The sequence below is a fragment of the Thalia democratica genome, chromosome 8 (genome assembly GCF_965202585.1).
Source record: "Thalia democratica chromosome 8, ktThaDemo2.hap1.1, whole genome shotgun sequence".
NCBI classification, from domain to species: Eukaryota; Metazoa; Chordata; class Thaliacea; order Salpida; family Salpidae; genus Thalia; species Thalia democratica.
Genome location: NC_139172.1, coordinates 24,535,598 through 24,679,776, shown reverse-complemented (window position 1 = coordinate 24,679,776; position 144,179 = coordinate 24,535,598). Strand labels below are relative to the sequence as shown.

Sequence of the window (144,179 nt, the reverse complement as noted above, 5' to 3'; positions counted from 1 at the left end):
AAAAGTCAAGTTAAGTCAGTTTTAGGGTCAAAGTGTCAAAAAAACAGATTTTTGGGTCAAAATAACTAGCGTGAAGTTTTTGTGATATTTGATATTGTAATAATTAGATATCCTATAAAACCTAATACAAAACATTCAACTCTAAATAATAAAAAAGTCGATAGTAATACTTTTCTGACAACATTGAAACTTTGTTTTTAAGTTCTTAAAGGTCTTATTATAATTTCCCATTCCTTATTTTTTTCTATTTGGCAGTTTTTTATGAGCAGTAACATTTCTAATACAGTGATTTTTCATTGTATGTTAAAATGTTTATACACAGCTTCATACATTAAATTTAAAAAAAGTCGATAGTTATACACGTCTGACAACATTGAAACTTTGTATTTAAGTTCTTAAAGGTCTTATTTAAATGGTCCATTCCTTAATTTTTGCTATTTGGCTGTTTTTTATGAGCAGTGACATTTCTAATACAGTGTTTATTCATTATATGTTAAAATGTTTATACACAGCTTCATACATTGAATAAAAAAAAAGTCGATACTTAACTTTTCTGACAACATTGAAACTTTGTATTTAAGTTCTTAAAGGTCTTATTTAAATTGTACTTTTTAAGAAGTTTTAAGCATTTAAAAAATAATCCTTTTCTTTCAATATATATTGTTTAATTTTTATGAAAAGTTTTTATGAACAACTATAATTTCTTTGTATGATTTTTTTATTTAATTTAAACATGTGTACAACCAAGGTTGCTATAAACATACAGTATACAGTTTACAGTATACAGGGTTTCCAGTAAACCAGGAATCCTCAAAAAACCTAGATCTTGAAAAATTATCTAAAAAAAAACAAAAAAAGGGAAAACCTAGAATTTGAGAATATTGAAAAAATATCCGCAAAACACGGAATTTGGAAAAAATATCACTAAAAAACCTAGAAAAAGCTGGAATTTTAAACACTTTTTGAATGTAAGTTAATGAATTTTAGATGAGAAACAAGAAACCTGTGATATAAAATTACTTTTTTATGTTATTTAGAATTTTATTTAGGGTCAGAGAGAAGGAGAGTAAGAACAGTTTTTGACAAAATAATATTGACTGTTATATTGAAGCCTGAAGTTAAACTAAAAGTCAGTTTCAATAGAATACATAAAAGTTAATAAACTTTTGAAATAAAGTCATTTTTGTTAAAATTTCTTATAGAAATGTATTCAGAGTTTTCAAAATTTACTAAAAATCTATTTTCTACTTTATTTTTAAAGCTATTAACTTCAGATATCAGTAAAGTTTCTTGCTTTATAAGAAAACTTTTATTGGAACAATTTAAAATAAAATAGAAAAATTAAAATTCATTACCAAAATTAAACTCCACCTTTCTTTCTTAAAAAAAATACTTGAATATTTTAAAATTTCAACAACAAAGTTGTTTAACATTTTAAAGTTTCAACAACAAGATTTATTAACAAGTTAAGATTAAACTAAGAAAAAATTCTCAAACCTACAGGTCAAGATAGATTTTTAATGTTTTTTTTTTATTTTTGCATTTCTATAATGATCCTATTGAACAATCATACTTTGTCCCTCATATCTCAAAATCTAATTTTTATATAAAAAATGGTAAAAAACAACTGTTAGCCAGTTAAAAATCTTTAAAATAAGAGCAACATGTGAAAAAAGGCTGACTCCCCTATGCCCTAAATATAAAACACTTATAAGTTATAAACCTAATTTTTTACTAAAAATTAACTAAAAACTTGTTTATTCATGAGCCTAAATGAAATTAAGTCCTTAAATCTTTTAAATACCTTTAACAACCCTGTGTATATAAATGATATCGCTTAATACATTATTGTCATGTAAAAAACATTTACACACACTTTTCAGCTCAAATTTTATTTAAGATATTTATATTTGTTCAACACTATCAACATGTCTATGTAAATGAATATTTTTTAACCTCCTATTACTTCATAATATTTTTAATTTTTAATAACATAAATATGTCTTATACACAATGCTTTGATTAATTATGACTTGCTTAAAGATAAATTAACATAACCTGCATTGAAAAACTAATAATCAACTGACATTTTTATAAAAAACGTTACTGTCTCTTATGATAGGTTTAAGTATAAACTATATCTAGATTGTCACAGGTAGACTATTTAGATAAGTTAAAAACATTTGAAAACTTGACAATTCAAATGGAATAAAACTGATAAACCAGAGAATATAAAAAAATAAGTATTTTAATTATTTTGATACTGAGTTTTACTATATAAGATTACAAATTAACATATATATTGGATGAATGTATATTTAGATGCATTTAAAACTTAAACTGGTATATCATCCTTCTTTTCTGAAGAACTAAACTTTTCTACACTTTTTGGGACATGCTCTTTTATTCTTTTCCTTAGATGTCTTGTTGTCAAACTAACATAACTTACTTTTCAATAGCAGCTGAATTAGTAAATTACCATACTTTTGTTTAAGTTTGATATTGGATCTTTACCACCTGGTGTTAATGGTGGTTTTGACGTGAAGACAATCCTTAGGTTTGCTGCATAATAAGTATTTCTTATCAGTTGTCTAATTTTATTTTCTAACATTTCTTAATTTTTATTATTAAATGGAAGTTTAAAGTATCTAAAATTTTTTCAGGTCCTAATGTCTTTCTTTTATCCAATTTTTCAAATGTAAATGAATTGTTTTGTTAACTAACTCTTGTGGGTACTCGTTTTTGGTCTATAGTAACTTGATCTGTTTGATTTCACTTAGTAGCAACTCTGGGGAACAGATTTTATGTGAAATTTAAACTATACTTGAATTGAAAGTTCAAATAACAACCTGTGAAGGTTTTCTTTCTATACACCGATGTTAAAAATCTGTTTTTTTTCTTGTTTAAATTGTACATTAAAAAAGCAAGTTCATTATTATTTTCTTTTCCCATTGTGAAACTGAAAGAGTAATGAGCATTATTATAGATATTAAAAAAAATATCCATAATTTTCTTGCTTCTGGCCAACACAAAACAATCATCAGCATACCTGAGGTATAATAATATATTTTTGAAAGCAGGTTTTGGAAGGAACATTTAAGGTTTTTTTGTTTCCAAAAGCAAAGGTGGTGATATACTTTTAGTAAAGTAGTTCTTTTTGGTTTTAGCGTCCCATAAGGAAGATATTGTACTCTTTGACTTTATCTAGCTTTGTCTCAAAAAGTATTTTGAATATTAAAATAAATTATAAAAAATCAGCTTGTACCTTATTTAAAGCTCCACAAGTTAAGATAAAGTTTAAAAAATGTGAATTTTCCCTATGGCCCTAGCTAAACTTGTTTGACTTTTTACACAAGGGTTTTTAGTTGCTGAGTATTTGTTTTTAAAAATACATGAATAGGATGCCTAAAAGTTAATATGCTTTATTAGAAACTATGAAAACTTAGTTTACATTACTTAAATAGTTGATCAATCTAATGTAAGTAATCAGCTGTTCCTACTTGTGTTATCATTTATTTTCAAATACAAAAGTTTGTCAATGTAACTTGTTTTTAATAACAAAACGTTTTTTCAAACTTATTTTAAATTTTTATTTTCTTCTAATTTAAGTGTATAAAAGCTTAAGTTAAGGAAAATGATTAAGTATTCAAAAAAAATCTTATATTTGTGAATTAACCGAACCTTAACTTTAATAAAAACTTAACTAAACATGTTATTTTTGTTTATCATTATGAAAATAAAAGTTGGTTAAATTTGCTAAAAATGTTTTTTTTTTTTACCTAGTGTTATTATTTTTTTAAATTAATGTATATATTTTTAATTACAATTTTTTTTATGTAGAAATACTACCCACCCGACTATGATCCTTCAAAAATACCAAGAAAACGCCAAGCAAAAGACAGGCAGTACACCATTCGAACTATGGCTCCTTTTCACATGAGGTTTGTACTTAATTAAGTTCAACATTGTTATGCTAAAATTCATCATATATTATTTAAAATGTTCATAATTACTTTTTAGCTATAGATTTAATGTGTAAATCTAAATTTTTGCATGCTTAAAATATGCACGTATTTTTTGAAAAGTTTATCAATATGAAAATATTTTAAACTACAAAGTTTTTTAAGCTTAATATGCTTCTTTAGATAAGTTTATTGTATACATTTATGTTGTACTACAAATGTTTCTTTATTTATATGCTTTTCTCAAACTAAATAAACACTAAGAATTTACCACTTAAATAATAAGCTAATAAGTTTATTTTTATGTTCTATAAAGTAAAAATAAAATAAATGTGTAATTATTTTGATAACTTTTTACATGTTGCTGTTTAGTTTTTCTTTTAAGTGTCCTAAAAAGTTTTTTAATGTATACATTTTTAAACTACATAGCAGGAGACAGTATTTCGACAGATTTTTTGCTTGACTTTTAAAACCCTACATTAGAATAAGTATACTTTTAGTTTTTCAAATCTCTAGAAATTACTGAAAAATGAAGATAAAAGCTCCCCAATCTTTAAACTAAAGGTTTAAAACAAACATAAATTTGTTGATGTATTTTTAAGTTTGAAGCTTAAAAAAAACTTATTTTAAAGTTTAACTTGTATTAATATTTCAATTGTAAAAATTCTGCTCCAGCATTAACTTTTAGCTTGAATATTTTCACAGAAATGATAAGAAACAAAAAAAAAAATTGAAAGTAACTTATAAGAAATAAATGGTTGAGGGTGAGAATATATTAATTTTACTATAACCTTTTGATTTAAAATACATTGCATGTAGGCAAATACTTTGTCAGAAGCTTACTTCAATAAAATAAAAATATGTTCTTAATTTTTTGTCTCAGTTAAAATGAAAGCATCAAAACCTTAGTTTATATTTGAAATTCGCTGAGATAGTAAAAAAAACTGAGTAAACTTTTTGTCTTTTTAGAAATGCTTTAATTTTTGTTATCAAATATTTTTAATATTTTCAATTAAAAACATTTAAGTATTGTTTTGCAAGTTTTAGTTACAACTAATTTATAATCCTAAGAAACATATATCAATTTATCATAAATTTAAAGATTTAATTGAGTCAGTCTCTAATTCATTGAAAATTTTTTATACTTAAAGAAAAATTTTACTTATGTTATTTTTTGGTAAAAAGTAAAAAATTATATTCAATTTGTTGGCTAAATTATAAAAGTAAATTTTAAAAGGTCTGCCCAGTAACCAATAAAAAAAACTGTACAAAACTGTACAAATATTTATACACAATATGTTTTTTTTTGTATTTGTTGCTAGAAAAAAGCGTTATGATTAATTAAAAACTATCTAACCAACTTCTAAAAGTAAATTATTTACCTATTTAAACAAATTTTATGTCAGTTATCAATAATTTTGTTCAAGAGTGTATATATGAAAAAGTTTATATATCTCTTTTTTTTGAAATAGCATAGCTTAGTAATTCTTTTTAAACTATTATGTTGCATAAAAAAAAACTGTTCTCGAGTACTTTTTACTGAACAGTATAGTAGTGAAACATTCTCACTTTTTATTTTTTATCAACAAACAGATGCAAGACGTGTGGAAACTACATTTACAAAGGGACCAAGTTCAACTCGAGAATGGAGACGGTCCAGGACAAGGACTACCTCGGGTTGAGAATTTACCGATTCTACATCAAGTGCACCAGATGCGTTGCTGAAATCACTTTCCTGGTTTGTTGTTACTGACATGACTAAATACGCAGTTTTAATTTTACTTGGAAATTTCTTTTTCTTCAGAACTAATCAATGAAGTCTTAAGAGGGGTTAATATTGGTAGAAATGTGTTATGAAGTTAGATAAAAAATTAAATACTTAACAAACTTCAATGATTGTTGATTTCAAACTCCAAAACCTTTTTTCTAGACTAGTTAAAAACTGTTTTTTTAGATAGAGGTAATAACTTGTAGCAATCTATAAAGTTCAACACAAAAATAAGATTACACATTTGAAATACTTGGTAATTTAAGCTTATTTATTTCAGACGGATCCGGAGAATCAGGATTACGCGATAGAGCACGGAGCGACGAGGAACTTCGAAGCTCAGAGGCTGGTCGATGAACAGGAGAAGAAGGAAAAAGAGAAACGAGAAGAAGAAGAATCCAATCCGATGAAAGTAAATTTTTTTCACGTCTTTTATTTGATTTTTCAAGTATGAAGTTTAATCTAGTAATAATATGCTTCATTTTCTATTTTTCATTTTTGAAATTAAGGTTAGATATTTGTTTCAACAAAGACTGTACAAAAAATCACTCCTCATCAAACTTTGCTGAATTACCAAGATTACTTTTTAAAACGCAATGCAAAAAGTAAATAAAAACCAAAACAAACTGCTGTATGAACATTAAACCTGTTAAGAAATGTGTTAGATATTTTTATCATATTATTGTAAGTTTATTGTCATATGAAGGACCCAGGCATCAAAACCTAGGCCACTTATACAGAAAGACATACAACAAAAAGACAAAAATAAACCAAGATTGTACATTAAAAATGAAAAAAAACTGAGTTTAACTAATTAAAGTTTTAAAAATTAACATAAAAACACCAAAAAATATAACACAAAATTTATAATTCCGGTGCTTCCGAAAAGAGAACAACAATATCCTACTTCAACTTCACCCGAACAGATGGCTTCACTCCAAAACTGGTTTCACTTTCATTCGAACGACTGGCTTCACATTATTTGAACAACTGGTTCAGCTTTCATTTGAGTAACCGGCTTAACTTTTATCCATACAACTTGTTTCACTTTTATTCGTATAACTAGAACCGCTTTTTTATGAACAACGTTTTTCATTTTTCTTAGGAGAGCCTGCTTCATATTTACTTTCAAATCTTTAACACTCAGATAACTCAGCGTTTGTTAGACTTTCGTAGTAGCTGATAAATGTTGAGAACACTGACTATAAACAAAACTTGAACCCAAGGCCTCTAGCACTGAATATATTATAGCATATGAATAATAATTTCAGATGTTGGAGAAGAGGACGAAGGACTCTAAGAGGGAGATGGAGATGATGGAGGCTTTGGAGGATCTGAAGGAGATGAACGATCAGAAGGCGCAGCTGCACATCGACGAGGTGCTCACAAAGAGGATGAAGATCCACAAGGAGACCGACGAGGAGAGGAAGAAGCGGGAGGAAGCGGAAATCGACGAGGAAATAAAGTTTGTTTTTTTGTATTAATTTTTAAATAATTAATATTTTTAATCTATTACTATTGGTCACTTTATGTTGAAGTTGTTGGGAATTTAGTTTTATTGATCATTTGATTTAATATTGTAAATATAATGTTGGAATTTTAACAAATATTTTTTGTGAAGTATTTTTTTAATACTAGCTAAGGAATTTAGTGCGTGTATTTTAGTTAATAAAATATTGTATTTGCGTGTTTGTGCTTTGTTAATAACAAATAGAGCTAAAAGGAAATTTTATAACAACATTTTTATTTAAATAAGTTATATAATAATCATATATTTATTTAGGCACTTAAAAAGCTTTAAGTTTTAAATGAACAGTATACTAAAGCTTTATTGTGCAAAAATTTGTTCCTGTAATATGTTTGAGTTTAAAAGTTAATTTTTGCTTAAACTTAATTAGTAAACATAATAAAGAGATCGAAGTTTTATTTAAACATATGTTATATAAATTTCATTTTTTAGACGCATCAAATGTAAAAGAATTCCAGAAATAAAAGACCACAACGACTTAACAGATGTTTATAAGCGCCTTGAAAAGAAAATGGGCCTAAAGAACGACATTTTAGGTCAAGGAAATTCAAAGGTAATTACTTTAATTTAAATATAAATATGTTTTAGTCATAGTTCATGTTTCAGCTAAAATAACAATACATATTTTAACATTTTTGAAAAAACTATGTAAGCAGAAAACTACATCTTAACAAATTTTTTGATTAATTTTTAATAATTTTGGAAAATATTACTTTCATTTTGTTTTTAAACAATTTAATTTTATTGAAATTGTAAAAAATGTTTACAATAAAAAAGCATAATAAAAATTGTAACAACCGGAAGCTCCATGTTTCATAATTTTAATTGCCATTACTAGTTATTAAGTACAGTTTAACTTTTATATTAAGTTTTCAGAAACAACAAAACTAACATTCACAAATTTTATTACAGCAAAGTTCCGCCCCACTCCGAAAAAAGCTTGGTATTAAAAAACTTGGCATCAAAAAGAAGGTGGCCAATGTCAGCACTTCCAAAGAAGCAAGCAGTAACAACAAGACAGAAGAGAAGGAAGTTAAAAGCAAAAATGAAGAGACTGGAGTTGCTGAAAACAAAAATGATGAGCAGAAAGTTGGTAAAGCAGCCACGTCTTTAGTGGGGTACGCATACAGTTCTTCCAGCGAGGACAGTGAATAGTTTAGATTTTTTCATCATTTGTATGTTCTTTATTTAAACATTCTAGTAACTTTACTTCTTTGATTCTAAAAAGTAGATAAAACTTAGAGGTATCAACCTGGCATGTTTTTTAAGGTAAAATACGCTTTTAGATATTTTCTGGTCTTTCAACTAGAGATGTTTTAATGGTTTTCGTTTTATGTAAAATAAAATAAATATTCTTGATTGAAAGAACTTCACAAATTTAGTATCTATTTAAAAAAAATCATATCTTAAACATGTTTATAATTTTAAAGTAGTTGATTTACAAGTAGATAAATGATTTTTTTACTGTATAAAAAATATGGTGTTTATATCTTTAATAATACAATAATCAGATTTTTGTTATATTAATAATATTAAAATAAAAAACTGTTCAAATAATTTTCAGTTAAAAACATGTTGAAATTGCAATGTATTTACTGAAATATAAAATAAAGTCTTTAAAAATTCAACAATTTGTGCTGATTTTATCAAGTTTAAATAAATATTTACGTGTTCACACGATAAAAAGTTGAGATATTTAAAGCACAGCTTTGCTATTAAATATTGCTGATGTTAAATATTATTTATTTATGATATTTTTTTAGTAAAAAAAGGAAGTAGTGATTTTTGTTTTTGTTTATACCAAAAAGGTATAATTAAAACACGCTTTTAAATTAGAAGGGTTAAAATGAAAATACAGTATTTTAAGATAAATTAATTTGTACCTAGTTTTAAGGTATATATTTGCTTACATTTACTGAAACTTGCAAATATGTTTTTTTGTATATCCGATTAATGTTTGACAAAAAATATTGTAAAAATAACGTTCCTGATCAAAAGTTAAATTATTATTTTGACATAAACTTCAACAAATATTCGAAACCAAGCAGTTATTTTAGTTTTAATAAATTTTAATGATTCGAATATTCTATTTTTAGTTTTAAAAATGTTACTTTATTCATTTCCGTCTTAAATAGAAGTACTACTTGTTAAGATCTTATATTTAATTCAAATCTGTAGTAAAACGCACTATATGAAACTAAGTAAAATTAAAAAATTATGTTAGCAAAAGATTTAATAGTATTATCATTTCTATATGTATCATTTTTGTTTTTAAATTTTCAACAAGTACTAAAAAGTGATTTATAATTAAATACGAAAAGAGAAAATTTAAAATTCTAAGTTTTTACATTACTGTCAAAAATACAGAAGCAAGCATAAAAGGAAATTTGTATCAACTCAAAAAATAGTCTAGCTTTAGTACAAGAGTTTTTGAATCCGATTTTCTATTCAGGCAAGCAAACATGCATCATCAATTATTTAATAATTTTTTAAATCAAGTTTTTTGAGCTTAAAAGGTCTACAGAGTTCAGTTTTACAACATATCTTAAAATTCCAAGTTTCTTTAAATAGCGCACAGAAAGGTGCTTGCTTAACAGCAAACAAGTTAAAAGTTTTCCTCGCCCTTTAAGGAAGAATAAAGATTAAATACTAATTACATCTAAACAAACTCATTAATATTTAAGTTCAGCGCCTGACTAACATAAAATCTCAGCTCGCTAAGCTACAGTTAGTGGTAATCTAGCTGTAGTCTGTAAAAATAATATGCAAATTAGATGAAGTTTCGACGCATTCAAGTTGGAATAGATAAATAATAAAAAAGTCCCTTAATATTAGATAGATTAGTTATTAATTTCAAAATCAATACTATTATAAAGGTCATGTAATAATAACAAAGTCTTAATTAAAAACTTCATCGCACATGATTTAGGAATTGAGAAGCGATTATTGGTGGATGATTGCTTTTAGCATACTGAATAAGCTTGTTGTAACAGTTTTAGTAAACTGTTAAAGGAATTCTTATTTTTCAGTCCTTAAGAGTCCTTTATTAAACTTTTAATAAGTTTGTACAAAGAAGTAAAGCCCAAGGTGTTACTTATTGAAACATCTATTAAACTAATTTTTCATCAAATGCTATACTAATTTAACTTAGTAAGGCACATCATTTTAACAACTTAAGTAAAGTGTTGATTTAAATTCAGAAATACTTGAAATGTTGGCGTTCTGATATCATATAGCACATAAATAAGGAAATATCGAACAACAAAGTTTAATAAAGTCAGTCGCAAAACTAAGGAATTCGATTTTTCGGACCAAAACAATTAACAAAATTGGATAGTTATTGACATAAATCAGCTTTAGGACTTTGTTTGAAACTATTATTTGAGTAACAAAAAAATCCTTAGCTTGAAAGGATAAATTTATTGTACTAATTAAAATTCCTTAGGTTATTACTAGGTGCTGAAAGTATACTGAGATAATATCGCACACATTTATACAGTAAAACTAGTAATTTAGTTAAGAAAATATCAATGTCTTAAGATCTGGACAGAAAAATTTATTAGGTTTTTAGAATAATCATAAAACTGTAAATGTTTTAACTTAAAAAAATAAAGTCCTGGACAAGACGTTAAAAAATATTCAAGAGGTAAGTGACTTGATAACTGAAAGGTTTTTTGTGCACCAGGTCCTAGGACCAAACATTTTAAGCGTATTTTTGTTGTTCAGTTAGCTAATAAAACATTTATTTATATTAAATACTTGAAAGTTTATTTACGCACATATCTAAAACTCTTTGCTTTTATCTAAGTAAATTGTCAGGTAAAGTCTCCACTATTTCTAAATAAAATAGCTTAAAACTAACAATATGATTAAAATAAATGCATCATTTTATTATTTATTATCATTAGTATGTGTATTGTTCAGCTCTGTTGCTGTTACACTATTTACCAGAAACTTAGCGCTACTTTATGGCTGGCTAATAAAACTTGAGGTTAATTAAACGATTTCTAGATTTTAAAACTTGAGAAGAGTAGTACAATCTGAGTCACCTGGCGCATCCGTCAACTCAAAGAAAAGCCCAGCTTAAGAACATTTATGAGTTTTAAGTTATTCAGTATTATACGTAAAGAAATACAAACTAAGACAAGTGCTAACAAGCTTGGATAAAAAAACTAACAATCCACTAAACTTTTTTTTTAATTTACTGTTTATAACTATGCTAAAGTTTTTTAATCAGTTCAAAAAATAAAAGTAATTATTCACTTACTTAAGAATTTTTTTTAAGAAATAAGCTGTAAATGGATCTGAAAAGTTTTCTGCATATAATATATCGAGAAACTAATAAAATAAAAGTTTAATTTTTAAAGATTTTGTACAAACTATAATGTTTTAGTATTATTAATTAAAAGTCTTGAATACAGATAACTTTTTATAAGTAATGTTGTTTTATAAACTTTAACTCTTTAAAATTTAAAGGTTCGCTCAATTTTAACAGCTTGTTTATCAAAACAAGCTAAACGCTAATTATAGCTTTAAAGATTATAAAATTGATTAGAATTTTTATAGAGTGTAGATTTATTTATAGTGCTTTTAATAAAATTAGTTCAAAGAATAAAAGTGTTAAACTGTTAAAAATTACAATCCGCATTTAAGTTTTATAGACAAGCATCTCAAATTTGTTATAAGAGCAAATAGGTCACAGTGGGCCCAAATCGCTATTGGAAGTATGGAATAAAGATTTTTTAATAAATGTTTGTAAAACTATTAGTATAGTCTAAGATTGTATCTATTGAACTTTCCAAATTAAAAATAAAAATTCTAACAGAATTAAAGTTATCAGACTTTTAGTAGTAGTAGCAGTAAAATATTTTTGTCCTATGTATAGTTTTATACTAAATAAATGCTTGTTTTAAAAATAAGGTAAATTAATGTCTTTTTATTTTGGTTCTGTAACAGCTTGTAGATGATTAGTAGATAATAAATATGAACTTTTTATATAAAAAAGAACTTTTTAAACTTAAATTACTTTGAAAAAAAGTTTTATATGATGTACTGAAAAATACGTTGGCTATAACTGAATAAAAACTATATAATATAAAAAAAATCAACACTGAGTTATGTAAGTTTTTCAAAGTAATAAAGATGAGGATTTCAAAAACATATATTATGAATATAAATAGTGACAGCATGTGGTTAAAAACCTCAAATTAAGAAAGTTTACTAGAATGTCGATAAAAAAACGTGCAAAAACTACATATTTTATGTACTCTTGTAGTTTTATTTAAACTAAACAAAAAAAATTCTCAATTTAAGTATCTTTAAAGAAGCGAACTAGATTTTATTCTCACAGACTATTGAAAATATTCTATATACTGTTATTTTTGTAAAAATAAATGTTTTTTTTATTAATATTTTTTTAAATATCTTTCTAAGCTATGAAAAAAAAAATTACTTACATTTTAAAGCATTTTTTTATAGTTTTTTGTTCAATCGTGGATTTTCAATTTTCAAAACATTAAAAATGATACTAAGCTAAATCCTTCAAATCGCATCACGCCAACTGACATAACTTTTGCTGTAGATGTTATTATTTAGTTTAATTTGAAGCAGTTAACACGCTAGAAACTTTACTTCTACCCACAAATATTCAAAGAGATGTTCAAAACATTTGTTTTGCTATTTCCTGTTGCGGGCCTACTGTGTAGGTACTCCATAAATATGCCTAATACAGTCCTTCCTCACTTATCTGGTCCTCGCTTATCCGGTTCCTCGCTTCTCCGGCCGGTTTTTGTCGAGAAATACACTTATTTAATTAAACTAAAATATCAACGTTTTTATGTACCTTTAAATAAAAGATTACAATAAAAATTCTCAACTTATAAGTAAGGAGATTAATATCTACAAATTATTTTCAATAGTTTCTATCGATAGGATAGTAACATTAATAACTGAATATCTTAGTTAAATTGTTATACTAGTAAAATAAACTTTTTTTTAAGTTAAAATCAATGTTTTACTACAGTACACGATTAATTCAGATTTTATAACAAAGCAAGCAGTTTACAGCTACGTCATGTTTTCTAAAACTTTCTCCAACTTAATGTTAAAAATTCATAGTTTTCTCGCTTAGTAAGTAAAAAAGCTTTTTATTATTAATTTGCAAGCATTTTAGACTTTATAAAGTAAGTTACATGTTTTTGATTCAGGCAACATACCTGGTTTAAAAAAGGAATAAGACAGCGGAAAAAAAAGAAAACGAGTTACACTAACAATAAAAAAAAGCTAAAAGTTTGTGAAATGACAAAAAATAATATTCCTAAATCTGTTATGATAAGCCAGTTTAACGTAGGCAACTCGACTTTGAACGATATTTTGAGAAGCGAGGGAAAAATAAAAAAGTTTAAAGCCGAAAAGGAGGAGCTGGGACTAGCTGGAGCAAAAAAGATTGTCACGACTCATCCGAATACGTGAGTTTTCTGCTAAGAAACGAGAAAGATCTGTCAAACAAACCTCTTTTTTTTTTATGAAGAATTTCGATGCAAGTAAAATGTTTAAGGGTAATTCATATTCGTGAAACCAGTTCTAAATATAATCAAAAAATTATTTCTTTTATTCTTCGTCTGTTTTTATAGTTCGTTTCGTTAAAAATAATGAAATAAAAGTAAACTAACTGAAAAATTATTGTTTGTTTTATTGTGTGCATTGCATAGTATAAAAGAGGTAGTTTAATAGAAAAAATACAATGTTTGTAATTATCTGGCCAAAGACTTATCCGGCCGAAATTATAAAAAAAGCTTTCCCAACATGGCCAGATAAGTGAGGAAGCACTGTACTACTTTACTCAAAAAAAAAAGAAAATACTTAAAAACATCATTCAAAATCTTATTTCTTCAAAATTTTATAAAAACTTTAAAATTTTTATTTAAATTGTTATTTAAGTATAATTGTACGTACCGAGATTAACAAATACTGTTGGTTCAACAACTAGCTTATATTTATGCACTAAGTATTTAAAAAAAATTAGATTAAAAAAACTAGTTTAAAATGTATAAAAATAGGATAAGTAGTAGTAGATTGAAATTTCAAACATGTGTACATTAAAACCTAGTTGTTTTAATAAATATTTTTAAAAGTATAATTCTTACTTTATTTAAATACTTTAGTAACTTTTGTAAATTTAATAAAACTTTAAAACGGTGCTACTATTTTTATTTACATTTGATCTTTAAAATACAATTGTATAGATTTATAAAAGGTAAAACAAAACCATTTATACAAAGTTTATCATTAAAAGAAGATAATTAATTTAAAAATATCAAATTGAAAAAATAAGACTTTTTTGTTAATTGGTAGATTATATTTAAACTATTTCCATGTTATTGTAGTATAATTTAGGAAAAAATAAGGGGTTATAAGGATCTATATAACTTTAATTAGTTTAAAATTTTTAATTTAAGTTCAGATTAATACCACTCTGAAGATGTAAAACTTTAACTTACTAGTCATGTTTAAGGTAGTGTAATTTAATTTTATAAAACAGCTGTTCTTATAAGAAATTAAATTTAAAATTTAATTAATTAACTTTTAAAATAAAAAGAAATACTATTTAGTCAGAAAACTGGTGATTAATGTATGTTAAAACCACATATCATCTTACAATTTGTCTAAATAAAAACGAACATGTTTTTCACAATATAACTTCAAACTGATGACAAGCATAAACATAGTTGGTCGCACGATATTTCAAATCCCGACTGTTCAAATTTTAATAGTTCTTTGTTTTTGTTCATATTTATTTCAACAAATGTTAATGAACAAAGTTATTTTACGACAATACTTTTATTAATTTGATATACTTGCATTTTTTTATTAATAAAGTTCAAACTATTTTCGAGATATGGCAACATGTTTTAAAAATATTGTAATTTTTAGTAAGTTTATAGTCTTTTTTTTTTCACTAACATTACCTTATTAATTAGACCTACAAGAGCTTTTTTTCTAGTATGTATTATATATTTTTATTTTTTCCCTTAAAAATGTTTTTCAAAAATTTTAATTGTCGGAAATTAAATTGTCATCTAACCAACACTGTGAACACTCTACGCAAAAAAAAGCACTAAATTTCAAATAAAGCTTTGGTTTGTGGAATTCTAAAAATATCATACAACTAAATTTAATTTGTAGCGAAATTTCTACTGGTAACTGCTAGTGAGAAAGTGAAGGTGTGAATAGCAGCAACTACAAATTGAAGCAGATAATTATTCCCGACCACTGGGCGTTATTCCAAACGATCAATCGCAAAACCTACACGAATATGTCATGTTTTGCTATTTGCGCCATTATGACGCTTCAAATTGCCTAAGGCGCATTGGAAAAAAAAATCCGTATAAATAAACCTCGCAGACTATAAACAAAGTAATTCAAAAATAAAACTGTTGCCAGTTGTATATTGGAATAAAAAATGAAGTTGCTGGTTTCACTGTTCGTATTTGCTTTAGTAAACGAAGTGTTTTCTTCAAACGAAGGTTAGAAATTTTCTATCTCAGAACTTTTAGTTTTTTTTTTCTGTAAGCAATTTTAAACTTGACATTGGTAAAGTTTACTTACAGAAATTCTTAGTAGCTTTGGAGGTAGTAATTAATTTATTTCTAAACTTAGCTAATCGAAAACAGGTTAACAAAATTTCTAAGATATTATCTACCACGTATATTTTAAATGGTTTTATATATTCTAAAAAGGTTACAAGTTAATTCTTGCTATTATTAGACCTGTGTTTAAGATACTTAGTTTGAAATTGTTTAATAAGTAAGCTAAAAGAGGAAAATTTTTAGTTTATTTTAAATTTTTGTTTTAAAAATTATCAAATAAAGTTTATATGATAAGTTTGTTCTACTTTAAGTGCGATAAAATTACATTACTTCGACCGCTAATGACTGTCGAAATCAACAGCTTTTCTAAAGCTAGAACTTATTTGGTGTAGAAAAACATTTTATCATGTTTCTTTATATAATCTAACAGTAATAACGGCTTTGTAGTACACGGTTGAAAAGAGTAAATCAAATTTTTATTGATTAGTTTTTGTATGAACATTATGTTTAGAACGTTACATTTATAGTTTTTGTTATTTATTTTGTCATAACTTTTTACTGTATTGTTGTTGGTAGAAATTATTACTGTTAAATTTTAAAAATAGATATGTCTAAAAAAAATTAAAATTTTACACCAATTGCTTAAAGAGTTTGATTTTTTGTTGTTGTATTTAAAGTTTTAAGGTTTTTGTTATAAAATTTCAAGCAGTGTACTTTAATATGTTTTTTTTTATGTATAACATTAAACTACGGTACGTCTTTTCACAAAAAATTCTTTGTTGTATTTATGAAGAAACTTTTGAAGAAATAGAAAAATAAATATTTTGACAAATTTAAAAGGTTTTAGTGGTTTTTTATAGTTTGTAAAAGTATATTTTGTTATGGCTTTGTATTTTGTAATATTGTTATATAAGTAGTTAAAAAAAACTTTTTTTTAGTAATTTATTATTATAGAGCTTTAAAAAATAACTATACTTTCTGTAACATTTTAATTAAATAAAAACTAAAAAACTTTTTGTGAAGATTTATAACATTTAAAACAAAAAAATATTATTAATTATATTTATTATTATATTAACATAATCAAAATACGTAAACAGTAGAAGAATGTTCACAGCGTGTTTGTGTGTCCAATAGAGGATATTTCAATGAAGAATCAATGAGTAGAACATTCAATGGATATTATAAAGAAATAAAAAGAAGCCAATATGAAACTATTGTTTTAAAATTTTCTGATATACAGGTGATTTTAAGTATTTTATTTTAAATGTAAAGATAATAATTAAGAATGTCCAATTTTAATGGGCAGCGTTGCAAGCATAAGTATTTAAGTGGTCCTAAAAAATCTTTAGAAAGTAGTGAGTATTTAAAACACATGACGTATTAATGAAATTAAAAAAATATATATTGAAAGTAGTTTATGCATAATTAACTAGTCTAGACAGAAGTATTTAAGTGTTTTAACCTTCACAGTTTTTTTTTAATTGATGTTGGGTCACGTCAAAACAATGTGTGGACCATTTGTTAGAGATCCCATGCATAAAACCTTTTTTTGTTGCCTACTTAAAGTACCAAACATTATTTTACTAACTGTTTAAATTTAAAAGATTGTTATGCAGTAGTAATTTTTCAAATGACTTAATAAAAACGTTTTATATAAGTTCTTTAAATTTTTGTTGCTTTCATTAATATATAAGATGCTTAAACACTTTAAAAATATTTTAAGTTCTTAAGTAAAACTAACACAAAAATTAAAAAAAAATTGAGTACAGATATTTTATATTTATCTTTACCCGTGGTTAAAAAGAGTAATAATAGCGAAAAACTACTAAATTTCTTGTTTTACCTTTATAAACTATACTTTAAACACGACAAATCAGTCGTCAGGCTGGTAGAAACTTACTTCTATAATTCTAAATTACAATTTTTTAGAATCTTATATGACTTTTAAAGACATTATGAAGTGGCAAAACAGGCCGAAAGCAACATTGTTTTTTATCACTAAAGTTGACGTTTTAGGACGCACGCTTCGCTGCTGCCATCTACGTCAGCACCAACGGCTACGACTCCGCCTTGTTCGACGTGGTGCGTGGCAATGAGGACAAGGTCGTCGCCGTAAAGGCGCTTCGAGTCGCCTACCTCATGCAGAGTAGCACGCCGTTCACCGTCAACTACATAGGTACAAAACTTGTTTTTTGATTTATGAAATTTCGTAATATGTTTTTTTTTTCAAAACAGCCGGCTGCGACCTGGTGACGGAGCTGCAAGGTTACCCCGCGTCTCTGAGCGTCCAGTCCTCGTGTTCGGTGTTCGTGCCGAGAATTTACGAGGGTTCGTCCAGGCAGCACACGAGCCTCACCGCTGTTTTTTTGAAAAACGTCCCGGAAGGGGTGAACGTCGAGCTGGCTGACTTCGTGACAGGTTTTTGTGACGTTTCAAACGCATGTTTTTGCTTGATATATTTTAACCACTTGTTTGAAAAATTCTTGTTTTAACAAACATTTTTTAATCCATGAAAAAAAAGTATGAATTTTGTACTTAGTATATCTTGTTATAAGATGTAATGTTAAAAGGCGTTAAATCCTAGAGATCCTGATAAGCTAAGCTGTTAATAAAGTTATTTGAGAGCAGTGAAACGCCGTTAGTCAGAATAAAGTTTTGACACAAAAGCATCTGCGGTATATCTTGTTATAGATATTTAAAATAACTTAGTAAAATTTGCTTAAGTATTTTATGTTTCAAAGCATCACATTAAACTAAAGTTTAATTATTTTATCACGAAGAATTTTTTTTCTGATGATTGCTTCGGCTTAGTATAAAACTTTTATGAACTTTTATAAAGCTCGTATTACTTATTTAATGTTTTCATACAGGTGAGAACATTCTAAACGTCGACAACGCAACTGATTTCGATTTGGCGATGATTAAAAAAAGTGACGGAATCAACTTCAAGTCGTACAGCGACAAGAAACTGACTTACGTGTCTTCAATCTACTTGCTCACTTTCGAAAACTTTGATGATGCCGACTTGTCCGACACCACTTTCGATTATTACGGTGAGTGCTTAAAAATCTGCTATGCTACTTTAAGAAAGAAAAAATTGTAATTAAGTCACTTTTGTTTTCAGGAGACCATTTCCAACTTTTTAACTTGAAATATGTACCAAGTAAAAATATTTTTGTTCAAATGAAACTATACACTAGTAAAACTTTGCAAAATAAAATTTTTGAGGTTTTTTTGTGCAAAACGAAAACTTATTTGAAAAAAAAAGTTTGTACTGCTAAAAAGTGTTAAGTTTCACAATTATAATTAAATAACTTTAGACTTTTTGTTTACTAACTTTATTTTTGTTTACAGCTCTTTCTGAGTACGAGCGCAGTTGTTTCAACGTGAGTTTCATATTAAAAAGAATATTTTAAAGTGTTTCTAAAACTATAGGCTGATAGTTGTTTGTAAATGCACTACTAATTTATATTTTGTCAAGTTTGAACTGAGTATTGTATGTAAATAACAACACACCAGTTTAGGTATAAAGCTACTTAATTCTTTACATCTAAACTTTTTATTATTTTCATAGAAATAAATAATTCTTGTGCCAATATGCTGATTTTAGTTTATATAAGCTATCGAAAGCTAAACTCCTTTTTACTGAAAGCTAAACTTGTTAAGAAAACAATATTTATTTTTGGTTTAGTTTTTTTATTATTAATTTTATTTTGTTATTAATATATCACATATGCCAGTAAAAATATCAACTATAAAAATTATTTTTTTTGCTGAAAGATACTTACATTGAAACTGTTGAATTAACTGGGTCACTGAAAAGTGTACCACTAATACAAAACAAAAAAATATTTTAACCAATAAACAGCAAGAAAGAGATTGTAAGTACGAGTTTTTGACCGACGAAGAGTATGCAAAGTCTTGCAACCCGGAAAAATGCCCCGTTTTCGAGAAAATAATCGATCTGATACCTGGTAGCGGCCAAGTTGTCAGCAGTGGTGGAGTGAGTAAATATATAAAATAATTAAATGTTGTTTCTTTTTATTTACTTAAAGTCATGTTTCATGGATTCAAAGAAACAATAAAAGTTTTGTAAAGCATCAAACTACGTTTCAGAGGACTTACTCTCCTCTACCGCCAGACCACTGCAGAAAGAACAAAGATGAATACTTTGGTAAGGTTGCCGGTGGTTTCAACAAATGGAGGCAGCGTGTTTGTTTGAGGACCAAGTACAAGCCGAACCACTGCAACACTTTGCGTGAGTTGAACACACTACTATTGTGAGATTATATGGGTTTGGTAGCTCTCAAATATTTTAAATTATGCCATTCAACTTATGAATGTTCTTCATATCGATAATTAAACAAACTTTGTAACTGTATTGTTTAATGTTGGCAACGTTTAATCTTTTTCTTATGCAAATATTTTTACAGAAAGAAAAGATCCGATTGAGACAGCATGTGTAAGAATTTATTGTAAACGAGTGAAAAATAACTTCTGTACGAAGAAAAATATATTCAAAATTTTTACGTAAACTTTGGGTTTAAGTTGATGTTTTAGTAAACATTTTTAAGCATTTAACGCTATAAAGAAGTAAAAAACATATTTACTTGTATTTTTAAAAATTTAGTGCATAAAAGTTGTACTAAAATTTATTTTCACAAAAAATTACTAAAATCAATTTAATTAAAAAAATATATTTTTTGACTTAATTAATAAAAAAATGATATTGAATTTGAAGTAGTGAATTATAATCAAAATAATATTGTCTAACTTTTTTAGAATAAACTACTACACCAAAAATATCGTTTATCTTTATTTATGACACTAACGTTTAAAAAGTAATTTAGTTAGTTTAGAAATGTTATACACCAGTTACCGACTTATTGACAAACACTATAAAAGAAGCAATTACTGTAAGAAAAGGACTGAGAAACAACACAAAGATACAAAAATAAATCCGATTTTGAAATCTTCTCGTATTTTTGCAGCAAAAAAAATATGCTGACCAATAACTTTCCTAACCGCAGTGCACGTTTTACAACATTCTATATAGGTTAAAGAATTCACGCGAATTCCATTGCATAGTTTGCTGCTTAATATTTGATACAAATATTTTTATCATAACCATGTATGTATGTATACACGATAGACCAATTTATTTTTATTAAAAGATTATAAGAAAAGTATTAGAAAGATACTTACTTATTGAAAAGCTTTTTAAGAAAACAGGGTAAAAAAACCTTTAAGTTCAAATTATGGTCTACTAAACAAAGTTTAAAGCTTTTGTACTTAACAATTTTATTTAGAATAGTTGTTGAACATATTCAGAGCTCTATTACAATAAGATGATTTAAAAAAAATATATACATAAGATCAGTACAATCATAATAACTAAAAATTAAAATGAAATGTTGATGACTTTTAGAATATTTAATCTATCAGTTGATTAAAAACTGAACTTTTTCTTATTCTAAAAATTATAAAATTAATATTCAAAAAACTTCTAAACGTTGCAGTTTGTAAAATATTTATTATTATTATTATTATTATTATTATTATTATTATTATTATTATTATTATTATTATTATTATTATTATTATTATTATTATTATTATTATTATTATTTTTATTATTATTATTATTATTATTATTATTATTATTATTATTATTATTATTATTATTATTATTATTATTATTATTATTATTATATTGTTTATTGTGCAATGTTGGACTCAGGCATCAAAACCTGAGCCACTTAAACAGGACACACAAAAAGAGAATAAGAAAATAAACTTATATTCAAAACTTTAAGATAAATTATATATAGATATACAAACATAATTTATATGAAAACACAAAGTTAAACACAATATGATAAACAAATAAACTAAATTGAAAATTTGCACATATTGTTTTAATAAAAACTACTATTTAACGAGTCAATTTGCTAACTAAGTTCTCATCGATATTAAAAAAGACTAAGTTTTTATAACCTAACGAGAAAAAATAAACTTTTAACACAAAACGTAATAGAGTTATTAAAAAACTTAGGACATCTTAAATTTTTTGATATTTTAAGCAATTTTTTTTTTGTTAGTTTGATAAGAAGAGACTAAAAAGTATATACTTATTTATACTCATATTGAGCTGTTCATATATTGAGTATTTTAAAAACTTGTAGTACTTGATTGTTTTTATAAGTATCGAAAAATTTAAAGTTAATAAAATTCTTTTTTTTTATTATAAAACTTAAATTGTAAGGATTTTGTTTTGCTATTCTTATCTGAAAATTCATATATATAGGAAATGAATAATCATATTCAAATATTTTAAAGTTTGAATATTATTAAAAAAGCTTTAAACTTGTTCTAGTTTCGGGATTTGTTAAAACTTTATTTGTTAGGATCTTTGATTCGGCTGGTTACATAAATTTATTTAAAATGTTCTTTCACCTTCTTATTTTAATATTCATTGACTACTTATACATAAAAAAATGTTATATTACAACTTTAAATTTCATACTTTGTTACAATAATCAAGTAGTGAGAAAAACAGTTTTTTCATCTTTCGTTAAGTATCCAATATCAACTCTTAATATACTTGTTTCAGAAAAACTTGAAGTTTTTATTTGTTTATAAGTCTTAAAAAAAGTTTTAGAAAATGATTTATTTAATTACGGTTTATTCTTAGACCAGGACCGGCCAATTAAAAAGTTATTATGTGTGCCATTACGGTTATTGTAATTTCAGTTAATTAAAGGTATATAAATTTAAATTTTTATACGACTTGTTGAAAACTACATAAATAATAAATGGTGTTTGCTCAGACTATTAAATTACTGAGTTTCAGAGCTAAGATCTTAATCATTTGTAAAAAAGTTCTACTGCTTACAAATTATTGTTGCAATTATTGTTATTTAGCACATACTTTTTACCTATGTATAATTGCGTAGCATGGAAACTCAGTAGTGCAATAGTCTCTATAAACCTAATTATTTTTTAATCTTCCTAACCGAGAACTTATTGCTAATTATTGAATTTAGTTTGTTATTAATTAAATCACGTTAATTCATACACTTTGATTTTGGAATCCTATGACAATCAGAATATCTAAATTAGCAAGTACCTTTGTTTGTATAGGTGTCAAGAAACTAGCAACTCTATAATATTAGTTGACTTTTTGAGTAAAAAAAGCAATTAAATAATAGTGAAACCCTTAACGTATTTATGTATACTTTTGTACTTTATAAATTTCACCTAGCTTATCATTTGATGCATATATTTTTTTTATGTTACATACTTGTAGTAAAAATTATTGCCTCTTTTATTGCTTAAAACTAGATAAACTATTTTATTTAAAAAAAGCATAAAAATGTTAATTTTTTAGTATAACACCTTAATACTTATATTATCTACTAGCCTTTTGATTACTTAAAGTTTAACATGCAGTATTTTTGAAAGTGTGCTAAATTTTTTTTTAAATATTTTTATTAATATTAACACCTCATACGATATGATGTATATTTTTATTTGAAAACTCAGTAGCTACTCAAAGTTTATGATTGGCCCTTCGTTTTTTAAATTTCTACAAGTTTAAAAAGGCTTAAACAGAAAAAACTTAAATTCATATATTTTAATATAAATTGAAAAAATAAATAATACTTAGGTTGGTTACACATGTTTAATTCCATTTAATTTTTATATGGTATTATGCTTGATCAGATTTTCAGTGAACTATGCAAATGCAAACTTTAGAAAATGTTTTACACACACATTATATTAAAAGTGGTAACTTATGCAAACTTTAAAACAGGGGTCGGCAAACTGCGGCCCGCGGGCCAACTCCGGCCCTTGAAGTGTAAATCTGCGGCCCGCGAGCATGTTTTTTATTAAAATGGAATGCGGCCGGCGAAAGAAAAAGCTGCGGCCCGCGAGCATGTAAATGTGGCCCTCGAGCATGTAAAAGATTGCCCGCTAAACACAAATATACTTTAAATTGATTTTTTCGAAAAAAAAAAACAGTATTTTTATTAGTTTTGTTTTTAAGTTCCTGGATATCTTTTAAAAACCATTTATTATCTTCACTGCTTAAGCTTAATAAGTAAAAAGGACAGATAGTAGTTCTAGTAGTATTTTTTTAAAGTTTAGATGTTGCTTTTCCTTTCAAACAACAACATCTTGGAGTGTATACAAAAAATTACGTACTTGGATTGGAAAGTTTCTTAGATTTAGTAAGTTGACAATGCAATAAGTAATTTTATTTAGTATAAAGGTTTTTATGTGTACAAACACTGTGCAAACATTGCAGTGTTTGTACATTTGTCAATTCTTTACAATTTAGGTCTTTGCTTTGACATGTGACTACAAAAATGTTTTGTTTTATATTTATTTTACAACAATATTGAATTTTGCAAAGAAACATTTAATACAAATCAAAAACAAAAATATTTTTTTTAATTTATAAATTATTTTGTTTAAATGGCAAAGTTTTTCAATCTTGGCTTTTTACATTTTTTATCTTTTAAAAACACTGAATGGTTTGATGTAACTGATTGTAACTTTTTTGTTTCAAAAAGTTGCAACCAAAAAACTTTAAATAGATTATTAAAGTATTTAAGGGTTTTAAAAGAACAACTTGAGCCGTTTGTAATGAAACTAACAGTATAAGTTTTGTTTATACTTAAGTTAATTTTACAAATAGCTGAAACTTTAAATATTTGATGTGACATGTATTGAGTATATAAAAATTATTTTTAACAACTTAAAATAAAAAAATAACTTAATAAATAGAAGTTTATTATAAAAAAAAGTATACAAATTGATCCACATCTGTTTTTTGAGCTTAATTATTTACAAATGTCAGTGAGAGTTGCTTGTAAATGACTACGTGAAATGGCTATCTACAAAATGCAAAAGACTGGAAGAGAAAAAAACAACACTTTGTGAAACTGAAGTAGAAGAGGAAATGGATATCAAATTCTATCAATTGCTTTATTGCATCACTGTGTACGTAGTTGATTTTTAACTTTTGTGTATCGTTTAAATTTTTTTCATACGGAAAACGTCTGATAAATTGCTTATGTTATTGTTAAAGAGTTAGGTGGTAATGAAAAGAACAAAATTGTTATTATATTTCAATTAATTTATAAATAATTTTAGAAATAATATTAAGACACAAATATTATAATAAATATTAATCTAAGACTCTAAAATAAAAACTCATTTTAAATAGGGCAGGTCAGACACCTATAAGTAGCTAAATGTGACTAAAATCGATTAAAAATAAAAACTGACTAAAATAAATACTGCGGGCCCCGGGAAATTTAAAAACTTTAAATTTGGTCCGCGAGAACAACTTGCCTGCCAACCCCTGCTTTACAAGATAAGTTCAAAGTTTTCGACCAAAAATAATAATTTAAAATAATATAAAAAATGAGTTGAATTGAAAATAAACTTTTTTTTAAGATAAAATTGCGTTCTCCAGAAAGAATAAAAACGTTTACTTTAGCGGAAATATCATTAATATATTAAACTGTTTTCTTAGATAGTTAATCACCATCGTTTTACTTATCTTAGAAGTTCTCAAACGACAAACTATGAATATTCAAAAAAAAAAAGATGTGATTTGTTTATTGATACACTTTTATCTTTAGATTTGTAAAAAGTATGTACTTTATGCAGAGAATAATATCCAAATACATTTCACCATTAACTCTGTTTTATTAATTTTGCATTAGCTGCAAATGAAGAACTTTAAATATCTTCATTGAAAGTGTTTTTTGTTAATTCTAAAAATCTTAAGTTGAAATTTTGTCTGACATATGTTCTAGTACACAATACTAAAACATTTATTGAATATTAGTTTAGCATAGTAAAAAGTATATGTTAATAAAACCTTCGTTTGTTTTCTCATACTTGGCCGATTATTTTTGCAGAATTTTTTTTTTGTTATCAAGAGGCTACACAGTTCTATAAAATCATTCGCTTCAGAAGATATCAACTACTATCCAAAAACTTTCAGTTTACTAAAATGTAGTTTTTAGCTTTTTGTTTACCTTCGCATTTAACTTTTTTTTTACTTAAATAAACTTTTTATCTAATACGACTTTTTTATGAAAAAACAATTTTTTAAATATTTTAATTACCTGAAAAAATTATTTGAATTGTTAAAAAGTACTTTTCAATCTAAGAGTATATTATAAAAAAATTAATTAAAATATAAATACAATTGCATAGTAATTATTACGTAATGATTTTAACACCAACGTGTTTGTTAACAAAAATAACTTAGTCAGTTTACAAATTACATTTTTCAATTGACGTTAATTTAGTAGTTCAAACAACATAAATAATGTTTAAATGCAGCGGTAAATACAGACTTGTGTCATGTTTTTTCTTTATTATTAACGATTTCCCGGAGTATTTAAATACTTCTTTATCGAATAAAATACTATTAAAATGCAAAGGTTCATTTCTTCCTTGGAAGAATCAAATTTATAATCGTTATTGAAGTTTGCAGCTGGAGTCTACGAATTTTAGATTTACTTTTATTCAATATTGATAAAACTGACATTAATAAGATGACGGAGCACTGTCAAGTCTATAAAACAAGTTTGAGAGTTTTACAAAACTAAACAAATTTTTAAATGATTTATAATAAATTGTAATAAAATTTGAGGCAAACTTTATATTTTTTCGATCATAAATAATTGAATTAAGCAGGCCAAACTAAGAGGCCAAACTTTTTAAAACTTTCAATTTATAATAATTAACTTTTCAAAATCTTAAAGTAATAAAAAAGATTTTTAATATTTTAGTCTAAAATATAACTTAACTGTTTGTACATAAGTGGACTTTTTTCTTTACAATTTATTTATAAAAACAATAATGTTAAACTTTTTTTTCTGAACTATCTTAAATCCAGAAACAACTAATAATATTATAAATAAACAGGAGTTTTATTTTATAAATATCATAAAAAAACAAAGTGGTGTAAATAAATACATCTGAACCAGCCGTAAGAATCAAGTGTAATCAAATTTAAAATAAATAAAACTAATATATCATTAAGTGTTGCTGTTATTGCGTCAGACAAAAGTGCAGATTGTTTCGTTAACTTGATTCTAAAATAGTAACACAAATTAAAAGTAGTAACACTGAAACACGTAAAATTGAAAAATACAGTATTTAGTAAAAACAACAAAAACAAATCATCGAAACACGAATCGGCTTTCGAAAGCGTCATTTCCGTACTCAAACAAAATTGCATGGAAAAAATTTGCTACACAAAAACCCGCGAAAAAAAAAGTCGGAATTTTCCTTAAATTTTTTAAAACCATATCTCCTTGTCCTTGGTCTTCTCCTGCACGTAGGCGGTGAACTTGCGCAGGAACTTGGGGTACTCCCGCTTGTAGATGGTCCGGAGGACGGAGGCGGGCGCCCACCCTCCCGGGTTCACCTCCGCCACGTACACGATGTCGCACCTCAGGTCCCGCCGGCTCACCTTCTCTCCGTCGGGTGGCGCTGCGACGTACGTCTGGCAGATGAGCGCGATGTCGCATTCGGCGCGGCAGCAACCGCCCACCGGCTCCGCCTGGTGGTGATATTTAGTTGCAATATTTTGATAAGGTTTATTTTAAACCGGGAAGTTACATTATAATTTTTGATAACAGTATATGTTATTGAAATATTTTTATAGGCGATACATATGAATAGACGCAAGTTGTGAGAAAAATATATAGTACAAGTAATAGCTTAAAAAAATAAATATTAGTACTGATCAAATTTTAGTAAATTCAATTTGGTAAAGTGAAAATAAAGATTAACAAACCTAAAAACTACGAAAAAAAGCAAAACCGTTATAATCCAACAAATTTTCCAACCTTTTCGTGGTCCACACTGAAGTTGCAGACCATCCAGGTGTCGTGGGGCTTCCTGCCGTCCTTTGGCATCGGCTGGTCCTCAACTTTGAGCATGTTGGACACGTACAAGCAGTCGCGCTGGGCGGAGGGCCACACCCGCTTGTGGGTCTGGTATATTATGGTGGTCAGTTCCGCCGGCGCCTCTATCACCCTGCAGTTGGTTTAAAAAAACTTAATTACTGTAATTACCCTAAAAGAATTAAATATTTTCAAAAAAAATTGGAATTGAAATCATTTTTTTAGCAGACTTGTCTGAAATTTCTTTAAAAAACTAAAATTAAATTCAGACTTTATCATTAAAATTAAGATTCTTCTTCAGCTCAATAGGTATATTTTCACCATTTTGGTTAAAATTTACAACTGTCACCTGAAACTGTCGATGGTGCCTTCCCACTCCAGCCGGTAGGAGGTGTCCCAGAAGTAGTGGCACATTTCCCTGGCGGTGACCAGTCCGATGCTGTGGATTGCCTTCAGCGGGTCGCATATCCGGTCGTCGATGACCAGCTCTCTTCGGTACACCTTTGAAAAACAAAAGAAATTTGGCTGGTGAAATTTCTATAAACAAATACCCAGAAATACTAAGATTAGTGTTTGTTATTCTTGTAGACATTGTAGTAATCATTTGTGTTTTAATTTTGGTTTTAGCGAAAAGTGTATGTTGATAGCCTTACTGTTTAGAATTAAACATATTTTCTGTATAATAATAAAGAAACTGAAAATTTATGCACTAAAAGTACATTAAAAAACTGAAACAAGCACTTCATATTTGTTTTTGCAGAACAATGATAAACATTAAAAAAAGAAAAGTATCTTACCTTGAGTTCACCTTCTTCAGCGAAAAGTTCCCACGAATTTTCGTCGTTTTCGTTGGGAAGAGCCATGCTTTCAGTGAGGTGAGCTTTTATTCGCTGCTCCAACTTGTCTGAATGCTTGTGTCTTTGCTGTGAATTTAGACTGATTACAAATTGTATATGAAGTACTAATGTTTGTTCTACTTTCTTATAAGTTGACAAAACAACTAATCTAGTTCAAAGACTGTGAAATTTATAAAAATGGTTAATCGATATGTAAATTACCTCCGAGCTTAATGATAATTGGGCAAAATGTTAAAATCAGTTTTATTGGAAGAAAAATTTCCGACGAGACATTCTAAAAGTGAGAAAATTAGGCGTTTTTTATGAAAAAACTCTTACAATATCAATTTACAAAGTTTCGCTATATTTTCAAAAAAAAATATCTGTGAGTATCCGAGCTGGATAAAAAGTAAATAATAGAAATAACTACAACCTATTCAAAAGGGAAGAACACTATAGACATACTTTTATTTACAAAATTCTAAGCTTATACATTCTAAAACAAAATAGTATAAATATAGCAAAATGATAAGACAAATATAAATTAAAAACAATAAGCATAAAAAACATGTTCCGAAGTTTATTCGCAAACAGCCGTCAAACGCTCAAAAACAATTATGACGTCACAACCTTGGGCTTCTCGGTGACGGCCTTCTTCTGCAGGTTCTTGCTCACCCGCATGTCCTCGTCCACGCGGTCCTGCTTGTCGTGGTACGCCTCCAGGCACTCGTAGAACATCTCCTCCGTCATCTCGCTGTTCGGCCCCTCCTCCAAGTCGGGACTCCCCATCAGCGAAACTTGCCGGCGCGCCTGACGCAGCTCCGACTCGTGCTTCTCTATCAGCCTGGTGGTGTTTTTGTGTAAAATAATGCTAAGAGATATCAGAGAACAATTTTTTTTTGTATAAAGTCTTGTAAGTCTTTTAAAAGGCACACTAAACATATGTATAGATAATCAAGGTTTGTTTATAAAACAAAACAGTACTACAGTGTTAGTTGATAGAAAAACTTAAAAAGCTGTCGAATTGAACAATACTTTTTAAAATAACTTTGTAATTTATGTCTCTCATCACGACGCTTAAAAACAGAATTTATGACGTCACAAACCGCCTCCTGCGCTCCCTCTCCTTCTCGATCTTCTTCAGCAGCTTCTCCTCTCTCAGCTGCATCACCTCTATGCAGTGCTGCAGCGTCTGGAGGGTGCCGTTGGTGGTCGCCTTGAACGTGATCGCCTCCCCCCTGAAGTCCACCACCGTCGACCCGACGATCTTGTCTTCGAGGGAATCCCCCTTCGACGAAACTTCCCCGTCGTGCACGTCCGCGCACCGGTCGAAAAATCTGAACAAAATAATATTTTTTCAAATAAAAAGTTTTTGATGTTTCTTGGAACAAATGCTTGCTCTTGTTAAAAAAATATTTCTTTAGCATATTTTTTGAAACTTTGTTGAGGGATTTGAATAAGGATAATTGTTGATTAAAAGTGACTTTAAAAACAGGTGTGAAAGATCGATATAAATTAAAATAATATGAAAAAAAAGTAATAACACTAGTCTTTTTGTTGATATCGATATTTTTATCATTTTTCTTCTTTTTATAACTTTTAAGAATATTGTTGATATACTTCATTACATTTATTTTTGATATTGATGTTATTATTATTTTTATTACTATCATTAATTTTTATTTCGTTATTAATTATATTACTATATTAACAATTATATATATTTTTTTAAAACAATTAATGACTTAAAATATTAATAATAAATAAAAGAATAATATTTAAATAATATACATATATATAAGAGCAATAACAATAATAATAATAAAAGGAAAGAAAATAACATATGAAAAAAAAAAAAACTAATAACAATAAGAAGAAAGAATGGGTATATGTAAAGGGTATTTCTTTAGCACAAAAGGTCTCGACAAAACTTATTTCGAAGACAATAATAATGTTAAATTTATTTAAACAAATTCAACATCGTTTCCTTACAGGAATCTTCAGGCCTGCAAAATAAAAACTAAGACGATGGATAACTTAATAAATAGTGCAAAATAATTAATATAATCAAATCTATAAAGTTAAAAAAAATCATTACGTAAGTTTAACATTGTTAAGGTGAACAGAAAATAATTAAATTAACAAAAATAAAGTTTTTAAATAGCAATATTTATACTTACAAGCGTTGAAATGTCTTATACAGTTTAAGATATAGTTAATCACAAATCAAAAATGGCTTTTAACAAACAAAGGTACCTTAAAAATTAACAAGCAAAAACTAAATTAACAGCTATAAATACGCTAAGTTTTAAAGTAGAATTTTCTAAAGTGCGGACAGGTGTAAAAAAGCTCTTGTCTTTTATTTAATTTTGTTTTTTGTCAGCAAGTGATATTTCAATTTTTTTCCAAGTTGCAGGTCTATTTGTTAAAAGCCATTTTTGATTTGTGTTGTTATAAGCTATATCTTAAAATGTATAAAACATATCAACGCTTGTAAGTATAAATATTGCTATTTAAAAACTTTATTTTTGTTATTTTAATTATTTTCTGTTCACCTTAACAATGTTAAACTTACGTAAAGATTTTTTCAAATTTTATAGATTTGATTATATTAATTAGTTTGCACTATTTATTAAGTTATCATCTACTTATTTTTTATTTTGCAGTCCTGAAGACCCCTGTAAGGAGAAACGATGTTGCTTTTGTTTAAATAAATTTAATATTAATATTATTAAAGAAAACTATTATTATTATTATTATTATTCTTAATGACTAAATTTTAACACTATTTTATTGTATTTAGTCCCTGGTATGTCACTTAGTTCTAAATAATTAATCTACTTTACATGCAAAAATGTTTTAGAAATATGGATGAAAAAAGTGATATACACATATAAAAGCTAAATTTTTAAGGGACGTATTTAACAAACTACATCAAACTAAGAAAAAAAAAACATAGAACTTTATAATCAAACCTTAAATAGTAAGATTTAAAAAACAAATAAAATATTTGAGTCATAATTCGGCAAACAAATAGTGTTGTTATAAGTGCTGCCAAAAAAAAAAATATTTTTGTCTAGATCTTTAATTTAAATTTGAAAAAAAAAGAACCTAGATATAATATAAAAAATTCAATCTAAAGAAACAAATTTTAATTTTTTTTGTTATTTTTTTTGAAAAAAACAAAAATAAAGCTAAAATGACCTTTTTTTCGAAGGGCCTTTGCATTAAAAATAAGCCCCAATACATTTTTACTTTAACTTTGTTTAAAAGTCGAAGAAAACTTCTATTGGACATAAAAAAAAAAGTTTTTAAATTAATAATAAGAAAGAAATGCCATAAGGAAGTCAGGCTAAAATGGAAAAAAAGGAAATTTGAAATTTTCTGAAAATCTATGATCATTTGAAATAATACCATAAATATTAGCAAATGGTTCATGGGAAACAAATCAGTAAGAAATAGAACTTTATCAGAAACATAAAACACAATTAGTATTTAGCGAGTTTAATTAGTATTTATTAAGTTTTGTATTTGTTTCTGACTTTGATATTAATTAATGTTTTTTAACAAGGAAGTTTTTAACAAGGAATAAAATCAAGTTTTTACAAAAACATCATCCAAACATTAAACTTTGAACTAGAATAAAAATTAAATTAGCACAAGAATTTAGTCATGACAAATAAAGCTTTATATAATTATTTCTTACAGTTGAATAAATTATTATATTTTTATATTTAATAGCTGAAAAACAAATAAAGCTAACAAGACTTGAAAACTTATCGTAAAAATGAACTTTTGTATGATTAAGTAAAACAAGTTAAGTCTGACAAAAGTTTTAAACTTTTGTTCGACTTAAAATCGGTTAGATGACTATTCATGTGCATTATGTTTAATATTAGGTATGAAAATAGTAATATAAAAAAATATATATTTATTATATAAGTTATTGTATCTAATAATAATTTTATGTCAGTTTTTATTATACTTTTACTAAAAAAAACTTAGTTTAAAGAACACAGTGACTGTTTAAACTTAAGATTTAAATTATTAATAATCTTGACATATATTGTAAAAAGCTAAAAATAAGTATACTTTAAAAACTGTTAGCTAATAGACTAAAAGACGTTAAAGAACTTTTAAAGACAGAAAAAAAATCGTCACATTACTCTTTTATAAAGTTTACATGACAATTCACTATTTAGAATGAAAATATCTCAAAGACATTTTGAAAAAAACTAAAATTTTACTAGAAGGTTTAATTAACAAAGATTCTGAAAGTAAAATAAAAAAGATAAAAATAACAATTTAAAGAAAAATATAACTCACTATCGTTAACATAGTTTCTGTTGTACATCTTTTAATAAGATGGTATAAAAACTTTTTGAGTTTATAAAAGAATATTTACATCTTTATCTAATTTCGGTAAAAAAATCAAAACAAAATCATTTTCCAAAAACTCAAAAAATATTACATCAGCAAAACTTACTTTATTCTCTAAAATATCCGAAACAAACCTCTGCAAACTCTCGATCTTGCTGTTCAAAATGTCCTTGAAAGTGTCCAGCTCGGCCAACTTCTCCTTGAGCATGCGGGTGGTCTGCCTGTTCAGCAGCCCCGACCCGGACGAGTTGACGGACACCGTGTTGCTGTTGACGGACATCAGCGAGCCCTGCCGCCGCAGCTTGATCGAGGCGGTCTCCCCGCTCTTGGACTTGTTCTCCTCTATGATCTCGCACCAGTGGTTGCGCTCGTCCTCGGAGGCGGCTCGCAGGTACCACACGCTGTCGTTGATCGCCACGTCGAACCTGGAAATCATTTCTGATGACAAACGAGCAACATCTGAGTTTTTTTTTCAAGCAGGAATGAGTTTAAATTATCACGTGAGCATCGCTGTTAGAGTTGGCTATCTTGAGAACTGTTTGACAAGTTCAGATTTTTTCTCACCTTAACTGGTCATAAAGAAAATAGCAAATTAGCACGTATATTGTTTATATGAACTTTGTTTCTATGATCCCCATATCGAATCTGAGAATTATGTTAGATAAATAAAGAGTGTTGTTTTAAATTGATTCTATTGTTTTTTAGTACACAACGAACAATGTTGTCTCACTTTAAAGGAGATTATATTACGCTTTGATTTTTACTTTGTACACTAGTGTTTTGTTTGCTTTACATTTAGCTAATTCTTAAATCCTAAATTTACACTAGTTTATTACGTCGTATTATATTGCTTAAAATTTTTGTTAATTAGGATAACAATAATGAAAAAAATACTATTAATATACATTAAATGTATTTTTGATTAAAAAAAAATTGATGATGACAAATTTTTTTTTATTTATATGGTAGATTTTTCAGGTCAAGTTAAAATTTTACTTTCTAACATGTAAAAATTGTTTAAAATTCCATGTTTTTTCAGGTATTTTAGTGATTTTAGTTCAAAGTTCCAGGTTTTTTAGAGATTTCTGTTCAAAATTCCAGGTTTTTTTCAAAATTTCTCTAATTCCAGGTTAATTGTCAAACTCCGGGTTTTTCCAGGATTCCAGGTTTTTTGGCAACTCTGATAAATGGAAGTGAAGTTTTATTTCACTCAACTATAACTTTAACTCAATATTATTTTTACATCTTATTTACTATTGTGTGTGAAGGAACTACTGGTAGAGTTGTATAAGAACTGTGTTTCTTGTATGTTTATTTTCAATAGAGGTGTGCAAATTAAATATTTTATTTACAACCCGGTTTCGGTGACAAAAAATTGCGACCTCTTCAAGTAAAATAAAATGGTGAACTGCAAATAACAATGTTGGTTATCTATAATGTTTATTTATATGTTTATTTTCTAATATTGTTCAAGTATAAATTTATTATATAAGTTAAAATTAAATGTTTTAAATCTCTTGCGCTAGATTTAAATATTCAATAGTTCTTCAAGTATTTTATATTTTCTTCTAAATTTTTGTTCAAATATTATTTCAAAACAGAGATATGAATCAATTACTTATTCTATTTAGTCTAAAGGAAAATGTTGCAAGTGAGGGAAGTAATTATAAGTGGTAACAACATAGCTGCTATTTTTTTTTTTGTAAATTTCTAACAGGTTTTTTGAACTTCTTCCGGAACTTTAAAAAACAAGTTTTTTGGTCCATTTCTAAGATAAAACTAAACTTAAGTTAAAAAATCTGTTTTTAATACACCAATATAACAATATTGAAAAGATACTGTAAAGCTGCTTAAATAAGATTTAAAAACAAACTCAAATATTACAAAAATATTTCTACCTTACGATAGACTGTTTGTATTTAAACCAAATCTCGAAATTACTTTACATGTAAAATAAAAGTTTGAAATTCCTGGTTTTTCCTCTTTTCTTTTTTAATTTCGTAACTTACAGGTTTCATTTCAACCTTGTAACAGTTCAAAATATTAAAGTAAACTTTAACTAATTGAAAACTGCTTTTATATGTTTCAAAAACTACTTAAAATTTATTATACTAAGAATAAAACTTTGTGAAGAGTTTTTTAAACTTATATAAGTTTTAAAGTGATATATTTTTATCTTATTTATTAAAAAAACGCAAAAAGCAACTAAAAAATAGATAACTCTTACATGATTCTAAGTACTAAGAATAGTATTGGCTTTTTATGGTACGAAAGTAGTGTACTTTTATTAACATAATTTTTATAAGGTAACCTTTTCTTTTAAGTACATAAAATTAATTGTAAGTATCTGTCATGTTTAATTTCCTTGTTATATACGTAACCAAACCTTAAGAGCATAGAGAAATTTGTAATTTATTTTTTTAAGTTTTTCACATACAATAAATATTTGTTACAGTAAATTTAACTTTAACGAGAGATAACAACAAACTTATACAAGTTATGAAATATTTTATATGATTGTTTTTATTAAATTGTTGTTTAGAATAGTTTAAAATTTATTTGAGTTTTTTGATAGAAAATACAAAGAATCATAAGACTATTTTTAAACTAAAACTATTGTAATTAATTTAAAAGAAAATTAAAGCTAACTTTTGTTTTATCTTACAAAAAATGGATATAATGAACTTAATCATTAGACAAACCCAATTTTATACGTAAAAAAGAGCTGTTTTTAATTACGAAACGGTGTCAATCTGTAAATAAACAAGTAAACAACTCAAAATAAATAAAGGTATGCGTATTTTTAAATCCCAAATGAATGAAGCTTACTGAGGTGCAGTAAACTAAGAAACAAAAAACGTTAAAAAAATACTTGATATTGTTTTTATAATAAGTCTCTTAAAAAAAATTAAAAACTTTTAATGTAACACAATTAATTATACAGCTCTTTATAAAAATAAACTTTATTGATTTTATAAAAAATTATAATAAGAAGTTCAAAACCTTATATTGATAAAGAAAGAGTAAAGCTAAGAAATAATATTAATTACAAGTAGGTGGTTAATTAGACAGTAAAAAAAAATCTCTTTTAATATATAAATTAGCTATTTGTTTTACTTCGATCAAAAAAAGATAAATATACTTTAAAATTTAAACTTCAGCAAAAATTCATCAGCGTAGTTAAACATAACCAAGATATTATTTTTTAAATCATAACATTTATTGTATACAATTTAACAATTAATTTTAAACGGTTTAACAAGCTTCTATTACTTTCTACATTGAACTCTATATTATAACTATTTACTACTTTGTACTAATTATACAATTTATCAAAACTTTTACACTTCAATCATATTTTATATACTTTTTTTTATCGATTAAAAAAAAAAAAAAACTTTGTATCTTTTATTTAATTTATACAAACTCTTACAAAAAATAAATACTTTTATTACTAATACGACGTCAAAATAAACGTACTGCTTTTTTAAACTGAAAAAATACTTTAGTTTATAAAAGTTTTAAACACAGTAAACTTAAGAAACTTTAATCCTCTAAAGAGCTTAGTTTTTTTTTAACAAATATTTCATAGTAGTAAAACTGTTTATCAAATTAAAATGATTCAAAAACTAATTAACTAATACTTTTTAAAACTGATTAACAACAACAGTATATTACATATTGAAAAAATTCACTAATTTTCAACATTGTTTAAGTACTACTATGATCTAGTATATGAAACCATTGTTACAGTACACGCTTACTATCTTGAATTGCTGTAAACCGTGTTTATTTACACATTGAAAACACTTTATGACAGAGTAAGTTAACAAAAGTAACCAACCTGCAAGGGTCAAACTCGTGCTTGTGTACGATCGCTTTGGACAGGGATATGGTTCCGCGGCAACCGTACTCGCTCTCATCTTCGTTCCTGTAGTAGCACAGCGTCCCATTCGTGCAGCACACGTATCTGTCCTGTGAACCAATAAAACAAGTACTGACCAAGCCTAAAGTGACATAATATTTTCTATCTTAAAGCTTATACATCATATTTCAGTTGTTAACAAAACTATAAAACACAGCTAGCTTTTTCTCAATCTTAAAACATATACCAACTTTTATTATTACTTTAAACACACAAAAAGCTTCAGTTGTAAACTGAAAAAAATTCGAGTGAAACAAGCTACCTGCCACCCGTGTATGTAGTTCGTCCACTTGCTCAAAATTCCCTTCTTTTCCAGCAAAAGTTCCGGTGAAGAGTTGTTGTTGTTTTCGTTTTCATTGAACTCGTCCTCCGACGAATCGTCAGAAATTTCAGCTACTTTTTCTTGTGCAGCCATTTGATTAAAAAATGTATGTTTTAACTTTAAAATGTTTAAAAAATTAAATATAAGCAGTATTTTTAACTTAAAGTCTGAAAAAAACAATAAAAATGTTAATTATTATGTGTTAGTTGCGCTTAAACATATTAGTCTAGTAAAGTCTTCATATTTAAAGAAGCTTATCACAAAAAAGTAAATAAAATAATTGCTTTTCAAGTTAAAACAAGAACTTTTCTCTTAAATTGTATTTAAAACTTAGTTTTAAACTGGGCGATTTATGATATTATTATGTTCAATTAAGAACTGTACGTTTAAGATATTGGTTAAAAACTAATTAAAATAATGTTACAGAACTTTATTTTATGTTCATTCTTTTTCTAGGAGTTAAACGTCTTGTGTGATTACACAACTTTAATGACATATAAGTTAATTTAAATTCAGTATTTTTGTATTTAGTTTTATTTATTACGTTGTAAACTGAACAAAAATTAAAATTTATAGAAGTTATTAAACTTTGTGTAAAGGATAAACTTTGAACATTAATTTGATAACAGAGAACAGTAGTTTCTTGCAAATCTACGTTCTCGTTTAGTTAAGCATTTAGAATTCTCAAAAAATACTGAAAAACCTCTACAAATCTACGAAAGCAACAAAAAACCTCTCTTTAGTTACGTTATCTCGTTTAATTACGCACTTTTGCTGTGAACTCAATGTGGATTCGCGAGAGCTTATTATATTACATTTAAAAAGAAAAATTCAATTGGAATGTTTTCAATAGGGAATGTTAAATCACATCAATACTGTAAAAATTAGGAATTAGCTAATTTAATAAATCAGATTAGCCTAGAAATTAGAGAATAATCAAACTAGTCTAAGAAAGTGATGGCCTTTTACAAATTGAATAAAATGCATTATTAAAAAGATCATTTAGTGTCTATTAAATAATACTTTTCTGGTTTTCTTTGGTATAAATATACAGTTTAAGAATAAACATTAAACTAAAAATAGGGTTCAAATAATTTAAAGCTACAAAACAAAAGGAATTTGAAAATAAATTGTATAATTTTTGTGCCCTTTCAAATTAAATTAGTTTGTATACTAACTAATAATCTGATTGAATTTTTTTTAAACTTATACTAAACTTTATTAAACTTTCAAAAATTAGCAAAACAAAAGCCATAACTCAGCTTCACATCGCGGAAAGGACAAACTTGGAAACAATTAAACTCTTTAAGCAGTCCTATACAAAAGTTTTCTGAACAGATGTAAGGAACTTGATACATCTCAACATCTCTCTATGTGTAGAATTTTCTGATAAATTAATTTATAAACGGAAGTTGTCTAAGAAACGGTAAGAAAGCATCTAAAGTAATCTGAAAACAAATAGCTTAACAGCCAGGTAGTTTATATTATATCTAATAAATGGTAAAAGTAAGATGAACTTAATTAGGGCAGAGACAAGTATAAGCTAATAATAGTGCATAAAAGATCTAAACAATATGCGGACACTGGACAGCATTTAAATTGAGTGTCCTAAACTAATGGTTACAAATCATACTAGACTATCAATAACACCATAGAAAAATTATAACAAGTACAGGTGTGGAGTAACTAAGTATTTAATAAAAAAAGTTATATTTTGAAGTTATTAATAAGTTCAACACTCTTATTGAAATATATTAAGTTCAAATGCAAAATCTCTTACTTGTAGCTTTGAACGTGTACCAGGAATTGTTAAATCAACTTACTAGTTATGTTAGTTTGTTCTAAAGATTTTGTTTTTGTCAATAGTTTGCTAACTGAATGGTTTACCCGAAAATTTTTCTTCTTATATTAATATTTACTTTTATGTTAGTTTATTTGCTGCAAAAACAATACAATCAATACATGCATTGAGTTAAAATGTGTCCAGTTTAAATTTCAAAAAAATAACACGAATATGAGTTACCCAATTGTAAATACTACACTTTTTTATATTTAATACTCAATTAAGTTTTGAACATAAACTTAAGACATCAATAGTGTTTAACAAAACTTTATCGAGTTTCTTAAAGACACTAATAAATGAAACTTTACAAAAAGTACAACATAACAAATAGAGTATCCAGCAGCTAAAATGGTAAAAAGAAGACTTATTATGACACAGTTAACTCTAAAAAAAATTAAACAGGAATGACAAACACTTATTGTGTAAAATAAATTATAGCGGTAGTTCGATTGCTCATTAGTTCAAAATAAAAATAACATGAATGAATTTCATTTAGGCAGTAAATGTTAATTTCATTGAAATTAGTTTTAAAGCAATTTAATAGTTAAACTTTAAAAACTATCAACATTATTATGCTTTATGTACTTTAGCAGAAATTCTATAGTTTACAGCTAGAACAATTTATAAATACACAAAAACTATTTTTTTACATTTACTAAACTTATTCATGCACTTTTAAGCATATAAATAGTAAAAAAATCATTTCAGAAATCATAGAAGAATACAGTTTAGTTTTTTTAGCACGTATATCACTAAGTTCTTTGTATAACATAACTAGCTCTGTTCAGACACCATTTAATTTAAGAATAAAGTAAAATATAGTTGTCATTGAAATTTTGCTTTTAGTACATACAGATTTTAACACTCTTCTAGTTTCAGTTTAAGTTTTAAAAGTCATTGTGTTTTATTGAGATATAAAGCACTTGGTTTTGAGGGAGAAACTTAAGTAGAAGAAAGACTTTAGTTGCTAATTTCTAAATATATTTTTTATGTGTGAAAAATATAGTTTTCACCGTATAATTGTAAAAAAAAGTTGTAATTTCTCAATTTATAAAATAATAACAGTTAAAAATTTCATTTAATACAAAATTTAAATCAAGTCAATTTTTGCAGTAAAAACATTATTTATAACTAACATAGTTTTAAAGTTTGCAAAAGTTTATAGCAACTAAAATACTAAATGAACAAAAACACTTAAGAGATAAAACATTGACTGGAGAGTTGTTTTTAGGTCATGACTTCTCAAAGTAAAAATTATTGCCCCTTTAGGTAGATTAGAGCTATTGAGGCCTTAATAAGTTTAAGAATAAGAAAAAAAGGTAACTTATTAGTAAATAACACTGGCAAATATCTAATAAATGGGGGCTTGTATGAAAATGAGTCTTGGAAACCTTGCTGTAAAATAAAGAAAACAAAGTTCAAGATGCATGTATGATACACGATGTTATGATATGTAGTGTGTTAAGTAAACTAATTGAAAATCATTGAAAAATTATTAAGTAAAAATTCATATACAAAAAAACATGAAATAGAAACACTTGAACTTTTCCATACTTTAGCAATTTAATTACAGTATACTCAACTTAAATTAATAAAATTATTTTTCTATCTAGGCCATAGGGAGGTTTAACAGTTTTTACAAAATTAACATTTGTTTGATTGTGATGTATTGATAACTTATACTACATGACTTCCAATTTAATAATGAGATATAATGAAAATTTTCAATATAAAAAATATGAAGGTGTTGTTTCAATTACTTTTCATTAAGTTTTAAAAAAGTTTAAAAAGTTATCTTCACTTACTTTATAAAATAAACTTACCTAAAACTTAAAGGAATTTTTTTCTGCAATAACAAATTTAAATTTCTTAAAAAAAAGGAAAGTAGTAATTTTATGAATAAAACAAGACCAAAATAAATTATGTCCCTTAGTTAATTAAAAAAAAACTCTTAACAATTTTTTTTCTTTTTTTTTTCTAATATCAGCAGCTGGAACGTTTGTAAACAGATGCTGAAAAACTTTAAAAGAAATTTTATATCAATAAAGTAGTATTTTTTCAATTTTCTTAGTTTGGTTATATTTAAACAAACTTGTTGAACTCTCCAAACTTTGATTTTTAAAACTAATTTGAAATTGACAAAGTGATATATCTAAAAAACAAGAATAATTTTTCATAATATGAGTTACCTCTCTATGGACTAAAATCATTATCAATTTTTTAATGAGACATATAATAATGATTTCACTAAGACAAACTTCAAAGTTAAAATTTTACTTAAACCCAAAATATAGGTGACAAAGATAAATTGCCATGCACATTATTAACCTTAATGATTAAAACTGTTTAAAGAAATTTTTCATGCTGTTTTTTCATGTAAAAGCATAAAGAATTTACATACACTATCAGTTTTAAAGTTTACCATTTTTATGCTGAACAAAAATAGCTAAAACTATTATTCCACTAATAAACAGAACAAGAAATGAAATAGCAAGAATGCATTTCCAATCATAACACTTTTCATTTTCGATTTTATCTGGAAGCCTTGAAACCATTACAGGGGCAATTTGACTTTGACTTGACTGAGGGTTGGTATTTGAAACTACCACAGTGGTATTTTGTGGCTGATAACTAAATTGCTGCTTATTTCCATCAATTGATGTTTGGTTTTAATTCAGGGGAACTGAATAATTCACATTTAAATCATTGGTCCCTGAGGCTGGAGTGGATATAAAACATTTACCTTCTTCCATTATATTTTTATCACAATCTAGTATTGATAATAATTTATTTTACACACTGACCATTTTGAACTAAATAAAAAAACACTTATTTAATAGGAGATAACTAAGTTTTTTATAAAACAATGTGTAACAAAATCTTTTGTGACAAAATAAAATAACTGAATTTTCTTGAAATAAAACCTATGTTTTTTGTTCAAGTGTAGTCTTATAATAGTTTACATAAGCCATAACTTTGTAAGTTTGTTAACAATACTAATTTGTATAAATTGTTATAGTTTTTTTATTATTATTTAGTTAAGTTTAAAAACTATTTTTAATTGCCTAATATATTTCTATGTAATTATTCTGAAATTTTAATTCTTTAGTACTATAGCTTTATTCCTTTTAACTAAGTACATTAACTAAATTCTGATAAACATATTTTACTTCTATCATTTTTATAGCCTTTTTATTCTTATTATTTACGTTTATATAACTTTGAAACCTGTATGTATATACTTAACTATAATATCCTTTTGCCATCTAAGTTTCTTTTTACTTACTCATGATTGAGAAAGGCTTGTTTACTTAATTTCTCATTTCATATCTTAACAGTATTTATTTCATATTTTGAATTTAAACTCATTATGACGTATCCAATATCAAGCTTTCATAAATGTTAATATTTACCTATAGCTTAGTTATATACAATAGTATGTATCAAAAAATATATTACTTCAACAAAATGCAAAATACTTGTTGATATTTTTTATTTAAATTTAGTACACCAAAAAAGTTATTTGTAAGAGATTTCATTTTATAAATGAGATAGTAGTTTTTTTAGTTTGCTCCTTTTTTAAGGAAACTTTTGAGCACTCAGAATTTATTTGCTTAAATCTTAAAAGTTATCTGAAGTTTACAAAGTGGGTCAATCTAAAAAACAGAAATATCTTTTTTTAAGTAGTTTAACCTTATGGCCTAAAATCAGTATTAATTTTAGATTATTTAGCGATCCTTAAATATGAAATGTAAGTATAAATTATTAGATTAAACTAACTTAAAAACTTATAACAAAATAATAAAACCAGTTTGTATTGTGAAACCTATTACATAGGTTTAAATTTTTTAATAAAGAAAAAACTCATCATATTTATAGAAATTTAGAGGTGCAAAAAACCACCGAGAATAAAGTCAATAGACTACAAGCTGGCTTTAGTGTAATGAATAAAAAATAAATATGTTTTGTGTAACAATCATCTGGAAAATATTTGATTAAAAGAAACAAAAAACTTAATTGAGTTTTTATTAAATTATGCTCCTAAATATATTTAATTTAAGTATGTTTAATTTATTATTCTATTTCAAAATGTTTTATTTTTACTACTTATTTTGTTTTTACTTACGTTAATTCAATTGCTCATAATAAAGTTATTTTAAAGAAATGTTTGTCTATTAAAGTATTAATTTAAGTCGCAATTAAAACATAGGCGAGATTTAATTACCCTCGAACTTGTTATACAAATAAACTTGTCTGTTTAACTATTACTGTTTAACTACTCTAAAACTAAGTAGAAATTTATTAATGATGTGAAATCTAGACGGTCAATCGACATAACAAAACTTTTGCAGTTTATTTATATGACATAACTGTTTTAATAGCTAGTTTCTATTAAAAATCATGCTTTTCCACATAATATAACAAAAGTTTTTAATTTCTTCTAATGTTTGTTTGAATTCCATTAACTTAACAGGCCTATGCAAGTTGCATAACAATTTGTATAAGTTATCAAGATGAAAATTAAAACTACCCTACTATAAAAAGTTAATACATTAGTAAGCAATAATGAAACATTTACGTCAGACTTTAAATGTAGTTTTTAAACTGTAATATAAAAACTTTTGTATCTGAATATTACAATTGTAAGAGTTTACTTTTTAAAATTTGCTTATGTTAAAACTATTGTAGTCACGTTAATTACAATTAGATCCAATTACAATAAAGTTATCACTGCTTATTTTAAAATTCTACAAAGAAGAGTTCAAAATACTTTAAAGTAAACAATTTAGTAAATTGTATATGATTAACGAAAAACATCTCTTAAAGTGTATTGAACAAACAAAAAAAAAATAATAGAAAAAAAAAAATTATGTGTAGGATAAAAAATCAAAAAATGAGGTAATAAAAATATATTAAGATTATGTTAAGTTAATACTAAAATTATAATTTATACTATAAATATATTTACGTCACACATTAAAATCATTATGTTTTAAAGTGGATAAAAGTTTTTTTTTATTATTATTTTAACAACTTCATTAAGAATAGTTTATTTTTGCATGAAATTCAGATTGAAAAATAAAAACGTAATATAAGTAAAATGAGTTAGAAACGATCGGGTTAGAAATGATCGGGTTAGAAGTGATCTTGTTAGAAATGATTGGGTTAGAAATGATCGGTTTAATTGGGTTAGAAGTGATTGGGTTAGAAATGATCTTGTTAGAAATGATTGGGTTAAAAGTGATCAGGTCAGAAGTGATCGGGTTTGAAATGATCGGGTTAGAAATGATCGGTTTAATTGGGTTAGAAATAATTGGGTTAGAAGTGATCGGGTTAGAAGTGACCGGGTTTGAAGTGATCAGGTCAGAAGTGATTGGGTTAGAAGTGATCGGGTTAGAAATGATTGGGTTAGAAGTGATTGGGTTTGGAGTGATCGGGTTAGAAATGATCGGGTTAGAAGTGATTAGGTTAGAAGTGATCGGGTTAGAATAAATCGGGTTAGAAATGATAGCGGGTTAGAAATGATTTGCTCCCATAAATGATCAGTTTTAAAAAATTGATTTATAAAATATGTCATACGTTTTTGTTTCATGTAAAGACTTTAAGAATTTATAAACACTAACAGTTTTAAAATCTGTCCGTGTTGAACAAAAATACTACAACTATTATTCCGCCAGTATTAAGTACAGTAAATGTACTTCCAATACAAGTTTTTTTAATTGCAACACATTTTATTTTCAGTTTCAGTTGGCAGTTTTGAAACCATTACAGGGGCATTTGACTTGACTTTGTTTGTGTTTAAAAATACCACAGTGGTATTTTGTGGCTGATAACTAAATTGCTGCCTATTTCCATCAATTGATGTTTAGTTGTATGTTGGGGGAGCGAATAATTTACATTTAAGTCATTGGTCTCTGGTGATGTAGTCGACATGAAATTTTTACCTTCTTTGATTATATTTTTTACTAACAATCTAGACTAGTAGATTATGATTTATCTTAAAACTTTGAAATTTTCAATGGTTACACAAAACAACACTACTTTAACAAAGACAAAATGCTTATGTTTTATGTTTTTGTTATGTTCAGGTGTTGTGTTGTAACACTTTACACAAAACATAAGTTTTTTAAGAACCTAGTAACATCTTAATACTTAAAAAAGTTACATGCTTTACTTAAAAAGCTACTAAAAATCAAATTTAAGTTATAATTTTAACACAATTGAAAATAAAAAGCTCTGTTGCATTATATATAAAAATTTAACAGTTTAATTAATAATTTTTTAATTTCTTTTTTATTTTTGAAGTTCATAGCATTGCCTCTTGATAAAAATTTAGCCTAAACTTTACAAAGAATTTATGTTATAGACTTTTTATCAGATGTCAGTTCTGATAGTCAAGTCAATCCAGTAACTAATTATGAGGTCATTACAAAAAATAAAAATTTATCATCCACTAACTAATTTATCAAATTGATTGAATTGAAACATAACTAATTAAACTAAGTGGTCTTCAATAAAAAAGTATTCATACAAAATTTTATAACTATATGTGCAGTAACTCTTTTAAAGACAATTTTTTGCTATGATGTCAAAATTAATAAACACAGTTACATAAGTTTAAACTATATAACATAATGGTCTTCTATAGTATGTCTATATACAAACTTTTTTAACGTGCAGTCACTTTTCCAAAAACAAGGTTCATAATCTGAAATGCACCTAACTGTCATCCAATAAGCAGTCTATATTTATGTTCATTATAAGTAAACATAACTTTTAAATGCACTATTAGCATTCTGCTATATTATATTATAGAAATTTTGTAATTACATAGCATTATACTTCACTAATATTGAGCTGAAATTATATAGTCAGTCAAATATTTTTATTTATTATTGATGTCTTTTTTAACAATACATTTAGGCTAGAATAAATTATTTTATCCTAATATGTTTAGTTTAAAATACATTATTTTATCCTAATATGCTTAGTTTCAAAAATTTTTTTGTATAAATACAAAAAAAGAACTTAATTTATTTATCACAAACTAAGAAAACTTATTTATTTAATCCTTTTTATTTTATAATATAAGGCAATTAAATTGCTTTAAGTTTTATGTATTGAGCTTGTTCTTACTAACAATTGAAAATTTAGTGAAAAATCTTAAATTTTTGTATAATTATGAATATATAATTATAAACTGAAATGTAAATTATAAAACTCTTAAAGCTTATTATGGTTATGATTATACAATTGTTATGGTTATTTTATAGTTATGGTTAAAAAGATATCTAAATAAACATGAATATAAAGATAACTACATAATTTAAGCTTGATATTAATGCAACATCATGCTAGGTAATTAACAATTTTTTTATTAAAACTACTAAAAGAATGAAAAAGATTTTTTTTGATAAATGAGCTAGGCAATAATCAAAAATATTGTGTAGTAGAGTTTTGATATTTTTACTGAAATTTATCAAAATTTAAAGGTTGCAATTAATCAAGTATTTTTTTTAGTTTTACAAACCCATTTTAAAATAATTATATCATACTTTTGATTATTTCCTACAACAAATGGAACTGAGGGCGTAGCCAGGGACCTCATTATTGTTATCTTAAGACATTGTCAATTTTGTATTAGGGAAGGTCCGAAAAGCGAGAAACATAAGTACAACATTCCAGTAAAATAAAACTTCTACAATGTACTTTTACTTGTGCTTTTCTAGATTTATGCTTTTGAATTTAAACAAGTTATCATAGAGCAATCAGTACATCATTAAACTTATACTAGTTAGATTTGCTAAACTTGCCATCAATTGAAACTCTTAAGTTGTTTTTATTCGAAATGTTTGCATAAACGATCTTTCTATGAGATGATTATCTGCAACTGCAACACATCTTAATCTATTTAACTTAGTTTCGTTTTAAATATCTAACTTCTGAATAAAACGGTTTGATTAAAAAAACTATCTCAAATAAATTATTTATGCAGATTTAATTAAGTTTGTTAAAAAATTTAATATAATTTGCCTTAAGCTTATCTTGTTTTCTTATCATAATCTTACTTTATATACTTTTAATTACTAAATTAAGCTTTATAAACTACACAAACTGGTTTTAAAATTTGAAATAGTAAATTTAAGTCAAGTATTTAGGTTTTAATAGCATTAATAAATAATCAAATTAAAACTATACATTACTAGCTTAAAACTTAATTCAAAGACTTTAATCTCTAGCTACTTAAAACTTCTAATTTAAAAGTTTTTAAATTTAGCCGTAGCAAAAGTTAACTAAAAACTTGAATTAAATTTTTTTCTTTATGTAATAAATTATGTATGTGAGTTTTGTATGTATATATATTTATCAGTTTTTATTTGCTTGTAAAACTTAAAGGTCAATCTGATTTGAATATTTGCTGATGCTGAGTCACCAATTTTTTTTTCGCTTGTTATCTTTACTTCTATTTATTAAAACTTTTTTATATTAATTTAAAAATTATTTCGGTAAGGCGGGTTAGGAATAAAAGTTTAAAAAAAAAATATATAAAAAGCTTTAAAAAAACTTGCTGACTCAGGAAATATGGAAAATTAGACTTACATTAATTATACTTTTCGTTTTTATCTGTTTTAAACTAACAAACTAACTAAAAACTGAGTTTTAACAAAAAATAATTGAAAAAGCGTCATTCTTGCTTTCTGTAGACTTATTCTTAAAAATTTTGGTCTGTCTTTGTTTAAATTTTTTTTTAATTATTTTGAAAAGGTTATTAGTAGTAACAACAATTTTTTTGGTAAAGGAATAATTAATAGCAAATTAATAGTCATAAAAGAAATTTGTTACGTGTTTTAAAGCTATAGTTCTAAAGATATAGAACTGTTAAGTTATGACTATATTTTTGATCAATTCAAATGTTTTTAAAATTAATATTTGAATAATTTTTTGTCAAAAGTTTAAAAAACTAAACAATTGATCCATATTTAGTTGTCAATTGTTGATCTTTCATTTATTATTGTAGTCATATTGTATTATTTTTGTGTTTTAAACAATTGCAGAATTAAATATGGAAAACTCTTGAATTATTTGCTTAGCTTAACCTCCAAAATTAAAAATAAAAACTTTTCCTACAAAACATTGTACGATTGGCAACTAAGTAAAAAAAAAATTTATGTTTTAAAACTGTTCTATATTTGTACAAATGTGTATACTGCCAAGATGATACTGACAATAAGAAAAGTAGCAAATGCAGAGTATGGTGTATTAGTCTACTTAGTGCTTCCAATTTAGTTTTCTAGATTCAAAACCTTTCAGTTTCATGATTATTTTATCTTTATGATTTAACCTACGTAATAATACAACTTAGTTTGTTTTATATTTAATGAGCTTATAAATATTTATTTCTATAATTTCTTGCATAGTTAAAAAAGCTTTTTTTTGTTAAATTATTCTTATTATTAGTAGAAGTAATTGCAGTCATCGTTTTCTAAAATAAATACTTCGAACTGTAAAGTGCAACTAGTTTCAGTAAGTGCACAACCTTTGTTAAATGGAGCACTAAAAAAATCGAACTAAAAACTAATTGTATTCAAAAATTGAGTATGTAGCATAAAAAAAAAACTTTTTTTAGAGCTTACTTGTAAACTGAATAAAAATTCTTACTTATATTAATTCCTTAATTGTTCGTTGTAAACATCCTTTTCATGCATAATTAAAGCTTTAAGTAAGACTAAAACAGTTTTTTTTGCACATAACTTAAACCATTTTTCTAGATATATTTCAATTTATCACGAGTAGATAATTAAAAATTTTAATTAAACTAACTCTAAAAAGCAATAGTTTGATAAAACTAATCAACAATGTCCAACTGACAAAAATATAGTCTAGGTTCTATTCCGTACCTTACCTAGTAAAGTATTAAAATGTAAGCAATTTTAAAATAAAAACTATTTCAAACATAATTTCATAGTACAACAAATATATTCAAAAAACAAGTTTAGACTAGTTTTCAAGTTTTTATTCGTCTTATTAGTTAAGCTGGTCATCGTTTCTGTATTTTTTACCAAAAAGTAGTATTAGTTGTATTTCAAAATATGTTTAGAATAAATTATATTAAGGTTTTTTTTTTTGTTTTTAGACCTGTTAGATTTACAAAGCTACGTTCACACTTTAGTATAACGCTGATTTTAAAGAACAGAAGATAAATAATGTAAACAAAATTACTTTATATTGATAACCAAAAGGTTTTTCGTGCACCAGGTCCTAGGACCGAGTATTTTGAGCGCCATTTTTTTTTGTCGTTTAGTAAACATTACGTATAAAAATTAAATTATTTTAATGTAGCTCAATAACCTTTTAACGATTGTATTATTTTGTTACTAAACAGGTAGTTTAATTTCGTTTACAATTTGTATCATTTTAGTTATAGACTAAAAAAACACTTTAATCGTTTAGTGTACAACTTAATTTTTATAGCATTAAATAGCAATTAAAAAACTTATAACTTTTTGGTTTATCGTTCTTTTTTTTTTATTTACAAAAATACTAACATAACATCTACCTTATTTCTACGCAACTACACTTAAAATGAGTTTTTACACAAACTACTGTTTCAGTTTAAAAAGTTTACAATACAGTACATTATGATTGTCCATTTAAACTTTTATTACCGTCCTGTAAGTATATTTTACTCCATATATATATGTGTAAAGTACAACTAAGTTTTTAAAATACTTTCTGTCAGCAATAATGTTAAAGGCAACATTTTAAGTTTTAAAAAGTTAAATTTAAGTTTAGATGAAAGTTTTGGTCAATAATTAAGCACTGACAATAAAAACAAAAATATTTATTACAACCAGGCAGTGCTTTATAAGTAAAAAAATTATTGTACAAAAACAAAGTTTTAGATAACAAAAGTCAAAAAACATAAAATTACAAAGAGACTTACTACTAGTAGACTTAATTTTGGTGTTTTCAAGACTTTAAACTTAGTGACTAATAGATTTTTAAAGTTGTTTTATTATCAAGATAAAAAATGTTTGTTACTTGTCTTGGACAAGACGTTAAAAAGTATATATGGTGTGCGACTTGACAACCGAAAGATTCTTCGTGCACGAGGTCCTATAACTAGATATTTTGAGCGTTTTATTTTTTGTCATTCAACAAACTAATACTTTAACTGTTAACTTTCGTTAACTACAATACAACCCTACAGGTGAAAAATCTGCCGTATAAGGCATCAAAGTTTGGATCGCTCAAAATAGACCAGTCAACGATTTACATTGTGACTTGTGATATTTTTCTCGCTGCCCATAAACAGACGTCCCTGTTCATTAAGCTTTCTCGGAAGCAGGTTTATACACAATCTCAAAAGCGTAAAGGTGTTGTAGTCTCCGAAATGACATATCAGGACAAACGTCTAATTAATATAACGTGATATTTAATTACTTTTAGAGTTTGTGTATTTTGTCCGCAAGCTTCTTACACCTGTGAATTATAATGACTAAAAAGCGCTTTTTCTGATTTTTTCGGCGAAAATTTTGTAATTGCAATGCCAAAAATTAAGTTTTAGTTCTAAACATAGTGTAGTCAGGTACTCGTATAACTGCGGCCCGCGAAATGTAAAGTGCGGCCCGCGAGCGTGTAATACTGGAAATCTTAAGATACATACATTAAATAGAATAAAGAGTAAAAAGAAATCTCAAGTAAAATTTACAGAAGACTTGAAACTTACAAAAGATATTTTGGAGTTAGAAGAGTAAAAAATATAAAAAATATATTTGATATACTGTAACCTGCCACTTAAGTACGCACTGCCGGTTGCGTATGCACTTTTTAGCCGAATAACGATATATTTAAAATACAATTGATATTTTAATTTTTAATTAAAAATTTTTTTTAATTTTTAAATAAAATTACACTGTATTATTATAAATAAAACGAAAACTATAATAACCAGAAAAAAAGTTATGAGCGTACAAATTGTATATCAAATCAAATATTTAAAATAAACATATTACAGTTTATTTAGTGAAAAAAATAAGGAACAGTGCAATTTGAGTTTGCATACCCCATAATTAAAACATCGATAAAAAGATATTTATAATTTCATACAAAAGTTAGATAAATGAATAGTATAATAAACATTTACATACCCCATAATTAAAACATAAATGTAAAAAGCGTACAAAAATCTATGTACAATTCAGATGTTTATTGTTTATATTATAGTGAGTAGTAATTAGATAATATAATAATTAAAAATAATGATTATATTTTAATTAAGGTAGAATTTTGGTGTTATAGTCTTATATAAGCTTTAGTGGTTTTCAAAATGTTTCTTTTAGGCTTAACTTAGGTAAATAAAGACCAAAATTTCTTAAGTACGCTTTTTTGGTTAGCGGTTGGTTACTGTACTTGACAAGAGATTTGAAATTTGGACTAAATATTCTGAGAAATTTATGGAAAATTAAAAAAAAATTATGTCGTAACTAAAAACACAGCTGTTACCCGGGAATATTTTAATTTTTTTTTATGTGGCCCGCAACCACCAAATGCTTACCGACTTCTGGTATAATAAGGAGATGATTGTATATAATTAAGAAATCTCAAAGAAATAAGTTTAAGTTCAAAAAATATCTATACATAAAATATTTTATTTAAAACTAAGCAAGGTTTGTAAAAAAAGTCACTCTTTAGTTTTTAAACTTTTCAATATTTACTTATTAAGTTTATATGATATAGGTTACACAGTTTTTCTTTGATTACTGTACTAAAAACAGTTTTAGAAATGTGTAACCCTTACAGTATTATTTAAATCACACTTTGTAATTATTCTCATTATTATGAACATAGTTATGATTTTAGAAGTTTTGAAATATTTAATACTTCTTTTTTACAAAAAAGATTTAAGGTTATGCTTTTATAAGATCGCTACTTTTTGTTTTAATTTTCCATGTTAAGAATGACTCAAAAGAAATATACATATAAAAACGTAATTTAAAAGCATTAAAATTCTAACAAACATATAAAGTTAATTACAAATATTTTATTAGAATAACCAAACGAACAGTACAACTTTTTTACGTTAAGAACTCGATTGAAAATTATATAAAGTGCAGATTAACTAATAAATATATAGATATCTCTAAAGAGGGTGGGTGTCAATTTTGCACGAGAGGACACTTTTGCACGGCGTCACTTTTACACGCAGGGTCACTTTTGCACAAGTGCACAATTTTTCACGAGCGTCACTTTAGCATGAGCGGAAATTTTTGCACGAAGACACTTTTGCACAAGTTGAAAAAAGATTTAATATTTTATTTATTAACTTAAATTATTTTTTTTTACTTTCACGACTACCACTAACCCTTACTTTCGGTCGATATATTTTTAAAAACTTTTTATTTATTATTGTTTTTTTTAAATTCATTTTTTATAACTTTTTTTTATTCCTAATTTTTTGATAATTCTTATTGTTTAATTTTTTTTCATCACTGTTACCCCTAACCCTTACCCTTTGTCAGTATTTTTTTTCTTTATGTTTCTTTAATAGTTTTTTTTTATCTAGTTTATATTTTTATTTTGTTTTGTAACTTTTACTACTTTATTTTTTATTATTATTATAACGGTTACCACTAACCCTTACCATAAGTCAGTAACTTTTTTTTATTAGTTAATCTTTTTATACCACAGATGTTTTTGTGTCAAAACTATCTTTTTATATATACTTTTATTAAATAGTTATTTAATATTAGTAAATAATTGATTTTTCTTTTATTTATCTATATATTTTTTTAATATTTTCAATCTCGTGCAAAAATGACCCATCGTGCAAAAGTGAACCGTTCTCCTGTAAAGAAGTAAAGAAACAATGGTTACTAAATAAATGTAATTTGTTATAGTTTTTAAACAATATGTCAAGTTATACAATTAGTAATTACGCACTTACTTTAAAATTCTAATAAAGTAACACTTGTTTTAAAAAGAGTTAACGAAGTAGAAGTTAATTAAGGTCCTGTTTGTGCTTTATTATTTTTATTATTTTTATAATAATAATAATTATTATTATGATTATTATTATTATTATTATTATTATTATTATTATTATTATTATTATTATTATCGTTTATCATTGTAGGAACATTAGTCGTTACGCTTGTATTATTGGTGCATTCGTAATTAAACTTAATCATCCATTTTTTTTAAATGATATTTACAAAAAAATACAATAAATGTTTATTACAGACACTTTTGTAATCATTAAAAAGAATGCTATTAAAGGCTTCGAGAAAATAATATTAAAGGTCAAATGTACCTACCTACTGAAAAAGTTTTAGTATCATAAGTTTACTGTTCATATATACCTACATGAGAAACATTTGAGGATAAATAAACATGAAAACTTTATCTTTTTAAATTATTTTAAAATTTTAAAACTAAACCGAGATGAAAAAAAGTAAGTTTGATGCTTAATATTATAAACATGATATTATGATTACGCATAAAAAGAGTTACATATTACAGAGCAAGTAAAACAGTTTAGTAATTTATGTGCTATAAGCTTGTGACCAAATTGGTTTCTTTTCGTGTTGTACTTGAAGTTGTTGTAGAAACTTTTTTTGATAAAAATTTAGATGAAACTTCATTTGCTTTAACACTTGCTGCGTTGAATATTTTGCTGATTTTCACAATTTTAAGTAAATCTTTTCTAAAAGACCTGGAATTTTTTTTTGCATCATTACTCTTTTTTTTTTTGTTTTGTTTACTTATGTCAAAGCTTATCATTTGTTGTAGGTTTATTAGTCAAAATGTTTACTGGAAATTTTTTTTACTGGAAATAAGTAACACCATATTGTGCTTTTAATGAAAAATAACTAGTTTGCATGTACTATTTTTTGGCGAGTTTAAGTTTTTCCCAAAGGGCAAAAATTTTATTGTTTTTCAATTGGCAAGAAAAGTTGATTGATTTGTAGGGAGTTTTATAAAGTCATTTGACTGTTTTTTGTTTAAATTTCAATTACATAAGCGTTGCTCAAAAAAAAAACAGCTTGTGTTATTGTATAATAATTTGTTCGGTTTTATGTGTTATAATAGTTCAATTTCAAAATAGTTAAAAAAGTTTCGTGAACATTTTTATTTTTATGTAAAAGTAACACTGTAATTGCATTTTTGCAAGCAAATTTGATGGCTTATTTCTACATATAACAATTTATCGAACAAAATTTTATTTTTGGTTTTTAATTTTATGCTATTAGTTATATATAATAAATTTTCAATTTTATTTAACAAAACAATGTTTCACTCGTTTTAAGACGAGTTCTTCAGTTGTTTAAAATGTAATCAAATTTAACACTGTTTAATAAAATTTAATTGCCACCTTTAAAGAATAAAGTACGCTATTAGTTATATATACAGAAAAATTTGTTAGTTTTTATTTGCTAAGCTTTATAAGCGGTGTTTACATGAAACTCATCGACTTACTTGGTCAAAATAGCGTACAAAAAAGGGTTGCAGCAGGAATTCAGCGGGTACAAAACGACCAGAAGCACTTTGACGGTTGTGATGTCAACCAGGGGTTTGTACAAAAACGCCGATGTCGTCAGGATGCAAATGGGGAAGAAGCTGATGAAGTTCGAAAAGACCAAAACCGACATTCTCTTGGCGATGCGGGAGTCTTCGTTGTGCCAAAAGCTTATTCTCGTTGATTTTTTACTCTTCTTTGAGCTGTTGATAAGTGTTGTGAAACTTTAAAAGGTTTGAATATTTTGTTTAACGTTTTTTTTTTACTTTAATACATAAAAGTTAAATTTGTTGAATTATGCCAAGTTACTATAAATAGGCTATTGTATAGTGTTGCCGTAGTTTATACAATTAGTTATTTAAAAATTAATTAAAACAGTAGTGAAAAAAGCTAATAAAACATAAAAAACTTATATTAATAATAAACTAACTGTTTGTTAATCTGCAAACTTTTCCACATCGAATAGTAACACAAAACAACAGTTGTGAAGGCTGTTATGTAAAAAACTAGCACAGCTCCTATGTAGAGTTGATCTGTTGCATATTAAAAATCACTACAAAAATAAAGTGGAATATAAAATTGAAAGTTAGTATATGATAACTAAATATAATCTTATTTATTTGAAGTTAAAAAATTGAAAATACAATCTTAACAAGTGCCTAAAAAGTTGTAAATTTTTCAAATGCATATAACATGTTTAAAACACAAATGTTTTTGGAAAACATTTTAATCTTAATCAAATTAGTTTATCACCAAGTAACTCAATACTTTGTACTTAACAACTTTTATTTAATTGAATCTGGAAGAGCAATTAAACTGTCTAGCTTACATAAAGCAACTTAATTTGGCCTAAAGTCTCTTTTAAACGTTCAAAATAACCCGACAAAGTTTCTACTGCCAAAGGTAAGCAAATTGCAGATTTTCTGTAAGTGTTGATGTTAAACAAAGGTAGTGCCGCCATAACAACTGAAAATATCCACCCAAACAAAATAAGCAGCTTGCACGTCTTCTTACTCATGCGCTTTTCCAGCTGCATCGCGTTTTTGATTGTGTACCTTTTGACATTTAAGTTTTGCTGTTTGAAAATCAATAAAAATTTGATCACCAAGTATAAAAATTTATTTTGCGCAGAAATATGTAACGTCGTCCGGCTAATTAGTTTAAATTTAATTTTAAGTTTTTATATAAGTGTTTTTTTTTTGTGCTGTATTTAAATCACAGGTGCTTTCTATTTGAGTTTGAACAAACATGAAACCAATTTTAATAAATATAAAACAATTTTTCTAAGTTTTGAAAGAAAACTACTTGAATTTTATTACAATTAAAACTACAGTTTCAAGTAAAAAATTCTTTAAAATCACAATCATTCAAAGGAAAGTTTATTTATTTATAAGTTAACAGTAATAAAATTGCGAATATTTAAAAATTTAGTTTTGTTTTTAAAAATTTGAACAAACACATAAAAGTTACTTAATAGTATGGAAAAGGCTACCGAGACTAAAAAGTTAAGTTGATTAGTCGGCGTTGAATTTGCAAACTAAATAAAAAAAAAAAAATTTAGCTGTCAAACAGCTTCCGAATATTCTAAACGCAACTAGTAGCTAGTTCAAGTTTACTTGTTGATAAAAAACTTGACTTGAATTTAACATAATAAATTCAGCTAAGTTTGTTATCAAAAACACATTTTTTTAAAAACGGCATTAATTTTAGTTTAAACTTATTTAGTAGAAAACAAAAAGTTTGTTACATAAACTTAATAAAAAATAGAGAACTAAATTCAAAATCACGCAGATAGATCATTATCTTTGAAAAGTTCAAAACAAAGATCGAATGAAAATTAAAGTTTTAAAATTTCTTAAATCTTATCTAGTATTTAAAGTTTGTTCACTTCTAATTTATCTATACGGCGTTCTAAGCTAAGGTATTACAAAAGTTTGTATAAAGTTTAAATTTTAAACAAATATGTATTTCCTTACGAGCAAACAACTAATCAAATAAAAAGATAATGTTCTAAAATTGAGATGGTCAATGTACAGTCTGCGACGACATCTTTTAAATAACAAACGAGTGAAAAAAAAAAAAAAACTTTTGCCATAAAAAATTTGAAGTGTGTACTTAATTTGATTTTTAGTGCTTATCAGATGATTGTTTAATTAAAAAAAAAATTTTCTTTAAGTTTTTTATGTAAATATTTTCGCAAGTCGCTTAAGTTTGTAAAATATTTACAAAAAAAACTTAAAAAAGAATCTTTTTTTAATTAAACAATCATCTGATAAGCACTAAAAATCAAATTAAGTACACTTTTCAAATTTGTTATGGCAAAAGTTTTTTTTTTTTCACTAGTTTATTATTTAAAAGATGTCGTCGCAGACTGTACATTGACTATCTCTATTTTAGAACATTAACTTTTTATTTGATTAGTTGTTTGCTCGTAAGGAAATACATCTTTTTAGCAAATTTAACCCGCCAATTAGAAAAGTTGCCAACTATTTTAAACCAATTTAATAGACTTCTTTAAAACTTTAAAACAATTTTATGAAGTTTACTGTATCACAATCTGATGTTTACTAACAACTGCACATAATCAAGCTAATAAACCATTTGAAAAGACTACGACGACCTACAGGCAGCAAGTCCAACAGAAACCACATGTTTTAAATTTATTCATTTCGAAAAAAAGTATCCAATCAAACAATAAACACAAAAAAATCTAACAAACCAACCACCGCTCAATGGATATGAGGCTCAAAGTGTACATGGACATCACCGTTGAAAGCATGGAAATGAACCCTGCCGCGTCGCAACCGCCCATCAACTGCCACCCCACCCAGAACCTGTAGTACTCCTCTGACGTCACAGTGCTCACCAGCGCCAGCAGGAGCAGGTGCGCCCCCATCAGGAAGTCGGCGAGCGACAGGTGCGCGATCAGCAGCCTGTCGACGGAGAAGTCGGCGCGAGAGCTTCTGATGTACGTCACGGCGATGACGACGAAGCACGTCGCGTTTCCGGCGAGAGACAGGACGGACGTGAGCCACGCGGAAACGTTGACCAGCTTGCTGCCCAGCAAATCTTCGCACGGGTTCAGGTCGTCCGGATGAGGCTGGCATTTCATTGGCTCAGAATGGGCCAATGGCGTGCCGTCATCTCGGAAGACGTCGTAGACCAAAGGAGGAAGAACGCTTGCGTCGCTTCTACTGAAATAAACCAATTTTGATAATTTGTTTGAGTTATTTGTTAAAGTATGTTTTTACTTGTTGTAGTCAATGGTGTAACCAATGTCTTCATTTTCAGTGCTCGGTATTTCTAAAACATATGCAAAGAGTGTTTTATTACTGTTGTCTTTTATTCAAAACAAACAAAAAATTACCGTATACTTCTAGACCATCAAACACGTAGTTTTCATCGTCAAAATAACTCTCATGTGTTTGACGTCTGACCAACTTTTTCGCAGGCGTCGCGTTACTTCGTGCGCGGAAATAAACATTTCTTTGCTCCATTCGCTCTTTTTCGGCGCTTTTCAGAGCGCAGCAGTGATACTCGTAAGTCACGTGGGCCTCTCTCAGCGACGGCAGGGAATTTTTGTGGGGAAATTTGATCAGTTTGGGGGAATTTTTTAAGTTCAGCTGTGTGAGCTTTGCAAGACCGGCTACAGGTAGTTCTTGGATGTTTGTGTTTGATAAGTCTCTGTGATAAAGTTAAAATGTTTTGGATAGATTACATGTATTTTTTTTCATTGGCTAAAATCAAGTAGAAAAAAATTGAATGTAAGTTTCTCTGTAAGTTACAAAACTTGCTTCTTACAGTATTCTCAAACCAATATCACAAGCTTCCTCGCAAATGTCTTCAAAAGCTCTTTCTTTAAGAGTTGTCAGCTTCAAGTTGTTTCTTAGAAATCTTAAAAAAAGGTTTATTAAGGAGTTTTAATAAAAAGGTAACTGTTTTTTTGTATCATAAAAACGTAAAATTTTTATGAGATTAATTATTTTTTAAGTTTATGGGCCCGTAATTTTTTTTTGTCCAAATATTTTTTATCAAGGCTATGAAAAGATAAACCAGTTGTTAATAAAAAAAATATATAAACATTTTTGAATTATGTTAACTATGGATAATTAAAAACTTACAATTCTTCAACCTTAGTGCATTCAAATGCAAAGTTTTCAACTGACTCTAACATTCTATTACCGATGATGCTGGTATAAAAAAATAATTTAGATTTATTCAAAAATTTAACAGAATATGCGTAGTATTAACATTTTATTAAATAATATAACAATTTACCTAATTGTATGATGTTTTGCACATCCAAAACTATGGGAATTAATTGTGACTAAATTGTTATTTTGTTCCAAAATTCTATTAACAATAATAAACTTTAAATAACGTTTCAATAAAACATTATTGACGTTTATATTAAAAATAAACTTTATAAAGTATAATATATTTATTAAAACTTTTTTTTTGGATAGCATGTAAGTTTTTCAAGTTATTTAATTATTATAGAAAAATTAATACATTTTATTTACTTGCAAATATTTGTTTAAACAAAATTTTATATTGTTGTAAAGTTTTTTAACTAGTACAGTTTTAAAACTGTTCAACAAAATCATCATTCTTTAAGTATAAATCTTAAAACTAATAAACAATTATCATTTCATTAAAAAGAAAAAATAAAATCAATCAAGTTTTCTGTACACAAAAAGTTGATATTTTAAATACAAATATATTCTAAGTTTTTTTAAATTAACATATGCAAATGGATATTTGTGTTAATTCTTGTTAGTCCTTGTATATTTTGTAGGCCTGTTCTTTTTATTTCTCTGTTAAAATACATACTAAATTTTAAATCTATCTAGTTAAAACTTTAAAGTAAAATGTATTTTAAATAATTTGTTGTCAATAATAGGAATTATTTAACTAAGTAAAAAAATACCTATATAAATTAATTACTTTTTAACTTATTGCATACATGGTTCTTTTTAGAACTTGTTTGATAACATAAGGTAGCAACTAACATTTTTGTTAGTCTGAACAAGTGTGTGAATGCAAATTCTGAAATGCTTTTTAGTTCGGGCAGATTGATAAGCTCACTGTTAAAATAGTTAAATACGTGGAATTATAAATCAAAATAAGTTTTACATTTTTATGCTTAAAACTGTTTTTGTAATAGCTTTCAAAGGTTAGTTGACTTAAACTAAAAAATAACAGTGTTAAAAACTTTAAAGTTATAATTTTATTTTACTAGTTAACACTATTTAACTGTTTTAAAAATAGTTGAATATAATAAGTACAGACAAACATCACTTTAATGTTCTTGAAACCGATAAAACTGAACTGTTTTATGCTTCTAAGAGCTGAATCTGATAATATCGTTCTGTTAAAATATACAGCATTAATGAACCAATAATTTTAATAACTTTTCAAATAGAAAGAGGTGACTATATAGATAAGTTAGACATTTAACCAGTAAAAAAAGTAATGTCAATTGTATTATTTATCCACTGTTGATAATTTAAAATAAAATAAGAAACTACATTTTAAGTAAAAATTCATAAAAGCTTCGATAAAAAAAGGACTGTAACACTATAATAAATTCATGTAAAGTTTTATGTTAAACATTCGAAAAGTATAATCAAGAGTTTTTTTAATTTTAACGCCTATCGAATTAAACTGCTAAAAACAGCCAAGCATATATTTGTATAGGGTAGCTGTCTATATTGCGCGTGCGTACAAAATTGTACGAGTTCACAACATTTGCACGAAGATACTTTAGCATGAGGGGATAAAAATGCACGATGATACTTTTGCACGAGCAGACAATTTTGCACGGAGACAATTTTGCACGGGTTGAATTTTTTTTAATTTATTTATTATTTTTTTATTAAAAAATTTTTTTTTTTTTTTATATAGTTTTTTTTTTAATTTTTAATATCACTGTTACCCCTAACCCTTACCCTCGGTCAGTAAGTTTTTATTTTAATTTATAACTTCTTTTTTTTTTCTTTTCTATTTTTTAATTATTTTTATTTATTTATTTTTTTTACTATCACTGTTACCCTTAACCCTTACCCTCGGTCTGTAGCTTTTTTTTTCAATTAATTTTTTTTTATTATAATTTTTATTAACCATTTTTTTTTTCCATTTTTTTTTTTTTACTATCACTATTACCCCTAACCCTTACCCTCGGAACTTTTGTTTCTTTTTTTTTTTTTCTTTTTTTTCTGTTTCTTTTTTTTTTTTTTTTTGTTATTTTTCTACTCACGTGCAAAAATTTAACTCTTGCATAATTGACCCTGGTCGCAAAATCGTCTTCGTACAATTTTGTCCCCTCATACAGTTTTGTGGCCTCGTGCAAATTTGGCTTTGTGCAAATTTGGCTTCGCGCAATTTTGTACACTCGTGCAGTTTTGTTCTCGTGCAATTTAGTCCCCTCGTGCATTTTTGTCTTCGTGCAATTTAGACCCGTTCCCATTTGTATACAGTGTATGTGATTAAATCTAAAATACAATGTATGATTTACAAAACTCAAACTTACAAACACTCTAAGTTGTCAAATGATGCTTCGTCAAATGTAGTTACATTTATCTCTTCCATCTTTGTATTTACTAATGTTCTATAAGTATTTTAAAAGTATTTTAAAGTAACTAAAAGTATTTTGGTTTATATTTTTTGTTTAAATAAACTGGTACTCAAATAATTTTTTAAGGCTTCAATTTTATAATGAAATTATTTTGTTTATATTTTTTTATCAAAACTGTTATAATATCATTAATGATTCATTAAATGTGTAATAAGTAAAATAATTAAGAATGAAATATAGAAATTGTTTTGATTGTTTTTTAGATTAAAAATGTTCTATTATATGAACCACATGAAAAAAAAAAATTCTCAATTCATAAAAGTTTACTTTTATTTTTAATTAAAATTACGAATATAAAAAGTAGTATAGAACCTAGGAAAATTTATATTATTATTTAATTTTAAGAATTGATTTTGTTTATAAACAACTTCTAGCTTCCTTGATTATCCAAATAAAATCATTATAAGCTTTACTTTATCAATAATTTAAAATTTGGCTTTTATACTAAGGTCAATGTTAATCTGATAAACTCAAAACAATTAAATATACGTATACTTACTTTAACAAAGCTTTAATTGTCTAAATTAAAAAGTTTATAAAAATATAAAAAGGATAATTAATCATTAAGTCTAGAAAGTTGTTATCATGTAATTTAGCTCAAAAGTAAAACTTTAGTTTAAATAAGTTTTGTAAACTAATTATATATTTAGGCTTTTATATAAAAAATTTCAGTCTCTATTTAACTTAAGTCGAAATCACTGTTTCATTCTTTGAATCAAACTCACAACTCGTCAACAAATTCAAATGAATTTTCGTTTAAAGTTAAATTTATAAACTTCAAGTTTACGCATTTGAGCTGCAAAGAAAAGTTTCCATTTACGTCTAAAAAAAAATTTTGTTTTAGTATAATACAAAAAACAGTGCTATATTTAACAACCTTTTAAATTTAATAATAAGCAGTTCAATTTAAGTTGTACAAAATTTTTAAACATATCTATTTTAAATCAAAATATTAAAAAAAGTTTTTTTCAATTAAATTTATTTTTTTAGGCATAAATAAAGTTGTTTACAATAAAATACTTTTATATTGGTGAGCCAGCAATAATACAAAAAAATCTTAAAATTTCGCAGAAGCAACTAAAAAAATTAGGTTACTAAAAGAATATCAAGTAAAGCTTAGCCTAGTAACATCATATTAGGCATTTTATATTAGAACAATTTTATTTTGTTCCAACAAAAAGCAAAACTTGAATTTAAGTTTGAAAAATTTCTATGTAAGATTAAAATAAATTAACTTTAAAGATTAGTCAATCTTATTTTCCCAAAAACTTTATAAGTTTATGGATAAAACTTTATGATTGTTTGTTTGAAATAAAAATGTAGTAACATGTTTAGTATTTAATTATAAAAAAATAAAGTAATTTTAACTGTAAGGTTGTCATTATCTTGGAATCAATTAATGTACAAAGATACCGCGAGACAAGGTGAATTACAAAAATTAAGAAAATGACAGTATACTGAGTACACGACATTTTTAAATGTACTCAATTTTATGCAGTGTCAAACTGATTGCTTTTTGAAATACCTTTTGTGCTGGATCTTAAATTGAGTTTTAGGTTTTTAGAAATAAAAAAGTTTAAAAAAATTCGATATTACTAACGAAATGTTGTTGATAAAAATGGTCGATAAATAATAAAACTAATATTAGTTCACCTAAGTGTTGCTGATAAAAAGTGTTACGTATTATTACTCAACAAAAACACTATTTTCACTTGTAAGTCAACAACTAACCTTTTGATGTGGAACAAACACACGTATTTTTAACCGATTTGTTACAAAACAATGTTGGCTGCGAAGCAAGTTTTTCTTTCAGCTTATCATTTTCATGAACCTAAAAAGTTTTAAATTTTTCCTGTAGATTTCGTTATGAGAATATAAGTTAACGTATTCTCTTTTCGAATTAAATAATAATGGAATTGTTTTGAACATTAATTAACCATGAAAACAAACTTAGTTTTTAATTACTTTTATCAAACATGCTCTTTTCTAACATCGATTTAATTTATTTCGTGTTTGATAAAACTTAGTAAAATACTTTATAGTTAATAAATCAAATTAAAGAGTAATAAAAAAGTAAACTAGCTTGAAAAATAGTTTGAAATAGTCTCGGGTAGACCTTTATAAAATAAAAAAATCAATGAATTGAATATAGATGCACATGAAAAAGTATACACAAAAAAAACTACTTTTGATTATGAGCAACTAAATAAAATTGAAATTAAACTTAAAATACAATACTTTTGCATTGTCAAGTTAAATGTTTTTGTTTGAAAAGTTATAAACAAAGCGTTTACCAAGTTTTAAAATTTAACACATAACTATACCTTGTTTTTTTTTATTATCTTATAAGTGATTTAAAAATTTGAGTTTTTGTTTTGTATATGTTTAACTAAATTTTAGTAGTTTTTGTTTTGTGGAAAATTAGCTAAAAAAATGAACATTTTATAAAAAGTTCTTACTGTTAATATAAAACTTTTAAATTTACAAGAAATAATGTTAAAACTGATATTTTAAAGGAACTTAAAACTAGAAAAATAATATTTTGATTATTTATATTAATTAAATTTTATTAATAGCTGTTTTTTAATGGTGGAAGACACTGTTTTATATTTATTTTGGCAATGTTGAAACAAATATTCTGGCCAAAGTTTAAGCTTAAAAAATGTATACTTTATACAAAATATTTAAATATAAAAAGAAATTAATGTAATGTTTTTATTAACTTGTTGTTTTTACATAAAATAGCCTAGCTGAAACCTACTTAAAATTAAAAGTCATATACAAATTTATAATGTTTTCAACTAGTTTAGTACAATACTTAAAGTCAAAGGAATTTTTTCTAAAACTATAAAACACCATTTTCTTATATCTTATACATGTGGTGCAATAATACGTAGTTAAACAAGTTTTACCTGCTTTTATATTTTACAAGTTTTCTTTTAAGTTTAGAAATGCAAAAACAATATATTGTATAGAAATTTTTACAATGTTTGTGATACTCTAACTTAACAGTTACAATCTACCATTCAATTTTACTCTTTTTTATAACTGATTTATTAAGTGTTTGAATATGTTCCAAAAACTACTGTTAGACTATAAATTTGAAAAACATTAGATTTCAAAAATATGTTTAAAAGTTTTAATTTTTGTTTTAACAAATTTAGGAAGATCTTTAAACGTTTTAAAACACAAATACATCGCAATAAAAAAAAAATTGTTCTATAATTTTTTAACACAAACTTTAGCGTTTTTTATTGCGTTTTTACTTTTACGCTGACTTTTTTTGTTATATAAATTAGTTGAGTATTTAAGTTGTTTTTTTTTGTAATGAAGTAAGTTTTTTCGAAAGCCAGCTCAAATTATAAGTTTTTAACATAGTAATGTTGTAATGTAATAAAGTTATAAAATGAAATTAAAGTTTTTTTTTTAAATTATTGGTGACCTAAAACAAATATTATTTTATAAACAAAATGAAACAGTTAATTAGAAAATCATAAATACTATTTATCAAGAAAAAAACAAAAAGCTATGTCTAATTTTTAATGTTTGCAAATAAATCAATTATGTTATAAACCATAAAAATTAAAAAAATGTATTAATAAATATTTCTTACCATTTCCGTTGAAGTAACCTTTGCTTGAAAAATAATTAATAAAGCGTAAACTAAGATTTTCTTCATTTTCATATTAGAATTTTAAAAATATTTTGTCCAAGATTTCTAAACCAGTTTAGTATGTTTATGGTTAGTTCATAAACGTCTAGTTAAACACTATTGTTGTATATTTTAGTCTTTTTTTTTTGCTTATACATCGGTTACATAAATTGGTTGATTACTTAATAACTTTTACCAACTTAAAATTTTTATATACAAACTATTTTATCGGTTACTCTGATGAAACTTGAAGCTTGAAAATATAGGAAAAAATTCTCCCATATCTAGAATATCTAAATACAAAGCAATTAATCATTTTGTATTTTTCATTCCAATGAAAATGTTTATCCAAAAATTTTCTATATTTTTTTCAGATGATAAAGCAAAAATCAATCGGGTATTCGATATCATGACTTATTAAGATTAAAATTCTATTTAATTATGACTATATATATCATTTACTATACTTTATTACTTAATCTAAAAAGTCACTTCTAACATACTGAAACAGTAAAAGCTAGTTAATATGAATTTAGTGTAAAAAATTCAAATTTATGTTTAATTTAAATATAAAGTAGCTGAATATTAAGGTGATTTTTTACATTAAACTATTATTTTTATATTATTTATTAAATTAATTCTTTTTTTTAATAATTAAATTTTCAATTTTACTGCGTCTAATGTAAATTTAAAACTAAAAACATAATGGTAAAACTATTTTATTATAATTACAATTATTTTTTTGTTTTAAAAATTTAAATAAAATGTTATTTATTAATATTTTTTTACTAATATTTTAGTATACGTTGCAATAATGTAATAAAAAGTTAAGTTATATCTTTTAAAAACTCTAACTTTTAAAATAACTTAGTTATACTAATCTAAAAAACTTTATTTAAATTAAAAACAAAAATAATAATTCTCTTTAGGATAAAGTTTTAAATTAAACTGTACTTAAACATTTTCTTTTTTTCAATAGATGTTAGTTGTATATAAGCTGACGAGTTTTTTCAATTTCTCTTCTCTTAATCTACTTGTTTTTTTTGTTTAGTTGATATAATAATTTCTAAAACATTACAAATACGAAAAAATTAATCATTATAAAAAAAAACTTTATTTTATTTTAAAGTTATACAAAAAAGTTTTCAATAAATTTTAAAAATTTTTGTTGTAAGATTTTATTTAAATTTTTATTTAATTTGATGATATTAAACTTTGAATTTTTTTGATTTTTTTTTCTAGTTACTAAAAAATAAAGTGTTAAAATTAATATCGAACAAAAAAGTTGTTTAGTTTTTAAGTTAAATGCCCTTAAAGTTTCATGTTTTAGCTTATTAACAATGTCCACCAGCAAAAGAATGATAAGTAGATCTTAACTTAGTTTAATTAACTTTACATATTAACTCAAAGTTTTTTTTTGTATATAACTACTGTTAAAAGTGTTTATTTAATTTTATCGAAAAAATTCCTATTGCGTTTTACCTATGCTTAAATTGAACATTTTAGAGCGCTTTTATTGTAATTCGAATAAGTTAAGAGAAAATTTGAAACTTTCCCATAGAATATGTTTTTAAATTTAAGTAACAAAATACTTTTACTTATTTTGAAGTAGGATTTTTGGGAAACCTACCTACACAATAGACAATTCTCTTTAAGTTATATCCATTTTTATTACATTTAACCAAAAAATAAGTATAATTACATATACAATAAGATTTTTTTGCTTCTTTTCTGTATTATTTTTGTACAATTTTTTAAATCTTCTCGAAAGCTTCAAACAAATAATAATTAAACTATGTTTAAAACTAAATTTAAACGCTTATACCAAATCCTTGTTATTTTTTAGAAACTAATTGACTTTTTTTTTAGTTTATACAAACGTTCTTATTTTCAGGTCAGATATTGTTCGTAATACGAATTTTGGCTGCAAATTTCATAAGTAGGTGAAAAGTTGAATTTAGTCTGTATGAAAACTATAAAACACAAACATATTGTTTTGTGTAAAAGATATGCTTATCTAGAATCTTTTCGTACTTTTACACTAAGTCCTTAACTTTTGTCAATTTTTTTTAACTTGTTTTTTTGAATAGTTTTTCTAAAATATTTTTTAATACTCAGTGTTATTTTTTGGCGAGTCTTTAATAACAAGATGTATATTATTAGTTAAAAGTAAGTTTTACGTTAAGCATTTTTATTTAAGTGAGAAATATAAATTAAAATTGTTTAAATTCAGTTTTGCTTTTTTTATGAACATTTTATACCTTCTATTTAATTAAGCACGCATGTTTATAACAGATATACGTATTATATATTATACAGCTGGATTTCCAAAACTTATTTTTATAAACGCAGCCTTGCGGAAGTTTAAAAAATGATCGTCGCCATTGATAAATCAATTACCCACTTAATTGTTCGCCGCCTTACTAATTTTCTCCCCCTGATATACAAAACTGCTTCTAAAGAGGCGACATTGCCCACTTTGAGAAACCCTGTTATGCACAAACATCTGCTACTTGTACATTCTTTTTTAACTCACATTAATTTTCACAAACTCCAAAGAGTTACACATATTTTTCCGCAGCAAAAGATCGTTAGACGAACAAAGTGTTTGCGTACAATAACAGTTGGTTTTATATTTATTTTCAGAAATTTATACAGTTTTTTTTAATACTAATTAGTTTTTGAAACCTAAGTTAACTGTACAATTTTTACATCATTGAATTTTTATTATACTTCATCAGAAACTTTTGTTAACCTGCTTAGTAAGGAATTAGTAATTTTAGTTTCACACTGTTTAAAGTTTTGAAAAACGAATTATTTATTTAAGTCTTACCACTAACTATTTTCTTATAATACTAAACAACCTTTATTTTAAGTTTAATCCCTTAAGTTTAATTAATTATTTATTTTTAGCACTAACTTTACTGCACAGTTGACCTATACCGCTCTAAAGCTAGTTTATAAAATTGAAGTTCGAAAAAAATCATTAAAAACGAACCTAGAAACTAAACAAAAAAATAATATCATAAATTAAGTTATATTCAGTTTTTTATCAACTAAAATTATTTTTAATAAAACAACAGGTCGATTTAATTGATATTTTAGTTGTTTAGTTCTTACTAAAAACAAAACTACATAACAAAACAAAAAAAAAGTATTTTAACTTTATGTACAATGTACATAGAAAAAGAGTTCTTTAAAGTATTTTTGATCTTATTTTAAAAACAAATTAGCATTGCCAACTATACTACAAAAATTGGTATATGGGCTTACTAGCTTTTAAAAACTTGAATTAAGTGTAAATCAGATTTTAATAATAAATGTAGAACATATTCCTTAACGTCAATACTAAGAAAATGTAGAGTTGTCTTGATTATGTTTGAAAAATAGAAAATACATAACATTAATTAACCTACAAAACTTAAAATATGTTTTGGTAAATAAAAGAAACCAAGGATTTTAAAACTAAAGTGTTTTTTTATTGATTTATATTTTAATGTTAGGTCTTAAATATCAGTATTAACAATAATTTTTTCGGCCAAAAACCTTAATACAACCACGGTAGTGAATATATTATATGTGTTTAATTTAGAGTTCTGACATCATGAAATACATAGCTTCCTTACCACTATATTTTAAAGAGAAATTCTAAAAAACAACTTATTTTAGATACTAGCTTACTTTGGTGCGTTGCGTACCAATGACGGTTTTAATTATGAGAAATAAACAAAAACATTATAAAACTAAAAGTGAAGAACCGATGTGGTCAGATTTTTATTTACAAACCATAAGACACATACATGACAGAGTTAATGCATTTATTCCTACACAAAGTCACTTCTCATGTTTGTAAAATGATCAATTTACTTTGAAAATAATTCGCTAACTTTAAAGTCATTTACACAGAGCAAATAAAAACATTTCAATCTGTAATGTGTCTAAAGATAAGTTTTATAAAACCGTTGTATTAAAAACTATTAATCTAACCCAGGGGTGGGCAGCATTTGATAACTACCGGTCCAATTTTCCAACAAAATACACTTACCCGCTGCGTTGTATATAGCTCTTCCTCAGGTCACAGTTATTCAAAATATTTGTAGCTGTCAATAAAAATACCGTTTTCAATCAAAAATGGGATAAATAAAGCTACAATAAAGCAAAAGTAATTACAACCTTAGAGTAAAGCTTAGTCTAACTTTTTGTGCGTGGCAAATCACTTGAAAACACAAAACGAAAAAATAGCTTCCTAGCTTTTACCACCGTCACGCTATTTAAATTTTTCTTGAAACAAACCCTATGTAAATTTTGTGGGACCTTAAAATTTTGACCCTTGAGTTTTTGGCTGAAATTTTTCTACACGTAGCAATCATCACAAAAACACATTCTACGCGTTTTTAGTCCATTTGAAGAAAATTTCTCGAAGGAATTTCTTGGTTTCTTCAAAAAAACTTAAAAATAAGGAAAATAGATTAAAAAATACAGAAAATCTAAAAATACCTCAATGAAACTTTTTTAAAGTGTCTGAAAACGCTTAGAATGTGTTTTCGTGATGATTGCTATGTGCAAAAAAAATTTCAACCAAAAACTCGAAGGTCAAAGTTTTAAGGTCCCATACAATTTATATAGGGGTTGACCAAAAAAATGTAAGCAGCGTGACGGTAGTAGAAGCTAGGAAGCTAACTTTTTTTGTGCTGTCTATTTATGTGATTTCCTATCTACAAAAAAACAGACTTAGTAAAATTCTAAAGTTTTCATTTTTAAAGGGCAACAGATTCACCCTAGTAATCATTAAGGTAAAAGTTTAATTGTAAATTTTTACCAAATTTTTTTTAAATAGTCTTTAAAAAGTGTTTTTAGCTAAAAATTAAACACAGGCCACAAGTTTTCGCTTTGCCCGCTGAGTTTAGTTTGTAGTTAGTTGACCCTTGATCTAGTTTAAATAAGTAATTTCTGAATAACTTTAAAAACAGAACTTGTAAAAGTTTATTGACAAAAAGAGTAAAACTACTGAAAAAGTTTTGGACTTTAATATTCAATAAATATTGTAGATTTTTTTCAAAGAATCATTTGATTATTTATCTATTGCCATTAACTAAAAAACAATAAATTTGAACACACTTTAAAGTCTAGCATGAATCCCACACTCTAAATCTGCTAAGAGTTAAGACTAATCGTTTTATGGTTGAATATTTTAAAGATGATGGTTTTATTATTGATACTCAGTAAAAAAAATTTAAAAACTAGTTTTTAAATACAACAAAAGTTGCATAAAAAAAACTATTATTAAGCCTTCTAGTTGCTTATCAACATTGATTTATGTGCACACCAGGGGCGTTGCGTGAGGAAGAGCGTTGGAACAGATGCTCAACTTAAAAAATAAGAAAAAGAAATCTAATGTAATAAGACTTTTAAAATCATTAGTTTTTAATGAAATTTTGTTTTTAAACGATTAAATGTAATTGTATTACTACTATTTTACAAAATTAGTTTTGAAAAGTATTAAGTTAAGGGGTTTCTAAAATACTTTTTAGTTTTCCGCATCCTTAACAAAAGTACCACGCGTCGCCACACTATAATATTTTGTGCACGCTTTTAGATTCACTAGTATACAAATAAATGTTCAGTGTCTACTTAAAATTAACAATCAATATTTGTTACACATAATTATTAAACATTTACTTTTTTTATGTTTCTGTTTAAATTTAGTAAACGCTAAAGAAATAAACACTTATATACATACTTAAATACAGTCAGTGCGGCACATTTGGCACTGGTAGTTGGCAGTTGAACGATCGTTTGGAATAGCGAATATCTTCTCCGTGCAGCTTCTGCAGCAGAGGTGGTTGCACGGCAGTCGGCACAGTTCCTAAACAACGTCGTAATCTTCCAGGCAAATTCCGCATGACTTTTCGTCTTCGAACTCTTCTGTTGGTGCGGCGAACTCGAAATTTTTTTTCGATGTTTTCTGCTGAAACAGAACGCTTTGAATATTCTTCAAATTAAGCGTTAAAATATTTTTAATGTAAGCACACAGCTGCTTGTAAGAAGAAAAATTAAAATCAAAATTACTTTTGTCTACTGAGTAGTGGTCGTCTAAAAACTACTACAAATCTACAAATTTAGCTGCTAATTTTTTTAGCACATCATTTAAAGTTTTTTTAACTAATTTAGTTTCAAAACCTATCTTTAGATTTTTTTTTAAATTTTTATTACTTTATTAAATCATAACGTGTCATCCAGCTTCAAAAAGGTTTTGAAATCATTTAAACTGATTTACTAACTTCGATACGATTTTTTTTGTAAACTAAGTGTGATCAAGTTTAATTTAATACACTTTTTGTGAGCAACTAAAAAACTAAACAATTTCCGTTTGGCAGCAACGTGCTTTTTTAAAACATTGTGAGTTTGTGACGTTTGGTGGTGGTATTTAACTGACCGACTAAAGAAGCTGTTTTCATCGAGAGTTTGAAATATTTTCTGATTAGATAAAGAATTTCATGCTCTAACATGAAAGCATGAAGTCTATCTGCTGTTTATATTAATTTCATAAAAAGAAGCACTATAATAAACGAATTTATTTTATTTATTACTGCTGCCACTAGCTTTAATATAAAAACCATGTTTGCCAGAGTAATTGATTATTTAAAAAGTTATATTTTATGTAGGCTGTCTGTTTTAAAGGGTATTTTAAAAAAATACACAAAAATAACTATAAAATATGAATAAATTATAGTCAAAAAATAAAAACAATTAAAATACTAAGCGTTAAAATATTTTTTTAATTTACCTGATTTAGTTTATACAAAAATAAAACACACTTGTAAGTATCTATAAATCCAAACTAGTTAGCACTTAAATGTTAATATTTGAATTAAAAGAAAATCTTTTTTTTTTGAATTTTGTTGAAAAACAACTAAAAATTCAAGAAACTTCAACAAGTGATAAAAATTACGAATAATCAAAAATTGCCTCTATAAAACTTTCTTTAAATGGTCTTAATTTGTGCACAATGTGTTTATGTGATACATGCCACAAAAAACTATTAGCTGCATTTGATAGTTTTTATTAGTTTTAAGAAATTAAAAAAAAAAAATCAAATTATCAATTTAAATCATTTGTTACTGTAGTTCAATTTGAGACTAGTTAGTAATTAGTAGTTACTACTTAATCTTTTTGTAGTTAGTTTTCATAAAAATTTGTTTCAAAAATCAGTCTTAAAATAGTTTTTTAGTTTTTTTCAATAATGAATCAATGAAGTTTAGAATAGTTTTTACCGTTAACAAATATATTTTAAATATTCGAATACATATAAACAGTTTTGATCTTATCTACATAAAAACTTTTAAATAATTATTTTTTTTAATTTTTTTATTCAAACAAAACCGAAAGAGTAGATTAAAAAAAAAGTTTAATTCAAATACTTATCATTAAAATTATGTTGATTCAAGCTAGGCATTTAAAATATGGTAAAAAATCATCGTTAGTAATTTTGAATAATTTTTAGAGTAGAAATTTTTTTTTTAAAATGGTTAATTAAAAATTCTTATTAGGTCTAAAGCACCATGAAAAATAAAAATTAGAAATTTAGAGTCCATAAAACACTAATTTTGTACTGTCATTTAAAAAAAATAAAAAGTTTTATATTGAAAAGGTCCTTGCTTACCTTTTTTAATTCGATTCAAACCAAATTATCAATTTCTAAAAAGTCATGTGACTTCATTTAGCCAATTAGAAACCGGAATAGTTTGTGAAACAAAATATAAATAAAGTATTTTAAAAGTGAGGTAATTTGTAAAATAGTTTTGTTTACACAATAAGTAATGAATGCTCAGCTTAATGCCTGATAGTGAATGTAAATGCAATTAAATCAAAATTAAATCAAACTGAACCAATTAACAAAAAAAGATGATAAATAAAGTGAAGTTTAAATTTATTACATACATTTAGTATAAGTATGATATGTCTTGGACAAGACGTTAAAAGGTATCCATGGTATGCAATTCAATAACCTGGTTCTTTGTGCACCAGGTCCTAGAACCAAATATTTTTAGTGCTTTTTTTTGTCGTTCAATAAACTAAAATATGTAATTGTAAAAATTGGTTAAGTTAATTTTAAATACTGGAAAACAAAAAAATCATAAATAATGAATATGTTATCAACAAATAATGATAAAGTCTTTCTTCTCATATAAGATATTTTGTTACTTGTTAAAAGTAGCCCTCTATCACTAATTTAGCCCTAATCTGACATAATTTGTTTAATAAACTCTGACATTTTATAACTTACAATTTTTAATTTTAACATATTTTAACTAATTTAAACAAATTTTAACTAATAATACACAGTTTTAATTTAAATAAAACCTTAGCTATAAATATGTATTTGTTTTTAATTATTTATTATTATTAGTTTAGTGTGTTAACAATGTACATTGTTCATTGATATTCTTATAACTGCAATATAAATTGCCTAGAATTAATCTCTTCTGTTGATTTTTTTATTCAAATATTTTTGGAACTCTAAGTTACTTTAAGTTACTCTTAGAACTTTCTAACTTATTTGTAATAATTGAGATTAAGATTTCCTAAAAACTTCAAGTAAATGGTAAGTGTAGAAAATAAATTTTTGCAATTTTCATTTTTATTTTAAAAAATTAGCTACTATAAATTTGTAATTTGTATTTTTTTATAAAAACTTTTTTCAAAACAATTTTTATCTCAAAAGATAATGGAATCTATTTAGTTCTATATAAATATCTATTAGTTTGTACATAAACTTAGAAATAAAAGCAAATGTTAATTTACTTTTTTTTTTAATCAGGGTTGCCAAATGTTTTTGCCAAATTTTCTCCAAGTTTTCAAAATTTCCTCCAGAGGTTTATAAGTTCATATTTTTGGGTCTCCTTTTAGTATAAAGTCAAGTTTAAGGTAAGAAACTGTGTTAAATAGATTTAGTATGATAGATTTTTTGTGTCTTATCGAAATTTTACTACAGATCATGTTAAAGTTCTTAAAAATTTCAGATTTTTTTTGTAATTTTTGTTCAAAATTCCAGGTTTTTTAGCCTAAATTGTCAAACTTAAGGTTTTTCCAAGTTTTTTGGCAACCCTCTTAAATGTTACACTCACCTATGAGCTTAAAAATAAAGAGAGATTATTTTCCAAAAAATATTTGAATAAAAAAATCAACAGAAGAGATTAGTTCTAGCCAATTTATATTGCAGTTATAAGAATATCATTGAACAATGTACATTGTTAACACACAAAACTAATAACAATAAATAAACAAAAACTCATAGGTGAGTGTAACATTTAACAGGGGTGCCAAAAAACTTGGAAACCTGGAAAAGCCTGGAATTTTGAACAAAAATTACTAAAAAAAAACCTGGAATTTTTAAGAACTTTAACATGATCTGTACTAAAATTTTGATATGACACAAAAAGTCTACCATATAGATAAAAAATTGTGTTATCATCAAATTTTTTTTATTAAAAAACACATTTTAATTAGCTTTACAATATCTTTTCAACTACTGTTATTATACTATTTAACACAGTTTCTTACCTTAAACTTGACTTTATACTAAAAGGAGACCCAAAAATATGAACTTATAAACCTCTGGAGGAAATTTTGAAAACTTGGAGAAAATTTGGCAAAAACATTTGGCAACCCTGATTTAAAAAAAAGTAAATTAACATTTGCTTTTATTTCTAAGTTTATGTACAAACTAATAGATACTTATATAGAACTAAATAGATTCCATTATCTTTTGAGATAAAAATTGTTTTGAAAAAAGTTTTTAATAAAATAATACAAATTACAAATTTATAGTAGCTAATTTTTTGGAATAAAAATGAAAATTGCAAAAATTTATTTTCTACACTTACCATTTACTTGAAGTTTTTAGGAAATCTTAATCTCAATTATTACAAATAACTTAGAGAAACAGATTAGAGAGGAAACTAGAAATTTAAAGCCCAACATATAAAAAATAATCAACTTTTTATGTTTGTTTTCGAAAAAAAAAGAATGAAAAAAAAAAATTTTAAAAACTGTAAATAGTTAGTTCAATATTAGTCTGAGAAAGTTTAAAAACGTATGAGTAGAAAGATTTTAAGTGAAGTAGTTGATTTCCATCTTTATAGTTTGCACCTTTCATAAGGAATCTATTGAACTCTTCAATTTTGATTAATTGTATTTCAAGATTCACTTCAAAATTTGAAATGATAAAACTAATCGGTTGATAATGTATAAAATAAGACTATCTTAAAAATGTTTACCCTCTTTATTGCCTTATTTTTCAAAATATTTTTCGTTGGTATCCTTTAATAATTTCGTATTATATGTATTTAATGTATTTTCTTACTTAAAAAAAAAAATTAAAAGTTTGATTATTTATTGATAAAATAATCCAATTGCTGTTTTAGTTTTTAAAATTTGTACATTTTTTTTGAAGAAGCAGTAATTAACAATATACTTGGAATTTGATACTTGAAGAAAATCTGCAGCAACCTACTTTTTTTAAACTATTGTTACATGTGTAATATTAGAGTTAGAATTAGATAAGAAATAACTGTTTAGACAAAAAATATGTTTATCATTGAAATTTTAATTGTAGTAAATAACATTTAATGTAGAGTAAAAGTATTTTTAATGTAACTTTATACCAATTAATTTAATTTTAAATTTAATTTTAAAGACATATTAAAACTTGTACTTTCTGAAACCTTGAAGGAAATTGAAAAACCTGAAAGAAATTTTAAAAAAATCAGTGATCATCCTAAAGAAGTATAAAAGAGTTTGTAAAAATTATTTTTTATTTTAAAATTTAAATAAGTCTTAACCTTTTCTCTTTTTATATGCAACAACACACATTTACAGAGTAGAGCGAGAAGTGTGTTATGTGTAATTTTACTTGCACTTATAATATTTAACACTTAATTGATCAAAAAATTTTGTCTCTTTAAACAGAAAACCAGTGGTAAAATATCTTTTAGAAAATACTTACAAGGTTATATTTTCATAATAAAAAATTAAAAATAGTGTAAGGAAAGCCCACTTCCTCAAGCAAGTATTCATTTTCACTAAGGCTACAAATTAAATAAATCACAAAAATTCTAATAAAGTGATCACTGACACCAAAGTGAACCTAAAACCAGTTGTTGTCATCACATAGTACTAGACTAATATTATAACAATTCAAAATGTTGTAAGACTTTCTTATGATTTGTATTTGCATCGCTCAAGATAAATATCCTTTTCAGTAAAGAAATACATCTTAAGAAAGTTGGCATCAATTAGAGCTGAAAACTTTTTGAACTGCATTTGTTAAAATGAAATCACTGTTTTTTATTATAAAAAAAAACATTTTAGTTATGTTTGGTTTAACTTTTTTTATATTGATATAGACTTGAAAAAAAAGTAAAATTTATTTAAAAATAGAAAATTAGTTTTGAAAAAAACTGTTGTTTCTTGGTTTTCAAGCAATACTTAAAATATACATATTGAAAGCCTATTATTTTTTTAAAAAATCCTTAGACTTCTATAGTTTCAACTAAGTTTAATTAGTACAACTTTGTTTTCATTTATTAAAGTCTAAAAAAACAGTTAATAAATAAATGAAATATTAATCAAAAATGGAAGTTGACAATGGAACATCAAATGTTGAAGTTGTTACAAGAGTATGTTTAGTTGGTTCATCTGGAGATAATGAAAAGCTAAAAGAACAATTAAAGGTAAATTAAACATATTTGTTATTTAGTTTTCGAAAATTATAAAAAAATTAAAGTTTGTGCACATACATTAATTATCATTAATTTTTAAGGTATTTGAAAATAGGTAATTAATTGTTTTACATATTTTAAACTTTATAGTATACTTAAAACAATTGAGTTTGACAAACTTCTTGGATGAATTGAAATTTTCCTTTAAATTTTTACTAATAAGGTAAGATCAATTTTATAAAAAATAGCCTTGACTTTTATCTTAAAGTATAAACTATAGCATATCATTTCTAGAGTAATAAATTTTCATTTAACTATTAGTATAGTTCCTTTTGTCAAAGTTCTTTTAATAGATACTTTTGAAGAGAAAACATTCAAAGCCATTTTTTTTCTGTGAAATCAATTAAGTTTAATCTCATAACTTTTTTCAGAAAATTTTTCTTGCATGATTTAAAGAAATTGAAGTAATAAAAATTAAAGCAAACATTTTTTAATAAAGAAAAAAAATTTACTTTTCAAAAGAAAATTTCACTTATGATTTAAAAAATTCCTAGACTACTATTTGCTCATTGTTTAATACTGAATTAACTAAGAAAATTTGGAAAGTTAGCATAACTACAGCAGGTTTACTCTTTTACTTTGTTGCCATTAAATAAAAGCCTATTAAGTTCCTCAACTTTGATCAGCTTTATTTCAAAGTTACTTAAATTTTTAAATTTTGTTAAACGCAACTGCAAGCTTGATAATAATAAGATTAAACTTAATTAAAAAGTGATTTACTTCAATGCCCTTTACTTTAAAATAAAAACTAGTTGTTCAAAAGTTTATGAAAGTTTTTATACTTAAAAAGTATTATAAGAAAATAAGACAAACAACAAAATGCAATGACAGTCAATTGAAAAAATGGAAGTTTTAATGATGGAAGTTGATAGCATAGATTCTAAAGCTACTAAATACCGTACTTATTTTTCAAAAATGGTAAGGTTATCTGCTTAAACTAACTTAAGCTGTTAGCATGGTAAAATAAATTGCTTTGCTTCCAAATGCTTTGTATTAAAATCTAATTAAAAACAAATGTTTTTTTTAAATTTTTTATTTTATAGTGATATGAGTATTAAATGCACTGTATGCTATTTATATATGTGTTTTTTTTTCATCACACATTTTAAGTTTTATTGATGTAGTTTTAGATTATCCTTCTGTTTTAAATATAAATATACCTTGACATCTGTTAAAAATTATAAAACCTTACAACAATGAAATTGTTTAATTAAGAAAAAAAACTTCAACATGCAGCTTTACAAAGTTTAAGATTATTAATACTATAAAAATATTCAACCAACAGTTTGGTTTATTATAATGAGATTCAGTTTTATCTAGTGGTTTAATCTAGGATAATTAAAAACTAAAAAACTTAAAATAGAAATAATTGTGCTTATAAATATAAGTTAAATGAATTTTTGATGTGTACTTAATTACAAAAAGCAATCCATATAATTCTGAACAAAATTAAGCAATGGTCTATATTTTAATCAAGGTAGTTGGTGTGATATTTAAGATAAGTATTTATGATTATTTTTAATGAAAGTTTTCATTTAGACTTTTATTCTGCATTGTAATTAACTAAAACAGAAAAAAACATGTTAAGAATCTTTTCAACAGATTACCAAAACTAAATAAAATTTAACTCAAGAGATCATCAGTTGTAAATTCAATCTAAAAAAATGTTGAAACAAATAGATGGAAAGTATTGTAAACCAAAAACCAAACAAAAAGCAATAAAATATGATAATTTGTCTCCTTATATGTAGTATATATATTAAGAGTTTTTTTATTTAGAAATAGGTTTTAATATTAAAGTAAAACAGTTGATAAAATTAAATTTCAACTAGATTAATAAACAGGAGTTATTTAAAGACACTTTTTTACTCTTACTCCAATTAAAAGGTACAGATAATACTGAATGCATTATTATTTGCTTAAATTTTAAGTATATATAGGTAAACTTTAAAGTAAAGCTTCAATCTGTTTTGTTCACTATACATTTTTTTACTTTTGTTTGTACATACTTATATGTTAGACACTGTTAAAATTTAAAGAAAAAAATATAACATAAAAATAAACATTATTATCTAAAACTAGTTAGTTACCAAAATTTTATTATTTAAAGAAACAGTTTTAAGCTACTGTTAAACTTTTTGATTTTGCACACTTTTTTTTGTTTATATCTACAAGTTATTTTACTTTTGTTAACCTATATTAGTTAAAATGACTCAGTGCTTTTTTTCATAAAAAGTTGTAAATAAATTTAAAAATTTTATAATGAAAGACTATTTAAGTCTATTATATTAAATATACAGTTTTTCTTGACTTGATTCTCTAACATTAAAAAGACTTTTAACAATAAAAAAAATTAAACAAATAACTTTATGCATGTTTATATATTTTTCAAATTAAAGTATTTTTACAAACTTAAGTTTGAAAATAAAAATTATTTATACGTAGTATTAACTCAATTAAATGGGTAAAATTAATTAAAGTAATAAAACTTTATTATGTATTTTACAATTTTGATACCTTTTTTATGCTTAAATTGTTTTGAGCAACAAATATTTTTAGTCACAATATTACTTTTGTAACAGGATTTAGACATTCCTTATTTGATATCCAATGATGGAACTGATATCATGGATCAAGATGATGTAAGATTTGAAACTGTTTTTGTACTAGAAAACTTCGAAGGTCCAGTTTTTGATGACCTTAAAACGTATGGAAATCGAATTCTCAGTGAAAGTATTGTTTCACAGACTTTTAAAACTAAGCAGGTTTTTAAACTTTTTATTTGCGTTTTATCTACAGAGCATACAAATTCAAATAACTATACAAACTTTTAATCTGCCAAAAAGGTAATTTTTATAGTATTTATTAAATATGCATTATATTTAAGCCCTTGTAATTTTCCTGAATTATTTATATATATACACAACATGAAAAGAGTTTTGTTGCAGTAATTCAAATTAATCTTTTGAAAACTGTTCACAGCCATTGCCATATTCCAACCGGCCGCTCTTCTGCACGTGGATGGTGGGAATCACCATCTGCTTTTCCAACTTCAAATCGAAGAAAGCAGTGTCTGACTTGGTGGACATCTGCCACCACATGGGCGCAATCGTCAAGAAGGACATGACCGCAAAAGTGGACGTGCTCGTCACCAACCACCCGAAAGGATCCAAGTTTCAGGTTGGCGTTTGAACTATGCTTTTTGTTCAACATTTCAACAGTTTAATATGCATTGGTTCTTGAAATTTTTAATTTTGTGAACAGTACGTAGTGACATAACACTTTTTTATTCAAAAACTTCTATTTTTAATTTTTATTTGCATTTGTATACTTTTTAGAACTGTAATAGTTTTCAAAAGGCAGCTTTTGAAATGAAATAAGATATTTAACTATTAAAAAACAATTCAACACTACTATGTGCCTAAACTAGTTTGAAATAAGTGTAAAATCTTCTAAATTGTCAATAAATATGTATTTCAATATGTTTTCATATAATTTTGTCAGCATGTTTGCAATTTGTTAGAAGACAGGTTTTAAGATATAATAATTTCTCTTTAATACTACTTATAATAACTGGTATACTATCAAAATCAACCCGCGTTCAAAATCCATTCAATTTTTTTTTCCATTTTCTATAGTTTTTAACTTATTTCATATATTTTTTAAGTTTTTTTTATTTATTTTTTATTTGTATTTCACTATCACTGTTTCCCCTAACCCTTACCTTCAATCGGTAAGCGGTTCTCGAATTTGACTGGGTGGATTTTGATCAAGGGTGGATTTTTATCGTGGGTGGATTTTGAACGTGTCCCATAAAAACTATACTACTGTAAATGTCAGTTGTATAGTTCTTATAAGTTTATTGACCTATTTTATTTAAGAATATTCCTAATTATATTCTTTTTTTTTATGAGCTAGGAAATTAAATGTAATCATAAAACTTATGATTCAAAGGGAACTAAGTATAAATAAGTTTTAAGTTAACAAAATTAAAATTCATGTTATAGTAATGTTGTTTTTGTATCATATTGTTCATTAGATTTTTTGTTAAGAATCATTTACTTTTTTTAACAATTAAACTATCGTAAATTTTAAATTTATATTGTAAAATTTTTCATTTCAAGTCTTTAATTTTTATATAATAAGCATTACTTTTCTAGAATATTGTTAGCTTATTTGTATATTTATTTTTCTGTTACGAAATATATCACAACATCCTATATTTTATGTAGCTTACTCAAAAAGGTCTAAATTTTACAAGCTTGCTGTTTTACAATGTTAGATTAAGTTTTTAAAGCCATCTTATGAAACACAATGAAAGTACTTAAGTTTTTCAATAATTATTAGTCACCATTGTATATTAGCTTTAGAAGATGATGTTTCTGATTAAAATTGGCAATAAGTTTCTAAAAATTTCATTTCTTAAAAAAGTGCATTTTATTAAAAGAGAACAAAAAAAAAAAAAAGAGTTTTCAATAAAAAAGCTTTTCAAAAAAGCAAATTAAAAACAAAAAAGAAAAAAAAGACAATGATTATAGATTAGTAGATTACGTAAGCAGTTTACTTATTACTTTTCATTGTTGTATTTATGTCCAAATTTGACTTGGATAAGTTTTTAAAGGTTTATTGTATTTTGTTTGTGTTTTTTACTGTCTAGCTTCATATAAGACCACAATTTGTTAAAAAAATTTTTTTTTTTAAATTTTACCTCTTAATAATGACTAAGGTACTTTACGTTGCATGTTATTAAAGCATACAGATAGCTAAAATTTGTAAGTACTTTTGATTAATTGTTCATTAAAAAGTAATGAGCATTTAGTAAAGTTTAGATTAAAACACACATAATTTTTGTTACAGGAAAAGTTGCTCATAACAAAAAAAGAATTATTAAGCTCCCATATTTCCTTGTCCTTAACCTTGTGAACTTATTATAGACAAACTCAGATATAGTAAAAATCAAAAGAAAATTGAATAACATGGTTTTTTCTAAAATAATACATATATATATATATAAATTGTTGTACTTGTTTCTTTTTATAATATTTTTATTAAGTTTAAAACTTGCTTAAAGAATTTGATAGCTGTGATGATCTTTTTGAAAAAAAGTATTTATTCAGTAAAGAACGGACATAACTTTATTGAAATCAATTATAGTCATTATTAGTAAAATTAAGAAGCTAGTTATTCTTGAGTTTTGTTTTTTTTTGTTTTATTTAATTGGGATTAGACAGTTTTAATTTTTATTTTTTATGTTTTTAACTTTCACTGACTTTAAAAAGCTTATAAAATTATTATAAGTAAAGAACCTAAGCTTCTTTCAAAAAATTCTATTTTATCAACAAATTATAGTTAGCATCTTGAAAATAGAAAGCCGTGTTTACACCTACTGAATGTTTATCATAATCTTGTTTCGTTTCAGGCCGCAGTGAGCCTGGGCAAGCTGACAGTGAAGCAAGGTTGGATACAACACTGCTGGAGCTTAAGAAACGAGCAGGAGCCGTTCCGGGCGACCGACGACAAAATAATAAGCCAGTTCAAGTTCAAGCCATTCGACGACTGCGTGATTTTTTTGTTCGGATTCACAGGTGCTTGTTTGTTTTGTTGCGCTGAACTTTACAAACTTATTTTCATGTTCGCCCACTTGGCAGAAGTCTGAAAAGTAGTTGCCTACTATTTATTTCCCATTTTGCTACTGAAATTTACCAATTTAATTATTCTCCCCTTACTAGTTATTGCCCTCTTTGTTAAACCCTGCCTCAAACTTAAGAAACTTATAGAATATATGAAAACTTCTAACTTTTAATATTTCAATTTAATGATGTTACTTGATAAGTTAATTAAAAATCAGGCACTGAGACGAGTTGCTTAATAAAAAGTTGAAAACTGTTAAAAAATTCAAACTTTAAAATTTTTTTTTATGTTCATTAATATTTTTTTAGACACCGAGAAGAAGCACATGATGGACATCGGGCAGAAGCAGGGGGCGACGATGCTGCAGAAAATCGACGAAACCTGCACCCATCTGGTGGTGGACAAGGACTGCAAGCGGGAACTTCCCAAGTGCGAGAATTCGAAAGTGGAAAATGTGGTGCAGGAAGTTGGTTTTTTTTTTGACCGCTTAAATGAAAATTTGTTATAGCAATTGAATATGTGTTAATTTATTTATAGTTACACATCATACCTTTTAATACTGATTAATTGATTTGTTTTTATTTATTATATTTATAAATTAGTTTTTTTTTAAATTTTAAGTATTTTTAAATGACGCTATGCGCTTGCGTACTTACTAATATAGATGTTTCACCAATTGAATATGCGCTAAATTGTTTATAACTGTACATCTTATCTTGAAAAGTGATTAGTACACAGCTTATATTTATTACAATTGTTCAGTGGTTTTGGGGAAGCATACAGATAGAAGCGAGGGCGGTCGAGTCCGCGTACAAGTACAAAAATCCGGAGGAGCAGAAGCAAATGTTGACCAGAAGCACCACATCCACTTCATTGCTAGGTTGGTTAACAAGCTTAACAACATTCAAACTTGTATTTAAAATGCAATCAAATATATTTATTCTGTTATTTATCATCAGTGTGAGTTCTGAAAAACTTATTCAGTCTTGCTTATAGTTATAAGTTTTTAACAAAAAAATTAAGCTTTAGTTGATTTTTTTTATTCATTAAGCAGAACAATAACAGCTAACGTTAAACCTCTCTGAAACTTACTTTTCAATAAACTGATAAAAGTCTAAAACATGCTTTTTATTGTAAAGTTTAATAGTATTTATTGCAAATAAACAGATAATAGTGATTAGTATTGAACAGGCACTCCACGCTTGGACGTCTCCATAACTTCAAATAGATTTTCTTCCGGTAAAAATATTAGAAAACGTCTTCGAGATGAGAAGAGATCGCAGGTTAGTAATTAAAATTTATCTTTTTTGTTGAAGTTATACAGACTCGTATAACTAATTTTGATTTTATACAAAATATAATTGTATCTACTCTAGTTAGCTGAAGTTTTTTGAAATTACATCGCTTTGTCAATCACACAAAATTTTTTAAGTTTATAATTTTAAAGTAGATCATAAAAAGTATAGTTATTTACAATAGTTAAAGATTTAGGGAAATTTAAAATCTACATCAATAGTTTACAAAATATTCATTGTTTAGTTTGAAAATAAAAATATTCACTGTTTGAGAGGATTTTTCGATAGTTGAAATATTTTTAAAGTAATCATAAGACAACGATATTTGAAATATGTTTAATTGACAGAAAGTTAACTTTATGTGACACAAAAATTAGCTAGGAAATATGAGGTTCATATCCTATGTAAATATTTAAACTTTTTGTATATACACAATTTTTCTGTTTAAATTTCAAGTAAAAAATAAGTAATGGGATACACTTAAACTAGAAACTTGAATTTAATGTATAATTGTTTGAAAGCTGTTGAATTCTGAAGCAAGAAATAATTTTTAAAAACTCTGAAAATAGTTTATTTCTTAAATCAAAAATCATAAAAAAACCGTCTAAACTTTAAACTTTCTAACTTAAACTTTCTTATCAAAGTAAAACCTAAATTATTATTAATCTTATGTTTATGAATTTCTTAATTTTATATAATAACATTTTGATTACTTTTTGCTATTTCTAAAACAGATTTGAATTTACATGTTTAAAAATTTTTAAATAAAAACTTTTGAACCTATATAGTATTCTTAATGATCTTAAAATTGTTATAAAATGCTGAGCTTAATTTTTATTGCCATTTTAAAGTTCTTTTTTGTTTTGTTACACAATATAATTTCTTGAGTTCACTAACTGAGTTATAAATTAGTATTTTACTGCTAATTTTCCAAAGCACTAACTTTAAACATATAAAGACATTAAATTTTTTTTTTGTAAACATTTGAAAACTACTATGAACTTTGATTTATCTGAACTATTTAAAAAATTTGAACGAATTGTGGTGCGTTTATTGAATATTTAAGCCGTTTTTATAGATACTTGAAATGCACAACATAATAAAAAAGTTTGCCAAAAAACCTGGAATTTGAGAAAAAAGAAGCTTTAATTTTGAACAAAAATCACTAAAAAACTTGGGATTTTGATGAAGTTATTAATGCAAAATAATAAAATTTAGATTAGACACCGAAGATCTATCATAAAAAAAAACTGTGGCATTTAGAATTTTTTTTACTATAAAACAAACACATTTAGCATTACAGTATCTTTTCAATAGTTTTGTACTGATAAATACACTTCTTTACCTTATAAACTTAATTTTATACTAAAAATGGACAATAAAACTTGTACTTTCAAAAACCTTGATTTTTTTTCATAAAACCTTGGGCAACCCTGTAAAAAGTAAAAACATTTGAAAAACTAAAGGTTATTTTTTAATGATTAAGGCATAACATCAATAAAAAACCCAGGCTGGATACGACTCACCGCAGAACACGTCGACCGTTCCTTCAAAGCGCCCGTCGACAGACATATCCGCCTGCCTGTCAGAAGCCATGCTGGACCTGTCGAACACGTCCAACGCTTTCCTGCATTCACCAGGTGCTTGGTTGTTTTCATTTGTAAAAGTTCCAGTGATTTTTAGCCATTTTGAATTTACAAAACTTAATTATGCTGCAAAGTTAATTAAAAACAATCTTTAGTTGATTTGTTGCCGTTATCCGAATTAAAAATCCCGTTCAAGCCGCCCAAAAGTTTAAGAGAAAAGCCAAACGGTAGTTGTTTGGCCGACAGCTCAGTAAAAAGAGTCGCCAGAAAAAGAAAGTCCTCGGATTTTCTGGACGAGTTTAAGACAGGTTGATTGTAGAAAGCGTAAAAAGTGTTTTTGTGAGGCAACCAGTTAGTTGTTTAAAAAAGGCAGAATTTTTGTTTTAACTGAGTTTTTGCAAGAGTTTTTAAGTAAAAGCATCTGAAAAGTTTGCACCTTAGTCGTAGCTATTATATTAAACATTTGTTTTCGCAGTTGAAGATTTATCACATCCTGTGAGTACCTTTCTATACTTCGATAAAAATAAATATCTTTTAGCTTAACACTAGCAGATTTTTTTTTTCATTTAGATTAGTTTTGATCACGTCATGAGACAGGTTTTGAAACAGTTTTTTGTTGAAACCAGATCGCCAGCTGCTTGGTAAGCGCAGCAGCAGCTTGGTGGCGAGAAGGCGGAGGCACAGGAGCTTGAGGCCGAGGAACCTGATCAGAGATTTAGACAGGGCGGGCGGCGCAGACGTGAAAAGTTACAAGAGGCAGTCCACAGACAGCTTGCTCACCAAGACCTTGTTGTTAGACGACGAGGACTTGGACGAGACCATACAGGAAGGTTTAGTTTTGTTGAAGCAGTCTGAGCGTTGAGTAAATTTAGTAAATAGGTTTTTTTTTATATTGTTTCTTTGGGCTTAAATAGGCAACGTTTATAATTATATAACTAATTTACGCTATGCCGTGGACATTTATATTACAACTAAAGTGTGCAGTAAATTTTTGTTAAGATTAAGTTATGTAATGTTGATAGCGTTTAAATTTATTTATGTATTTTCACAAACTATTTTGAATTTCATTAAATTAAAACTATTATTAATAGAAAAGAAAGTACAAAAGCCAAATCGCAATACAGCAAGATACGCTGTGGCTACAGAGTTTCTTGAAACTGAAATAAACTACGTCCGGATTTTGAACAGCATCGTAACAGTTTGTATTTTTATTTATTTCAGCTTTGTTTAAAAAAAACTATTGTAAAGCAGTAATTGTGTTCTTTCAACTTTAAAGATTATATTTGCAATTCTCAACTTATGATTTAGGATGTTTAAACTAAATAAAGGTAAAAACAAATTTTGAAAACTTGAATTTAGCTAATTCAAAACTAATCAAAACTACTTCTCAGAAGCAAAGCCAAAGATGAAAGTCCTATTTAGTTACTCTTTTCAAAAAAAAACTTCCAGATATTTCAACGCCCGCTGGAGGACCCCACCCAGGCGAGGGGCGCCATCCTGGCCCCCGAGGACGTGAAGAGGATCTTCCACCCGCTCCCCGACATCCACCAGTCCCACCAGCAGCTCACCGCGGAACTGCAGCAGCTGATGGACGGCTGGGACGACGAGACGACCTGCATCGGCAACGTCGTTCAGAAATACGTCAGTTGTTCAGACATAAAAATGTTTAAATAAAAAAAATTATGCGTCGTATTTCATGTGCTTCTGTAGAGATATAGAAGTTGTTTGTGTTTATGACTTTTTGCTACTAAAGTTTTTAATCAAAGAGTGTTAATGTTGAGTGAAGAGTCTGAAAGCTGATTTTTTGCGAGTTTTTCTACGTGAAATATTAACATAGTTTATAATATACATGTGTATTTATAAGCTACAAAAAAATAATGTGTTGTGTTTAGAACGTTAAAAATGTAGAGATGTGTTTCAACCACATTTTATTTTAAACAGGGTTGCCACTGGTTTTTGGAAAATTTTCTTCAGGTTTTTAAAAGTACACATTTTTTGGTCTATTTTTAGTTTAAGATTAAGTTTAAGCTAAAAAACTGCTTAAATAGTTCATAAACATTGAAAAGATACTGTAAAGCTACTTTAAATGTGTTTTTAAACAATTTTTTTAATGATAAGAAAAAAAAATCTATACGGTAGACTTTTTTGTCAAATCAAAATTACACTACTTAAGATGGAAATTTCTTTAAAATTTGAGGTTTTTCCAGGTTTTTTAGAAATTTTTGTTTAAAATTCCGGGTTTTTTCTTTTTTTTTCTTCGAAATTTCCCAAATCCCTTAGGTTTTTAGCCTAAATTGTCAAATTCAAGGTTTTCTAGGATTCTAGGTTTTGAGGCAACTCTGTTTGAATTTGATAACTAACTTTATAGCAAACGTTATTTAATTTTCTTCCAAACATTTTGAATTTGTTAAAAAAATTACCGCAGCGATTATTTCATGATAATGATTTTCTTACAATTGCAATTTAATTTCAGGCGGAAAAGTTCCAGAACCACTACCCCGCGTTCGTGAACTTCTACGAGGACCGGGTGAGCATGATCGAGAGCTTGGAGCAGTCCAACTCCCGGTTCCACGCCTTCCTCAAAATAAACCAGGCCAAGACCGACTGCGGCAGGCAGACGCTCGCCCAGCTGTTTATCAACCCCGTGCAGCGCCTCCCCAGGATCATTCTCCTCCTTCAAGGTTTTTTTTGATAGTTGATTTTTTTAAAGTTTGTCGGCTGGTATTTCTGTTTGATCTTTTGGAAAATTTTAAAGTGTGAGCAACTGGGTTTGAGTTGCAAAACTTTTCAATATCGTCAGACTATTTGGTCTAATTTTTTTGCGTAAGGTGAAGTTCCTTTATCAAAAAATTAACATTTTGATTGCTGAAAACAAGATGCGCAAAACCTTACCTCAAACAATTATTCGATAAACTTTGATATATTTTCTTTTTATACACGAGACAGCTTTTTATTTGAAACTTTTCAACCAATTAAAAATCATTTCTTTAAAACTCACATTTCCATAAATTTATATCACAAACACTCACCGCGCAGACATCAAGAAGCACACGGAGAAGCTGAACCCCAAGCACCCGGACGTCCAGTCGATAGAGGTCGCCATTCAGAAGTACAAGAAGGTGACGGTCCACATCAACGAGAACAAGCGCAAGACGGACGCGCAGACGCAGCTGTTCAACATCATCTACCAGATACAAGACTGCCCGCCCACCCTGCTCTCTTCCGAGAGGTTCGTTTGTTTTGAAAATGTGACCGCTTTGACCCTTGTCAGGGCTTTGTTTCAAACAAATTTTCTTTTGTGTTTATCATGTTGTAAGTTTGTGTTAAGTTTTGCTTTTATTAGAAAAATATAGTTTGCAATAAAGTTTGCAGATTTTTTCTAAGAAATTTTGCTTCATCAAAATTTTTAACGTTTAGATTTATCTGACAACATGTTTAGAAAATGTTTTTATGTATTTTTTTCAGTTTGTTTTCGTTTTGTTTCTATTGATTGTATTTTTTTTTCGATGAAAAGAACTGTTTTTCCTTCTTTTAAGCCTTTGTTTAAAAATCTAAAGTTTTATTACAAGTTCAATGTTTTGTGAGAACTTTGTGAAATTTCAAAAAAAAATCAATCAAAATACGCTTATGTAGCTTTAATCGCGTGCTTTTGTAGAAATATACAAACTGTTTTGTAATTTGTTTTCTCTTAAATTTCGTGTAAGTGTGTCACATTTTAAAAATGATTATAGAATTCACGTTTTACGAAAAGTATTAAGGTAAAAATAATGTCTTTAAGTTATAATTGTTTTTAAGTTTCTGATGCTTTAACTCCTTTTTATGTTGTAATGAAATTTTTAAATCTTTTGAAATATTATTATGTGAAACTTAACTTTTAAGATAGAACACACAAATTTATTCAAGCCGCTAGTTTTTTGTTTTGCTTATTTTTTTACTTTTTAGTATATTTTTACTACCTAAATTTATTAATTTTAGGCAATATTTTGGAAAATGCGAGGGAGTGACAGTTGACAATATTCCGTACAAAAAGGGAGAACACATATCTTTGTACATATTCTCCGACTGCATTGAGGTAAGCTTGTGGTTTTTGTGTGTTTTCTTTATTTAGATTTCTACAAAAATAATTACTTTTTGTGCAGGTTAACAAAAGTAACTGTAGCTTTTTTTGTTTTGTTTTTGTGAAAAAGATGGTTTTAAAAAAACATTTGGTATTAAACAAATTAATATTACTAGTAGCTTTATATATAAAATAATTAACAATACACATATAGTAAAATCTTTCGAAATTTATAATTTATGTACATTGATTTTGTTTTACATTTTTTTTAAATCTTGAAACTGTTTAATATTATAAACAATTCTTTCTTTAAAAAACTTAAAAAACAAAACCGTATGATTTTTAAACAAAGCTCGTCATGTAATTATTATGGCGGTGCTTTGAAAACCAAAAACTGTTTTGTTTGTTCTACAGAGAAAATTGTTTATAGATTTTTTAATCTAATTATGTTAATTAATGCATATAAACATCTATTAATATCAATTTAATGATGCTTAAATATGTAGATTTACTTGCATTTCCATACTTATGTTCCTTGTTCTTTAAAAACAAAATATTTTAAATCAAATCATAAGTTGTTACATTGTTTTCAATTGCAGAATTGTATTTAAACTATGCACATAATACTATTAAAATATTAAAATACGATTTTTTTAGTCTTACTTTTTGTTTGTAGTAGTTTATAACATGTAAAAGTGTATATAGAATCGAAAAACATTAAAATTTTTTAATTGAGTTAATGTATATTTCTAAAGTAAATTACGATTCTTTAAATAGAAAATTTTATTAATTTTACTATAAATTTCTTATAGTTTTGACCTTTTCCAACTCTAAAATATTAGTTTATTTTTAATTATTATCAGTAAAACAAACTTATTTCTATACTAAAGCAGAAAAAAATCAGTTTTAATTTTCCAGCAATACCTGATTTTATGAATTAAAACAACTTTAATAAAATAACTTATATTGGTCGTTACAAAAAACAGATCGCAAAATCCAAAAGGAATCAGAAGTATTACACGATGAAGAGCCCCAACGTGCGCAGCGCCAACCAGACGAAAACGATGAAGCACCTGAAGAAACTGTCGCTCAACCACATAAGGCACCTGGTCAACTACGAGGAAACTGACTGTTGGTTCACGATTGTTTTCACATTAATTTATAAGTTTATTAGCTTGTTGTATTTTGTTGTTTATTAGAAAAACAAACACTATGTTACTTTTATTTCATGCTTGATGTTTTATTCACCCAAGCCTTGCTCATAGTAATTTTTATTTGGCGCAAAATTAGTATTTCTACATAGAAATTAATTAATATGATGTAATAATACATGAATTTATTTTGAGATTATTTGATTGTGTATTTTTTACTTTAAGTCAAATTGTTTTGATATTTTATCAACATTAAACAGCATGTCAAAATTACGTGGGCTTGTACTGCAAGGCTCCGGAAGACCCTGACTGCTGGATGCTTTCCTTCAAAGCGCAGTTTTACCAGGACAGCGACGAAAAAGTTCAGGTAATTTTCAATGTTTAATATGTAATTTTTTTGATTATTTGATATAATAAAAAAGAAACACTTTTGCTCAGTTCTCACTGCGATTTGCTTTACATTTAACCCTAACTCGTTTTTAGCAACTCGTTGCTCACCATTTGGGGCTCCTCGCGTCGACGGGGTCCCATGTTAAAAGTCGTTGTGACGTCACTGCTTATGTGGTTGTCACAGCGACGATGGTTCAGTCGGCGCCCGCAAACTCAGAGCAGGAGACTGCGATATTTGCTCGTTCTAATATGACTTGCAAGAAGGCAAAGTGTAAAATTAAAGCTGAACTCTACATCGAGCATTGTAAAAGTTAATACAATGTTTTGGTGATTTTTGAGTTTACACATGCTTAAGTTTAAAGTCACATTGTCTTCGGACAACGTGGCTTTAAACATGCAAAGTTTTTTTTTTAATTTTGAATATATTATTAATAGTTAAGTTAATTTTAATTGTTTTTTTTTATTGGGGATTGGGGATGGTTAGACGAAAGAAAGCGAGATGAAGTCGAGTTTCATCGAGGCGCTGTCGCGGCACAGGGCGAACTGCATGTACATCGCCAGCGACGAGCACTTCGTCATGAACTACGTTTACAGCAACCCGGAGAAAGAATCGGCCGCCCCCGTGTCAGCGTCGTCTTCCGCCAGGTTTTTTATAATTAGAAAAGTTTGTACAAGTATCAAAAGTTTTATTTGTTTTGTAAGTACTTTTAATTACAAAGACATGTGTTCAATATTCATTATCCGAGTTTGAGTCTTATGTCAAAAAGTATTATTGTTGTCTAGTTATCCGAAAACTATCTAAACATTAATGTTTTAGCATCAAAAAACTTTCAGTTGATAATGTTATTATGTCTTAGTGTTCCTCAAGTCTTCTGATATGCCAACAATTTTTTAGTGATTTTTCTTTTTTAATTTAGCAGTCAATTTTCGTTTACCTAAGAAATCCATCGAAAGTCATTCAAACGAAAATAAAAGCTAAGCTGAAATTTATTATATATTTTGACTTTTTTTTATAAATATTTTTTGCATTGTTTTATACACTAAATAAACTACGAAGATGTATGTTCGTTATCCAAGTTCAGGTTTAACTATCCAAAATCTATTTAAACCTTATCTCATTTTCCCTTCCAAGCTCTAATCTCAATAAGTGTTATTCTCAAAATTTAAGTCTTTCACAAAAAAAAACAACTTTTTTTCCAGCAAATCGGACAAGAAAAACACTTCTTCCATCCGGCAGAAGATAATTAAGTCGTTCTCGTTCGCCAACCGAACGCCCAAGAAGCTGGCCAAGCACCAGCACTACCACACCATAAACTCGGCCAGCCTGAACAAGTCTTCCACGGTGGAAAAAAAATGTGAATACGACACCGTTTCCATAAACATCTCCACTGCCACAATGTCGGGTGAGAAGTTTTACTTTGGTTGTATAGGAATTTGCCGTAAAGTTTTGTAAAATATTTGTTTTTTATTTGGTTTTTATATAGTAAATCTAAAATTGTACGTATGTTGTAAGGTTTGTAAGCTTGGTATAGATCTACATGTAAAAAAAATCTTTTTTTTTAATTTTTCTAACTTGATAAGCCAAACTTACTTGTTAGTAAAAGATTAAGTTTTCATAGAATCCGTGCAGAAAACTACTAATTAGACAATTTGAAAATTAATTATGTGAAAATTTTAGATCAAACAGTCAATTCATCTACTCTAACGCCAAGCATGAGCGTCACCAGTCTCCAAGGTTTACCTTACAACAAAAAGAGCGCTTTCATGACCAGCACTACTAGCTTGATGCAGGTATACTACACATGTAAATTAATTAACTACTTTCTTGCCAAAATTTTGACTTAAAGCATGGTCAAAAGTTATAAACAGTGATTTAAAATAACAAGCCTTTTGTATTAAATAAAATTGAGTTATAGTCTAAATGATAACATAAAGGTTGTTAGATACTGAAATGAACGTTGAATTTAATCAATGAGAAAGCGTGCGCACTTTAAAATTGTAATTTTTGTTGAATCAGATTCAACAAGCCAAAATACCTGTAAGTATTTTAATTTCAATAACAAATAACTTTTTTAAGATTTTTTCATTTACATTCTATGTAATAGATACGTCATTTACAAAATCAACAGCATATTTGTCTGATACAAACTCATATTTTCTTATTGCGTAAATTTTTAAATGCAATTCGGTATGCACGTTTGCAGTGCATCGTAGACTCTGACGTTTTAAACAAAAGTTTTTTTTTATACCAAAACTAAAGCAAGGTGCTAATTGGATAAATATTTATCAGAAGCCAATGTATTTTCTGTAACTTAATTAAAATCTAAAAAAAAATTCCTTAAATATCTAGCTGATGTTTGTTTAACTTTATCAATACTTATAATAAATTGTAATAATTAATCAATTAACAGGTTATTATATATTTGTTGTACGAAAGGTTTACAGTAAAATTACCATAATAATATTTAAATACCATATAGTTTAAAACTCAACGCTTAATTAAATCAACCAATATTTATATAGTTTTTCTCTTTATTGTTATAGCAATTAAAATATGTAAAAACTGTTTACCTTTACCGTTAGACTTTTCAGTGCTAATATAATTAGCAAACAAAATATTTACTCTTAAGAAAATAATTTATTCCTCTTTAGTTAATATTTTTTTTGTCAAGCGTATCTGAAATGTTTTGGAATTTTCGATTACACATTAAAAATTTTGATGCAGAAAATTTTTGCTTCATTATAAATTTATTAAAAATTATTTCGCACTTACAGTAATCTATTTTTGTTTTTATTGTTCTTCATTTGCATTAAACACATTTTACAAACATAGCTTAATTTGTGAAAAAAATATTGTTGTACTTTTATCAATTGTTTTACATTACATTTGTGAACATTTATTTATGTTTCTTTACTTCTAAAGATTTCATTTTTTTTTAACAACTTTTTTTGCATTTTAGATAGAATTAATTGACAAAACAAGTAAGCAAGTTTTTTTTTGTTTAATGTTATAAATAGTTTTTTCATCTTTAAATCTCTGTAACTAATTCTAGCAACGATAATTTAACTTTTTGACCTTGACCCAAATAATGAGTTAATTTACTTTCAATCCATATGTTTCAACAGACTACGCTATAAATAAGTGTTTTTGTAAGTTACTTGGTGGAATCAAGCTTAATATTAAATATTAGTTATCGATTGAAAGTTGCTTTTAATATATTTTGTTTTACGTTTTACTTTGTATAAGCAGTACCTGTGTGAATAATTTAGTGTATAAAAACATCTATTTTTTGATTAAACAAAAAAAAAACAGCAACAACTTTTTTTTACTCTCTGTATTTGTTTTGTATCTATATTGTTTTTAAATATTTTATTAGTAATTCTTTTTTGTAGCGTAAGATAGACTGTTTGGTTGTGGAACTAAAATATTTAGCATATTCAAATACTAAGCTTTTTTCATGAGATGACTTAATTTGTTGCTAATGTATAGAAATTAGCAAGAGGCTTATAAGCTTAACAATTTGCTTCCAGCACTTTGAAGTTCACAAATTATTGTCTTGCGAATTAAATAGTTGTGAGTGTGCTGCTGATCGCACTAATTTTTCCAAAAATATTTACATATTTTCAAGTGAAGTTTAATTGCTTAATGTCTGCAGTGGTTTTAATACAGACATAAAGTTATTTGCAAGTTTAATTAAACTTTTTAAGCTGTAAGCTTGCAAAATAATAGTAGTTGATACTATTCAGCTAGTTTTAATATTATTCATTCCAAGTAACCTTGTAACCTTCGTACTGTTGTATTTCTTTAAAATTTCTTACTCTTACTTACACCAAATGTAGTCAGACTCGAGGGATATTATGCCATACTAAGCTCACTGTTGAACTTGATTTCAAGTATTTAATAACTTCCGCTCGTAAAACCTGAATACCACCTACACACTTATTTTGTTTATATATACTTTGTTTGTTTATTTAAATTGCATTGCTATTTAAAAAAGTAGAGTATAGTATTATGAAACTCATTAAGTTCTTTATGATAGTTAGTATTTTTGTTTTACCTTTAAAACAATCGTGATAATCTACTTGTGGTAAGTACTTAATCAATTCTATTCAAATAGTGTTTATCCAAAAACTATTTACTAGACTAGTACTTTTAGTCGTGTGGAAATTTCAGCTTTGTTAAGCTTTTAATGGTATTAAATTAAATTATTTAAGATTTTACTTTTTATTTAATTAAGTGGAAATAAGTTTATGATATTGATTTAAATTTAATTTTTATACTCCTGTATCTTCCTAATTAAGTTATTTGTAATTTTGAACAACCTATTTAAAAAAGATTGATAGTAAATAAATTATTCAAAATATTTGGCATAAGAAATAAGTAATTGGAAACGCCAAAACCAAGTTTTCTGTTGCATAACTCATTTTTACATACTAATATAAAATATAATTACTAAATACTACTAATTACTATTACTAATTATAAGTAATAGATATAATTACATAAAAATATCATAGAAAATGTTTTATATTATCCATAGTTTAAACATATTTAACATTAGTATTGTAGTATAAGTAATACTTTTTTAGTTGTTTAATTTATGAATGATGGAGCAGTAATTGCTTAAAAACTTATTGAATAATAGTTTTGTAAATCGTTTTGTTAAATATACTACCTCGTTTCACTTTTATTAGTTGTCTATACACTTATGTATGTAGCACATGAATTACAAACTAGTTGTATGTATATTTACCGATACTTCTACTAAAAAACGTAATAACAGTTTTTATTTATATCTTTTAATTTTACTTGACTTGACTAAATACAATATAAAAATTTCATATTTTTTTTTCGGAAGTTTAAAAACTTGTAGTTATTTGTCTTTTAAACGCTTAGTTTGGGACTTCTAAGTATTTAAGTAATCGAGACAAACCTGAAATGCGTTTTCAACAACGTTTTTCTTTTTAACAATATCAATTGAAAACAGCATCAGTATAAATTAAAAATTAAATAAAATTTTATTTGTTTGATATGAATATTAATTTTTAAAACTACTCAAAAAGTTTTTATTTATTAAGTCAAACTAGATATTATAAAATCTTGTATATAGATAAAAAATCTTTGGTATTAATCATAGATTGAAATCATTTTAAAATGAATTATGTACATTCTGTATTACTAAGCCTGTACAAAAAAAAATTGTACTTGTTAAATTGTCCTTTGCAGTAATTTCTAAACACTCCAAAGCTGCGCTCAGTAAATCATTAACCAATATTGTTTTTTACATAAAAAGTTCAAACTTTATATAATACCAAATGAAATAGAAATAATATTCAAACAACTCTCAACAGTTGGACGAGACGCCCGAGCTCCAAAAGTTCCCCGTTGCCCGTGACAACCAGCCGGTGTTCCAGTCGCCCGGCAAGATCAAGCGCACCCCGGGAAAGGGCAAGCTGCGCCCCGCCTTCTCCACCATGAACCTCACCAACAACTCGGAGTTTCCCGCCGTTCCGACGCCACCCAGCGGCAGGAGGAGGAGCAAGATGTCGTCGGCCAACAAGGTGTTCCGCGCCATCAAGAGGACCAGTTCGCTCCGCAAGAAGCAGGACAAGAAGGAGTCTCTCGTTTGAGAGAGGGGTTCTCTCGTTTTCGGTTCTCTCGTTGTTTTTGGCGGGTCTCTTGCGAGAGAGTGCAGCGGCTGGTACGTGGAAAGTTCTTTGGGTTTCGAAAGATTTTTAGTGTTTTTATTTATATTGAGGTTTTACTGAAATGTCTATCGCGCGGTATATTTTGAAGCACGTTTAGTGTTCGATGATTTTTTTATGTAAAATTTATCGTCTATCCCTTTTTCAAACAAGTGAACATGAGATTTTAATTTAGAAAATGCCTCAGAAGTTGTACATTTTTTTTCGGACCGATTTCTTTTTACTTATAATATTGCTTGAAATTTTGAAAACTTACGAAGAATTTAAACTTCTCTGTCAACTGAAAACTTTAATAACTTGAAAAAGCTAACTAAAAATTTTGTTGTACTTTTTTATTTGAATTTCTGTATTTTTAACATATTTTTTCGTCCATTAGGACATTGTCAATGTAGATTAAACAAAAAATTGGTGTCTACTATTTTACTTTTGTTTAAAGTTTTTCCGCAATAAACATGTTTTCGTTTTTTCCGCGTAAGTTATTTCGTTCACAAGGTCTTGTAAAGGTTTACCGTAATAATTTATTATTTTTAATAATGTTGTACTTGAAAAATTTGCTCAAGTAGGATTTAGGTGGCCTATATGAAAACATGCTGGCTTTGATAAAAGTTAAAGTGATCGACAGGAAAAATGCGGAAGAAAATTTTAAAGTCGCGTTGAAATGCTGCGAATGGGCGAGCTTGAATATTTTTATTGATTTTTTGTTACGCTCGAATCTTGTTTTCGCTCGATGAAATGTTGCTGAATTTGCGTTGCTTTTGTAGTTGAAAAAAAAAATTGTTATTTCGAAAAATAGCTTCCTGTAATTGAATTTTTCTTTAGTAATTGTTTTGATGCAAAATTTTAAGTGATTGAAATCGATTCGAGTTTTTTGTTTAAAAAGAAGCTTTTTAGTAATGATTCATCTGAATGTTAAGTTGAGGAGCGTTTGTTTGTTTTATTTTTAGTTAAATTATAAAAATTTCTGCTGCGTATCAAATGTCACAAGCCGTTTTAAGAATATTTTCGCAAATAGAAGAGTAAGAACCATGTTTAATTTGTTAGAATGTTTTTAAAATAACCTGGTTAAAGAGTCGCTCGAAGTATCAAGTAGCTTGATAAACTGGATGTTTATTGAATTGAGATTCACTTAAGAGTACAGAACAACTATAAAATGAAAGTTAATAGCTGCTTCCCTATGAATAGTTTGTTTTAAAGCAAACATTAATGTATTTATTAATAACTTTTTTTATTTAACTTTAAAAGTTGTTACAAACTTTTTAAACAACTAAAAATAGAAAATTCATTTGTTTTTTATAATAATTTTTAAAGTTTCGAGAACAGTAAAAGTATTAATGTTCATATAAGATATATAATTACTTTTATAAAGAAAAATTGCTATAAAAAAATGTTATTTGTAGATTCTTTTATCTCTGTAAGATATGATTAAAGTTATAAATAAAACGTGTTTAATTATTTCTAAATTAACTAGTAGATCTTTTTTTTGAACCATATGTTTAACTAATATATCAGGTTTATAAGAAGAGTTACCACTTTTGTAAATAAAAGCTCACATTTACAAATAAATTATTGAAAATAAAACAATGATTAGTGTATTAATCTATCTTCTCAAATACATTACTAATTATTTGTATCCTGTTATAAATAGATTTCATACGTATTGCGGTAAATTTCAAATTAAAAAAATTCTAAGCCATAACTTGTTTATGTTAAAAAACATAGCCCTAGTTATACAGAAAATACTTACCAGTCAAAAGTTACTGTTGTTTTTTTAGCTTCACAGTAATAAAACAATCTTTGTAAATTAAGTTCTGAACAAAACATTTCGATTGTGTACAAGGGTTGCCACAAAGTCAAGAAAATGAGAAAAAAAAGCCAGGAAATTTGATTTAAACAGGCACCTGATAAGATAGTTTATCATCACTAAAAACTGCGTTTTGCTAATGTCATTCTTGAAAATTTTGCTTTTGTAATTCTTTTTTTTTTCAGGGTCTAATTGAGTTTCTAGAATATATCAAAATCTATAATGATCTCAAGTGTGTGTTTACTATGTGGTAGAGTTTATTGTTTGTTTAAGGTGTTTTTAAAAATACTTGTACGCAAAACTGTAATGTACCATATTTCTATAATGCTGGATCAAGCTCCAGTGTGTTAAGAGGTGAGAGTAGCGAGTTGTAAGAGCAGGTGGTAGTATGAGACCATCAACAAGTTTTGTGAGTAAGTGACAAACCGCAACCACAAAATCTAATGGGCTTTACGGGTGCACGACTATTCAAATTCGGACAATTCAAATTCTTAAAAAAATTGAAACAGCCACAAATAAAAAGTAATGTGTATTTGTCAAATATAAAAAGTATATGTGTAGGTTATATTAATATCTACAAGCCATTTTTTTTTGCAAAATATTAAATATTTTTTGAGATATAGGTTAAATAAAGTAAAAAAAAACATAGTTATTTTTAGTAATTTTAGAACATCTTGAAAAGTATTTTAGATTTTGAAAATATGAAAAATAGTAGTTTGTAGATACTAATAAGATCTACATATTATTTTTTTGTTTTTGTCAAATTTATATTACTTATTGAAATATAGTCTTTTAAATATTTTTTAAAGAATTTGAATTTTTGGAATACGAGTTGTCCGAATTCGAATTGTCATGTAACCGGGCTTTACACACTGTCAAGCACATATACTCAGCCAATTCGTGTGACAGAGCTTAACAATAAGATGTGTCCTGACAACGCGATAGTAATACCACATGGTCCGAACCAAATTGTCATATATGATAGCCTTAGACCATATTCCAAAACACCTTGCTAGAAATAATAAGCAAATCCAGGTGATACAGTGTATCTTTTGATGAACTAAAATGGCAATTAATGAAGCCAATGAAAGTAAGATAATGGAATCCAGCAAAAGAACTGTTGTTTTAACCTGTATACAGGGTTGCCATTTTACCTGAATTAACCTGGAATTTGCCAATTCAGGCAAAAAAACCTGGACTTTGAGAAATTTTGAAAAGATTCTTGAATTTTGAACAAAATTCACATGTTCAGTAGCAAAATTTCGATGTAACTCAAAAAATCTTCATATGAATAAAAATTTTTGTCATCATCAAAATTATTTTTTATTAAAAAACTTATTTAAAGAAGCTTTACAGTATCTTTTCAATGTTTTATACTACCTTACAAAGTTTGTTACCTTTTACTTAAATTTTAACTAAAAATAGACCCAAAAATCAAAACTTTTAATAACCTGGAAGAAATTTGGAAAACCTGTAAAAAATTTTAATAAAAAAGTGACAATCCTGTCTGTATAAAAATAAGATTGAATACCTTACACAATCTCAAGTCTTTGCTTATGTATTTTTGAGTCGGTCTTAATAAAGAATTTGATTTAGAAGTAATACATTTTTTTCAGCTTGATCTGTGGTAACTCTGGTCTAGTTAACTTCATCTTTAAAACTTTACTAAATACTTGATATATGATATTTTACAAATGCAGAAATAGATTCAGAAGAATATAGAAATATTAAGTAATATGCTTCGTTCAGTCAACAGTGTTATAAAAAACAAACAAAAAGTAATTAAATACATGTTGCAACCAAAGATTTGTCGAAATAAAAACATTATTTCTAATTAAAAACTAAAATTGATTTATTTAATTGTTCAAAAAATTTTTTTAATAATATTCTCTATTTTCCATTTGCTAAAATTACCAGTTCTTATTAGGGAGCGTCTTTTAAAACAAACTTCAGTATATGCTTGTTTTATTTATAAAAATATAGGTAGGTTTTCTGAAATAAAATAAAATCTTAAGATTTCAGGTAATAAAGTACAAAAAGAATTGTTGTTGCGGCTGGTTGCTGCAAAAAAATCTGATTTTCTTAAAAACTTCATTATTTCATCTAACACTAACTCGAAAGAACAAAAAAGTTGTATTTTTTAAGTTTGTAAACAATGGATTTACTTTCATCGAAGTAGTAAGAAAATATATTTACAATACCAAACCAGGGTTGCCACATACAAAGAACTGCAATTGTTGAATACTTTATATCCGATTGTTTATTTTAATTTAAAGCAGGGTTTCCCTAAAGCAGAACCGCCCCCCTGGGGGTATTTAAAGTAAGTTGGGGGCAATATTTAGTAAGGGGGGAAAATTTTGAAACTTACACTAGATATTCTTATAAACTAGATAAACTACACTAGAGTTGCAGATGAAGAGCAAAAAAAAAATAAAAGGTCGTAGGTGTTTTAAATGGTAGTCTTGTTGGAGGAAGCAAAATTTTAATTTCTTCGAAGGGAGCAATTTGAAAAAAAAAGTTTGGAAAACCCTGATTTAAAGTGACATGATCAAGTATTTATTATTAAAAAAGTGGGTTAAAAAATGGTCTAAAAGCTAAGGTCTATCAGTAAGAATATCGATGATAATAAAAACTAGTAGGTAGAAATTAAGCAGGTATTTAAATTTATATATTTTTTTTACAATTTAACCAAACTTTGCATTATATTCAAAATTTTCGTAAAATTTTTCAATCTATATCACTATGAACTTTAAATAAACTTAAACAAAAACTTTTTAAATGGTTTGTTCAGTTTTAAAACAATTTATCATTATACTTATGTTTATTATACTTATCAAACTTAGTTTATAACTAATGTCTGTCATTAAATTAAAGAAATAAATCATACCATACATGACATTTTTCTGATTTGTTGTATCCTATATTTCAAGCTTTACTTAACAATTTTTTTTATCCTGTTACTAACTTATTTTTCTAAGTTAAGTCTATTTTTATTTTGTCAACAATTTAGAAATTTGTTTTCATTATATCATTAATTTTTTTGCTTTTTTTTAATAGTAGCTTTTTTTTACAGTCTAAGTTTTATATTTCAATATGCGTTTTTTTTAAAAAACTTGGCCTAAAATTAGAAAAACTGCTATTAAGTTAAAATAGTAGTTACAATTTTTACCCAAAAATTTCTACATACATTAAAAAATGAAACTATAGAATTTTCTAAAGTTATCTTCTCCATCACCTTTATAAATTTGTATATGAAATACCGCTTAATAACTTTACAAAACAAATATAGAACTAACATTTTTATTACCACTAGAAAAATATTATAGTTGACTGGTAAACTGAACTAATTATCAAAGTAAAAAATAACTTTAACTTCCTTCAAAAGCTTTCATAGTTTTTGACGCTAAAAAAAAATATCTAGTTACAATACACGACACTGCATATATTTTCTAATTTTATTATCATTTTGATAATTTGGTATATTGTACCTCGTAGGCACAATCATAACTAACAGTAACAAACTATATTTCCATAGCTTATGCTTAAAAATGTAATTTTAAATTACAAACCTGCCAGTAAATAACGTTTTCTTTTTTTTTTACTTTTGTTACGAGTAAAACAAGAATATTCCGTAACTTTCAAATCACATTATTCTGTGAAAATTAATTAAATATTAAACAGTCACCAACGCAACATTAAAAAAAATAAAACAACCTTATAATTTTCGTGTGTAGCACAGTTGCCATAACTAAAGTACTTGAAAAATATTGATTGGAGTTCTTTACCCTTTTTCGAAATGGAAAAATGGTAGTTAAAATTCTATAAACTAAAGGTTAATTGTTTAAGCTTAGATAGAACTTGAAGCAAATAGTTATGCAACTAGAAACTACAAAAAGCGACAATTTTAATCAAAATATAACCTAAAATGACCTAAGATAAAAGTTAGTTTTCATTAATATTGACTATTGAACAAAAAAGCGTACAAAAGCGTATTACTTAAAGGTCCTGATGTAAGAAAAATTATTTTGTTTTTGAGTCGTACACTTTTTGGAATTATTTTAATGTCTTTTCGAGGACAATTCATCATTACAAATCATTATACAACAGCTTTTCATATTTATATGAACTAGAAACCAATTAACATAAATTAAATTGTTGCGAAAAACTTTTTTATTAACTTTAGATTTTTAATAAATTCTACTTAGATAAATTTTTAGAATTTTTTTTAGATAGTTACTAAATCCGTTTAAATTTTGACTGTTATGTTAACTTAACACAAGTTAGATTTTGAAATCTTCAGTGACTTTGAGTTTTATTAATGTTTTGTTGACTTTTGGCTTATAACCACAATTTTAGACAATTCTTAATTTCATTTAGATAAATTTCAAGGTATAAATATTCTATTATTATAATTTTTTTTTAAGAAAAGGTATAAATATTTCATTATTATTTTTTCTTTTTTTAAGAAAAGCTCTGGATTCAGTTTTTTTATTTGACTCATTATATTAATATTAATTCAATCCTTTTTTTTTAAACTAGTACCAATTTTACCTAAATATACTCTGATGTGCTTGAATTTTCGAATATGCAACACTTTTGTTTTTGTTTATATTCTTCACGCATGAATAAGTTTTTAAACAACAGTATAATGAACTAACATTGTTATATGCAGTTTCATATTTTATTTTTGCTTGAAAAGGTCGCAATCTCTTGCTACCGAAACCGATCGCGAATAAAATATAAAATTTGCATAAATCTATTTAATAACTTTAGGAAAATATTTTTATATTTCAATTTAAAAACGAACATGTAAATAATTTATATAAAACTGCTCAAAATTCATCTTATTAAATACTCGAAAATTTTAAGACCAGTTCTGCTAGTATTATTACTAAATTATTTAAAAACTACGCTCGCCCTTAACTCGAATACAATACCCCAATATGGTCCCCTTTTAAAAAAAGACATTATTAAGATTGAGTCTGTGCAGAGAAATTTTACCTGTTTTGTTTGTAATAGATGCAACATTTCAAACACCTCATACAAAGATAGATTGGTGAAGCTCGGATTGGAGTCTCTGGAATATAGAAGATGGCAATTTGATTTGATAACACTTTCTAAAACTATTAATGGTAAATATATAGAATTTTTCAATCAGTTTTTTTTTTCTCAGACCAATTATAATTTGAGAGGAAATGATAAAAAAAAATTAGACAAAAACATAATTTTAATAACAGTCAGTGGCAAAATTCTTAATATCTGCATTTAAAAAATATTGGTTGATAAAATATTTAAGTACTTGTATTTTACTTATAACTAGTTTTGTATTACAATAAAGTTATATACAATATTTAATGTTTTTTTTAAATTTTACTGTAAATTGAAATAAAATTAACCAAGGAATAATATTTATGAAATACCAAAGAAGTTTATATATTTTATAAACATTGTAGTTTTTAATATTTGATCTAAATATATAGATAAGTTATAGTTTGTAGGTTAAAAGAACTAAACTATAGTGTTACTTTATTTAATTAATATCTTTAAGTTTATATTTTTATATTTAAATAATTTAGAGCTAGCTTTTTTATACCAAAAATCAAGTATTGGAATAATCAGTAAAATATTTTAGACGAAATAATTAAAGAAAAGACTAAATTGCAACAGTGGAAAAACACAGACAATGTTATAACATGGTTTAATAAAATTATCAACAAAAGTAGTTACACGTTCATAAAATTTGATATAGAGGAGTTTTATCCAAGTATATCGAAAAGCCTGTTACTGAAATCTATCGAATTTCCAAAGAAATAGACGAAAATAACCAGCTCAGACATAGACATTATACTGCATTCTTGCAAGACAGTCCTTATACATGAAAACGAAGTTTGAATCAAAAAGAATGCAAAAAAAGACCTATTTGACGTGCCGATGGGAAGTTACCATGGCGCTGAAGTTTGCGAATTAATTGGTTTGTTCCTATTAAACAATCTGAACCAATTTTTTATCTAAAGAAAACTTTGGGTTATACCGCGATGATTGACTTTTTATAATTAAAAAACGTTCAAAAAGAATCATAGAAAAGACAAGAAAGGATATCAGAGCAGTTTTCTTGGAACAAAACTTAAGAATTAAGATTGAACTAGACAGCAGCAATATAGATTTCCTGGATATTTCACTTGATCTACAAAATGATATATAACATCCTCACAGAAAATCTAGCGCAAAAGAAATATACATAAATATAAACTCCAATCATCCACCAAGTGTCAAAAGAGAACTACATAATATGATACAAAATAGATTGTCTGATCTGACAAAAAACGAATAAATGTTTAACAAATACAAAGAACCGTACGAAGAAGCGTTAAAAAACAGTGGCTTTAATAAAGCCCTAGAATACTCCAACCAAAAAGATGGCGTAGCTGATAAAAAAAATAAAAAGAAGAAGAAAAAAGAAAGTATTATATTACAACCCTCCATTTAGCTAAACTTTAAAAACCAAATAAGAAAAAAATTTCTCAAGTTAGTAGACAAGCACTTCCCCAAAAACGGACCCCTTAATAAAATTCTGAACAGAAATACAAAAACAAGGAGAAAAATGAGAAAAACTTGCAATTGCAGAGTTAAAACATCATGCCCAGTGGAAGGTAAATGCCTTTCCAGAAGTGTTATATACAAAGCTACGGTAACACACAATAACAAAGAACATCATTATATTGGATCTACCGCAAGAAACTTTAAAATAAGATATAACGAGCATATGCACAGTTTCAGAAACAAAAATCTGAGAGAATCGACGAAACTGAGCTCTTTCATTCAGACAGCCAAATTCAACAAAGAAATGACCAAGAAAAACGTTAAGTGGAAGATAATACATAACATTAATCAACGTAAACCGAGCAAAATTTGCTCCCTGTGCAATATAGAAAGACTTGAAACAGCATTTGTCGACAAAAAATCATCCCTCAATTCCAGAAATACTGACTTAACTTGCAATTGCAGACACTTCGCTAAATTTTATTTAAAATTATAACATTGTCATGTCCATATTTACAAATTTTTAAAGTATATTACATTCGTGCTTGCATATTTACTTTATTTTATTTTGTTTTTAATTTACTTTTATTTTATTATTAATATTTTTATTGTATTATTGTTGCATTTGTGTATTCTAGTTATTTATCTATTTATTTATCTATTTTGTACTTATCCAATAGGTTTTACTTAATTGGTCATTAAGCGTTTTGGAATCTTTTTGTTAATTTAGCAAGCTCATTTAATTTAATTAGTAGTAATAAGAATATAATTAGTGTTGATTAGTGTTGTTAAGTAGCATCTTATAGTAGTACATATTGCTTTGTCTATCTTACTTTATAGAGTTTTTAATCGTGATCATTGCCTTTGCATGAAACACCGTGTTGAATAAAACTCTCAATCTGAATTTGTCTAATTAATGAAAACTTTAATAAGACAAGTTGTGATCAGCATATTTTTTTCTAAGTTTTTTGAATGTTATCACATTAAAAAACACTTAAAGATTTTAAAACAACAAACATAATTTAATTTTTTATTCAAATAAGCTCTTTACATTTCAGTAAATTGAACATTTTTTTTTAGTTAAGACAAATAATTATAAAACACCGAACATAAAATATCTTTCTAAATTGTTTGCTGAAACAAGTTCATTTAAAGTTTTTATTTAATTATAAAAAATATAAACTTAAAGATATTTATTAAATAAAGTAACGCTATAGTCAAGTTCTTTTAACCTACAAATTATAAGTTATCTCTATATTTAGATCAAATACTAAAAACTACAATGTTTATAAAATATATAAACTTCTTTAGTATTTCATAAATATTATTTCCTTTTAGTCATTTCTGTTTGTTTAATTTTCTTACAAGTTAAAATAAATAATATTTAAAAAAACATTAAATATTGTATACAACTTTATTGTAATACAAAACTAATTATTTGTAACTATATAGTATATGTAATTACGATCTTGTACAAAGTAAATTATCTTTGTTAAAGAGCTTTTAATATTTTTTTATATTAAACAATTTTAAATAATAGAGGAGTTTTTGCTACAATCAAATATTTAAAGGGAATGATAAGGTTTGATGTCTTTGGCCAAATCAAACTTTTACTTGAAGGAAATGCATCTATATATTTTTCAATTTTTGAAGTTTAAAAAAAAAAAAAGTTAACGTATAAAAATTAATATTTTTAAATAAACGTCTAATATTTCTATAACAAAAAGCATAACTTGTTTAATTAAATAAGTAAAAAAAAAAAAAGTGTTCAGCTTAAGAAAAATTCACTTGTTTTTGCAGAAAAAAACTTTTATTAATAATTATCTACTTAGTGTCCTATCTTAGTTTGTCTACCTATGAGTATGAACTTAAGTACAATAAAACTATCTTATAAACAAAAGTAAAATGAATTAAAATACTATTTCCTAAAACTTAAAAAAATATACGAACTGTTTTAAATTAGAAATATAATTTTAAGCATCGTACAAAAAGCAAGAACTTAATAACTTCAAAGTAAAACTTAAAAAACACAGTGTAAGAAAACTCTATAATTAAAAATAAAACAATTCAAGCTGTAAAAACTAAAACTAACTTGCTAAAGATTTTCTAGAGAAAGTTTTACATTGAAGTACAATGTAGTTGTTTTAATGCAATGTTGTAAAATTAACATACCTTATTTGCTAAAAAAACTAACGAAAGTTTTTTGTAAAACCTTGCTACTGCAGCTGAACCGAAAAAATACTCTGTAAAATTTAAACTCTTGTGAGTTGACTTCTATAGTGTTTTTATGTTTCTGTAGAAGCTCTTTGGTGCTTAATTTTAGGGAAAAGTAATTAAACAGAATTTAAAAATTATATGTACATATATATTTACTAATAAAAAAAAGAGATAGATAAAGCTTTTGTGTAAAAACTTAAATCATGTTATGGTACCTAATTCCTCATTGTGTTTTTCATCTTTTTAATTGGATTCCAAAATACAACCACATAAAATTGTTAGTTTTTAATACTATTGATTTATATTTTATCATTAATAAATGAATGACACACTTTAATAAAGTAGTTAATAACTTATTGCTGTACACAATAAGCACTTAAAAATCCTAAAGTCCATATAAATGACCCTTCAGAACCCTTAAGTATACATATACAACTGTTCTTTCCATGGTTTTAGATTTTTTTCAAAAGAAGTGTGGCCTGGTGGTGAAGGGGACTGAATAATCACTTTGAAAACCCTCTGAGTTGCAAGTTTGAAAACCTGTGGTCGACACATACACAATAAAGTGAAATTAACACACTGGTAAGTCAGGATGGCCACAAAATCTAGAATCCTGGAAATACTTGGAATTTGACAACTTGGGCTAAAAACCTGGAATTTCGAAAAAATAACTATCTATAAAACCTTGATTTTTAAACAATTTTTACATGTTAATTGCTAAAATTTTGAATCGACCCAAAAAATCAATAATATAGATTAAAAATTTTTGTCATCATCAAAAAATCTTTTTATTATAAAACACTATTAAAGTAGCTTAACAGTACTTTTTCAATGTTTTTATACTATTTAACATAGTTCTTAACCTCATACTTTACTTTAAACTAAAAATAGACTTAAGAACTTGTATTTTCAAAAACCTTGAAGAAATTTAGAAAACACGGAAGAAATTTCTTAATAACCAGTGGCAACCCTGTTAAGTGTGCTTAAATCTGCTTTGACTAAAAAGAATTTAATCAAGTATAATGGTGGTAAAATTATTTTATAAAACAAAAATAGACATTGAATCTTTTTTAATAGCTTATTATATAGAATATAAAAGCTAATTATGTTTTTTAAAGGGTTTCATAATTATATTTCTTAACCTTGGCTTATTATAAAATTTCAAAAAAATCCAAGGAAAAATTAAATATTCTACAGTACTTAATAAAACTTTGTAAATATAATAATATTATATAGAATCTTTGATTAGTTTAAGTTGTTTGCAGAATTCTAATTTACTTTTTATTTAATTACTTATCTCTCAGAGTTAGGTTACAGCCACAAATAACAAGAGGCCACCTTGTGTTTTAAATTTTTAGATATCTAAACTACAGTGCCCACTATTTAACTGATATCTTTTAAACAAATATTGAATACTTTCACTTTAATATTTATAAGGTTAAAACAACAAATATAATAGCAATCACTTTTGTAAAATTAGTTAAGAATAAAACATTTTGAATTTTTTACTTAAATAAGGAAAAAAGAAATAAGATTTTTTTATTCTTTTTTTATTAATTTCTTTGTAAAGTATTATTGTTTTTGAAAATTTTAATTTTTCTATTAAGGTTTTCTATAAATTGTTTTAGAATTTAAATGTTACTTTTAACAGAATAGCTTTAATCATGGTTGCCCAACTTTTAAGATTCAGTTTACAAGATATCTTGAGAAAGTTTGAAGTTTTTGAAAATTTTAGGTGACCCAGACCAGTTTATATTTTTATAAAAACTCAAGATAGTAAAGACTTCAAAAAAATTCAGTTCAGTTTCTTCTAGATTTTGAATAAGATTTAGTTGGTTTAATTTAAATGTTTTGTTATTATATAACCAGTTTAGTAGAAGAACATGAATTTTTTTGGTTTTGAAAAGTCAAAATAATTTAAAGACTTAAAAAAAATTTGAACATTTTTTTGACTCAAAGAGTGGCAACCTTGTTTGATATTTAACAATACACTAAGCTGTAGTGATTTTTGCACTTAATATATTTAAAAAAATGTATAAGAAAAGAGTTCATACCAGGTTTTTTTGTATAATTATTGACCACTTGGTTTTGATCTTGCAATGTTAAACTCAGAGAGTTTTTAAAGCTGTCATTAGGATCACTACACCATCAGGTTAAACCTTATTAATTCAAATTTATTTGGGAAAATTTTAATAAACCTCATTACATACTTTTACAAATTATTACTTCCTTTTTTTCCTTCTTATTTTTAGCATTTTATATCATGCATATCTAAAATGCAGCAGGTTTGCCACGAACTTGGGCTACTCAGGTTAACTCAGGCTAGTATGAGACTTTAAAAAACTTAGGTTGATTTAATTTAATTTAGATAGTTTTATAAGTTACAGGCTAGTTTTTTTAAGTTAAAATATTTATTAAAAAAAAATTTTTTAAGCTGTTTTACTTTTGTATTAGTGGTTTAGATATTTAAACTTTTTTTAACAGTAATGTTTACTGAGTTTGGCTATTAATTTAATTTTTTCAAGTTTTTTTTCTAAGACTGAAAACTCAGGCTAGCTTTATGCAACTCAGGCAAACTTTTTTTTTGCTTCAGAGAGCTCAACCATGATGCAGTATATAAAGCTGTTATAAAAAATATATATTGCTAAGTAAAAACGTTTTGTTATAAAGTACATATGTAAAACAGAAGAGTTTTAGTGCTGGCATTTTCTTGCTTGTTATTGTTATCTCACTTGATTGTTCTTGTACAATCTTCATCATTAAAAAGAGTCTGTTCCCAGCCATTGCTGAACTTACACATTACCAGCATTGTTTTTACCATCATTTCAACATGTAAGTTTGACTTAATGCATGCGTTAAATAAAAACATTTAAAGATGCAGAAGTTATTTACACAAAATTTAATTATTTTTATTATTACTTATTTTCATTCAGAAAAACAAATAATACTAGCTTTTTATACAGTTGATACTTATAATTTAGATTAGTTTAAAAATTGTTTAGTTAATATTAGTGTTTCAATAATTAATTAACTTTTTAAACAGTTTATGTGCTGGTGTATAGCGTTTTCGATTTTATCCCAAACCTCATAAGAAAATCATTTCACTTCTATGGGGCTATTTGTTTAATTTTTTCAATTGTATACATGGCTTTTTCTTTCAATGCTGCAGATTGCGTGAGTTTGTTGAATGCAATTTGTTTTTAATTAGTCTAGAATTCTAGAAACCTAGTAACAACTAACAATCTGCAGCAACAATCAACAAGTGAGTTGTATTATTGGTGTCTTGTCAATGGAATAATTTGCCTTATAAGCTTGGGTTAGTTTTTTTTAATTTTAAATGAACTAAAAGAGTGTTAAAATTTGTTAATTCTGTCAGTGAGTTAATTGACACTTCAACTTTTTTGGCTTATGTAATCATTCAGTCAAATATTATGTTGAAATAAAGATTATTTTCTTTTTATTCTTTTGAAAGTGTTTTATAAAAAAAAAACTACAACATTTTTTTTTCTTACTTTTGTTCAGTTATGTTTACAAAATTAAACATTAAAGTATAGTATAAAGCTGTATAAGTTGTGCTGATTATTATATTTCTTTAAAATTAATAAATTAAGCTGTTTGATGTTATGCTGTATTTTTGAATTTAAGTGTATAAGTGATTTCTACTATCTTGAAGTTTTTTTTATAAGCTGTTTATTAAGTTTGGTGTACGTATAGAAACTTTAAATTTTTAGATAGGTTTACAAAGTTAAAAAAATTATTTTAAATTTAAAATCGCAAAAGTTTATACTTACAACTTTAAAAGTTATTTTGAAATTGTCTCACACTGTTGTGTTTTATAACCTAATTGCTTTATCAAACAAGTTTTCACAGTTTACTTTGCTTGCATCGCGCCTTTCTGGGTAGCAAAGAAGCTCGGGTTCTCAAATTTCGAAATATTAGACTTGAAGGAGCGCAGTGGTGTCTGCTACGAGCCAGTATCCAACTGTGCTTGTTTGTGGCACATTTGAAACTTCAAAAGTTATTAATGTATCACTTTAACTATGTTCTAAGTTTTTGTATTGTTTATAACAACTAAAGTTTGAATTTAATTTATGCAAAATTTCAATAATGACTAACATTTTTCACCATATTTAAACAAGTTTTCTTAAAATATCTAAATAAAAAGCTTTCGCTATTTCAATTAATATTTTTTAAGAACCAAAGTAATTTATTTTATAATTTCTTCGAATTTTTCAGAACACTGATTAAAATTTATAAAACCACTATGTTAAATTTTTAGTTATAAACTTATTTAATTTAAACCTTGGTTTTCTTTAGCTGACAGATCAATTTTTTGTAGTTTTTCATTACAGAATAATGTAATTAAGAAGAAAATTTAAAAAAAACATAATTTTGGACTTAATTCTATTTTTAGCTGTCTTGATATTTATTCAAAACTTTCTCACACCAATGAAAATGTTTGTAGAGTTTATAGTATGTATTATGATAAATTTGTCTTTTATAAGTTTCAATTCCTTACTCATTTTACCACTGTGATAATTTTTTTTATTGAAAATTATTTTAGCTGCCCATTTGTGCTTTCTTGCTGTTCATTTTTGCTGTGCACTCTTTATGACGATTTTATAGACTTTAACGCTGTAATTATTATTTGAACAATAAACAAATTATAAAAAAAAACTCTAATCACAATCTTTACATTTAAAGTATTTTTAGTTTTAGTGTTTTGTACAAAATATGAAAACAAGTTGTTATAATAGTGTTTGAAAAATAAATTCATTTTAAAAATGCTGTGAACATAACAGTTATGCTCTTCTATCTGCACTTCTTCATTAAGATTTTTATTTTCTCTGATTGTTTTAGTAAAACTATATTTATATATAAATGTTTAGATCAAGGCTTTACAATTTACAAAGTTAGGTTTGTGGAATTAAAAAGTATATTCTATATTTACAACAACTAAGTTGTGAGTTTAAAATTTATTGATGTTTGTTTACTTTAAGCGGATTTCTAAAGTAGAATGCTCACTAAAATATCACTACAAACAGGGTGGCCACAAAACCTGGGGTCCTGAAAAATCTGGATTTTGATAATTTAGGTTAAAAAACCTAGAGTTTGAGAAATTTTGGAAAAAATTACTAAAATACCTGGAATTTTGAACAACTTTCACATGATAAGTAGTAAAAATTTGAACTGACACGAAAAATCAATCATTAAGATAGAAATTTTTTGTCACCGCCAATATTTTTTTATTAAAAACAAATTTAAAGTAGCTCTACAGTATCTTTTTAATGTTGTTATACTAGTTAACACAATTTTTAACCTTAACTTTAAACTAAAAACAGACCCAAAAACGAGTACTTTCAAAAACCTGGAAGAAATTCAAAAAAATTGGAAGAATTATACTAACTATTGCGTTTAAACTGCAAAAAGTATTTATACTCTACTGATAATAACAACGGAAAATAAATGTTGATGGTATTAAAAGTAAGGTACAAAATGAAAAGCTTTTTACTTAAAAAAAAAATTCTTTTCGATTTTTAAACTGCAAGCTAGATACATAACATATAATTAGAAACAATGTAAGTTACAAGAACTAGATTTAAAAAACGATTTATAACAATTATGATAAAAACAGTTAAAAATGCTTAGAAATATATACATTTTTAGTTTAAATATCTAGGCTATGAAAAAATGATAAATACTAAACAGAATTATTTGTTCAAATACCTAAAATTCCTTATAATATCAACTGTCTGAGTATGCTTTAAATACAAATGCATGTATTTATGACATAACTTCATCTGTGGCTGTTTACAACACCAGCGCACAGCGTAGTTGTTATGTAAGCGTCAACAACGCTCCCTCCTTTCTCTAGAATCCCCTTTCCCATCGTCGAACAAATTCCCGCGTCTGAAGCCACCGCCGCCTTGCTGAATATTCCACTTCGGGGAAGGCCCGTGGATGAAGATCCTCCTGTGTTGTCATTGGTCGATCCTCGCGGGGGAAGTCCGTAGTAGACGCCAAGGGTCACGGCCGCTATGATGAGAAGACCAATCAGAAGTCCGATGGAGATGAATTTACTTTTAAAGGGGATTTTTTTAATGTGTTTTTTAGGTGACCGATGTAAAAAATGTGTTTTACATTTTATTTGACGTTGTTTAAATGTATTAATTTTGACTTTTACTACAATATTGGTTGTCTACCAAAGCTTTTAAGTTTAAATTTATGACACATTGAGTTCGAATTAGAACACTTAAATACTTTTTGATCTGTTCATTTTTTTAATACAATGGTTATCTAAAATATATTATTTTTAGAAAAAATGTATATACTTTAGTTTTGAAAACACTCTTAAAAGTTGAGAAAAAAATATAAACAATATGTAAACAAACAAAATAGAAGTTAAAAACTAAAGAGAGTAGAAATGCTGTACTTTAAAAGTAGCTCTATAATATTGCATACTTTAAGTTACCTATTTAGACTGCAAAACTAAATAGCTAATGTGAAAAAATGTTACATTATAAGTATCCACCTTAATTTTAATTTAAATAATGCATAAGCAAAAAATCCATCATGCCATAATCGAATACAAACAGCCAATAGTAGTTCTCATTGTTTCAGTGCACATTTAGTACTAAAATAATATTATGTACATTTTAAGAAATTATTTTTCACTGGTATAACTGGTTTCATTGTGTTGTTTTCTTTTTTTAAATATATTACACTCGCTATCAAATATACTAACATTATTATAACAGTGATGTAAGAGTATTTATAACAAAAAATAAAAGATAGAGTTTTTATTCAAAAACTAAATACTAGTATGAGCTAAAACTTATATAAGTATCCGTTATCTCACTAAGCTAGCTGTATTGATTAAACTTTAATAATATTTTGTTTACAAACTATTAAAAGCTGCTCGAAAAAACTGAAGTATTAAGTTTAAGTTCTGCATGTTAGTTTTACCGTTCAACAAAATATTAACTACATTTCATGACATAGAGTTCTACACCTGTAGCTGTTGTGAGTAGGTAAATTGCTACAACAACAATGTTAAATTTTAAAGCTTTTAGCTGTTTTTGGTCTAACAAAACTACAGAACTGTGATAATTTACATTTTCTTCTAAATTTTGATTTTTATGCTTTATCATTAAGATCAAATCATTAAGTTTCTAAAATCTCTAAATAATTCAAATGTTTTAATTTTAGAAACAAAGTTAGAAGTATATGATTTACAGTAACTAAAAAAAAAGTTAATTTTACCCAGAAATATATTTTTAACCACTAAAATTTAAAAATGATATCCGTACAGTAAATCGAGTCTAAAAACTAGTGTATAAACGTATTAGGTATATATACAGTAATAAAGAAATAAAGGTTTTGGATAAAAAAACAGATATTTTAATAAAAAATACAAATGCATACACCTGATCTATAGGATATGTTTGTTTTGACAACAAGAAACAAATATACGCTTATATTTTACTAATAAGGGTATAAAATTAATCATAATTTAAAAAACTAGCAAAAGCTAGCCAATGTTTCACACGAAAAGTTTCTAAAATTAAAAAAAACTAAATTAGTTGAAATGTCTAAATGTTTTCAAAATAAAAAGTATTTTCTTCCTTTATGTTATACAAAAGTAAAACAAACATTTACAATATAACATATTGTAAAAGCTTTTTTGTAACCAGTCTCAAGTTGTTCTGTTCTCAAGAAAAATATTTATCTTTAAGTGTATGTTGAATCAATATTGTTGACCTTTTTTTTTTTGTTCAGAGCTGGAATAGCTTTTAAAGTGTTTGTGTTTGCTGTAAAAACTAAACTCACTACTGATCTCTTACAAAACAAACAAATACTTTTAATTACCTCAACTAAGCATCATAATAGCTCATTACTCTAAGAAAATGTGGTTAGAAATTTCAGCTAAATTGACTTGTTCTAAGCTAGATTTTGATAAATATACATAGATAGTGCGTTTGAATTTCAAATTTAATCGAATTTGTAATCTAGCTAGCTAATTGTTACATTTGCAGTAATTAAATTTTTAAGATAAAAATTGTCGTTAAATAAAATTTTTCAAGACTGAAATAAACTAACTAAAAGTGTGTAAATTTTTGAAATTATAATAAAAACTGTTTTTGTTCCATAAATTTTAGTCTTGCATTTATACAACAAATCAAACCAGTTTTAGACTTCGAGCTGCCTATTTTGTATAACCTTAGAACAGGAGTCGGCAGCCTTTTGTTACTCGCGGGCCAATTTTCTCAGAAAAAAAATGTCGAGGGCCGCAGTTATTTAAAAAATGTATAGTAATTAGGAGAAAAATGCTATTTTAAACCAAAAACATAACAAATAAGCAGTAAAATAGCACCTTTAAGTAGTATTTATTAAATTGAGAGCCTAATTGTAAGTTTCATTACAAAACCGTTAATTTTTATGTTTTAAAAAAATATTTTTTTGGCTGAAAGGTAGCTTGCGGGCCGCAGATTTAAGCTTTGAGGGCCGCATTTAGCCCGCGGACCGCAGTTTGCCGACACCTGCCTTAGAACAAAGTAAGTATGTTTTTCAAGGTTTTAATTGTAGATAGTACAAAAAATATTTATATACTTTCACATTTAGTAAGCAGTGAGTATATTTTATATAAAGGTTAGTTAAAAGCTAAAAAATGGTTGTAACAAGTATGAACTATAAGCTGAGTGGGACGAGAAGGGGTGATTTCAAGTTGCTATTCATACTTTGTTTTAGTTTTTTTGTCCAAGCTTACTAACTTTATTCTAATTCATAAAACAAAGTATAAAAATCAAAACAGTAAACTTTGCTTAAGTAAAAAATAATAAGGCATTGTAGTAGTTGTTCGTTAATAAAATTTTCCAAAGTAAGTATTTTTTGATGCTTAAAGACGGGTATTCTATTAATATTGCTAGCAATATTATTGACATATCAGCTATTTTAGGGTAAAAAAGCATTGAGAATATCGTAATTTATATAGCATAAATTAAGATTAAAGCTTTACCTATATTTTAGTTGTTGTTTTAATTTATAAGTAATGTTTATTTTTCTGCTATTAAGTCTTTAAATATTTTTTCAGTTTATGCCTGAAATTAAAATTGCTTTGTTTAAAGGTTCTTTTTTTAGAAACCGAAAAGAATAGATTAATAAAACCACGTTTAGAATAGAAGTTTAATTTCTGTATTGAAATAATCAAAAGTTTACAATGCTAGTGCTTTTTAATAGGGTTAAACATCTTTTTATTTATTTAAAAACAGTTTTACATTGAGTATGTGTTAAAAACGTGTGTATAGAGTTTAGAATAAACTCAATGTTTTAAATTATCTTACAACTTTAATACTCAGCGGTAAACATAATAGATAGACGGAAAACTTTTATTTTTTAGGTTAGAAAATGGACGATTTTGTCGAAAATCTGATTAACATATATTTTAAGAAAGTAAATTATAAATTCAAATTTTCAAAGTCTAGCGTACATACGTTTTGTGCGCTAATAAGTTTTGGTATTATCATAGAACATTACTATGTAAAAAAAATCGGTAATAGTTTTTCTACCTATTTACCTAACACTTGTAAAACTTAGGTTTTGGTTACTTATAGCTACATTCAGCTTGTGAAAAAAAAACAACTTACTATTTATTGTGTGTTAGAAAAAATTAAAAAAGACTAAAAATTTATTTAGTGTAAGTTTTAAGACAACTTATATACTACTCGTGAATTTTATTTTTAAAAGTAGTTACGCCTTGTAGATTTTATAAATTATATTTGTTCAAACTGAAACACAATAGTAAAATATAAAACTTATGTGTTTAAAAAAAAGTATTTTCAAATTTTGATGATGAAAACGGTTTTATTTAGTTTCAGTACATTACTAAAAACACCTAATTTTTCGTAGTCACAAAATTTCTGAAAAAACATAAAATGTATTACATCAATCATGAATAAGCATAATTTAAGATTTGGAAAAAATAGCACAATAAAAAGTATACAAATGATCATAAAAAAGTTAACTTCAAAGTGTTTGGGTTGAATATCTTTTTTAAAAGTTTAAAATTGTTTTCAAAGCAAATATACAAACTGGTTTCAGTAAAGTACTTAAAATTGAACACAGCTTGAATTGTACAACAAAAGTAAACATCATTTAGAGTGTATTTTAGGTTTTATTACCTATAAAACTTTTGGATGAATAAAGCTATTTAATTATATAAAGCTTATTATATGTGTATTAAGCTTTTTATTTATCTTACATGTAAACACATATTATACAACAGAAAACAAGTTTAAGTTCACACTTTTATCCAAAGTTATTAGTTAGTAGATGATGAATAGTTACAAGTGCTATAGTAGATCATCATCTTCTTAAATATAAATACACTTAGTATAGTCGCTAAATAGAAATAAAAATAACTAAAAATTAATATTACAGAAGTTAGAAAATAATGTTACTTCTTACTAGTACAATTTAGTTGTTGCAGGTTGAATTTTTTCAAGTTTAGTTTTTGATTTTAAGACAATGCAGATCGTTAATATTGATAGGTAAAGTTTTAAAAGATGGATTGTTATTTATTTTTAGTTGTTAGTACCAACTTTATTAACATAAACTGTTAGTTGAAGTTCATACTTACACCTTGAATACATATATCTTTAACTATTTTTATAGCTTAAGCAGTGTTTTAACTTTTTAGCTTAAGCTGTGTATTTAGTTGATAATAAATGTATTCTGTTTGACGACAAGGTGAGTTGTTTAAAGTTTTTGATAACCCTTATAATATAAGTTTAGTTTTGAAAATCGATTTAATGCTTTTTAGTTACTCTAGTTTATACTATTTTTTTACTGTACAAATATTCAAAAAACATTTCAGTTATCAAATATGAAGACATATCTTTTGTTTTTAAAGCAAGCATAAAAGTTTTAACTTAGCTGAAATAACTTATAGTAAGGACACCAATAACATTTTTTGAACTCAAATATTAAAAAAAAAAAAGGTGAATAAACAAAAGCATAATTTTAATAATTACAATGCAGATTTAATACAATTTACTTTAGAAAAAAATTAGTTATTTTAATACAGGCTAGAACAGGCCGTATTTTTTTTAATAGATATATATTAGCTATAAATTGGGAGTAAAATTTCTTTCAAAGTTATAAGGTACGTTCTTTTGTTTTGCTTTAAGGGACATACTTTATCGACGTTGCTATTGTAGCTATGTTTACTTTGTCTATTTTTTTTTAAAGTGATTTTCATCAAAAAGTTAAAATGTCATAGATGTAAAAAACTATAGCTTTCGAACTTTACTTCAAAAATTAGGTTTTGTTGTAATAACTCGTGTAAGCTTGTACTTATAAATTGTTTAAATATGTTTTTTTCGAGTATAAATATTCATTTCACAAAGACAAATTACTTAATGTCAAATTTAGTTTCACAAGTTTACCGAAATTTGTTAAACTTTATAGCATCACTGCTTGCTATGAATTATATAAAGTACTTCTTTGTGTAAACGGTGCTATATCTAAACTTCTTTGTTAGTTTTGTCTTAAAAACAAACGTACAAAAATTTATTATTGATATTTCTAAAGTAAGCAAAAAACAGAAAAAGTCAATAAAAAACTGATTTTAGTTAATAATAGTTTTAATTTAATTAAAGCTTATTATGTTTAACTGTGTAATAAACTTGTTATTTAAGCTAATGTATAACAAAAATATGTTGCTCCCAACAACAATTTAATTTTATGTAGGTAAATGATAGTTTTGTACGAATAGTTTATATGTGAGAAAGACAATAATGTTTTTTTCATTTCATACACAAACATACAAAAAGCTTAAAAAACTGGTTCTAAGATATAATTTTCACGGCTACTAAAATATATTTTCATTAATTTTTTTTAAGTTAGTAATTTGAGTTCTTAGATCTCTATATGCTTATTAAAAGAAAAAGATTTTAATTATTTGATTAAAGTATAGACTTTAATAATTATTCTTAAACTATATATCTAACTACAGTAGTGCAAAGAAATTAAATGGCTGTACACTAAAAGTTTAGTGAGGTGTAAAAATAGTTTTAGAATAAGTAGAAATTACATCTTAGTTTACTTATTAGAATACATAGTTTTTTTTTTAATTTAAAAATATCATAATATAACTTAGCCAGCATTCTTTGAGCTTTTTTTTAAAGTCGGCGAATATTGTATGAAAAAATTTCAACAGTTTACTGAGCATGAAATTTTGAGTTACAGGAAAACGTTTTTTACTCAGTGTTCAAAACTCTTTATTTCTATAATTTTAACAGCCCTGGTGTGCACGGTGCACACCTGTGAAAATAACTAAATTATACACAATAAAACCAGAATAGTTTTTATGTCTAAAACAGCTTTACATGTCTTTTGTGTATAGTTGTAAAAGTTTATTTTATTTTTTGTTGCAAAAGCTAAGAACTGGATTTTTTTTTAGGCAAAAGCTTGGATTTAGTTATATAATTTTTTTTAATAGTCTGAGTACTTTTGCAACTTAAAAAACAGTGTTTTTACTTTATATAAAGTCTTCTTTAGTTAAACTTTATGATTTTTATTTGTTATCAATTTTTTATTTTTTAATTGTTGCTTTTATCTGTAAGTATTAACAGCCATAAACCAACAACATATATAAAGTATTTAGCCCAGCAAATGATTCCATATTTATTTTGGTCTTGTTTGTAAAAAAATATGCAACTCAAAATTTAATAATATTTTATAAGGGAATAATCTTTTGTTTTTTTTTTTAATTATTTAGTGGTCTTTAAAGAAATATAACTAAGTAAAAACTTGGATAATGTTAAAATTTAATATTACAATGCAAGGAACTATTAAAGTGTGCTGACCCTGAAAAAAATAAATTTAGATTATTAATGGATATTTTTTGAACTCTTCTTTTTTATAATATTAGATTTGATTGTTCCTTATATTTTGACCAGTTTCCAAAACTTTGAATGTTTAATTTATAAATGTTAGCAAACTTGTATTAAAAGTTAAAACTACAAGTTAATTTCTTAGTGTAAACTTTATATAGAAAGTAGAACAAGAGTTGAACACTTTTAAAACATTATAAGGTTATAATAAACTCAAAGTTTATGCTGTCCTTTTGGAAAAGAAATTCCAGCACTGGTTGCATGAGATTTTTTATTGTTATTGTTGGAATAAGTAAACTTTTTAGTAGTAAATTTTGAATAATGTAAGCTTGGTTATATTAGAGCAGATATTCGCACGCTCTTTAGCTTGATTTTTCTTTTTTATAAGTTTTATATTTTAAACTATACATTAAACTTACCATGTAGTTTAAAATATTTGATCGTGACATTTCTGTAGTGAACACACTTATTTTTGCTTTTTTAAATTATATGCCTTAAACAAAAGCATTCTAACACAAATAATTATTTTCTAAACTTTACCCTCAAAAGCACACCTTTGTTTGCTCTTTCAATATATTAGCCATTACCTTATGCGTTCTAACACAATCAATTGTTTATAAAACCAGGTCAAACTTTGCAGAAATGTTGTTAAACACACAGACTTGTGTACATATTTTTTGTTGTTCTAACTAATATATTATGAATTTTATGAAAACTTGACCTTATAAAAACACCTTTATTTGTCAAGTGAAAAAATGACTGTATATTATAATAATTTTTTTTAAACTAAACACAGGGTTTCCACAAACTTATACTAGTTATAATTATTTTAAAATCTCAGGTTTGGCTAGTTTGAAATTTTTTAAAGTTTTTAATAAATTCTGGCTGAAAAAAGTTTTCTGTAAGGTTTAAGCTAACTTGAATAATATTTCCTAAACTTTAGACGAGTTTGATATTTTTGAAAAAAAGTAGTTCTGTTTGCAGTTTTTATTTCTTTGCAAAGCTCAGACTATTTTGAATATTGTTTCTAAATCTCAGGCTAGTTTAAAGACATTGAGTATTTTTTAGTTGCGTTTACTTTCTAAGTAATGTACCCTTTTGTTGTTATTACGCTGTTTTAAGCTGTTCAAACTTAATGTACAGTAGTATGTTGTAAAGATTTTCAACTACTTCTTTCAACTACTTTGTAAAGGCTATATTAGGCTAAATTGTTGTAATTAGAACTAGTTTTTAGTTACTGATGCGTTTTGTGCCTCAAAAACCACTTACTTGACATTATATGATGAAAATAATTTTTAAAATAACGGGAAACTGAAGTAATTTTTTTTAACTTAAAAACTTCAAAACACAATAATTTCCTTGTTCTTTAATTTTAAAGTATATTTTTTACAGAATTTAATAGCTAAATGATAAATCTAAAATAAAAAAATTTTTTTTTTGAGTTTTAGGTTATTGGGTTGGTGCAAGAGCCCATAGAAAAAGTGGGACATTTTGGCTTTTTTTGTTCCTCTGAACATATTTCAAAAAATACATACAGTTTTTAACTTTTTTTTTAATGTTCTTCAGTAAATTAGCTTAATTCCATAGTCTCTTTGGTTTTTATATAAACTCAATATTTTTTGAGTTATAGGCCTTTTTTTTAGTTTTGGTCTAGTAAGAAAAATTTTAAGGAAGTATTAATTCACTAAGTAAAAAAAATATTTTTTTAATCATTTCAAAATAAAATAAAATACTTATTTTGATTTTTTTTTGAAAAAATATGTTGCGAGAACTAAAAAACCATTAAATGGTCTTATAAGTGTTAGCAGTATTATTTTTTTAACAAACTTTATAAAAACTTTGTTGTCATCTATAACTCTTTTATTATTTCTAACACAAGATATTCTAAAAGTCCAATAGGAACCCTAACAATAGCTCCATTTTTTACACTACAGTATTTTGTGTTGAATTGATTTATCAAAATTTATTTACTTAATTTAATATTTTTAAATGTTGTTGGAAGTAGAATAGTTATAAGCTTTTCTATTAAATATAGTTTTTTAGTAATAGGATGAAAAACTTAGATTTAAGTATACAAGTTTGGAATTTAAATGCTACTAAAAAGTATTTGAAGTAATTTAAAGCCAATTATAATAACTAAAAAACTTAACTACCGTGTAATTATTGTATCAAAAAGAACTGTGAAATAGGTTGTGTTGTTCTTTAAACAATTAAATTAGAGTTTTCAGCAAAGTTTTATACACAATCAGGGTTATTCAGAATATTTTGAACATAATAAAAGGTTTTATGAAAGTTATTTCACAAAACTCAGGCTAGATTATATGTGTTTTCTAAACCTCATGCTAGTTATTTTAGATAAAGTTTTTTATTCTTAAAATTTGTACTTTTTTGTTAATAGTTTGGAATTTTTAGTTATTTAAGGTTGATTAGAAATTTAAAGTTGATTCGTATAATTTTTTGATCATTATACTTTGTTTTTCCCAATAAGCTCATGCTGACCTTTTTATTTGATGTTATGAAAAAATATCTTTGTAATGTGTATTTCATTTAATTTTAAATATTAGTTTTCTTAGTCATTTACTAGTTATTGTTTTAGGTAACGTTTGTAATTGTTATTATATGAATAACTGTAGTTGTTATTTTTGAAAATTCTTAATATTTTTGAGTAAATTTGTTAATGAATTGTAATGTTAATCTGTTAGGTTGATAAATTTTTTGTACTTGTTTTATATAAAGCTAGTATTTATACTGTTAAAGTTTTAAAATTTAAATAATTTTTACATAATTAAGATACAATAAAGCAGGTTTTTAAAGTTTAAATTTTAAAGCCAAAGTTGAACATTTTTATTTAATTTTTTTTTTCAATTATGTACACAAAAACTAAAACACATAATTAGGTACAACTTCAATCTTTTAATTCTGAAAATTACATCAAAAATAAATAATGTTGTTATTAGGATCATTTTACATTAAAAACAAATTAGATTTTTTACAAAAGAATTAAAATGCTAATACAGTAATGAAAATTTTCTAAAGTAATTACCTGAAGTTGTTGCTTGTTTTTGATAAATTATTTTAGAAGAAAGTCTTAATGGTTTTAGAAATATTTTAGAATGTTATCATAATAATTTTTTTGCACTCTTTAAGTTGTTCAGAATACACAGACCAGTAAATCTCAAAAGTTTAAACTGGTAATAATAATAGTTAACAGCTTTTCGTAAACATATTTGAAAAATATTTTTATACAAGTTATGATTCTTAAAATGCGAAATAAAACCAGTTGAAGGTTTTCGGCGAATCTAAGAATGCAGTAAAAGTAAAAAAAGTTTGTCAAACATTTACACAGTTAAATAAAGCTTTTTATGTTAAAAACTAATCGAGATTCTATTTATATAAAAAGGTAAAATATCAACAAGTAGAAAAGCAAAACAAAAATACTCAAACGTGAAGAAATTTTGTGTTATATACATAAAGTCTTGTGATATACTAAGTTTAGTTTTTTTTTTAAATTATTTATATAAATCAAGGCTTAAGCTTTTTTTCATCTCATACTTTTGCAGGATTAAAAGATAAATGCAATTTCACTCTAAATATTAGTGTTACGTTTATAAACATAAAATTTATACAACTCATAAAAAATTGAGTTATTTCTAATGCTTTTAATATTTGTTGAGTCTTGTTTTGCAAATTTTTAATAATATTTAGACCCTATATTCTGGAAAAAATACAGAAAAATGAATTTATAGTGTTTTAAAACTGTTATAAATGATAAAGATAATTTGAAAATGTTGAAAACTTTAATTTTCAAATAAATTTTTCTGATAATTTATAACAAAACCTGTTAAAATTAACTAGAAAAAAATAATGAGTTTCAACTTAAATAACTAATGTGCAGTGCAACAATAAATAACTTATTCGGATCTAAGCTGTGTTTAATTTCAGCTGTGTTAAAGGGCAGACAACTTACGATTTGTTGGGCGCATACGGCCTTTAAACAAAAAAGCTTGGCTCGCGATTTAGTTTTTAATTTGAAACGTGTTGTGCTAATTTAACAAAATTAAGATTTTGAACGGCAAATATTTTAAAATGTACTTTTAAGTTTATTCTAAATTAGTTTTACTGTAAGATTGTTTTTGAAAAATGTTTTAAGACTTTTACATTACATGTACAGTTTTACGAAACTGTTCGGCTGTCGTAAGAGCTTTTGTGTTAAATCTGGCCCGCCGACTACTATAAATCGAGCTTTTGTGTTAAAAATACTTGTATTTATTTGCTTATCAAGCTTAGTTAGTTTTCTAACAGCAGTTTAGTTGTAAGATTTTTTATAAATTCGCTAGGTTTGATTATGAAAACACCAACTTTTTATTGAAATACAAAGCATAAATTTTAAGTTTATAATACTTCGAGTAAGTAAAACTGTTTTTTTTTTCATTAGTAATAACTTGAAAAAAACCTATGAAAATATAACACTTTTTTATACTTACTAAAAAATAATGTCGGTTGGGTAATAAAAAAAAAGCTAATTTTTGTTTCATAGATGTTTAAAAAAAATTGATAAATTGAAGCTCTTTAAGTGAAATTCTATAAAATTAAAATTTAACTTAAGTTAACTTTTTACTAAATAGAATACTTAGAAGTTAATTTTAATAGAACCTATAAAAAGGTTACTAATTTTGCAGCATACGTTATATTAGAAAATATGAAAGAATTCACAGAACTTGAAGCAAATAAATCGATGGTTAGTTGAAAAAATATCTTTAGTAACAGTAAAAAACTATAAATACCTTTGTCTCTTTCTTAAAACTTTTCAATCCCTTATCAAAGGGATGTTACTTATAAAATAAACTTCTGTTTTTACTTCTGGGTTAATCTAGAAAGGCTAGTAAAAAAAAAATCAAATTGATTTGTATTTTATGATTTAAAATGCTTTAAAGAAATACATTACCTCACTCCTTATTTTTTTTCATTATATAAAAAAAAAAGCTTAAATACTTTTTAGTTATTGACTCGTTGCTTAAAGCTAACTTCAAAATGATAAACCACAAACTAATTTGACCCTTTAAGACGAAAACTGTAGGTAAGTTTTAAGAAATATTATTTGCTTTTTAATCTTTAAAACCTAAATATTCTTACGTTTGTTTTGATGCAGTATTTTTTCTTGGGGGTTCATGAATTATAACAGTAATTAACGTGAATAGTATTTAAATATAATTAATTAGAATAAGAAGTTTTATAGTTGACGATTCCGTTAGGGAGGAACATTGTTTTATTATAAACTCAAAAATCATTAAACTTGTTTTTTTCCTCGGTAAAAAAACCTTATTTGAGAACTTTAAGTTTTTTACGTAGTGCTGAAAGTATATAACAATGTTTTGTACTTAAATAAAATATTTTATTGAAACAACTGAATTATTAAACTTTGTACACCCAAAAAACACAGAAAAAGAAATCTTCTTCCAAATGTAAATTCATTTCCATCGGACTTCTTATTGGTCTTCTCATCGGAGCGGCAGTGACTCTTGGCGTCTACTACGGACTTCCCCCGCGAGGCTCGACCAATGAAAACACAGGAGGATCTTCATCCACGGGCCTTCCCCGGAGTGGAATTTTCAGCAAGGCAGTGGTGGCTGCAGACGCGGGAATTTGTTCGACGATGGGAAAGGGGATTCTAGAGAAAGGAGGGAGCGTTGTTGACGCTTACATAACAACTTCGCTGTGCGCTGGTGTTGTAAACAGTCACAGGTGAAATTTTTAATTTATAAGAAGTTTCAAGTTAAAAGTAATTCAGTAGTTAAAAATAAAAAAAAAACTTTGACTTGTTGGAAGTGTTATAAATTTAGACCAAACTTTAGTTTAGGAAATGGTTTTTGGTATATTTAAGCTTAGTAGTTTTAACTATGTTGAGTACTTAAAGTGAGTATAATAAAAAATCATCAAAATTTATACGAGAAAACTACTTTTTATATAAACTTTAAAATAGTAAAATTAAAGATAAAATTCATATCTATGTTCTATTTTTCTTTGTTTTTTGAAAACAAAACCTTGTTTATGATCGCCTTATTTATCATGGCAATTTTGCTTAATTCAGCTCTAAACAAGCACTTATGTATTTTTTAGAATAGCATAATGTTTTGTGTCAATTATATTTTAAATTACGTTTTGCTAAAATGTTCAACTTTTTTTTTGTTTTTAGCTGCGGAATCGGCGGTGGTCATTTTGCGGTTCATTTTGACGCGAAAACAGAAAAAGCCACTTTCATCAACGGTAGAGAAACGGCGCCAAAATCAGCTAACGAAACGATGTTTGTCAACACAACCATTGATTCAGAACTCGGTTAGTATTTAATTTACGAAAATGTATTGTTATTTTATAACCGTTTGATGGCGTTTTAGGTGGTCATGCTGTCGCAGTTCCAGGTGAAATTGACGCGATGTGGCAAAGTCATCAGCTGTTTGGCAAATTGGAGTGGGCCAAATTGTTCGAACCCGTCATTAAAATTTGTGAAGAGGGATACAACATTACCAAGGCGAATGCTGCAGCTATTGACGAACAACAGAAATATGTGACGGACCCAACGTTCAATTTGTGGTCAGTGTTCTTTTCTTGTTTTCCGCATGCACGCTTACCTTAAACAACAACTAGAAAAGCAATTCAAACGTTTGCTTCTATAAATTAAAAGCGTAGAAATATTTACTAACTCTTCACTTTATATTTATTGACTACATAGTTTATTTAGTTGTTAACTAGTTTTGTTTGCATTACTCTACTTTAGTTTTAAGTTTAAAACTTAAATATATTTATCTCTAGAAACTGATATAGACATTTTTTAAGATAGTATCTTTTTTTTTTTACAAGTTTTTGTTATTTAGTGACCTTTAAGTTTTTAAAACTAAAAAAAACCAACAAAACTTTGAAAAACAACAAACACTTTACTACATTACATCGTTTATCAAAGGCAAGTGTTCACGAATGACGATGGAAGTTTGAAGAAGGAAGGTGAAATAATCAGAAGGCCGCAGCTGGCATCCACGTTCAGAAAGATAGCAGCTGAAGGTGCTGACACTTTTTACAACGGATCCCTCGCCAAAGACATCATTGCAGACCTGGAAGAAGCATACCTCGGAACTTCAATCACTGCTGAGGATCTCAGAGAATACAGGTGAACAAAATTGGAAAAAAAAATTGAATAAACTTTTAAAAAATAAGTTAATTTTAGTTTTAAAAAATAATCGAATGTTATTAAAGTGTATGTTGACTTTTATAACATTTCAAAATGTTATCTTATGAATTTATAAACTTGCTGTTTGTAGAACGGAAATAGAGGAAGCCGTATCATCTGATGTTGGAAATTTGACGCTTTATTCAGCTGGATTACCGGGAAGCGGCCCAGTAATTTGCCTCATGCTGAATATTCTTGATGGTTTGTGGCACCACTTTAGATAAATACAATTACTTATTTAGATTGCTCAGTTAAAAGCTATATAAACTTTTTTTTTAATGCTTGTCAATGTCCTGGACAATGACGTTAGACTGTATTTAAGTGGTTTACGACAGGTTCCTTCGTACACAAAGTTTTAAAAATAAATATTTTGAGCGAGTTTTTCTGTCGCTTAATTAACAATATTGTATGTTTTAGATTAGCTCAAGTTTTTAACAACTACAGTGTTTATTTATATTTCGTAAAAAAATGACTTTTTTAAACGCCTATTATAAGGTTTAATTTGAATTTATTCTAGAATACAACATGAGTCCGGAAGATGTGATAGGAGACAAGAAGGAACTAACTTATCACAGGATAGTTGAAGCTTTCAGATTTGCTTACGCTAAAAGATCAGCTCTTGGAGATGACAGAAACAACCAGACTATTAAAGAGGTAAATAAACTGCATTTTACCAGCTAGTTGTTATCAGCTAGTTTTCATTGAATGTTTCAGTTATTCCAAATTATTATTTTGTCTTACTGGTAGAGAATCTTAAAAAAAAAATTACAAATTCTTTAACTTTAATTTCAAGGTTATTCAATTGATAACTTGGAAATAAATGATTACTTTGGTATCTTTGATCCGAAGAGCGTAATAAAAAAAAACGTTTAGTAATTCTCGCTTTTTAAGCTTTATATCTATAAATAAAAGTTAATGAACTCCCAAATTATTTTTGTAAAATTAAAATCATTAAAAAAATAGCTTGCAAAAAATATGACGATGGACTGGTATGCCGACGACATTCGCACGAAAATAACAAACGAGTCGCACAAAGTCCCGTATTACGAACCGGAGTTTGATGTGCCAGAAAGCTACGGAACTTCTCACTTGAGCATTGTAGATGAAGATGGGAATGCAGTTGCAGCTACAACTACTATTAACACTTAGTACGTTGCTACTTAATATATAGAAAGTTTTATCTAAACTTCAAGTAAATTCTTCTCGCAGTTACTGCATTATATTAGCGGTTTAATCTACTATTACCACTTAGTACGTTGTCTGGTTTTGTAAAATATTTGTTTAAAAGACAGAAAGCTTTTTCTTGCATTAAGTTTCAGCAATTATATTTCCAAACAAACTTTTTTTATGAACTAATTTTTATAATTTTGTTTAAGTTTACATAGAACTCTTTCAATGTATAGACAACAGAGAACATATTTACGTTTTTTAGCTTTGGAAGCAAAGTGCGTGGTACAAGAACTGGAATAATTTTTAACAACGAAATGGACGATTTCTCAACACCTGGTGTCAATAACTATTATGGTAAGATTTGTTTTCAAACTAAACTTGTTTTTTTTTATGTTTTAAAGTTATAAAGCTCATAAAAAATCATTAACACCCGGATAAAAACTAAAGAAAATAAAAATGTTTTTGTAGTTAATTTTGTTTTAGCAAGTTATTGATTAATTTTTTTTCAACTTTTTTGTCCCCATTTAACAGGAGTGCCACCTTCTCCTTCAAACTTCATCAAACCCGGCAGCAGGCCTCAATCGAGCATGGCTCCCTCCATCGTAGTGGAACATTTGAACGGAAAACAAGTAGTCAAGATGGTTGCTGGCGCATCCGGAGGAACTAGAATAACCACCGGTACCGCACAGGTTCGTTATAGTTTGTAAACAGAACAGTAATTTGTATGTCAAGAACTTAACGCGAACTAACAATTCTCAGGTGCTGATGAACGCTCTGTGGTTCGGAATGAACACTGATGACGCAGTTCAAGCGAAAAGGCTCCACGATCAGCTGATGCCTGATTACGTTCAATACGAAGATGGATTTGATCAGGTCAGTTGTTGAATGCGTAGTATTCGTGTTGAAAAATTTAAGCTGTTTTAAAACTTGGTATTGGCTATTGCAAGCAGCCGAAATTTAGAAATTGGCCTTTTAAAAGTTTAAATGCAGTCTAAACGATAAAGCTTAGTCCTTACACTTTAGTAGTTTCAAAGTTGTAAACAAAATAACAAAACCAGCGTTAAACAGTTAGTTTTACAACACAGGAAGTCTTGGAAGGTTTAAGAAACAGGAATCACATTGTGGAGCCATCATCCAGTAAATCTGTGGTGCAAGCCATCAGAAGAACTTCAGAGGGAAAACTAGACGCTGCATGCGATATCAGAAAAGGGGGATACCCTGACGGTTTCTAAAATCATTAGAATAAATTAGTTCCGAAAATAGTTACCAAAACGTTTTTTGTGCGTACACTTTACCTTTCTTATTAAACACTGTTTGTACATTAAAAATAAATTTCTAGGAAAAACATATTATGGTTTAATGACGTACTTAAGTTTTTTGGCTATAAATTTTTAACTTAACTAAAAATAACGATATCGTTTTATTTTACAAAGTTTCTTAAAAATAACTAAGATACGAAAGATTTAAAGTTTCTATTAGTTTTTCAAATATTTTTGGTTATCATTAATTTTCTTATTGTTTTAAATGCCTTCAGCCATAAAAGTATTAATTTAGCTACTTGTATAAACACTTATATAGTGTATAAAGTTTTGTTTTAATGTTAGCTTTGCACATTCAGCTGTTTGGCTTTAATAATGATAGACTAAAATACAGCTTTTTAAACACTTTTACTTTGTTATTTCTCATAACTACGTTATCAAATTATATTTATTTAAAAAATTAAGTTTAAGAAAAATAAAACTCGAATAAGCTTAGAATAAAAGACTAAAAACTCATTTTAAGCGTATGGCTTTGGCCATAAGCGATATGAGTTTTGATAACGTTCTTTTTATCTCAGATTTTTTTTTAATGACTTTAGCTAAAACTAAAAGAAACTCTTATATAAAGCTTAAAAAATAAGAACAAGACTTTATATTAATAGTAAAAATGATAATAGACATTTATACACGATTAAGACTTTATTACAACAAAATACGTTGCAGTGAAACTGTATTAAAATTATTAAAAAGATTTGTGGAATTAAATAGACCTTATCCATTTGGTTAATGAATTTTTATAGACTTTTATCACTTTTATAAAACAGTTTAAAACAAAGTGTATATGTCAAGTAGGGGTGGGCAACGTACAGCCCGCGCGCGGGATCCGGCTTGTTTGGTGATTATTCGGATCGCGACTTGTTTTAAGATTTTAAATAAAAGAACAAAAAATCTATTTTTATGAAAACATACAATTGTGATAATAACTGTAACTTGGAATGCACTGCAGTTTCATATTCATTATGTTATAGCTCGGTAATAAGGCAATTTGCAAACTCTTTTCAATTCGTGTTATTTACAAAAGAATTCTAAATTCGGTTGGACATTCTTAGTCAGTCAAAACATTGTGTTGAGTTATACAAGCATTTTAAAAGTTTTATGTTTACAGTAGAAACATTAGCAGTTATTTTAAAAAGTACAAAAAGAGTATTAGTTTGTAAAAAAAGAGAGCTTATTTTGAATTTGCGAAATGTTTTGCTAAATAAAAAATATTATAATAGTAAATTTGAAAACTGACAATACAAACTATTGAAGTAAAAATTTGAATTCTAAAAGGCCTTTTTAAATTAAATGAAGACTATAAATTACAGAAAAAACTCTAATACAAAAGCTAAATACATGAACTTAAAAATGAAACTTTAAAGTTAAACATACTGTTTAATATTGAATTTTACTATAGAAACTAAAAAATAACCTACTAAAATTATAATAAAAAATGACTTGATAAATGTTTGTAAATTTTTTTTTTAAATACGAATTCTATTTAATCTGTAAAACACAACAATCAATTTACTTACTAGCATAATATAAACTAAAACTAAAACCTGGTAATTTAACACAAATTTGCGGAAGTTATATTGAATGTTTTTAGATACCTTACCTGAGTAGAAATATAATTTACGTTCTGATCATGTTTTAAGGTTTTTACAAACTAGTAACTACAATTGTTTCTAATGTTAATTTCAATTTTTACACAAGTTTAGTTAAAAACATTAAAAAAATCACCTAAATTTTAAATTCCACAGATAGCTACTTAAGTTTTTTTTTATTTAGCCTACTTGAATTAAAACTTTTTTAAAAATTTTGTTTAAGTGTCTTAGTTTTAATGTTTAAAGCCAAAATTATTGCTTAAAGTATTTCTACTAAAAAGTGATTCAGATTCGGAACGTACTAACTAAAGTTCAGGTTTTAAATTTTATTCTGTCCAATGCAGTTCACATGACGTTATATTTTGTGAGCTTTTTTCTTTTATTTAACAAAATATTTACTTTAAAAGGTACTGATCCTTAACTTGCTTATTTTTTATAAATGCGATTTTAATAAAATGATAAATTTTGAACTATCTCACAAAATCCTAAAATGTTTAATTTAAAAATTTAAAACAAGGTAAAAGAGTATCATAAAACACAACAGAAGTATATTCGAGTGTTTCTTTATACGCAAATATCTGTTTATAAAAAAAATTGTTAATACGTAAGTAAAATCCAGTTCACCTAATTGTCTCTCTTAACATAACATTTCTACTTGCGAATATATTTAAAGTCTTTAATAAAAAATAACATGTTATAATGTTTAAATACAAAGTAAAACTAATTTTATGTATAATATATTTCCCTGTATTAAATTTAGGTTTTGTTATATTTATTAGATGTGTTATGTTAAAGGGCTATGAAACTCAAAGCATTACTAAAAACAAAAATTGAACTTAAGCTAGTAATTGTAGAAAAAGAAGTTTTTGTGCTTAAACACCTTAATTTTTATTTTTAAACTTGGATTACAGCATCGAAAATATTTAAGTGTTTTAAAATGGTACGAATCTTTTTTGATCAGTACTATTAAACAGTATAAAGAAAAATTAGTTTAAGTTACCATATGTGGTACTAAAGCTGATAGACTGATTTTCTATTTTAATTACCTTATTTATTTGAATTTCAACCGATGTAAAAACAAAATGATTGAAAAAATTAATTATCTTCGTAAAAACTAATTGATAATAGAGTGATAATGAAAATAAACCTTTTTTATATTGTTCAGACGCACAGCATTTTGTTTTTTATCACTATTCTCATAAAATTCAGCTTAATAAAGTAAGTATCTTAAATCTACTTAAAGTAGAGAAATACATTTAAAATAACACGTAAGTCTGATTAACTTTCGATTTATAGTATATTTTATTAATGGGACGCGTTTTTACTAAACTTATTATACTTAAAATTAAAATAAAGTATGTATTTTGATAAAAGAACTGCTTATGTAAATTCTAAATGAGATGATTCGTAAAATTTGATTTTCAAAGTTTTGTTTGGTAAATCTTAATTACCTTAATAACTTTTATTTAACAAGTTATAAAATTTAATTATATTCTTGCAAACAAGTCACTTAGTTAAATAGAAAATGTTATATGAAAAAAAAAAATCTGAAGTTGTTGAAGACATTTACTTACAACTTTTGATATTTGTATGTTAATTAAATTTATAAAAATAAAGTAACAAATAAATACCAATGTCTTAAAAGTATTAAAAATTATCTCTTAAAACTACTAACTATTCTTTTATTGCTGAGTTGAAAGTTGTTTGGAATATTACTAGCAGTCTTAAGACTTAACTTTTAGTATTTATTACACACTAATAGTTATTTATATGTTAAATAAATTATCTGACAACATAAGATTGCTATCTTTAAATTTAATTAAACTAACTAATTTTAAACATAGTTTTACTTTAGAAATACACTGTATACTGTTTTTTGTGACATAAAGCACAAGTATAGACTTATACACTACTATAACACATAAAGACGTATTACAAACAACTTATAACAAACGTATTTTATAAAAATAAAAACCAATAAATTAAGATTACAGAATGTTTTGACAAAATAATTTAAACTTTCATACCAAATTAGTTTATACCCTCTACCCTTACCGTTATACAAATTAATCGAAAAATAAACTTTTAATTGAAACCAGAGGAGGTTGGCATGCTAACTTCCAAGGGTTTGTTTAGAAGGGTAGGGGGTCAATGGAAGACACTCTGGATTTGGACTGACCCGTGACATAGTTTAAATTTACTTTAACAAAAACTATTTAACAATATAAAATACAAAGCAGTTGGGATAAATTTATATACTTAAAACTTAATAGTAAACCAATTTGTAACAAACTATAAAAAACTTAAAATGAATAAAGTAGTTAAAATTAGACAAAAATTACAATAAAAAACTCAGGTATGAAAAAATCAATAAAATTTTATAAACTGTTATAAAATTTTATACAATGTTAACAAAATTCAAGAAAATACTTAAATTTGTCTAAAAACAATTTAAGTATCTTGCTTATAAAAAAAGTCAATAAAATTAGTCACTTGCACACAGGATAAGGTGGATCTACTGGAAGACAATAAACTTCACTCCAATTCTTTCCTCAGAACTCAGACTACTATCTCTAACAATGCCCCAAGCTCACAATAGTCATTTCTTTGAATGATGACTGTTGTTATAGCAACAATTTCAAACTTCTTGTACTATAACTTGTCAACATCTCATTTATTGTTGTTTTTAGCTTTCCCAACAACAAAGTGTTTCCAATTAAAAATAGAAAATTGTAATTAAATAACGTATCGTTATATAATAACCAAAAATTAAAAAAAAATCATGAAAAAAGTTTTTTTATGCTGACTTTGCAAATATTAGGAAAAACACCTCAACGTTTCAACACTTGCAAGTTGGGAAGCTTTGCAAGTAATGACAAGGTGAACAAAAGAGACTGTCACTAATTAGTTGCGTTCTTTTTGAGTCTAAATTCTTATGAAGTTAATGAAGTTATAACATTTTTGCTTATAGAGTTTTTCATCAACATCGGTGCGCACTTTCGCTTGCGCACCGAATCAGAATATTGGGTAACTTCACTTTCACTAACTTGTCACTAATGACTAATTGGTATTCAAAATTTCGTTTAACTTTTCGAATACTTGATAAACATAGTTGAAAAAAAACAAATTAAGCAGAAAAAATAAACAATAAAAGATAAAGATATTACAATCTTTTTTTTTTTAGTTCTTTTCTTTTTTTTTGAGTGGCACGTATGCGCCAGTGTCCCTCCCCACGCTACGCCCCTGCTGTATACTAATGTTTTCCCTATCGACAAAGTATTTGCACCTCAAAAAAAAAATCCTTGAAATAACTTATTAATCAAAGCTTTACATGCAAATTATTACAGTATTTTACGTGAAAATGACTACAAAGATACTGATCACTCACAGGTTATTTTCTAAGTAGAAGAACAAGGTTTATATATTATTCTCGGTCCAGAACACAGTCAATTTTTTTCCTTGCACCAATAGTTACAAAAATAAAATAAAAGATGATTTAAAAATCTACAAGTTTATTTCATACTTTAGTTCAAACCGATTTCGGACAACAGTCCTTCTTCAGTGAACTTTAAACAAGGAGAAGTTAAACACATTCATGTAACTAAGTAAGTAAAATAGAAAAAAAATTATTATGACGTAGTAGTTCAAAACTGTGTATAAAACCAAATTTTTAAAAGCTAGACAATTTTTTACACATTATAATGATATTTTTGTATGTAAAAGTAAATCCAAATGAAATTAATATAAAAACAAACACTTTACGGATATCAACTTTAAATTAAAAACTATTTTATTAAGGAACTGTTAGATGTAAGTTATTGTTTTATAAATAATTACTGCTATCGGCGAAATAAAAATATACTTTCTTAAACAATACTTAAAGTAATTACAAAAACCTATATTAATAAGAAACTGTATCTTACAAACTTCTTATCTTAAAGAAATAGTATAATCGATGAATAAAAATAACTATTTTGAAATAAAACGTAAATAGAACAATAATACAAAAAATAAATTAAGAATTAAATTAAATTGTTTTAACAGTAAACTATTTTTCCTAAAATATTGTTTTCAAAGTAAGAACTTTATCAAAAAAACAAACGATTAAAATTATTATTTTATTTTGATCTATTTTTGTTTCAGAATAGTTTTTAATCGTTTGTTTATTTGATAAAATGTTTACTTTAAAAGCAATATTTTAGGAAACATAATTTGCTGTTAAAATAATTTAATTTAATTCTTTATTTAATTTTTGTATTATTGTTTTACTTACGTTTTGTTTCAAAGTAGTTATTTTTATTCATCGATTATACTATTTCTTTATGATAAGAAGTTTGTAAGGTACAGTTACTTATTAATATAAGTTTTTGTAATTACTTTAAGTATTGTTTAGGAAATGTTTTTATTTTTATTTCGTCGATAGCAGTAATTATTTATAAAACAATAACTTACATCAAACAGTTCCTTAATAAAATAGTTTTTAATTTAAAGCTTATATCGGTAAATCGTTTGTTTTTATAAAAATTTTATTTGAATTTACTTTTACATAGAAAAATATCATTATAATGTGTAAAAAATTGTCTAGCTTTTAAAATTTTGGTTTTATACACAGTTTTGAAGTACTACGTCATAATATATTTTTTCAATTTTAATTACTTAGTTACATGAATGTGTTTTACTTCTGATTTTTAAGTACACTGAAGAAGGACTATTGTCCGAAATCGATTTGAACTAAAGTATGCAATAAACTTGTAGTTTTTTAAATCATCGTTTATTTATTTTTTTGTAACTAAGTAGAAGAAATTATTCTATAACTAATATTTGAAAAAGAGCAAAATCTTTTTAATGACGTAACATTAGAAAGGTATACGTTTTTATTTATCTTTATATTAGTCGTATCGTATTGTAAGTATGAAATTACCTAAAAATCATGTAAGTATAAATTAATTGATATGTACTGAAAATCATAATCTTAATTATCTTTTTATAACAAACTGTCCGGATTTTCGTAATATATCTTAGCAAGCCGCAACATTTTCGTTATTGAGTACTATAAGAAAAAGCTTTAAACTTTTTGAGTGAACAAAAATAAAACAAAACAATTAGTCATATATATTAGCAAGAAAGCTTACTAAAACAATAACCACCACATGTATAAAATAGATATATACTTTTTGTTGTTTTTCAAATGACAATTAAAGTTTACTAAAATGAAAGTTCTTCAACTGCAAAAATAAAAACACCTTTACAAATATTTTTCGTAGGTTTATATCTTTACATAAGCTTATATTTATATAATTTTACTGCGAAGGCTTTACTTCAAATTAGGTATTCAGGATTATATGACTTACAGTAACTTTTGTGAACTTAACGATAGCTCTTACTCATATACCTTTGAAGAACACTTTGAAAATTAAAAAAGTAAAACATTAGATAGTTTTTTGAAAACTTTTTCTTTGAAAGTCTTAACTCACGAGCTTAAAAAAACATCAAAACTCATTGAGTGTATTTTTTAACGAAAGTTACAAGTTTTAGATCATATACACTTGCATTTGTAGGTTTAATTTAGACTTTTTGTATTGACAATGTAAGAAATTCTAACAATAAAAATAAAATAAAAAAACAATGAATTTAAAGTTTTTTTAATTTTTTTACAAAGCACGGGTAAAAGCTTGCTCTTGAGAAGCTAAATGAGCCTACGTGCCTATTACACAGCAAGCAACAAACAGGAAGTTTTGATGAAGTCAACAGTTAGTCAAGCAGCTTGCAATCATAACCAGCTTTATTTCTTAATTGTTTCTTACTTTTTTATTATTATTACTCGTTTCTTACTAACGAAGAGCTGGTATGATAAGACAGGCAACGGTCTTTTCCAAACAGAACTTAGAAACGCTCACAGCCTAAACTACGTTGGTCTGTTGTAAGCATCTACAAGTTCTTTAAATACAAATTAAAGTGATAAATTTTTTAGATGAAGTCGCTATGAGCTTTTAGTGTGTTTAACTTTTTTTTTGTAATCATGTAGATAGATATTAAAAGTATATATTTAACGTTTGTCTCTTTAGACAAAACGGTTTTTAGGATTTTTTATACTGTTTTGAAGACAAGTTTTTTTGGATCGTTTATGAAACAGCTTTAATAAAACATTTATAACTATTACTTACTTTAAAACATTAAACAGTTAACAACAATTATAAAATGAAATCACTATTATTGGCAATTGCTCTGCTATTGTACACGCAGGCGTCAGAAGCAAAAGGTATGTTTTTTATTTATTTACTATTTTCAGCAACAGTGCTTGGACTTTTCGATCATAGTATTTTTTATTTACTTTCTTAATAAGTTCAAATTAGTTGTTCATTTGTAAATAAACAGTGTCAAAAAGCATTGTCCTAATCTAGTTAGTTGATTCTGTATAAACTTTTGAAAGACTAATAACTGTCAAAATAACTAACTTTATTATTTAAAAGGAATAGAATTCATTGTTTCTCAAACCATTTAAAAAATGCAATCTAGGCTGTTGAAAAAAATCAATGTATTTTGTTTGAATTTTTGTCAAAGAAATTGTGCAGCAGCAACTTTAAATAAAGACTACGACGTGCATAATTAAAACTTACGACCTTCGATAGAGCCGTTCTAAAAACCATGCTTTTGATCGGCACAAATTTTACAACCTTTGTGCCGATCAGAGGGCTAAACTTAGAAGTTTTTTGTAAACATAGAAACGCTAAGTTAATACTTTTTCACAACAGATTGCTTCAGGTATGAGGTAATCAAAACAACAAAGTCATTCGAAAGTGCTCAAGATGCTTGTGTGGCGTTAAGCGGCAAATTGGCGTCGGAAGACCTCCTAGACAGGTTGGCTTACTTAAGAAATAATGACTTTGTGAGTAAATTGATAATAAAATACGTTTGAAAGCAATAGTGCACTTTACTCAAAAATAATATCTGTAATGCTTTAATGTTATTTGTTGTGTATTAGTTAAATAAAATTCCCCTTCTAAACTGTATATTAGAAATTTTATTAGTTTAAAGATTGTAACTATGAATAAAAGTGTAATGTGTTTATAAATAAAATAATTAACTTATCAAAGTAGTAGTGAGTTGCAGAATAATAGTACGTTTGTTTAACATTAAGACAAGCTTGGTAAAAAAGCCGTAGAGATCTAGCAAATCTAAAAGTTTTGGATTCGGCCAGATCCGAATCCGAGTCTTATTTCCAAATAAGGATTTGGCCGAATCCGAATCTTTTTTTTAGAAATTAGAATTCGACCAAGCCCGGATCCAAATCCGAGTCCGAATCCGAATATTTTAATAATTGGAATCCAAAAGATTTAAGCTGCATGTAATTTAGATACAATACAAGTTTATAAATAGTAAATACTTATTATACTATTACTTATTTAGTAAATTAAGTTTGAACAATATTTTTAACGTGTTAATAAATAAATATATTTTTATTGAAGAATAATTTATTTTAAAAGCGAACAAACAAACAAATGTCACGCTAAAAAAATCAAGCTACATACACAAGAACTTAGTTTCAACATTTAATATCCAAGCAATTATCAACAACAATTGACTTGTTTTTTTGTTATGCTAAATAAATAAACCATCGATTTTTGTAAATGCTTAAAGCTGAAAAAATAACAAACAAAGTTAAAACATTTTACGTTTAACTTAAGAGATAGTTTTTATTGTGACCATAAACGAATTAGAACATTAACTTTTGCAAGTGTTCATATTTAAAAAACAAAGTGCAATTGAAAATAACATGGTACAGTAGTAAATTAAAATACAATACTAACTATAGTTAAGGCCTAGGAAATTTTTTTAAATTCCACTTAGGATTAAGCTTTTACCAATACAAAAAAGAAATATAAATTATCCTTAACAACAGTTTAAAAGTCTTTAACGAACTACAATTTAAAAAAATGCGTTTTTATTCTACAAAAAAATATTCTTGTATTTTGTGGTTGTGGTTGTGAAATAAAGTCTTTGGAAGCTATTAATTAAGCTTTTCCTCGTTTAAATTACCATCTTCGAAAATAATCTTTCAGAATACACAGAAGATGATAGTGCAGCAAGATATTTCCTTACAAAGCTGGCAAGATGTGGGTATTTTGTATTGTTCAAGTTCCACCACTTTAAGACTTTATCCTCTTCAGTTTCTGCATTCAAACTCTCTGTAGCAAAAAAGCCCTTTATACTTGCTTCAATTTCTTTATTAATAGAATCCTGTTGCTCATCCTCCTGTGCAGCTGTGTTTAGTTTTATTTCAAACAAAGAATAAAAGTTGAAAACTTCTTCGGATCAAAATTTACAGAGGGTTGTGGTTTTGGTTTCTCTGGTAGCAATATATAAGAATCACCTTTTTGATCATGCTCGAAAGAGGTATGCTTTTTAACATTAAATTTTAGCAGTATTTAACATTATTTTTGAGGTAAGAAAGGAAAGCAGAAAATCGATATCGTGGATCAACAGCTGTTGTGACTAGTATTAATTTGTTGTCATTCATGTTTAAATAATTGTTTTTAGTATAAAATAGGGGGAGCAATGTACGGCTCGCAGAGTTAAAATGACCGGCCCTGACCGTTTTTTGAAAACTATCTTAGAAAGCACAGGTGAAAGCTTGCTCTTGAGAAGCTAAATGAGCTTGCGCCTACGTGCCTGTTACACAGCAAGCAATAAACAGGAAGTTTTGATGAAGTCAACAATTAGTCAAGCAGCTTGCAATCATAACCAGCTTTATTTCTTAATTGTTTCTTACTTTTTTGTTATTTTTCCTCATTTCTTACTCACGAAGAGCTGGTATGATAAGACAGGCCAACGGCCTTTTCCATACAGAACTTAGTAACGCTCACAGCCTAAACTACGTTGGTCTGTTGTAAGAATCTACAAATTAAGGTGATAAATTATTTAGATGAAGTCGCTATGAGCTTTTAGTGAGCTTAATTTTAATTTTTTTTTGTAACTATGTTGATAAATATTAAAAGTAAGTATTTAACGTGTGGCTTTTTAGACAAACGGCCCGCATATAAAAATCTTGGCCCGCAAACTTCAATATTACAAAGTTTTTATAAACGTTTTCCCTAATATTTGCTGAGTCAGCAAAATATTTTTTTTTTTTAATTTTTTAATTTTAGTTATAAAAATTTTATTTTTTGATAAATATTTTTATATGTTCGGGTAAGTTTGGTTAGGGATAATTGTATAAATTAAAAAAATAATAATAATAGATTTTTTTTGATTCAGCATACATTAGGGAAAACACCTTTAAATTACAATCAGACAAACAATTACAATCATAAAAACATATTAATAATAATAATAATAATAATAATAATAATAATAATAATAATAATAATAATAATAATAATAATAATAATAATAATAATAATAATAATAATAATAACAATAACAATGATAAAAATAATAAAAATAACAATAATAATAATAATAAAAATAACAATAAAAATAACAATAACAATAACAATAATAATAATAATAATAATAATAATAATAATAATAATAATAATAATAATAATAATAATAATAATAATAATAATAATAATAATAATAATAATAATAATAATAATAATAATAATAATAATAATAATAATAATAATAATAATAATAATAATAATAATAATAATAATAATAATAATAATAATAATAATAATAATAATAATAATAATAATAATAATAATAATAATAATAATAATAATAATAATAATAATAATAATAATAATAATAATAATAATAATAATAATAACTAGGGTTCTTCCGAATCCGAATCTTAGATTCAGTAGATCACTAAAAAAAGGTAATGCCTCATAGATATAAAGTATTACTTTCTAAATGGAAAAACCAACTTTATAGAAAAAATAATGTCAATAGAACAAAAGTAAAACTGTTTAACAAAATGTGGTTTATAATTAAAAAAGCAATTTTGTTATAAGACAAAAAGACAAAAAAAAAGTACTTTTTAATAACTGTAAACATATCCATAGCTGTTTTTTTTAAACAAGCTTAAACATTTATGAAAAGAAAGCGTGTTTAATTTATAAACTGATTAGTTTAATGACGTAACATTGCTTAAATTTATAGTTTATTTTCATGTGTACTTTGGTTTAATTTTAACTTCATTATATACTTGATAAACTGACTGATGATCTACTATACTTAACAGAATAGTAAAACAATTGTTGTAGAAAAAACAACCTGATTTTTAGACATTGTTAATACACTGTATTAATACATACTGGCACTTACAATTAGTAGTAAAAATCCTCCCTATTCCTACATTTATTTAATATCAAAAACATATACATAACTGTATATACGGAAGAGAATTAGATTTAAAAAAATAATTTATACTGTGTCTACTTAAAGGGCTTTTAAATAATTTATTTCAAAGTGTAAAATTCGAAAAAAAAAGCTAAATTGTATCATATAGCTTGTTGTTATAATCCTCAGCTGTTTTGATTGAAAAAAAACATTAAATAACATAAGGCATTTGTCTTTAAATATTCGATTATATAAATATCATAGGCTATTTTTAATTACGTTTGCTTTTGCATCACTAATTAGCAAACAGTAAATAACGTAAATAACTAATTTGAAAGCTCTTATGATAGAATTTTATTGTTCACTTAGACTTAAACGTGCAAACTTACTTTATAAACTTACAAATTAAAAACAAAACAGTTATTAAACAAAACGGTTTTAAAACTAAATAATCTTAAAAGTTTTACCTTTGCAAAAATGAAAACCTGTAAATTTAAAACAAAGAAACTACAACCACAACTGATAAGACTAGAAAAAAGTTTCATGAGCTTTTAATTCTCACAGTGACAACGCCAAAAAAGCTGCAGTCGAACTCTACTCGTACTGGGGGGGAGATGTCGTTGAAATGATCTGGCTGGGAATTACCGTGAGGGACATGCAAAAAGAACCATCCGTGGTAGGCAATCCCTTCTCCTTCTCCAACGGAACTTTTGTAGAGGATGACAAAGTGCCGATCTTCCATTGGGGGGGAAGTGGGCCCGTATATGAAAATACGTCCAAGTGTGTGTACGTGCTAAGGGAGCAAGCTTGGACCCTACGCTGTTCGGAGGAGTTATACCCTTTTTGTAGAATCCCCGACGACAACTGCGACGAGGAGGCTGCGACTCCAGGTTGTTAATCTGTTTAATTTCGTATAACATAAAAAATTGTACAACGACAACTTCCAGCACAAGGCTGCGACGCAGTCAAGTAAAGTTGCGACCTTCCGTGTTGCCGTTTTCTTAAAACATCGCTTTTGGTTTGCACAACTTTCATGTTACCTTTGCCCTGAACGTAAAAGTGTATTTATTAAACACAGAAATACTGTTTGTACTCGGTAAAAATACCTACATTTTCTTCAGAGTGCTTCAAGTATAAGGTGAGCGAAATGGCGGTCTACTACGATTCGCATTCAGCAGCAAACAAAGCGTGTGCGTCACTGAACGGCGAAGTGGCTTCCGAAGAACTCGAAAACAGGTTGGCTGAAAAACTTGCTAAAAAATAATGACTTAAATAGCAACTCAATGAAAAAATACTTTTTACGACTAAAGTGCAACTATACAAAAAAATTGACAATAGTAATTTTTTTTTTTAATAGAGCAAACTAAAAAAAAAGTTATGACTTGTAGAATAAAGGCGTAATTTGTTTCATTTAGAAGACTATGTTTTCAGAAAAACTAAAGATGCGTAGAACAAAAGTTTTTTGTTAAGTTAAAATAGCGACTTTATAAAAAAAAATGAATGCATAAATAAAACATTATAACAAATCACATTTTGTTATTGAAAGCGCTATCTAGTTAGAAAATTAATGATTGTGACAGAAATGCAGTGTATTTTATATTAATAAAATCCTCCTTAGTAAAAAGTTTTAACTGTAGCACAAAATTGTAATTCTATTCATAGTTCAAAGAGCTAGAAGTAATATGTTGGCTATCTTGAGTAAAGCTACTATAATCATCACTCAATAAAAACTAAAATGTACCGCACCACCATCAAACATAGTTTCGAAGGCGATATATTACTGGTTATGTATTTATTAGGGCTTAAAAGGCACGCATAATCGCAAGAAACCGGTGTTTAAGCTTAATAAAGCGGGCTTAAGCATGGCAAATATGGGCGAAAACATCCCAGCATTGTAAAAGCTAGCCTAAATATTGCTACTGATTTACTAATGGAACAAACGCAAAACATTCATAGAAACTGGTAATGTTATAGACGTAAAGTTGCTTGTGTTTAGTTGTGTCCGTTTTTTTTTTACTAAAACCACAAACGGGTGCATTGAAATAAAAGCACTAAATTTAAAAAGTATGAAAAAAACGGTTTGAAAATTAAACAATCATAAAATTTTGAACTAATAAAGCCTAAATAAAATTATTTACGATTTTGCAGTGTCAATGCGAAAAACGCCATTAACGAAGTCTTCACCTACCGCGTAGAAAAAAAGTTTAGAGCTCCCATCTGGCTGGGAATAACAGTGCAAGACACGACAAACGGTGCCTCGTCCACCAACCAATTCGCCTTTTCCGACGGAACTTTAGTTGATGAGGCCAACTTGATGTTAAAATTCAGAGATGGCCAACCTGATTATTCACGTGCTGATTTAAAATGCGCTTTTCTGTCAAGCTATAGGATCACGACCGTAGACTGTGAAATAAGTGAAGCTTTGGTTCTGTGTAGAATCCAAGGAGATGACTACAGCAAGTGCTTGAAAGCTCCAAATCCAAGTCCAAGTTCGAACCCAAATCCAGGAGAGAGCTCCAAAACTGACCGTTCCCGCGTAAACTTGCGGGTTTTCGCGCTTTTTATGGCGGTCAGCGTCTTCAAGACTTTCTACACATTCACTGGACCTGTGGAGTAAGCCTGTGAGTATTTTTCGAGTT

The 144,179-nt window shown here is 26.2% G+C and overlaps 7 protein-coding genes across 8 annotated transcripts in view; 5 read left to right on the top strand and 2 right to left on the bottom strand.

Moving 5' to 3' along the window:
- The window catches only part of LOC145842128 (splicing factor YJU2-like), a 9,556-nt gene extending 707 nt beyond the window's left edge, over positions 1 to 8,849 (top strand). Inside the window, exons 2-7 of the mRNA XM_082949515.1 lie at positions 3,841 to 3,941; positions 5,556 to 5,700; positions 6,011 to 6,142; positions 7,002 to 7,195; positions 7,691 to 7,811; positions 8,171 to 8,849. Of these exons, the coding sequence (XP_082805641.1) occupies positions 3,841 to 3,941; positions 5,556 to 5,700; positions 6,011 to 6,142; positions 7,002 to 7,195; positions 7,691 to 7,811; positions 8,171 to 8,413 (936 nt within the window). The 3' untranslated portion in view covers positions 8,414 to 8,849. The remainder of the gene's footprint in view (positions 1 to 3,840; positions 3,942 to 5,555; positions 5,701 to 6,010; positions 6,143 to 7,001; positions 7,196 to 7,690; positions 7,812 to 8,170) is intronic.
- Positions 8,850 to 15,677: 6,828 nt separating this feature from the next.
- LOC145842606 (uncharacterized) lies at positions 15,678 to 20,627 on the top strand. Its single transcript, XM_082950077.1, has 9 exons — positions 15,678 to 15,783; positions 16,947 to 17,089; positions 17,866 to 18,025; positions 18,085 to 18,267; positions 18,720 to 18,902; positions 19,204 to 19,235; positions 19,718 to 19,852; positions 19,966 to 20,107; positions 20,283 to 20,627. The coding sequence occupies exons 1-9, from the start codon at positions 15,720 to 15,722 to the stop codon at positions 20,381 to 20,383; spliced, it is 1,143 nt and encodes a 380-aa protein (XP_082806203.1). The 5' UTR covers positions 15,678 to 15,719; the 3' UTR covers positions 20,384 to 20,627.
- Positions 20,628 to 26,800: 6,173 nt separating this feature from the next.
- LOC145841926 (ceramide transfer protein-like) lies at positions 26,801 to 37,417 on the bottom strand. The gene is made up of 9 exons (XM_082949233.1): positions 37,195 to 37,417; positions 36,852 to 36,982; positions 33,142 to 33,432; positions 29,734 to 29,964; positions 29,258 to 29,471; positions 28,589 to 28,714; positions 28,141 to 28,292; positions 27,735 to 27,924; positions 26,801 to 27,445 (listed from the first exon to the last, which is right to left on the bottom strand). Exons 1-9 carry the CDS (start codon positions 37,345 to 37,347, stop codon positions 27,182 to 27,184), a joined length of 1,752 nt encoding a protein of 583 aa, XP_082805359.1. The 5' UTR covers positions 37,348 to 37,417; the 3' UTR covers positions 26,801 to 27,181.
- Positions 37,418 to 54,573: 17,156 nt separating this feature from the next.
- Positions 54,574 to 58,791, bottom strand: LOC145843055 (follicle-stimulating hormone receptor-like). The gene is made up of 7 exons (XM_082950522.1): positions 58,739 to 58,791; positions 58,419 to 58,511; positions 58,059 to 58,301; positions 57,337 to 57,811; positions 55,497 to 55,692; positions 55,048 to 55,150; positions 54,574 to 54,820 (listed from the first exon to the last, which is right to left on the bottom strand). Exons 1-7 carry the CDS (start codon positions 58,789 to 58,791, stop codon positions 54,574 to 54,576), a joined length of 1,410 nt encoding a protein of 469 aa, XP_082806648.1.
- Positions 58,792 to 76,511: 17,720 nt separating this feature from the next.
- LOC145841898 (protein ECT2-like) lies at positions 76,512 to 97,577 on the top strand. 2 transcript variants are annotated; one of them, XM_082949194.1, is made up of 20 exons: positions 76,513 to 76,641; positions 77,521 to 77,607; positions 79,272 to 79,454; positions 79,672 to 79,869; positions 82,109 to 82,274; positions 82,629 to 82,786; positions 83,083 to 83,200; positions 83,512 to 83,603; positions 85,126 to 85,255; positions 86,293 to 86,399; positions 86,651 to 86,842; positions 87,675 to 87,882; positions 88,238 to 88,430; positions 89,177 to 89,273; positions 90,245 to 90,389; positions 90,670 to 90,776; positions 91,284 to 91,444; positions 92,000 to 92,202; positions 92,478 to 92,590; positions 96,152 to 97,577. In XM_082949194.1, the coding sequence occupies exons 1-20, from the start codon at positions 76,543 to 76,545 to the stop codon at positions 96,428 to 96,430; spliced, it is 3,036 nt and encodes a 1,011-aa protein (XP_082805320.1). In that variant the 5' UTR covers positions 76,513 to 76,542; the 3' UTR covers positions 96,431 to 97,577. The 2 variants fall into 2 exon arrangements, with proteins under 2 accessions (XP_082805321.1, XP_082805320.1); XM_082949195.1 differs by lacking the exon at positions 77,521 to 77,607 and having other exon boundaries at positions 76,512 to 76,641.
- An 11,762-nt stretch (positions 97,578 to 109,339) lies between these two features.
- LOC145843054 (uncharacterized) lies at positions 109,340 to 111,296 on the top strand. The gene is made up of 5 exons (XM_082950520.1): positions 109,340 to 109,374; positions 109,750 to 109,895; positions 110,107 to 110,237; positions 110,313 to 110,379; positions 110,934 to 111,296. Exons 1-5 carry the CDS (start codon positions 109,340 to 109,342, stop codon positions 111,068 to 111,070), a joined length of 516 nt encoding a protein of 171 aa, XP_082806646.1. The 3' UTR covers positions 111,071 to 111,296.
- Positions 111,297 to 124,655: 13,359 nt separating this feature from the next.
- Positions 124,656 to 129,577, top strand: LOC145843053 (glutathione hydrolase 1 proenzyme-like). Its single transcript, XM_082950519.1, has 12 exons — positions 124,656 to 124,694; positions 125,397 to 125,698; positions 126,150 to 126,289; positions 126,349 to 126,544; positions 126,912 to 127,115; positions 127,267 to 127,376; positions 127,693 to 127,829; positions 128,139 to 128,323; positions 128,608 to 128,699; positions 128,877 to 129,034; positions 129,105 to 129,218; positions 129,431 to 129,577. The coding sequence occupies exons 1-12, from the start codon at positions 124,656 to 124,658 to the stop codon at positions 129,575 to 129,577; spliced, it is 1,824 nt and encodes a 607-aa protein (XP_082806645.1).
- Positions 129,578 to 144,179: the final 14,602 nt, after the last annotated feature.

Bases quoted from the DNA above. Each gene is read 5' to 3' on its own strand.
- LOC145842606 (XM_082950077.1), top strand. From the start codon at position 15,720: ATGAAGTTGCTGGTTTCACTGTTCGTATTTGCTTTAGTAAACGAAGTG. The intron at 15,784-16,946 runs GTTAGAAATTTT...ATACGTAAACAG, and splicing joins AGTGTTTTCTTCAAACGAAG to TAGAAGAATGTTCACAGCGT. The intron at 19,236-19,717 runs GTGAGTTTCATA...ACCAATAAACAG, and splicing joins ACGAGCGCAGTTGTTTCAAC to CAAGAAAGAGATTGTAAGTA.
- LOC145841926 (XM_082949233.1), bottom strand. From the start codon at position 37,347: ATGGCTGCACAAGAAAAAGTAGCTGAAATTTCTGACGATTCGTCGGAG. The intron at 29,472-29,733 runs GTTTGTGACGTC...AAACACCACCAG, and splicing joins GAGAGGGAGCGCAGGAGGCG to GCTGATAGAGAAGCACGAGT. The intron at 28,715-29,257 runs GTTGTGACGTCA...CTAAATTCACAG, and splicing joins CCGTCACCGAGAAGCCCAAG to CAAAGACACAAGCATTCAGA.
- LOC145843055 (XM_082950522.1), bottom strand. From the start codon at position 58,791: ATGTTAGAGTCAGTTGAAAACTTTGCATTTGAATGCACTAAGGTTGAA. The intron at 58,302-58,418 runs GTAAGAAGCAAG...ACTTTATCACAG, and splicing joins GATATTGGTTTGAGAATACT to AGACTTATCAAACACAAACA. The intron at 55,151-55,496 runs GTTATTTTGAAC...AATATGCAACAG, and splicing joins GGCAGTAGAAACTTTGTCGG to ATCAACTCTACATAGGAGCT.
- LOC145841898 (XM_082949194.1), top strand. From the start codon at position 76,543: ATGGAAGTTGACAATGGAACATCAAATGTTGAAGTTGTTACAAGAGTA. The intron at 90,777-91,283 runs GTAATTTTCAAT...GGGGATGGTTAG, and splicing joins ACAGCGACGAAAAAGTTCAG to ACGAAAGAAAGCGAGATGAA. The intron at 92,203-92,477 runs GTGAGAAGTTTT...TGAAAATTTTAG, and splicing joins CTCCACTGCCACAATGTCGG to ATCAAACAGTCAATTCATCT.
- LOC145843054 (XM_082950520.1), top strand. From the start codon at position 109,340: ATGCAGCAGGTTTGCCACGAACTTGGGCTACTCAG. The intron at 109,896-110,106 runs GTAAGTTTGACT...CTTTTTAAACAG, and splicing joins TTTTACCATCATTTCAACAT to TTTATGTGCTGGTGTATAGC. The intron at 110,380-110,933 runs GTTAGTTTTTTT...AAGTTTTCACAG, and splicing joins AATTTGCCTTATAAGCTTGG to TTTACTTTGCTTGCATCGCG.
- LOC145843053 (XM_082950519.1), top strand. From the start codon at position 124,656: ATGAAAGAATTCACAGAACTTGAAGCAAATAAATCGATG. The intron at 126,290-126,348 runs GTTAGTATTTAA...ATGGCGTTTTAG, and splicing joins AACCATTGATTCAGAACTCG to GTGGTCATGCTGTCGCAGTT. The intron at 128,700-128,876 runs GTAAGATTTGTT...CCCATTTAACAG, and splicing joins TGGTGTCAATAACTATTATG to GAGTGCCACCTTCTCCTTCA.